The sequence below is a fragment of the Amblyomma maculatum genome, chromosome 1 (assembly GCF_055883805.1).
Source record: "Amblyomma maculatum isolate TAMU_Amacu chromosome 1, ASM5588380v1, whole genome shotgun sequence".
In the NCBI taxonomy this organism is placed as follows: Eukaryota; Metazoa; Arthropoda; class Arachnida; order Ixodida; family Ixodidae; genus Amblyomma; species Amblyomma maculatum.
Window position 1 is genome coordinate 419,549,374 of NC_139344.1, and position 144,179 is coordinate 419,693,552.

The window sequence follows — 144,179 nt, forward strand, 5'->3', positions numbered from 1 at the left end:
CCAAAGTGAGCGTTCATGTTCCCTGGCATGTTTGCTCACATAGCGGCCAGTACGTACGTCTTGGAGTGCTTCTTCCCGCAGCTTGACCTCTCGGGGCCGCCACTGCTTGCATTGGGGCGCAGCATAACCAATTTTCTTTGCACCGAGAAGACCAGCGGCACGCCGTACGTTTTGCGAACTTTTTTTATACTATGGGACAGCAATGGATTTACAGTATCATCGCTGGGTTGGCTCTGCTACGTCCTCTCCGCGCTTTCTTTGGCCTCCCTTCGATCATGTGCAGCAGTACTTCGGTCACAGCTGTCAATATGTGGTCACGAAACCTTGTTTTGCGCACTCTAGCAATCCCGCCCTGAAACCTCACCTGCATCATATGAGGGCACGTGCTCAGAAGGGCCGATTCCAGAGAAAGGGTCGCAATGGCTCTCTTGATAGTTTTTGAGTGGGCCGAATCAAAGGGCAAAAAATTTCTTTTTGCTCTAGGGCCGTAACACCAGCAAACCAAGGTTTATTGTGTTAAGAAACCATGCTTCACCAATCAGCCCAGCAACGCGTTTTATTATTTGACGCACTTGAGTTTCTAACCCGTTTTGCATACTGGCTGAGGTAAGTGTGCGCAGTAAAGTCTTCTAGATTTATCGCAGGGCGTGAGCTTTGTTAGCTTCATATCGTCCTACAACCCAGAGGGAATAAAAAGAGAAATTAATCTCTTATGAAAGTTTTTCAGCCCGTAAAATATACCCCGCGTGATAAGCGAAAAGGTGGAGACGAAAGCGGAAAAAACAAAAACAGATGGCAGCCATGAGCAGTTTTCTTAGAAAGTGTCTCTAACTCTATATAACAATTGAAGAACACCCTAAAGAACTTAAGCACGCGTGACACACATAATCAGTTGTCTGTCATAATGAGATGGCAATCATGTGCGAAATATGAGTAGTGTTTGCAACATGTAATACGTCAAGTGGCTTGTTAGAAAGAAGAAAATGAGCTGTAGAGCAGTCTTTATGGCAGCAGTTTTGATATTGCCGCGGTTGTTATAATTTGTTAAGTTATAATTTGGAGAGTAAAATGTGAGCATGTTGTCAATTAATTGACCCATAAAGCCTAGCCTTACATGATTACAATCTTGTGTTCTATTTTAGGTATCGACAGTGTGCAATAAGTATCCGCAGCTGCAAATAAATGAAGAGGACATTTAAAGGTGGGAAGCTTTCATGAAGGGTAAATACAATAATGCTGCGTATTAGACTAGCGACAAGAATAAAGTTCTGGTACGTGGAGCACTCGATCTGGCCCGGGCAGTGCTTCTGCGCTTTTCCTTGCGCCCTCAACCTCTTACAGCTCCGCGCCTCGTAACATCCATGGAAAGTGCTGAAATAGTATGTTTAAGGATTTGTTCTTTGGCGCTCCGAAATACATTGCCTGGGGTGAAGCGGGGAACGTTTCTGCTTGTTAGGTACAGGGCCGTCCACTTCTTACTATAACATGGTCAATGCTTTCAAAGCTGCTTCTCGTCCGATCCTCTCTGTTATAGAATCGCTTGGTTTCGATTACCTCCTGCGTCGGACGCAATGTTACATTGAAAGCAGTGCCTGTGTTATTGTTATAGCTAGAAGTGGATAACTCTGTACATATTAGAGAGGACCGACTATAGTTAATGGGGTTGGCTGCGCAATTTCTCAGTTCTCTTATTCGTTCGTTCTTGGGTTTGTGGATGAGCAATGGACTCGCTTCTTATTCTTTAGATTTTCATCCCAGAACGCCGTGTAGCATATCTACTTTCATGCGTGCTTTATTGCTTAATTAAGCGCTTGCTATTTTCTGTTTTGCGCTGCCTCGCGCATTTCTGTCGTGGAAATATGGATGTAATTTACATTCTGCTCAAAGCGAATGCAGTACAACCAGACCACTTTTTCCGAAATTCGGTAGACTGAATGCAATATTTATTCACCTCAATTTCAATAAAGAAAGGCTTCTAAGGAGGTTATGCGTATTAACGGCTGCCATAGCTGCTTTTCAACCTCATTTAAACGGGTTGTCACGCTCCCAGCTAACTTGGCCAATATTAGAAAAAATATGGTTAGCCCTAGCACAGTAAAACTAATTCAGAGCTGCTCGGAGTCGCCTATTCTAACCTCAAGGATGATTATGTTCCCTAAGGTTAATTAATTAGTCAAGACTATTTTTGTAGTTGTTCGCTTGAGAGAAAAAGTGTCAATGCAAAAGTTGTAGACCTCAGAAAAACAGGTAGCTATACGTTGCTGCCCTCACGCTACGCCTTACGCCGCCCTATTTATAGACCTTCAGAAATGCTGTCACGTGACCGGCTGTTACTTTAAATCATTCGCCAAGTGCGTACAACCAGCTTCACCGGGGAGAGCACTGCTCAGAAAAGCAGATTTTGTTATCTCGGGCGCGACTCGAGGCTTTGAAGTCACGCGGCAGTCCCGAGGATGCTTTGTCCTGTTATGGTTAGCACAAGGCTATTTCAGGGGAGGACGGGTAGACAAAATTGATGATCTCCATGACATGATGTATACGAGGCCATAATGTTCTTACTTTTCATCAATACTGAACTTAGACATGACGTGGGAAAACAGCGCATCTTCCTCTTGAGCAGACGCGCGCGCTAGGTTACTTTTCAAAATGAAAGCTGCTTGACCAGATTTGGAAAAATTAAACCCGAAATTGTATTGCAGACAGGCTTGTGTGTATTAATTTGCAAGTTTTGTATCAGTGGTTTAAAGAAGCATCGTAAGCAGAGTAACCATGTTAAATTTCACATCTCTGTTCTGAAATGCGAAATTTTTATTGTGCTGGGGGAGGGGGGGGGGGGGGGGGGGGTCCGGAAACTGAATTGTAATCTTTGTAGCAAAAACAAAACATTTGACCTATTGAAGTACTTTTGTTATTTCTAGACATTACCCGGGCCCGAGAACTTTAAGCGCACCGGGCTGAGGAGTTTTTTTGTTCATATTTGTGCTGAGCCGGGCTCGTATAGAAGATAATGGGCCAGGCTCGGAATTGTTACACAAATGACGAAAAGGCATGTGAGGATTGCCCTCCTTACATGCCTTCGTTTTATACACTTTGAATTGCAGTCTGGTTTTTTCGCTCTTTTAGATTTTAACCTTTCACTTTCTTTGCTTGTTCATTCTCTTTCATTTTACATACCCATGCCAGTCATTATTCATTATTATTCATAATTATTAGTTCATTATTAGTTTTTGTTTTGCAGTGTTAATTGTTAAATTTCAATTTTGTTTCAAGATTTTCCTCTCTGTGTATTTATTTTTTCCATGTTTCACTCATTTTTTGCTCATCTCATATGTTTATCTGCGGTTTTTAAGCAAGTTCTTATAAAAACTTTCTTATAAACAGTCTTGCCAATGTACTACAATATGGACATCACAAGCATCAACGGGGTGCGTAAGATGACTTTGATTGAACTATATTTTACGCGTGCATGCCATCTGACATGATTATGTTATTTAGCTCAGACGGGACTAATTCGCTTTACAAGTGGGTAGTAATGCAAAAAAAAAAAAAAAAATACGGAAAGAGAGGAAAAACTGTGATATTCATCTTCACTGAAAATCTCAGCAAGTCCGCTTGGGTCGCATTAAGTACCACTTACCTCAGATATTAACTTAGCTAAAAAGCAAAAAAAAAAACAAAAAACCTCCCCGCATCGATCTCCAGCATTGAAGACATTGATCATTTCCGTACTGCCATAGCAAACATTGTATATGTTTTTGACTAACTTGTCGGTGTTGTTTTCTATTTTTTTTGTTATTAGGTTTTGTAACCGCCCCCTTCCCTCTGTAACGCCTCAGGCCTTGAGGGTAAAATAAATGAATAAGTAAATAAATGAGCTGCGTTTGCATGACAAGAATAGAGATTTTTCTTGGTCAAAACCGAATTTTATAAATATGGGACTATTTTATCAGCTTCTTCTCTGGTTTAGAACAAAAAAAAAAAAACGAACATGTAAATATATGCCACCACCGAGCTTTGAGTTTTATGCTCAAAAGGAATGTCAAACGCACTTTGTGTTTTGTGTAGTGTATCGACAGTGGGGCACTGACAAACAAAACGCTGGCATATTATTATCCTGCCTTGCTGTTTGGACCCTGTAGATAATTCCTCGCTGGGGACCTTTGATGCATTTTTCTAGCATGATGTTTCACACATAGGGGAGGATAACGGTTTCTCTTCTTTCCCAGATCGAAAAACATGGGCAGTGCGGTACTGCCAACGCACGTGCCCATGGCGCTAAATACTCAGTATCACCGCAGGAAATAACAAAAAAAAAAATGTTACAGCCCGTTTAATTTTGTGACCATTCGAATCAGTCGGTAGCAGTCCAGAAGTGATTCAAATATAAAGGTTTGTAGATTTGGTTTACAGCTAGAAAATTTAATATCCACGTCCTCGCAAAATCATTCGAACACTTCGGGGTTTCTGACACCTGGAGAACAAAATATCCCCCCAAAATGCAATTACGTTTGGTGCGTTCTCTACCTCGCCGATCTAACCTCTTTTTAACCTTAGAATAATACAATATCGTGCTATCCGCTTTATGTATCTTTTATGTTTATGTATCTTCGGATCGTGCCATCTTTAACTGTTTTTACCTACATGCCTCCCCGTTTTTCGCTTCTTTATTTTTCATAGCCCTGCCGTTCTGCCTTGCTTTGACCAATATTGTTGGTGGTGGTGGTGAAAAACTTTATTTAGTGGAGCCGCGAAATACTCGTTACAAGGGCTGGGCCGGCTCCTGATCACGGGTGGTGGCCAGCAGGCAGTGCCTGACGGCGACCGCTTCAGCCCAGTCGACCAGTCTCCTTTGTGGAGCCGGTTCTGAGCTGAAGACCGCGATCTCCCAAGCCTCGTTGTCCGTAAGGCGCCATTCGGCCGGTGGTTGAAACTCCGGGCGTCTGAACATAATATGTTCGAATGTAGCTCTCGGGGCCTCGCAGAGGGAACATTCGGACTGATGAGGAGAGGGGGAGAAGAGTGCCAGCAGTGCTGGGGAGGGAAAGGTGCGGGCTTGAAGGTGTCTCCATGGTATTTGTTGTGGTTTAGTTAAGGAGGGGTGGGGGGGAGGGTGGTGAAGTCTTTCATACCGGTAGTGTAGTGTAATGTCGTTGTAGGTGATCAGCCGATCTCTGGCACTGCCTAGGTCCTCGGTATCTGTTGCTCGGTCGACGTATGCTCGAGCAGCAGAATTGGCCGCTTCGTTACCGGGGTTGCCCGAATGGGCTGGTACCCAGACAAGGTCTATGGGTCGGGGTGTTTGAACGTTGGTAGTTAAGATTTTGTGAGAGGCAGCATGTAGCTGGCCTCGGGCGAAATTTTGTATGGCAGTTTTAGAATCGCTGATGATAAGGGTGGCAGTGGAAGAGACTATCGCGATGGCTATAGCGGATTCTTCCGCTTCTACGGATGTTCGGGTAATGATAGAGGCTGATGTGATGTGTTCGAAGCGGCTGGATACCGCGCATATCGCATAAGCTGAGCGGTGTGGATATTCTGCGCCGTCCACGTAGACCGTGACGGGTTCGTTCGCATGTGCTCTGTGTAGGGCACGTGCTCTCGCTATTCGTCTGGCCTGGTTATGAAGGGGATGCATGTTTTTCGGAAGTGGGTGGACAGTGAGGTGATCGCGGACTGTCTTTGGAACTGCACAGGTTTCTACTGGAGGGGGACCTAACGGTCTAAGTTGGAGAAAGGAAAGAATGTGCCGACCAGTTGGGGTAGTGGAGAGCCGTCCTAGTTGGGCGATGCGGTGGGCTTCCACCAGTTCGCTGAGGGTGTTATGAACTCCCATGCCTTAGAGTCTATAGGTTGGGGTGCGCTTAGGTAAGCCGAGAGCTGCCTTATAAGCGTGTCTGATGAGAGCATCCACCTTGTCTGTCTCTGTTTTTGTTAGATATAAAAACGGGATCGAGTAAACAATGCGGCTTATAATAAATGCCTTTACTAAGCGTCTGAGGTCATGCTCGCGCATTCCACAGTGCTTGTTGGCTATACGTTTGATTAGGCGGGTGATCTGATGTGTTGTGTTAGTCAGTCTGGAGAGTGTATCCGTGTTAAGGCCGTTGTCTTGTATGAACATACCTAGTATTCGAAGTTGGTGAACTTGTGGTACTGGCTGACCATCTACGGTGATGAGCATAGGGGGTTGGTGGTGTTTCTGCGGGCTTGGGTGGAGTATCAGGAGCTCGGATTTGGTGGAGGAACATGCAAGGCCTATTGAAGCTGCGCATCTTGACACCATGTCTGCCCCCTCCTGAAGAGTTTCTTCCATGCTACCTACGTTCCCAGTGGTGGTCCACAGGGTGATGTCATCTGCATATAGAGAATGGGAGAGGTGTGGGATCTGTGACAGCTTTTTAGCCATGGGGATGAGTGTGATGTTAAACAAAAAAAGGGAAAGAACTAATCCTTGCGGGGTGCCTCTATTACCGAGGGTAAAAGTGGGAGATTTTAGGGGACCGAACCGAATTTCTGCTGTGCGATCCCGGAGAAAGGCTGAAATGTAAGCATGGGTCCGGTTTCCCACATTCAGCGTGGATAGTGCATCCAATATAGAGGAGTGATAGACATTGTCAAATGCCTTTTGCAAGTCTAGAGCCAGCAATGCTCTTGTGCGTTTGCAGTGTCGGGGATGGAGAATTTCTTCTGATATCTGTAGCATGACATCTTGGCTGCATAGGTGGCTGCGGAAACCCAGCATTGTGTGAGGAAAAAGGTCGCGGGTTTGCATGTGTGTATGTAGCCGATTCAAGACAACGTGTTCAAAAAGTTTACCAAGACATGAAGTTAGCGAAATGGGCCTAAGGTCTGAAAGAGTGAGCGGTTTGTCGGGTTTAGGTATAAAGGTAACCTGAGCGTGCGTCCACTCTGAGGGAAGCGTTCCCTCTTGCCAGTGTTTGTTAAAGAGTTCCGTTATTGCCTGGATGGAGTTTTCATCGAGGTTTCTAAGTGTTTTGTTCGTGACCTGATCGGCTCCTGGAGCAGACGTAGTGCGGAGTTGGAGCATGGCTGCTCTGACTTCATACTTTGTGATGTCTTCGTCTAGCTCATGGTTTTGGGTTCCAAGGTACTGTGGTAAGGGTGTCTTCGGTGTGGTTGTGAGGTATGTATCTTTTAAGGATTGAATAATGTTGTCGTTGTCCATGTCTATGCCATGGATAAGACGCGTCACATTTTTCTGCTGTACATTCTTGGCGTGATCGGGTTCAAGAAGGCATCGTAGCAACCGGCACGTGTCCTTAAGTCCTAGGTTTCCAGCAAGGTGGTCGCATACTTGACCCCATTGCTGGTGACTGAGCTGTGCCGCGTGCGTCTCCATTTCCCTTATGAGAGCGGCGATGCGTAGCTTCAGGGCGCGATTGTGTTTGTTTTTAAGCCATCGCTTCTGTAAGCTCGAGTGAGCTTCCCACATGTGGAGTAATCGGCTGTCAATCACCTCCGAGGCTTGTGTGCACGGCATTTCCGATGTGGCCATGTTCACGTCCTTGTTGAGGTTAGCCAGCCAATTTGTAAGGTGGTCTATCTGCTTCGGGGTCGCGGTACGAAGATCGCGAAAGCGATCCCAGTTGGTGATTTTGAGTTTCCTCTTTACACGGGGGGTTATGGAGGATAGTGAGAAAGAGGTCTCAATTATATAGTGATCGCTACCAAGAGAGGTTTGCGTGTTTGTCCAATAGCATTGTGTTATGTTTTTCGTGAGTGTGAGATCGGGGGTGGTGTTGTTCTGTACACTGTTGCCGATGCGCGTGTACTGTTGTGTATCATTGACAAGGGTTATGCCCTCATTTTGGAGAAGTGTCCAGAGTCGGGCGCCTTTACTGCAAGTCGTTTTGTATCCCCATGTGATATGGCGGGCATTAAAGTCTCCTGCAACTATCAATGGTTGGTTAGCGCCGATTTGAAGGGCTTTTTTCATGGCCGCCATTAGAGGAGCAGTTTTCCCTTTCGGGCGGCTGTAGATATTCAGAATGAATAGACTCGTTCCTTTCCGCTCTTTGGGAAGCAGCTCTATCAAATGGAAGTCGATATCTGCAATGTCCATGTTGTGATCAGTTGCGGTGTAGTTGCGGTGAACCAGCGTCGCCACTCTGTACTGAGAACAGTTTGTTGGTGTATGAGGAGTGTAATTGAGCAGTTTTACTGGGGAGTTTGTTTCCTGCAGTGCGATTACCGCTGGTGTTTCATCGGCCGCAAGGGATTGAATGTAGAGCTGCAGATTACTACGCTTGGAACGAAAGCCTCTGCAGTTCCACTGCCACACCTTAATGTCCTGTCGACGTCCTGCCATCTTGGGGCTAAGATTCGGGTGGGATCATTTGAGATACTGTGGTAGAGAGTAGCTTTTCTAGAGCAGTTTGAATCTGGATCTGTTGCTGCTGCATCTGCTGCTCGAGCATCGCTATCCGCGCGTCTACTCCAGTTGCCCATGCGTTCGTGCTGGTGGTCATAGATTCAAACTTTTCCGCAAGCTTCTCTTCGAGTAAAGCTATGGAGGCGACCAGATCAGGCTTTTGGGAGTCGACCACTATAGGAATGTCTTGGTGAGGTGCCTTCCTTTTGGCGGGTGTATGAGTTTTAGTAGTAGATGCTGTGTTGTTGCATGTGGGAGGAGGAGGCGGAAGTGTGGTGGAACGACCTGGGAGGGGAGTGGAAGAACTTTCCATTCCCTCTGCGGGGGAGAGCCTGTGAATTAGCGTTTGCATTTGCTGAGTGAGCTTTGCAATATGATCATTGAATTTTTTTATTTGATCATTCTGTTTTTGAATTTGCTTGCCCTGAGTTTCTAGCTTTTCTTTAAGTTGCTTATTTTCTCGGACAAGGGAGGAAGATCGTGGGCCCCAGCTCACCTTATTTTCCGGCAGAGGCTGGTCGGTCAGGGGCGGGAAAGATGGCGAGCGGTTCCTGGCGTTGGTCGAAGCGGCGGACGCGGCGGACCTGGAGCGGACGCGGTTAGTGGAACTCGTCCGGTGCTTGCTTCGGGATTGCCGGGTTGTTTGCTCGGCGTCTGCACCAGCTGTCGAGCGTGTCAGTCTCGTGTTGCCCGGTCTGTTGAATCGCTCCGAGCAATCGCGGGAGCCCGTAAAATGGGGGCCGCCGCATAGAATGCACTGGGGTGGACACGTTGGAGGGTCGGTCGGTACATGGGTCTCCCCACATCGTTGGCATAAGTTCTTTTTGGGTGCCGTGCACACGTCGCTGCGATGTCCCGGACGACGGCAGTTGAAGCAGGCTTCTGCTTTGGCGATGAATGGATGGCAGTGGTAGACCGCTCCATAGAAGCGCAGCTGTTTAGGTACTGATTTTGTATTTATGAAGGGGACCAGAATTGATTTGGTGTGGCCGAGTCGGCGTGCATCGGTGATGAGATGGGGCTTTGGTTGAACGTTTTTAGCTCTGTAAAAATTTCTTCAGATGTCTGGTCGTAGATAGCATTATAAATGATGCCTCGAATGGCGTTGTCCGAAGGAGCGATATACGTTTTCATTGGGTAGACTTGGTCGATTATCTTTATAGATTCTAGTTGTACATATCTGCGGGCACGGTCTTCGGCTGGCGTGCTGATAGTGAATGAATTGTGCCTGGGGTTGATTCGGATGGCGTCTTGTGTTCGCACTGCGTCTATCGGTAGCTGCAGAGCGCTGGTGACTAGAGACAGTGTATAGCCCCCGTTGTGTTTACTTAGGTCGAGGCCTCCACCGGGGCGGAACACGATTTTAAGGTCTCGTGTCGGGAGCTTGGGCAATGGTGGCGGACGCTTTAGAATGGTGGAAGACTTGCCTTGCGTAGGCTGCGTTGGTGTGGCTGTGCCGGCCGGGAGCTGATGAGTCGAGCTCGTGGGGGCTTGCTGGGCAGAGAGGACATCGGGGTGAGCCATAAGTCTAGTCTCCATGGCCCGGTCCCATCTTAATGCCGTATCAGTAGTCCCATCTTCAGTGCGCACCATGCCGCTGTTGGTGGGCCGTGAAGTCGGGGGACTGAAGGGTTAGGCCTAGGCCTAATGTGGCGGTGGCCGGCTCTCAGAGCAATCTCAAAGTTTATCCGCAAATTCGGGAAGACGGACCCGAAGAGAGGGTGGACAGGTGCTTAACACCTTTATGCGTCGTTTGCCCCAGTACTCCCCGAAATCGGGTGGCCGGCGCCCGACCTATATTGTTATCGTGCGCCCTTTAACTTTGCTTTCGGTGTTTTACACCCCGTGCAAACTCAGCAATTATCAATACTTTCACGCCCACTTTTCGTACATATATATTGTGTCACTCTCTAATAAAAACTGGTTGAAGTCAGCGCTGTGTTGTCGTTCTCTTCCTGTGTCTGTTTTCAAGAGCGCTAGTTTGATTTCCAAGATGATTTACCAACTAGCCCGTTCTTCCACCCTTGCATATCCGCTTCATTCCTTCTGATTATTTAGTGTGTTTGCTTTAAAATCTAGAGGCAGCGGACATTGCCTATATAATATTATAATTGGTTCACAGGAAGGGAAAGGCGCAGTATCTGTCACACTTGCTATGTGGACACCTTTTTTTTTAACTGATTTTGTTTATTGGAAGGGAAAGGCGCGGTAACTGTCTCACTTGTTTTCTGTGGGCACCACAACCGCGCCGTAAGGGAAGGGAGGAAGGAGTGAAAGTAGAAAGAGAGAAAGAGGAGCCGTAGTGGAGGGCTACGGAGTAATTTCGACCACCTGAGGATCTTGAACGTGCGCTGACATCGCACAGCACACGGACGCCACTTCGTTACGCCTCCACCAAAACGCAGCCGCCGAGGTCGGGTTCGAACCCTGGTACTCCGGCACAGTAGTCGGGCGTCTTACCACTGCACCACCCCGGCGGGGCTGTGGACACCTGAGCCGCGCCTTAATGGAAGGGGTGAAGGTGAGAGTGAAAGTGGAAAGAAAGAAAGAAAGGGAAGCCGTAGTGGAGGGCTAAGGAGTAATTTCGGCCACCGATGTGTGCTATGCTGACATCGCATAGCACACGGACGTCACTTCGTTTCGCCTCCATCGAAACGCAGCCGCCATGGTCGGGTTCGAATCCGGGAACTCCGCACAGTGGTCGGGCGTCTTACCACTGCACCACCCTGGCGGGGCACCGGACCCTGTCTTGAAACTCGATAAAAAAATTCTCGATTGTGCCTCTTTCATGTGTTTTATCATTCATAATTTTTATCTGTTGTAAGCCGTCATTGCACTTGCCATCGCTTAGGTGGTGGACGACGGCCGTTGGTGCGGCGCGCCTTTCTTTCCCTCTTGCTTTTTTTCTTCTCTATTTTCTCTTCTGCCTGCACGAGGCAGCGGAGCAGGAGGAAAAACTTCATTTAGCCCTATATTATTTGGCGGTTTTAGACGTCTTCAGAGATTCCTGCTTGCTGTATCCACAAGAGTCTTCTCCGTCGACTTCGTCCACTTTTTCACAATGGTCGGTTGCCCTCAGTCCAGGGCTCCGCTGGCTGCTGCCGCCCGTTGGGCTCGCTGTACCATACCTTGCTGGTCTTCGCAGCGGTCACTGGACAGCAGAGTCTCCCATTGCTCCGCACTCGGGTTTCGAATTTTGGGGACCACATGTATGTTTTGACATGCCCATGTGATGTGATATAGTGTTGGTTTTTCATCGCACCACGGACATCTGTCAGCGTATATGGTAGGGTGCATTTTGTTTAGTATGTGCAGGTTTGGGTATGAACCCGTCTGTGTCTCCATATGACAGTTTCCTCTCTGGTGAGAGAACTGTGCGGTGGGGGATATCGCATTCTTCTTCCTCTATAGTTTTCTAGTATGGCCGAGTATGACTTGGGTGCTGGCAAAAGTTCCGCGGACTCGTCGGATGCTCGGAAAGTAGTGTATGCTCGAGCTATCCTGTCAGCCTCTAGGTTCCCTGCCACCCCCATGTGCCCCGGTACCCATATAATTTTGTGTCTGGTCTTGTTTTCTTTGTGGTTTTTAATTCTGTCGCTCGCTTTGAGGAGTATACGGAGCGCGTGACGACCAATCCTACCATTCATGAAATTTCGACAGGCTGTTTGAGGTCCGTGAGTATCGTTAGCGACCGCCCAGCTCTATAGCCCTCCGCCACCGCTAGAGAAATGGCTACTTCCTCGGCCTCTGCTACTCTGCAGTGTCGGATAGAGGCGCTGGTCACTTCGCGTAGAGACGAATTGACGACCGTGGCCACTGCAATTTTGTTGTGTCCTCCTCTCGAGGACGCGTCTGCATACACAGTCGTGTCTTGCGGAGCGTATGTTTTTTGAATAAAATCGGCCCTTGCTTCTCTTCTACCTTGGTGGAGGTTAGGGTCCATGTTTATCGGGATTGGAGCTACCTTGAGGAACTTGCGAGGTTCGTCGGGGATCGTTACCGTCCTCGCTATTTCTCGCATCTGCTCACAGTATCCGAGTCTCTGTAAGAGCGCTCTTCCAGTCGTTGTCTGCAGCAGCCTGAGTTTTTGTGACTCAAGCTGCGCCTCGCGTAGTTCTTCGAATGTGTTTTGTAATCCAAGCGCCATGAGCTTTTCTGTAGACGTGTTGCGCGGTAATCGGAGCGCCGTCTTATACGCTTTGCGTAGCAGGTCATCCGCTTGTTGTATTTCACTCTTGTTGAGGCACTGGTAGTGCAGGCTGTACATAATTCGGCTCACTACCAGGTTTCTAACTAGTTTTAGTGTGTCCTCTTTGCGCATGCCATGCCGCCTGTTGGTGATGCGGGTGATCATGCGTGTCACTTGTAGCGTTGTTGTTTTGAGCTTGGTAAAAGTGTGACTACTGCGTTGGTTCGATTGAACCCACATACCTAATATTCTTATTGTTGTCTTTTCAGGGATGGGCATTCCTTCCAGGTAGATGTTGAGTTTCAGGTTCTCACTGGTTGGGACGGTCCGGTTTTGTTTGCCTCTCCACACTCGAAGCAGTTCCGATTTCTCGGTCGAGCATGCGAGTCCTCTTTCCCCGAGATATTTCTGTACACAGGAGGCCGCTTCCTGTAGTTTTTCTTCCTTCTCCCCGAGGGAACCGGTGTTCGTTCAGACTGTTATGTCGTCTGCATACATGGCGTGCCTGATGCCTTCGATCTTCTCTAGTTTTCGTGCTAGACCTATCATAGCTATATTGAAGAGGATAGGTGAGATGACTGATCCTTGTGGTGTTCCTTTGTTTGGCGCGTGAATTTTGTTCGATCGAAGGTCTCGCATGCCGATGGTGGCAGTTCTATCTGACAGGAAGGCTTTGACGTACCCGTGGATTCTGCGTCCGCAGTTCAGGTCGTCTAGGCCTCTAAGGATCGCTTCGTGACTGACGTTATCAAGTGCTCCCTTGATGTCAAGGGCCATTATGACATTTTCACCTGTTCGGGGTACGTTGCGGAGCACATCTTCTTGTATTTGAAGCAGCACGTCCTGCGTCGAGAGTTTTGCTCTGAAGCAGAACATGGTATGGGGTACATGTTCATTATCTTCCATGAAATTTTGCAGTCTGATCATCACCACCCGCTCGTAAAGCTTGCCGAGGCACGACGTGAGCGAGATGGGCCTGAGATTTTCAATTAGGAGCTGTTTGCCAGGTTTAGGTATCATAATTACTTCGGCGTGTTTCCAGTCTTCGGGAACCGTCTCCGCCTCCCAGTGTTTGTTTACAAAGCTTACGAGCTCTTGTATGAGGTCGTCACTCAGGTTTCGGATCAGGGCATTGTCGATTCTGTCGGCTCCTGCTGCCGTGTTTCTGGTCGTATTCCTTATGGCCGCATAAACTTCTTCCACAGTTATTGGGCGGTCGAGTCTCTCGTTTTCGGCTCCGCGATAGGTTCCTTGGTATCGTGAGGGGTAGCGGAGGTGGCTCAGCTACAGAGCCAGTAGCAGGCCCGTGCATTTTCGTTTCCTTCTTCCTACAGCCACAACAAGAACAACAGCTTACCGCCTCTCAAGCCGTAATAATCTCCATAAAGCCGTCTACGCCTCCACCGCAAGAACTACCGCTTATTCTCGATATTTTGTCGTCCCATTATCCCGGGGCTGGAATGATCTACCGCAGGACGCCATGCATCACATCAACACCATCCATTTTAAGAACGCTCTGAAGACCATTGTTGTTTGATACCAATCCTTCATGTAATGCCCCATACCAGGGGCCTTGGAGGTATCAAATAAATACGATGACAATAGTTTCAAATGCCCTATAGTCTATATGCAGCGCCTTGCAGTGTAGGCAGGATGTTCATTTAGAGGTGACGATGGCACGCTACCTGTTTTGAAAGCAAGCAAATGCAGTACTGTTTTTACATTAAGGATGTATCCAAAGTGTTGTAGAGGACAAGAAACCTATTGTAGTATTACCTTGCATACGTTTGCATTAGCCCACTGAAAGTGCTGCTAAAAAGCACAGAAGGCAAGCAAGACCCATTCTGACGGGAACGAAAATTCAAGCAGCTTGCATGTGTGCAAGAGCAAGTGAGCCTGCGATGAAGGTTATTAATGCGAAAGCATAACTTCGCTATGTTGATTTCTGTCCGCAGAACGTGTCCGCGAAATCGTTTCCGCAGCAGTTGTGAGTAATTGAGAAGTGGTAGAGGTTAATGAGTTGTGCGATCGATAGAGGGTGACGTAATGTTGTTGCGGAAAAAATAGGCCAGTAAGTTAATTAGGTTTTCATTTACAATAACTGGTTCACAGGAAAGGAAAGGCGCGGTATCTGCCACTGTTGTTCTGTGGACCTGAACCGTGCGTAAGGGAAGGGAGGAAGGTGGGAGTGAAAGCGGAAAGAGAGAAAGGGGTGCCGTAGTGGATGTGACGTCAAGGGTGCGACGTCACGGAACCAGAAGTAGAGCCAAAAAAGACATAGGAAGAGATTGGCGCGTAATTTGAAAGTCCAAAGACTAAAATAGGCACTTGGCGGAGGAGGCTTACTTCAAGACCTTCTCTGCGGCCACGGCACAGGAGAACCGGCAAGGAGACCCTCCCCCTGGCTGAGCCCCTGCCCCGAGGTCAATGTCGGTGTAAATAAAGTCTTCTCACTCACTCACTGACAAACAAAAAGTGAATTAAGCAACTAGAAGCAATGAGAAGCAACCAACCGCATCATCCGTGCTTTCGCATTACTCCAATGCAGATTCTGCAGTGCTCTTTAATTTTTTATTATGGCCAGGACACATCGGCCTGTGGAAACAGCATGTCCAAAATGTATTCGGGAAGAATTATTGAAACTCTTCTCTATAAATCTTTGCCAATTAAGTAAATAAAAAATGCCCACGATTATGTTACTTCCTTGAGCGCAGCTCATCAGCTGTTTCATCTTTTCGATAAATTGAGGCAAAACGAAGAGGCGTCCGTGTGCTGTGCGATGTCAGGGCACGTTAAAGATCCCCAGGGGGTCGAAATACTCCGTAGCCCTCCACTACGGCTCCCCTTTTTGTCTTTCCACTTTCACTCCCACCTTCCTCCCTTCCCTTACGACGCGGTTCAGGTGTTCACAGAGCAAATGTGACAATACTGCGCCTTTCCTTTCCCGTGAACCAATAGAGAAAAAAAGAGGCAAGGATTTCGAGCAAGGCACATAAGCACAATTACATACTTCTTTTTTTTTAATTTTTCACACGTATTCCTTCAAGAAACACTCCACTAACAGTTCTTGGCTGTCATGAAAGAAGCTTTGTGGTCCGAGAAATGAAGAGAGCAATTGAGTTATCGGGAGGTTGCGGGAGGCAGCGCGTGGGTCCATAGGAACGTTGCACAACGAACAGATAGCAGCGACTCGCTGACGCCGCTAGCGAGTGAAGCGAACCTGGAAGCGAGTGAGAACGGGATGCACGCACCGTGATCCGCCGCTGTACGGTTGCTTTCTGCGGATGAAGGATGCGGGCGCTATTGTATCCCCCTCCGGACCGGTCGTCTCGGTGCGCCCGCATACTTGCGGAGCGGGTCGGCGTTTCCGCAACCGGAGAGCACCCTCGCCTGCACTCAGGAAGAGGGGGGGAGGGTCTCCTCTTTCTGCATGGCGGCGACGGTGTTCTACGCAGCACGTTGTGTTGACTAGCTAGCGACGTCAGTCAGTCGCTGCTAGTGCTGCCTCTGGCGACCCCCCTTTTTTTTACCTCGTGTGCTCCGGTAGCTGCGCGCGCTCCTGCCCCCATCATTCGCCGCTGAGTGTACCCCCCCCCCCTCCTCCAAAGCGCCGGCTCGAACGGGGGGGGGGGCTGAAAGGGGGGCGGAACTGGTTACGAGGCCGACGCTGACGCCACCGCGAAGCCCAGGAACGGCCGCCAAAGAGCTGCGCTCTAAAAGTAATACCTACAGTGAGAAGGGAAAATAATAGTAGTCCTACTTCAGTAGCAGCAAGGTAAAAGGGCAGCACTGCTCACGCGTTTGTTACAGGGACTCGATCGCGCACCACTGCTTAGTGTAGCCTGCAGGAAACGTACTGGGCCGTGCACTCTTAGGGTAAAAACCCCAGCACGTGGCCGCTCTCTTCGGAGTGACAGTACAGTGACAGTGCGTCCGAACCGACTGCTCAACGAAGCAAGTATATACATTTCATTCAAAGCAGCAGATTCAGGACCCTGCGCACATAATAATTTACTTATGTGCGGTCATATTTGATGAAACGGTGCTTGGAAGGGAGCGATTATTTCCTCCCGTGTCCATCCCTGAGTAGGGAAAACCCCATACGTAATGATAACCTGACGTCTGCTATGGAAACGGACCGAAAAACGAACAGAGGAATACCTAAACTGTTTGGGTCTTCCTGTTCTGCTGATTTCACCCGGCACAACTTCGACGTCCTCATGAGGGTGCATTTTTAACTTGCACCGTTCGATAACTTGAAGGTCCTGCTGGAGCGACATAGCCTGGACGACGAGGTAGCTTCCTGCAAAGTAATGTAGCGTGGACTCCAGGGCTTCTGCTTCGAGCCCAGCTTTCTCTTCTGCCGACTTCGTTACTTCATCAGATAACTAACTTGAAACATCATTTATTAAGGCGAAAGCATCTAATACCTCATCGTTGTTGACAGAACGTTGCCAGAAGAAGGTGGTCAGAACAGGTGTCACGCTTTCGACAAGAAGAGCTGAAAATAAATTAATAAACCTTGTCTCCCCTGAGAATCGAAACTCCATCCTTTGGATACCCAGGCGAGCACTTTACCACTACGCCACGCACCGAATCGCGAAACGCTCCTCATAATTCCCCTTGTCTACTGTGAGGAGGATAGCGGGATTTCACGAGTGAAAGATACTGCGCCTTTCCTTTCCTGCGAGCAAATTACAGAATGCCGATGAACTTTGACGCATTCAATGAAATGCTTTTTGTTGCGGCTGTAGGAAGAAAAAAAGAAAATTTGGAGGACGCTTAAACTTCGCCTTCAAGAGTGGAACGCGATAGCGTTATTGCACCTCGTCGAGAAAACTTACTAAACGCAAGGGTATTGGGGCATCCTCGCACCGGTGCCCGCGCGGCCCGAAGGGGAGAAGCGGGTGAGCGAAGATAGTGATCTAAAGAAAGGAAAGACGCTTGATTCTACAACCTGTGAGAGTGCACGGCGAAACGTCAGAGGCGAGTGGCGCGCCACGTGTCGGGCAGCATATTAGCAAACCATATCCCGTAGGAGCACTCGAGCAGACGACGCTCTGGCACGTGATTCCTCTGAGCAGCGCCACCAGGTGCTAAATAGTAAATATATTGTCTGAAAAAATAAGAAAACATTTAAAGGCAACTGTTCCCGTCGTTTTGGTGGCGCAATGGATTAACACCGAGCATCTCTTTACCGATGCCACTTAAACATGCGTTCGACTCCTGTGTTGTATTTTTTTTCAATATTTATTTTTTTGCAATTGCCTTCACTGTAATTATATCCTGCCTACAGTGAGATTATAACCTTTACGTTGCGTTTAGAGACAGCTTTGTAACAATCGGTATGACAACAGTTACACTAAGCAATTACCTTCCCCATAATCATTTCCTGCCTCGGCGATTGTATGTTACCTTTAGGTTGCATTCAGAGACATTTTTCAGCAACCATCCCTGTTTACAGTGAGTGTATGTTACCTTTAGGTTGCGTTCAGAGAGATCTTTCAGCAACAATCGCCGTTTAAATCGCTGAAAGCGTCGTCTGCTCGAGTGCTCCTACGGGATATGGTTTGCTAATACGCGTCGGGGCAGCGCCGCTCATTGCGAGGAGGGATTCTTCTGTGTTTGCCGCAAGATGGCTCTGCATGTGCGCAGAGCGCAGAAGAAATGTAGCGGAAACGTACTTCGCTACTCGTGTAACTGCACTTCTGTAAGTAACATGCTCATAATTACCGATATAGACTGCAGTATAACGTTCTACGGCATGTTTTTAAGGCAACACCGCATTGACTAGAAGCGCTTTTGTACCGCTTTCAAGCATCGAACACGTGGCTGAGTGGTAGCGTCTCCGTCTCACACTCCGGAGACCCTGGTTCGATTCCCACCCAGCCTATCTTGGAACTTGCTTTTTATTTATGAAGTGCATGTTTATTTATGAAGTGCATGCCGGGATTTATCGCTCACTGGACGCCGACGACACCGGCTTTTCTACGACACGAGCTCCTTAACGCTACCGCGTTAAAAAATGCATGGGTAGTGGTGGTAGCAAACGTTATTAAGGTGAGCCTCAGCTGTAACATCCTATTGATGGAATGCGTGTCGTGGCCGGCAGGCGATGCTTCCCGACGACTTCCAAAACCGAGTCCACCAACTGCCGTGGGGGCAGCCGAGTCAGAACAGGACACCGCAGTCTCCCATCGCTCGTGGCCTGTGAGTTGCCTTTCGGCTGGTGGAAGATGCTCAGAGCAAAAATAAAGAATGTGAGCAAAATTCGCTTGGGGAGCACAGCAGAGGATGCACTCCAGCGTGAATTCAGTCCCAGGTGAACAAGGGCTAAGTAGGCAGGGGAGAGAAAGATGCGGGATTGTAGCTGGAGCCACGTCGCCTGCTGCAATTTAGTGAGAGGCTTGTGTGGAGGGGGATAGGTAAGACGTGGTTCACGGTAGTGCATAGTGATCTCGTGGTAAGCGACCATACGATCTCGAGCGTCTCCCCATGTGTCACGAGTAGTAGTAAAAAACATTTATTTTAACAGAGGAGTTGGGGCGCGCAGGCCCCTGGGCCCCCGCACGGCCCCACTACACTCAAACATTCATGTTTCTACGGTTCATGACGTCGGCAGCTCGGTCTGTGGCGGTCTTTTGCCGGACCGGATCCTTAGAGCGTAGCAGGGTCTCCCATTCCTCCCAGGTGGTGAAGTGCTCCAGACCCAGCGGGGGAGGATCCGCCGGATATTGGAATAGAATGTGGGCGAGGGTTGCAGTGGGGTGGTTGCAAAGGGTGCAGGTGGGGTGTCACGAGCCTGCTACTGGCTCTGCATCTGAGCTGCCTCCGCTGCCTCGTGCTGACCGCATTTTGGATTGCCAAACATTTATTTCGTCGCTCAAGCAGGTATAAAGAGAGACGTACTAGATGGCCGCTAGTGTATGGCTGACGGCGACCTCATTAGCCCGCTCGATGGCCCGTAGTTGGATCTTCGGGTCTGAGCTGACCAGCACGCCTTCCGACCACTCGGGAGAAGGGAGCTGTATTAATTCCACCGCAGTCGGAACATTTGAGCAGTTCCAAGAATGTGGTCGTATGTCGCTCTTTCGCCGCATTTATTGCAGTTTGGGTTGTACTGGCCTGGGTACATGAGGGCAAGCATCACCGGATTTAGGAGGGAGCGTGTTTGTAGTTGGCGCCAAGTAACTTCCTGCGCCTTCGTTAAGGATTTGGGGGAGGCGGATATGTGTGTCTTTCCAGCCTGAAGTGGTGGGTAATGTCATGAAAAGAAATTAGCCCTTACGAGATTTCGACGTTTCCACGTGGGACACCTAGGCCCAGTGGCTCTAAACCCTGCCGGACATCAAATAAAGTAATTCCTCCTCCTCCCTCGTGTAATTCGGGTTGGAGGATGCGCTCACTGCCAATCGACGAAACCTCGGGTTTGCGAGTGAGTCGCCTCGTTCTCCGTATTAGACTAGTGGGCCTGAACCCAGATTAGTTCAATTTCTCTAAACAGAGCAGGGTGTTTTGGAGGATGCGGAGGGAGGTAAACGTGATGCGGCGCCCCTAGCGAAATTGCGAGTGGCTGTTTTAGAATCACTGAATATAATATCAGCGGACGTGTTTGCTACAGCTACGGCTATGGCCGCTTCCTCCGCCGTATCGGAGGAGGTGGTTGCGATTGATGCGGCCGCCAACGGGGAACTGTTCCCATTCACAGCGGCTAGTGCGGAGACTTGTCTCTGGGTATGGCGATATTCCGCCGTGTCGACGTATACATTAGATTGACGTGTCGGCCGCGGGGTGCAAATTCTTGGGTCAGTGTTTATTGAATAGATCTGTCCTAATGTGTCCTAATGTAACTGTGTTTTCGCGTCCTCTGGAAGTTGCTCGCTTATGTGTAGTCTGTATAGGCTGGCCCTTCCGGCGTTCGTGCGAGTGAGTCGTCCAAACTGGGAGACAATTGTACCTCGCACAGCTGCGATAGCGTGTTGTGGACCCTAAGGGCAAGCGCCTCTTCCGTAGACGTGCTGTGCTCCGGGAGCCTTGTAGGCCTGTCGAATTAGGCACTCCACCTTCATTCTCTCCGCGAATTGCAGTTGCAGGTACGGGAGGGAGTAGACAATCCTGTTTACTACGAAATTATGAAATAGTCGACAGATAAATTTTAACGCGAAAGCGTTACTTCGCTCTGTTCGCAGATATCTGTCCGCAGACCTTGTCCACAAACCGTGTCCGCAGACAGCGTCCGCAAAATCGTATCCGCAGCAGTTGCAACTAATTGAGAAGTGGTAGAGGTTAATGAGTGGCGTCAATCGATAGAAGCTGACGTACTGTTGCTGCAGAAAATACAATTAGACCAATAAGTTAATTGGGTATATATTTAGAATAACTGGTTCACATGAAAGGAAAGGCACAGTATCTGCCACACTTGTTCTGTGGACACCTGACCCACACCGTAAGGGAAGGGAGGAAGGTGGGAGTGAAAGCGAAAAGAGAGAAACGGGTACCGTAGTGGATATGACATCAAAAATGTGACGTCACGCAACCGGAAGTAGAGCCGCAAAAAGGGTATAGGAAGGGATTGGCGCGCAATCTGAAAGTACCAAAGACTAAAAGGGGTAATCAAGGAGTGAATTAATGCAAGGTAGCGGATGTGACGTCACGTAACCGAAAGTAGAGCCGGAAAAGTGCATAGGAAGGGGTTGGCGCGCAGTATGAAGGTACCAAAGACTAAAATGAGCAAACAAGAAGTGAATTAAGCTACTAGAAGCAACCAGAAGCAGCCAACAGCCGCATCCGTGCTTTCTCATTACTCCAATGTAGATTCTGCAGTGCTCTTTAATTTTTCTTTTATTCCTTTCCGTTTGTTGACGATCCGTCTTATGAGTCGTATAGTCTGACTGTGGCCGTCAGTCTGTTGATAGTTGCGGTCTTTTTGCGATTGTTCTGTATGTACATTTCCAGTATGCGCACGGTGTGGACCTCCCTGATCGGTGGCCTCTCACACATACATTCAGTTAGATCGGGAGGGGGGGGGGGGGGGATTGCATTTCTTTGCGCGCCTTGGCCATGAAAATCAGCAGTTTCAATTTCGCGTGCGAGCATCAAGGCCCGCTCCCGACGCGTAGGTTTCGATTATGTCGACAGCCGCCGGGGCCGCGAGACACTGCACTACTTGCTGAAAAAAACAGCAAAGCGAAAATAGAAAGTAAAGAGAAGGAAGAGGGAGAGAAAGACGCGTGTCGCAACAGCCGTGGTCCGCCACTGAAGCGGTGGTGGGTGCAATGACGGCCAACAACAGTTGAAAACTTCTAGGGGCATTTTGGACTACTAAAGTGCGATGAGGCGAAATCATCTGTGGCAAAGTGGTCCGAAGCCTTCCACTATGGCACCGCTTTCTCCGTTTTCACTGCCACCTGCCTCCATTTCTTTAAAGCCCGGATAAGGTGTCCGTAGAGAATTGTGACAGATACTGCACCTTTTCAGTTGCTGTGAAGCAATTTGAAGCGCCGCTGATGCCTGCTGTATTGCATCTATTTCTATATGCTCTGTGATGCGGCGTTTGAGGAAGAGCCAAATGAAAGGCGCCGCATGGACGCCTGGACATAGGTCGGAAACCTCACGTGCGCTCACTCAGGCTCACTCAGAAACACTTTTTCCGTCTGTGGGCTCGCTCTCACTCAAACTGACAAGGCCCGGACTCACTCAAATTCATGAACTCAAACTCACGCAAGCGGGCGACTCACTCGGGCTCACTAAGACTCAAGAACTCAAACTCATGCATGATGACGATTCACTCCGGCTCACTCAGACTCATAACTAATCTGGGCTCACTCACTCATCTCGACTCACTCATTTTTGACTCGCGACTCATCTGCACTCACTCAATTCGACTCAGGACTCATCTGAACGCAGAATCATCATGGAGTCACTGATTTAAACTCACGACCCATTTGAGCTCACTCATTTCGACTCATCGGGACTCATTCGTCAGAGACTCACGAGTGACGGTCCTAAAGCTTGTATAGGTAGGCGGAAGGCAGTACAGAGATAAACGCGGGAAATTAATAGAAAAAATGTGTAACATTACATAATTAGACTGGTTTGTTCAGTAATGAATCAGTAAATAAATTAAAGTAATTAAATTAGTTGAAAGGTTACAGGAAAAGGAAAAATTATGGCAGGGATTACCTCTTTTAAGATGATTATAGTACGAAAGCTTGGTGTTTTTAGCAAAAGCACGGGCCAAATTTTTGATATGGCTATGGCCGATTTGGTGGTTGCCGTCTTGTCGGGCAGATTCATTAACGGTTGGACACGAATTATAAAGGTGAAACTTCGAAGGCGGCCTGGGTCAAATTCGGGAAATGGTCATGCCCAACTTTATAGGTAACCATAGTGTCGAGGATGGTCAATGCAATTAGGAACTGATCGCTTTTGATGTAAATTGTTCAAAATCAAATTTCGAGGGTTGGTAAACCGTGTGTGATCCAAACCAAAATTTGGAGGTCGCCATTGTGTTCGCCGTAATCGAATTATGTTGTCCGTTCATTTTGGTCCGAAATCAGCTCAGGTTAATCTACTGTGGTGAGGGGACCAAATTTCAGGGTGGCCCCGGTCAAATTTGGAGGCCACCATTTTGTTCGCCATAGTCATAATAGATTAGACAAAGTTTTGCCCAAATCAGTTCAGGTTAAATTTAGGTGGTAGGCGGGCAAAATATAAGGCGGCCCTGGAGGTCACCATCGTGGTCGTCGTAGGCGAATTATGTTGGACAGGTTTTGGATGAAATAGACTGAAGCAAAATTTCAGCTATACCAGAATGCGTTTAAATGACCCACGTACGTAACCACGTATTTATGACTTCCTCAAAGAGCCTACCTAATTAGAGCAATGGCACACAAAAAGAAATATCGGACAAGATTCTTGGTATGTGGTGGTGAGCCTGTGACATCTTTCGCAATAAGAAAGAACATTAAAATGTGGTTACATAATGATCTCTTCGACCTTAGCCTGATATTATTAGCTATGCATGGCTAGACTGGCTCGTTCGCATTGCTGTGCATCAATCAACAGCTAACCCGTGAAATCATTTACGAGATATTCCGAAGTAAATAAACAGCAAAGGAAGAATTATATAGCCACTGCAATACAACACGCCAACGAGAACAAATGTTCGATTAACCTGCATTAATCGCCACAGTCAAAATAATTGCGTTACAAAAAACAACGAAATTACTCTACATAATCAGCTCAACAAGAAGATTATTCATTATTAGAATTACACAGGCGATTGGAGTCCACTAGGATCTAATTAGCGACTTGTGCCCATTACTCACTCGATTACTTCAGATCATGATTCTTCCAGCTCTGAGCAAAAATTAATTTCATTTCATAGAAACTTTCTAGGTCGGACTCGCCAAGACTGAGATCATAATCTGAATGCGAGTCTGGACTCACTCACGACTCAGATCATGATCTAAATGTGAGTCCGGACTCAGTGAGTCCGGACTCACGACTCAGATCATGATCTGAATGTGAGTCCGGACTCACTCAAACTCAGATATAGTTTGAGCGTAGGTCCTTCCTCACGGCTCAGGTCACAATCTGAGTGAGAGTCCGGACTCACGGATCAGATCATGATCAGAGTGGGAGTCCGGACTCACTCACGGCTCAGATCATGATCTGAATGTGAGTCCGGACTCACTCACGACTCAGATCATGATCTGAGTGTGAGTCCGAGTGAGCCCGAATGAGTCGACTCATGAGTGCGTCCGCCGACCTATGCGCCTGGATCGAACGCCCAGCGGGGTGATCTTCGTATATGCGTGAATCGCCGGGTGGCGTCATCACTAGTCGCGACGTCACCATGTGATGGCATCGCATATTACAACTAGGTATCAGGCGTGCGAGCGAAGGCGACCACAATGATGAGGAAAGTGGTCTGACGTCATACCAAACGGCGGTGGCTGCTCCGCGCCGAGCGCCAGCGTCCGCCAGCTACGTTGGTTGCTAGGCAACGGATCAAGGTCATTCTGTGCCTGATCGGAGCACCGCCACGGCGAAATCGCAAGTTCGCGGCCAGTGTAGCTTTCGCTACAAAATCCGGTGGCAGGCTAGTCCCCTCAGGGTCATTAAACGAAAGGTTCTCTAGGACACACGAAGAGCCCGTCGCACAGCGCTTGTACTGTGGTTTTCTTTTATCTTGTCCTTTATCTTCGTGTTCGCGCTGTTTATAATAATAATGAATAAGTACCAACTCACCCAACAAAGTATCTTGATAAGGCTAGTCCCCTCCGCAAGCGGCAGTGGCCCGCCATTCCCAGCCCCGTGGGACCCGGAGCAGCCACCTCCCACAAAGCACTAACTCTAAAGGAGCTGGGGCAGGTAGGTCACCGCCGCTTGCGGCGGTGGCTTGCCTGCCGCCGAATTTTTGCCTGTTATAGGCCGTCCCTGCACTTGCCACCGCTTCGGTGCTGGACGATGGCTGTTGCGGCACACGTCTTTTTCTCCCTCTTCGTTTTCTTCTCTATTTTCTCTCTTCTTTCCGCACAAGGCAGCGGAGGTGGCTCAGCTACAGAGCCGGTAGCAGGCCCATGCATTTTCTTGGAGACATCACCATTTACCAAATTGGAGTTATTGGCTGCTATCGAAGAAGCACATAGTAAAACTGCATCTGGGCTTGACGATGTTTCTCATGAGATATTAGAGAATTAAGAAGGTGACGCAGTAGACAGCCTGCTGTATGTGATAAATGAGGTATGACAAAGAGGAGAAATTCTAGTCGGCTGGAAATACTCGGTTTGGTACTAATATCAAAGCCTGGAAAACCTCGTACAAGCCTACAATCTGTGTGGTCAATATCGCTAACGCACTCAATTTGCAAGATTTATGAAAACAATATTAACCACCCGCCTGGCATGGTGGTCTCAAAGTCAGCAAAAATACCATGCTCGGCAAATTGGATTCCGTACAAGCCTTGGCGCAGAAACTGGGTTGGCAGTACTAGCCAAAGAGGTCGTACATGTGTCGCCTCATAGCCCCCTTGTACACATCGTGGTGGCTACCGACGTGGCAAAGACATACGATAACGGGTTACATACCAAGGTACTTTGCAATATGGAAAGTATGGGCATTCCTCTTCAGGTCATAAAGGTGGTGCATAACTTGCTTGAAGGCAGGACGTTTTTTGTCCGGATACATGAACACCAAATCGGCAGTTACATCTCAAACAGAGGCGTGCCGCAAAGGTCAGTTTTAGAACCTTTGTAGTTTGATATCGCACTCATCCATTTGGCGTGGAAATTAGGTGCAATACCAGATGTGCAGTTCATTATACCCACAGATGAGGACACAATATAGTCTACTTATAAACGCCTTGAGACACAAAAATAATTATTTACAAGAGGCCCTAAATACGTACACGATGCAGGTCTGGAGCTGTCACCCTAAAAGTGCAGCTAAATTAATGTTGGAAATAACAAGGGAAGAAAACAATTGCCAACAAAAAAAGTTAGGCTAAAGATTGGAAATCAGGCATTACAAGAGGTGGAGGAGTGGAGAGTTCTTGGTCTTGATATTCATACACCTGGCAAATAAACACAATGGTTCCAAGGGATGCAAAAAGTAGCTGCTACATCCTTGCACTTGATAAAACGTATTTCGTCAAGCGGAGGGGGAGCCAGAACGGAGAGGGCGAAATGTCGTGCACAATCGGTGCTTCAGCCCAGGATACTATACTAGGCCCAGTTCCAATGACTCACGATGTGACAGTCAGCAGAGTTGGAAACATTAAATAGGAACGCAATGCACACAATCACTGCCTTACCTAAACCTACCCCCCTCCCTAATCTTCAGGAATATGCGCAGCTCAAGACTCAAGAAATATGAAACGAAAATATGTTATACCCATGGCATCCTTGACCAATGCTGTGACAAGGCAAACACCAACAATGGCTGACCCTCCTCCATTGGAGTTCACGGCTATTACGACGAACAAAACTACTAAGCTACGTCGTAAAGATAAGCCGCCGTCTCGCTTTCTGGTTGATGCACTCCCAGGAACCTGTATTGCATATACAGACGCGTAGATTATAGAAAATGACGGCAGAACAGCAGCTACCAGCCCGACTCACGAAGAGCTAAAGGTACATAATCTCTACGAAACAAAACATCCGGACCAACTTGTGATGGAACTTTATGCAATCCGCGATAAAATGAAGTTCATAAATAAAATAGGGTCCATAACAGAAGCCCACATCTATACAAACTGCTTAGCCGCCATAGAGCAACTGAAAAGATGATAAAGACACTACGTGTAGCACAGGAGATCCATGCACCTAAATAAGGAAACAAAGATACGCCTCCAGATGCACTGGACACAAGATAATGCTGAGTACGCTGAGCAGAGAAAAGTTGATAATCTCATGAATTGAATTCCAAACACTAATGCACCCCCCACCAAGCTGTATTTTGAGGTCCGCTCCATTGTTCCATCCTAGTATCCTCTTTGTGGAAAAGTACATATGTCCTCATCCCACTGTGCATTTACCGCCTCCCTCACAATTTGCCTAGAGTGGAGGAGGTATCCTCTAGAAGGATAAAGGCTGGGGCGGCCCTTATCCCGTCGGTCAAGTGCCGACGGGAATCTCAAGATACAGGACATATCACCTGCCCGAAATGTTCTACACCGGCTGCAGAGGTGGATGTTCGCTACCTGATGTGGCCTTTGCTGGGACGAGGGCGTGAAGGACACAGATTCTCCAGGAAGTGGGACTGTCGGCGACGATGGAGGAGGATTCCTCCAAATGGCAAACGCACAACACTAAAAGCAAAAGCCTTTTCAAGTTTCTGGCAGAAAACGAATTACACGACATTCTATATTATGCCTTACGGCTAGGTAGCGAAAAAGAAAAAGAAATAGGTCGTAGGGGGCATTCGCTTGGTTCCGTTTAATGAGCTTTCTTTCTGCACTGACAGCGCGGACTCTATTTCGTGTCACATTTCACCTGAATATAAACTGCGCGAGCCGTAGGAAATATGTGGCCGTTTACTGAAACCACTACAACGGTACCGCTCGACTAGTTAACCGACAAGGTTAACCGCATTAGCTTGACTCGCGGCTCTACTTTGTCATAGAGATAATGATATGGCAGGACTCTCACTGAAAGTTGCGAATAATTCCACTCGTCGTTCGAACGTCCTCTCACTGATGAAACAGAAAATAACTCCCTCGTCGAATCATTTACAGTGTTGACCAAACTTTTACAAATCGGTGAAGATTTCTTTCCCCGCCATCGCGATGATGTAATTATAAAAAAAATCGCCGGAAACAATTAGCCGCACAGGTTAGTTTATGTTTGGTAGTTTAGACGATGCACAGACAGAAGGGTGCACCAGCGCTGGTACGCTCTCCCTATGTGCGTCGTCCTTAAGTTTAATTTTTTTCTGAGCTTAAAAATAGCATTTAATAAGGCAAATCTGGTTTTCCATTTGCACTAGTTCGCCTGCCGCTCATTTTGTTAGCAGTTGAAGATTTTTAGTGACTTGTAGGGACGTTCTTCCGAGTCTCAGATGCAGGCCACTTGCTCTCATCAATAACCTGTAGCGGAGATGGGCTTGACACTGATCAAGTATTCTTCGGATTCTTATACGGTCTGTTGGCATTCCTTTAGTAAGGTAAGTTCAGCCAGGCATCCTTGGTGACCATCCTGCAGAACAAGGGGAAAGAAAAGATATTTTAACAGTGACCAATACAACGCTTTATATCGACTCTTCCTCGTTGCCTACCTGTAGATTTGAGTAATGAGACTTGACTCTGATTTGGTAGCAGATATTTGCTACTCTGGAATAAAAACTAGTGATATCTGTCAGCACAATGATACTCCAAAAAATTACGAAAAATAACTGAACAAGGGTAAATGGGGTACGCCTCATTATGCCATTTAAAAGACGGTTTGGTGGCGGAATCAACTTTTCAGATATCAAACTTTTGGTTTCGTTTTTGCGGTTTAAAGTCCCAAAGAAACTCAGGCTATGGGACACGCCGTAGTGGAGGACTCCGGATATTTCTACAGTCTGGGGTTCTTGAATGTGCACTGACATCGCACAGCACATGGGCACCTTGCTTTTCGCCTCTAGCGAAAAGCAGCCGTCAAAGCAGGATTCGATCCCTCATCCCTGGGCACAGTAATCGAGAGCCATAACCACTGCGTCATCCCGGTGGGGCTGATATCAAAGCTTTGAAATTACAGATCAGAGCCCCTGTTTTCTATGTATCCTGGGCCTCACGCTGTTATCCAGTAAGTACCCTCTTCCTTAACTACAGGTGCAATATGGGGCTAGCGGCAGTAAATGCATCCTGACGCTAGCTTTACTTTTGCACAAAAGAGCAGTTCTCTAAACGGAGATACTTTCGGGAAAGCTCCGTAGCTTATTCTTTATTAAATTCCCAGAAATCATCGTCAACACTTTGTTCCTTTATGCGAGAGGTAAATTGTTTGAGAGATAAATTATGTAACGGATGCAAGGATAGTCGTGCACTGAAAGCATACAGAAATGTTTAGGAGGCAAGAAAAAATGTTATTCTAGCGCAAGGCAGATGTTATTGTCTTCCGTCTTTTTAATCGTTAGGCATTTCTCTTCTTCACTGCTACAACGATTCCAAGATGATTGTACATTCCTCAAATAGTTGCGCTACTACCTTTAACGTGAATGTGTTAAGAGTGCCGTTCAGATGGAAAACCAATGTAGTAGGAGTTGGCGTTATATCGAAAAAAAAAAGGAAAAAGAAAACAGATTGGTCAAAATCGTCGGGATATCAGAAGAAATTGAAAACGACTAAAACAGCACAAACATGTGATAATTTTGCGACAAAAACCTCAATATAATATGTCAAATTCTCAATCAAATTGATTGCTCAGAAAGGAAAATTGAGGTAATTAGATGGAAGTGGAACATGTTGTTCATGGGTTGCCAGAAAGTAAAATCTCGAAAAGACAGTAAAATCAGAAGTAAGAACCAATGGTATCCATTAGTGCAAGACGATATACGAATTCGTGATCCCATTCCGAGGCTCATCAGCGCTGTCGTGTCGTGAGCGAAAAGGGAAGCTCAAGTCTCCGGTAAAGTTTTTATTTTTATTTTTACACTCCTCAGCAAGCGCATCGTCGATACGCGTTTGCTCAAGTGTAGTCGGAAAGGACAGGTGAGCAATACCTTCGTTGAACGCTCTATAAATGAGTGAAACATACCCATTCTAGCCGACTGCTGTCATTCATTTTTATATGCAACCTCTGCCTAGCTGTGCTCGTTTCTAGTACAGTACGGGAAAAATATTCCGCTCAATATAAGATGGCCATGTTTTTAGGCTAACAGTTTGGGTTTGGCACCGTCTCCTTTATACTTTTTATAAGTCTTAAAATCCCATTGTCTTGCGCGACCTTGACGTGCAGTTCAGTGCTGTGATTATATTTTATGCTAGCCATCACACATGCTGAAAGCCGTCTTCCTCATACACACCTTTGACAGTGGTTCCTGGAGTTCACTCTGTTCACCCTTGCTTTTGTGGCAGCTGGCGCTCATGTACTTGCGGACAAACGGGCAAATGTACTTGGGATCCACTCGGTCACTCCCGCTGCGCTCTGTAAACGAAGATAATTTTTGTTTGTGTGCGAGCAGTTATTTGGATTTTATTACTCTTCGTGTCCTAAATAGTATAATTGCTTTGGGGCCAATGCTGTGTCGTCAAGAAGCGTGTAACACTGCCGTAGAGCACATAATCCAAACCAGGCACAATGCGCAGCACGCCAATAGATGGCTCTCAGAGTGAAGTGACCACAGCGCCAGGACAGTGGCACGTTTTCTGTGAAGTTCGCATGTTTTCTTCGCTTTATACCGCCTCCCGAGAAGGAAGGTCACTGCCGAAAAGTTCCTTTTCCGGTTAAGTGGTTGAGCAAAGGGGAAATGAGTTTCAGCGGGGGACAGTTACGTTTGCTGAGTAGTAGGCACATTTTGTGCGTATATGTATAATGAAATTGATACGTCGATACGGCTTTATGTGGCACTTCCCCTTGGCTGCACCTCGGTTTCACTTGTTGAAAATGACCCTTTTTTTTGCAGCTCGTGTGCGTGTGTGCGTGCGTGCGTGTGTGTGTGTGTGTGTGTGTGTGTGTGTGTGTGTGTGTGTGTGTGTGTGTGTGTGTGTGTGTGTGTGTGTGTGTGTGTGTGTGTGTGTGTGTGTGTGTGTGTGTGTGTGTGTGTGTGTGTGTGTGTGTGGCGGAGGGGGGACCTTTGTGGGGATACCGGTAATCAAGCTTTTCATTGTAGCGAGGCATTGTTTTTAGGATCGTTGGCCACTACTTGCGGTGAAATCCTATCTAATTCAGTCTCAAGCTCAGTCCACTCAAGGAATCTCTGGCTTCCAAACACTTCTCCATACCCTGAATATTCAGCCGTTATGGTGTGTTGAAGTGCGTGATAAAACTGTGGCAGGAAACAAAACTAAAAGGAAAAGCACCAAGGAGGAATGGGACGAACTGAACACGTTTCAGAGATAGAAAAGCCAATCAAAAGGTGATTTGAAAGTGCTTTCTTTTTCGCATGTGAAAGTAGGGAGAGTTGCGCAGGAGCTTGGCAGCTTAGTGCAGGCTACTACATGCCAGAAGTGCCTGCACTTTTCACCCAGATTGACCTATCAATGAGATTGACTTCACGATATACCCAAGAAGGAGGCGTCGTTTTCGTTATCGATGAATGCATGGCTAGTTTTGGTTTGGTTTATAGGATTTGACACCCAGAAGCACTATGAGGGACGCCGTAGGAAGGACTTAGGAAGCTTCCGTGATCTGGGGGCTCATTAACGCACACTGATATCGCACAGGACATGGTCGCCTTTCGTTTTTCATCCACCGAAACGCAACTTCCATGGCCGGGATCGCACACGCGTAAAGTGACCAGCAGGGAAGCGCCTTGACCACTGAGCCATAGCCGCGAGGTGGACGCATGATGTAATAAAGGCAAGAATAAGAAGCGTTTCATGTTAACTTAACTTTACATTGAAGCGCGCATGTACGACGCAGTTACACGAAAGCTCCAATAAATGCACAGTGTACGGTCGGCTGTTTTTTAATTGTAATGCCCCAGTTTGTGTCGTCATCTCCGCGAAGGAAAAATGACAGTGCATCTCACATGGGTTGCACACTTGATCGAATATCTTCGTGCGTATGAAATTGTTCCAAGGCCCCTGGTGTACAAACATACCAATTAGCTACCGTATCCTAGACATGCGCATACGCAGTAAAGCAAAACATATTGTTTTCATGCTCTTTTGATGCCTCTATTACATGCCATCGCGATTTCAATATTGCTGCTTAAATTTCGCATGGCTGTGTCTTCCTGACTCGAACATGAGAAAAAAATAGGAGGTAGGTTTTCGTAATATAAATAACTAGCAATTAGGCCATATGCTCAGGCTGGAAACAGGTATGTAGGCATATACCCATCACAACGCTCCTGGGTTAAACACATCTTGTAGAGCTTAACAATAAAGCCGAGAGAAGAAACTGAAAAAAAAAAAAAACACAGAAAGGGTAAAGTTCTCAAGAACGAGAAGTCTCATTACTATTGTTTGTCTCAGATCTTAGCGTTGCATCATTTGTTTAGACTAATGAGCAATGAAGGAAAAAAAAGCAGCAAACTTGACAGACTCGGGTCGATATAATGAGAATGTGTATACGTAGAAGGAATACAAACGAGTGTAAGGAACGTCTGAAGAGATTAAGCACTTAGTGAAGGAAAAAAAAACCTCACTCCTTTTGCTACAATATGAGAGTGATATTTTACATATTTTTGTGAAGAGCTATGCACAAATGCTTTATTAACCGTTTTTTTTTTGGTCAGCATTTTCAAAGTGAAAGGGACTTTTCGTCATCATCTTACCGAAAATAAGGCTTACAGTCAATGAGACCACCATGTGCACCAGGAAGCCAACCAAGACGAACCAGATGAAGGAGATGTGGTAGAATCGGTACATTCCACTGCTCACGAGAAATGGTTAGAGGTTGCCGTTGTTAAACCCTTCACACCCATCGATGTGTATATTACGATACAGCATTGCAATTATTCTTCTACATGTTAATCTTAGCAGTTGCGAGCATAGACTTAAAAATACTCTACACGACATAAAAGCTGTTCAAGCTGCACCGACAAACAATAAAGTAAAAATGTAAAAGACTGTCGAAAACATTTTACCCTCTGGTTAGTAACACTCAGTAGAGCACGTTTTCCTTTGCACATCTTCAGTCTTTCTTAATTATGCTCGTGAAAAGGGTGCGCTAAAAGCGTCAAAACCTTTCGTATACCTCTGCAGCGTTAAAGGATGCACGGGTTGAAGAGTGTAGCGACTCCGTAGGGTGTAAGGATGCTTTAGGGTTCACGCGCCTCCGCATATGTTTAGCATTTTTTTTTTCATTTTTCATAAAGTGTATATTATTATGGTGTAAGGCATTAGAGTTTTAAAGTAAATATTACATGCAGGTACTACACCTTCAGCTATGAATATGATATTTAGCCCGATACTGAAGAGGATAACTGAATAAAGGCCACTCAACTCATAAGCACTCCTGCCTCGACATAGCGGCTCGTTCCAATCACATATAAGCGAAGATGTCTGCGGTGGGGGCTAGCTTGCTACCAAATGTTTATCTGTTGCAGGCCGTCATTGCACCCGCAACCGTTTTGGTTGTGGACGACGGTTGTTGCGACGCGCGTCTTTCTCTTCCTCTTCTTTTTTTTTTCTTTTGTATTTTCTCTTCTGTCCGCACAAGGCAGCGGAGGTGGCTCAGGTACAGATCCAGTAGCAGGCCCGTGCACTTTCTTTTCCTTCTTCCTACAGTCGCAAAAAGAACAGCATGCTCGCTATGAGCTAGTGTAAGCTGCGCGCTCGTGATGTCTTCAGTGTCTGAATCATGTGCATTTTCTGTTTTGGTCATATGTGAATGTCTAATGTCTAATAAAACTTATAAACTCACGTTTGCAGCCATACTTTCTCCCGGATGTCTTCAATCTAGTTGTACTCATATGACAATTTCGTAACATTCCCAGTAGGCTTGCTAAATCTAGCTCTGCTTTATTTTTTCCTTTATTACTAGAAAAAGTTGTGACTGCGCATATTGCATGCAACAGCATGAGAGTGACAACCATCCCTTGCACCCATTTTTGCATTTGCAAGGGGGTTAGTTATAGACACAGCAATACACCCATAACGGAGGAATGTTTTATTTAGGAATTGCAGATAAGGTGTGCTGCCTATAGCATAAAATAATTATTTGCGCTTCAGTTTGAAACTGTTTGACAAGTCAGCATTTCTGTGAAGAGCAGATAAAACTTTAAACTAAAAACATAATGTGCATCATCACTCTGTACAGCATACGGAGCTGCTCACATCATCAACGTCTTGGAAGTTGCGGTGGAAAAAAAAAAATGCTGGTGACCTACGTTGGTGTTGAAGGTGGTTCGTAGGATCCGGCGGTAATCGTTTGGTTGAAGTCAGTGCAGCCAGCGGTGGAAGTAGGCAGTACGTGAGGTCTACGCGGGAACATGACGGAGCCGATGGCCAGCCACCCAGAGATTGCTATTGCCGACAGAAGGCCAGCCATTGCGGCCTGAAATTAGGGAGGATGGGAAGGAAAGAAATTACGATAGGCGAGATTAGCCTATCAATTGAGGCTGAGGTGGAAATATGTGTCAGATTCTTTAAGGGAAGGGCGTTGCATACGCGAAGCTGTATTGCGGATGTGCAGCCGTCAATGTCCGCAAGCTAATGCAACTTGATGATGTCGTGGTGGGAGCCTGATTTTAGAGACGTTCATGTTTAACAAAAGAAGTTCTGATTGTCGGTTAAATATCCCGTTAATTAGATATGCTTATGATCCTGGCCATACAAACTGCAACTACTCATGAGGCCTCGACCGCAGATACAGCTAATTTTTGCTGGAGGCTATTTTCGTTCTCTGGACGACGGCTGCTGAGCGACAGCAAGGAAGACAAAACATAGTCATGACCTAGATGTTAGTAAGACCGCAGCGATATCACCGGGTGCTCCTGAATTTCTGTTGGATTTGTCATTTTTAGCACGATATACCTGCATTGCAGATGCTAACGAATACCGTACGATGTTTCCCACGTCTGTAGTTTGGACCTACATCAGCAATATTATTATGGGTACGTCCAAAGTAGAAGGTGCGCCGAAATTTCGGTTGCGGCTGCCTCAAGACCACAATTATGATATCTACGTTTCAGGGGAAATGAAGAGCGGGAGTAACGATATTCTTTTGCATGCGAGAACCCTTTATGGCAAGCTCTTCAAAACCGAAATTCATAGCAGCCGTGGTCACATCGTGGCATCTCTACGCTATGTATGTATGTATGTATGTATGTATGTATGTATGTATGTATGTATGTATGTATGTATGTATGTATGTATGTATGTATGTATGTATGTATGTATGTATGTATGTATGTATGTATGTATGTATGTATGTATGTATGTATGTATGTATGTATGTATGTATGTATGTATGTATGTATGTATGTATGTATGTATGTATGTATGTATGTATGTATGTATGTATGTATGTATGTATGTATGTATGTATGTATGTATGTATGTATGTATGTATGTATGTATGTATGTATGTATGTATGTATGTATGTATGTATGTATGTATGTATGTATGTATGTATGTATGTATGTATGTATGTATGTATGTATGTATGTATGTATGTATGTATGTATGTATGTATGTATGTATGTATGTATGTATGTATGTATGTCTTCGATGGCGAAGGAGTAGATCCTGTCCCCTTACCTTTTTCTTACAGCAGGGGAAAAAGATGCCGAGAATGAAGATGGCCAAGAGCGGACCGGACATTGCGCCCATGAGTGATAATGTAGCCTGCGTTGGCCACAAGGGTAAAAATCACATTGACCACCTACGCGGTTTTTGATAGTGGTTATTCACCGTTTTCGGCCCCTGAACATTGCAATGGTGATGCGTAGATAGCTTCGAGCTACATCGACCTTCCTGACTCCCTTACCACAGTGACAATGAAATAATGAATTGGAATTCACCATTTGCGGCACAGCTGCATGAATCAACGATCTTTCTTTTAATACGTTTATAACCACCCAAAAAGGTCTTTAGCTGTCACCGCCTATATCACTTAAAAGTAAAACTTCTAAGTTTGGCAGTTATATGCGCAGAGTTAAGAACATTTCATCGCCCCATATTAGAGCACTATACCCGTATAAACTTGAAAAAAAAAAATCCAAATGAAAATTTCCCCTGCATTCGGGTATTTCCCAGTGCAGAGAACTAACAACTATAGCTGCACAACTACATATTCCGTTCTCTCATGTAATTCACAGGTATGGCATGGGATTTCATTTCCGTCAACCACACACACGTTCCGAAGCACAAGACTGATATTTTTGGTTGTTATCGGTAAATGCGGCATAAATTGCTGTAACATTTGTACAAGGTGAACTCACTTACACAAGACTGCCAAAAAATAAGTCATGCTCGGTGATGATTAGCTTCATTGTACTGATTATTGATACGGTGCAGCAAAAAGAAATCAAAACCTACGTGCACGATAGATTCCATGGATGATGCGAGGAAAGCCATGAATATGGACAGCAGGCCATACGTTGCAGCTGAAATTTCACAGGTCTTAGTTTCCTTTTTCCTCACAGTAAGAAACCTGAAACTGAGGCTTGTGCCTGTGACTGACCGATGCACTTGGTGAGTCGCAGAGCAGAAGCTTCTGTCAGGCTCACGTGTGGTCGAACGAAGTCGTCCCATGTCACAGCGGCCAGAGCGTTGTAGCCCGACGACAACGTGCTGAGAAGTAGAAAACAACTTGAAAATCTTGCCATCCTTTTGAAGCGCACTCAAGGAGACAAAGGTTTATGAGAAGAAGCAATAGGAAAACATTGGAAAACCGCAATGTGGTATATGAAGTCCTTATGTGAAACTTTTTTTTCGCAAACCATTGGGTGACTTGGGAGTCTATTGCATTTATGTTGCTTTATCCGGTGCTTACCGATCGCCATTTCTTCGTTCATTGCTACTGAAAGCGATCCTCCGCAAAATAGAAATAACGTGCTCGCTTTGTCATACAGGGAACCATGTTCGATATCAACTTTCGGAAAATTAACAAAATTTGTTTATTTCAAAAGATTTAGTTTACTTCCTCGCATTTCACTTGAACGTTTGGTTTAATAAATCTCTCAATCCTATACAAGAAGTGTAGAAAGATTATTAGATAAATCTTTCCCAAGCCAGAAGTCATTGGAAGCAAAAACTAACATAAGACAAAAGAAAAAGGTGAAATGCCCGAAAGCAAAGTTATAGAGAACTTGACCCATGACACTGAGTTAAAACGTGACTGTCTGCGATTGGCGTTACATCACTGATCTCATGTTGCGTAAAAGAGGTAACGCATCACTGATCTCATGTTGCTTAAAAGAGTGGTAATGTCGCTTTTATAAGAGGCTGCCATCTTCCACTGAGTTAGAAGCTATTTCTGAAAGCACCTGGCTGAACATTGTTCTCAAAATTTACGGTAGCAGTTTGAAAGCGTTTTATTGTCCCAAACGGAGGCTCATTTGCGGTTAAACCTCTTACAAATGCGCATTGATGTCGCCTTTGTGTCGCACAATGTTTGACGACGGTTACATATTTCAGTAGCGCGACTTTTTGGGCTTGCTGGTACATAGTTTCGATACACTATAGCGCAGCAAAAGCAAAACTCCAGGAACGCCTGGGCACCGTATGAACCGGGGTAAGCTTGACCTGCTGCCTAGTGGTTGACACCGCAATATCCATGAAGTGGTTGCTTTACCTGGGATCAAACGCGGGCTGAAACTGACTGCCAGCGCAAATTAAAGCGCCTCACTTGAAAGCCTTTTTATACTTACAGCTGAAAAAAAAAAACAAACAAAACAAAATAACAAAGTCAGCGCGCATAAATACATTTGATTACGTTTTCTGCTTTTAGAAACAAAAAGATGAATACCATTTCTTGGGGCCTCTTTTAATTTTGTAAAACTTATAGACTGCACGGGCATACCTCTGCAGTGAGGCCTAATTACGTTTCGGTTGTTTGAAGACAATTGTCCAGCGGTGCCTTCGCCTTGCTATGTGCAAGAATCAGCGCAGAGCGTGAACGTCAATTATCATGTCTGAGACGACTTTTCTTGTCGCTTTATTGTTTGTGGTCAAGCGCGGTGGAAAAGAACTGCTCCAGATGCGCGGCTGCGCTGCGAAAAGTGAGCGGCCGTTTAGCGTGACCAGAAGAGGCGTCTCTTCTCCATAGACAGCACATAGAGTCCGGCGGCGCCAGAAACCGAACGCGGTGAGCGTTGAGTTCCTTAATCGACACGGTGGCAGACGCTTAGCGAAATGGAAGGAATTATACAAGGAAATGGAGCAGGAAGAGATAGCACTGTTTGGAGTAGCTAAACACACCTAAGGGACATGGAGACACCCCCGGTCAGCCCACTTTGGAACTGAACGGGCTGCAACAGAGAAGGCTCAGCCCGAAAAGGGGGAGGTGTTGGGTTTTTGTGGCGGGAAGGAGGCTCCTGGACACCGCTCTCGGGTGCCTGCAAGGAATACGCTTGTGTGTCTGGCTATATCCGTGCAGTGCCAGTAATGGCATGCGTGACGTACCTAGGCGTCTCCCCTAATCAACGTGACGAAAACTCTAACATCCTGCACTGCATAAGGCACGACATTGAGCGCTGGGGCCCCAACCGGGAAGTTATGATATTGGGTGACTTTAATGGCCACATTGAAGAACCCGATGGCTACTCCGACCATAACAGGACTCTCCTGCTTGAGCTGGCCCGGGAGTTATCCCTCGAAATAGTAAACCTACGAGCCGACTGTGAGGGAACAGTTACATGGTGTGCCCGAGGCCAGAGTTCATCCATTGACTATGTGTACGTGTCGCGAAAACTGTGCTGCGCAATTCAGACCATTCACATCGATGAGGAAGGCCAACACAGCTTGGGGAGGGATCACAATCATCTCATGCTGCGGTTCAAAGCATCCCCATGGCACCGGCAACCTAAACGACGTGAAGGCCCAACACAGTTTCTCCCTACTGCAGCCTATGAACAAGTGGCCCATGAATTTGAGCTGAGCCCCCACCGAGAAGAGGCAGCCTCGTATGAAGAGTACGTCAATGAACTTCCCCGCATTATGCAGAAGCATGTGAAGGTGACCAATGTGCGTCAAGGAGTCGATAAAAAAATTGGTGGGATGGGGAGGTTAGAGCAGCGCTGTGTGCCCGTCGTATTGCCAACCGACAACACTGTCGGGCGGTTAGAAATCCTGACGGCGTAGATGTCCAGGGTAGTTGGCAAGAATATTTGCTTCGAAAGCGGGAAATTCAGGATATTACGAAGCGGAAAATAGCCGACGCCAACCATAAGACGCTCCAGGACATCAAGAGCGCTGGGAAAGGAGCGGCCTTCAAATTCTGGATGTATGTGGCACAAGATGGCAGGCCGGAACAGGAAGAAATCCGCGATAAGTCAAGTGGGGCAAAGACGGCTGATCTCCATCATGCCTTGACCGAGCATATACGCCAGGTATACGCGGCACCACAAGCATCTGAGGAGCCGTGCATGAGTTCCCCAAACTGTGAACAGCCAGGGAGGGCTTCTAGGGAAGAAATTTGGTCATTGTCGTCGGGAGCCATCAATAGAGCAATCGTTCGGATTAGAGCGCGCACAGCTCAAGGGCATGGATGGCAGAGGCTCGTGAAAAGCCTGTGCAATGAGGCGCGGGCACAGCTTGTCGGTGTCTTCACAGATATGCTGGCAGGCAGCCCTCTGCCAGAAGACGCGCCGTGGCAGAGTGATCCTGTTGCCAAAGAAGGGCGGTGATGCCGGCCTCATAGGCGACTATCGGCCTCTTACTATGACCAGCGTGTTTTACAGGGTGTTGGCGCAAGTCTTGAAGGCTTGCATGACCGGATGGGTTGAAGAGGGCAACCATTTGACCGAGTTGCAGAATGGGTTCCGATTTGGCCGCCGCCTTGAAAGCAATCTGTATGTCTTAAGCCAATGCATAGAGAGCGCGCGAAAAGAGGCAAGAAGGCTGGTGAGCTGTTTCCTGGACGTAGCGAAGGCTTATGACAGCGTCCCCTAGGAACTACTGCTGCAACATCTGGATACAGTTAGAATGCCCAAAACCTGGACAGAGATGCTCTGACGGCTCTATGCCAACAACAGTTATAGCCACCCTCAATGGCATCTGGTCGGGCGAGGTGGTAGTGGGTAGGGGTCTGAAACAGGGCTGCCCACTCCCACCCTTGTTATATATGCACGGCGAGTGTTGAGCGGCAGCTACTGGCATCGGGTGTTGGCTTCATAGTGGAGCGGATGAACGAAAGCCTCAGGGAACGGCAAGTGTTGGCAGCTTTGGTGTTCGCTGACGACATTGTGCTGCTGGCAGGTGACGCGGAAAATCTGCAGACCATCATTACTGACTGTTCTCAAGCGCTGGCGCCTCTTGAATTGCAGTTCAATGCCAAAAAATTGGCCGTACTTGCTTTTTCTGGACATGAGCCCCACTGTCCCCTGATGTTGCCAAAAGGTGTGCCGCTTCCCCAAGCTACACATTACCGCTACCTCGGTGTGACCTTCGGGATTAAGTCTGACTATACTGCTGGTCATGGGTTACTCTTCGCCGGAGATGCTTGTGGGGATTCAATCGATTTCTCATGGTGCGGGAGCTGTGGAAGGCGGTGCACGTACCTGCCCCACCTTTGCCAATTCGTTGGTATGTTCTACAGCGCCAACCCGCGAATGGCTCGAACGCAGTCAACGCACTGTGGGAAGGCTGGCTCCAGGATGCCATGGCAACATTGCAAACGAGGCCACTCAAGGCGACGTTGGTTGGTCCTGTTTTGAGGCACGAGAAGCGCGAAGCAAGACGTCGTATGATGGCAGGCTGAGACTCATGCAGCCACACCGATTAGCACGACAAGTGTTCGATTATGTGCACCCTCATGGGGTCCGCACAAGATGGACGAAGCGACTGCAGCAACTCCGCAGGAAGTACAGCTTCTTTTCTCAGCCCGTACGAGAGGAGACGGGGCGAAGATGGGCGAAAGCTGTTGAGGCTCAGGTACGAAAGGTGGAAACCGAGCACTGGCCGGAGGCCATGGAGGGAAAGTCCACACTTAAGCTCTACAGAGAACACAAACCAGAGGTTTGTGCGGAAACCCCCTATCACAATGATATCTCTAGCAGCCTCCTCTTCGAGGCACGAGCCGGAGCCCTCCGAACTCTGACCTATCGCTAGCGCTACGATGTTGGTGTGCGAAGTACGGTGTGCAGAGTCTGCGCAGTGAGCGAGGAGACTATCAACCACCTGGTTCTCGACTGTGCTGGCCTCACACCAGTGCCAATAGAGAGCACTACACTCCCACAAGCGCTTGGCTTCAGTATACGTGACGCTCCTGACAGTGCAAAACAAATCAAAGAGGTGGCTGAGACCAAGTGCCGCTAGAGAGAGTGGTGGAAGCTAGTGCGACCAAAATAGTAGCTGAAATTGTTAACGTGTACCTATGTGCTTATAAGTGTTCGTGTGCAGTAGGTGAAAGTGAGCCAGGCCAGGATATTGTTCTAATGTAATATCCACTCGTTACAAAGGGGAAGGCCACAACATCCATCCATCCATCCATCCATCCATCCATCCATCCATCCATCCATCCATCCATCCATCCATCCATCCATCCATCCATCCGTCCGTCCGTCCGTCCGTCCGTCCGTCCGTCCGTCCGTCCGTCCGTCCGTCCGTCCGTCCGTCCGTCCGTCCATCCATCCATCCATCCATCCATCCATCCATCCATCCATCCATCCATCCATCCATTCATCCATCCATCCATCCATCCATCCATCCATCTATCCATCCATCCATCCATCCATCCATCCATCCATCCATCCGTCCGTCCGTCCGTCCGTCCGTCCGTCCGTCCGTCCGTCCGTCCGTCCGTCCATCCATCCATCCATCCATCCATCCATCCATCCATCCATCCATCCATCCATCCATCCATCCATCCATCCATCCATCCATCCATCCATCCATCCATCCATCCATCCATCCATCCATCCATCCATCCATCCATCCATCCATCCATCCATCAACGTATCAGAGAACCATCCTCCACAGATCATTTTGAGGTGAAATCCTTTGTTGAATAATAATAATCAATCAATCAATCTTTATTTAATGTGTGCAGGAACAAACATGTGGTCTTCGTGCTGCAGCATAAAAAAATGACAATGCTCACAAGTTTTACACACACACAGATAGAACACAAAAGAAGAAACAAATAACACATGAAATGAAATTAAGGCGCAAAGTGTCACAGAAAGAAAGAAATCAATGAGTAGCATGTCTTATATACACAGTAAAAGAATTTTAGAGCACATCACGAAAAACAAGCAAATAACTGACATTGATTATAGTAAATAGAAATATACATAAAATAAACAACCATTCCAGGCACAACAAGTGCGTGGTACTTAAAACACAGGCTAGAAATACAGGGAAATACAATAAATCTAGAATTGAACGCGGGACAGTAAGATTCGAAAATAAAGTTTAAAGTTAAAATATAAATACGAAACGGATAAAAGCAGTACAAGATACTTTAAACAGCACTGAATAGGAGAAAAAGCAAAACATGAAGTAAATTAAATACAATACTTAAGCTACAAAGTGGAAGTTATATGTGATAAATACAGTTTAGAGTACAAAGCTACGAACGTCCAATATAAATGAAGAGAGCGAATTTTGGAAGATGTCAAGGTGAAGACAAAGAGTTATTAAACATCTGCATTTTGTAAAGAGGGGAATGGGAATGAAGAGAGGGACTGAATTCCCTCACGCTCTTTCGCAAAACGGGCAAAAGAATGTACTCTAAGAGCTGAGGGCACATAATGGGGCCATGAAGGAGCTTGTATAGAAAATTATATCTGCACTTACACGACGGCAGTTAAGGGAAGGAAGATTCAGTGGGCTACTCTTGGTGGAGCGAGAGGAAGAATGAGCAAGGAAAGCGATATTGAAATATCTGTAAAAATATTTGCTGTACTCTGTCAACCTTGTTAAAGTTCGATTTACAAGTGCCACTCCAAACAACCGACGCGTACTCCAAAAGCGGCAAGAATATGGACAGGTACAGCTTTAGGAATGGAAGTGGAGAACGAAACTCTCTCGAAAGTCTGCAGACGAATACAAGTGTCCGCATAGCCCGCTGAGCAATGCGTTTAGTGTGAGATGAGAAGGTGAGAGTGCGGTCAAAAAGTACACCAAGGTCATTAATTTCATCAACCCTGTGCAACAGCACAGAATTCACAGAACAATGGCGGAGAAAGCTCTGCGTTTTACTAGTAATTGAGACAACTCTAGTTTTGGAAGAATTGAGGGTAAGTCGATTCTTCGTACACCAATCAGAAAAAACAGATATGTCCGATTGCAACAACAAGCAATCTTGAAAAGAATGTATGACCTTGAATATTTTTATATCATCATCATAAAGAAGAAACGACGAGTTCTTGATGACGGAGGAAACGTCGTTAATAAAAACTGAAAAGAGAAGCGGGCCTAATACAGAACCTTGAGGAACTCCACTGGTTGCAGGATAAACGAAGGAAGTCTGTCCATTGACACTGACAAAGCAGGAGCGATCAAGGAGATAGTTACGTAGGAGGGCTACGATTGAGGCTTCGACACCAGAGAGTACTAGAAGCTTTTCAAGTATAAATGAGTGAGTAACAACGTCGAAAGCTTTGCTCAAATCACAGTACACAGTGTCAACCTGACCTCTCTGAAGGACTGCTGCAGAGGCATATCTCACAAACGTGACTAGGTTGGTTGAAGTAGAGCGACCCGATACGAAGCCATGTTGATTCGGTATGATATGTTTGAGATGGAAGGAAAGTACATTATGCAGAGCTAATTCGAAAAGCTTAGAGGTTGCACATAGAAGAGAAATCGGAAGATAATTAGAAACATGAGATTTGTTACCTGACTTGAAGACAGGAAAGACGCGTGCTATTTTCCACACGCGAGGAAAGGCAGCATTTTTCAAACAGTTAATAAATATAGCAGTCAGTACTGGTACAAATATACAACTGAAGGCTTTTATTATGGCGGCAGGAATGCCATCAGGTCCAGGAGACAAAGATGGTCTCAAACGCTTAAGACTCGCAGTTATTACCTTCTCGTCAAAGAGAAAGGAACTATATGGTGCCCCAGATGGGAGGCATACGGAATCGCAGTGTGGAGGTTTGTATACGGAGGAAAAATGTTGGGCAGAACTGTCGGCAACATCCCGAATTTCCGACCCCTGAGAGTCAACTAAGCAGATACTTAAATCCGATTTAATGGAACGCTTGCGAACGTACAGCCAGAACTGACTAGGACGATTAGCGGCAGTCCTCTCTAAACACTCAAGATAAGAGTCATGGTCCCGCTTGTATAAGTGTTTGCAAAGAGAACGCAAGCGGCGATACTCATCTGCCCAATTGTGAAACCCGGGGCGGTTCGCTTTACGATGGGCCCGTTCTTCAGGTTTTAACGCCGTTCTCAGTTCTCTGGAAAACCAGAAAGGAAACTTCCTACGAGTAGGAGTATGCAGAGGTATGTACTGATGCATACCATCAAGAACTAGTTCAGTGAAGCGACCGACTTGCCCGTCGGCATCACTAATGCCATTTAAAAGGAACCAGTCGACAGAAGAAATTGAAGAGACCGACATAGTCACGACGTGCATACGCGAAACAGGGCGAATTCCCCGCCCGATCTGAATTAGTAGAGGGTGAGGCAGAAAAAGAAGTAGTCACAAGAAGTGGAGGGTGAAATTTGTCACAGCGAGTAAGCGGTATGTCGGAACTCGAGACGCGAACACTTTCTAAATTCCATAGACAGATATCGAGAATATTACCACAGCAGTTTTCAATGAAGTTGTGTTGCTGCAAAGAGTTAAAGGTTACAAAATCAAGTAGCATGCTACATTTACTTATTATATAATGATTATTGTGAGAAGAAGTAAAAGAGCTCCAGTTGATACCTGAAGTATTAAAATCGCCCTAAATGAGAAGTTTGTGTTTGGTATGACGAGTTATAACATGTTCGATTGAGAGCAGAACATCATCATAGGCTGGAGGTGGAAGACTCGGATAAATGTAGAAAGCTGCAAGTAAAAGTTTTTCATGTCGATTTGAAGGGAGCTCAAGCCACACAGAGTCATCAACAGTTTCCAGATCGTAACGTCGAACACACTGCAGAGAACTGGCAATAGCAATAAGCCCTCCCCCTCCTCTTTGTTTGTGTCCTATTTCAGGGCGGTCGCTTCTAAAAAGAGAGTTATTAGGAAAGAAATCACTGGAAGGGCTATCGCTTGATAGCCAGGTTTCGGTAACTACAACAGCGGTGTAACAACTGGCCAAAACGCTAGAAAAGAATTCAGATCCCTTAGTTCAAAGAACTCGGACGTTTTGATAACAGATGTCCAAATTAGGGGCCACTGCAATTTAGCGTCAGTTCTGAGGGATGAAGCATATCGTCGTAAAGCTTCCTACGAAAGTGCTTGTATATGCAGCCCAGTGGCCACATCGAAGGCTCGACAAGCTTACTGTAGGATTCATCATCAATTTCAATATGGAAGGACGAGTAGAACTCGTACCTTGTTTTCAGCTGCCGGCAGGAAATGGCAGTAATATTCACTGATTTTAGATGGTTGTTAAGGTCTACCGATGTTGTTTCGGGACTGAGCTCAGAGACGAAAATAGTCTTCGGACGCTTCTTTTGGTAAATGGCAACGTTCAGGACAGATGAGCTCGATGCGCCAGTGATGGCTCGACTTCGGTGCTTCTTCATCGCACTAGGTGGGTTAACCGCACGGGGAGGAGCAGAGGCAGAAGATGAACAGGTAATATCGCCGGGAGTCATCCCTCGATGAAGATCGGCGGAGTAGTCAACAGACGGCTGCTTCTCACGGGTAGGATTGCCCACGGAAACAACGAGAGGACGCTCGACGAGAGGACGCTCAAACTGCGAAGCAGCGCGCCGCACAAGCTCTTGGCGTAGGCCAGAGGCAATGACTTCGGCTTGTACGAAAGCTCGCGACTTCTCCCCACGAAGGCGCTCGTTCTCCTCCCTTAGCTGGGAAACCTCATCGTGCAGAATAGAGATTCGTTCAAGCGCGTCGAGGAGGGGAGTCCGTAGCAAGGCAAACTCACCGCCATTTTCGCCGGTCGCGGTTGAAGGGGGAAAACTGGTCGGGTGGCTGGACAGGTGCGGGGCGATGGGAGAAAGAAACGTAGCTGCCGGCGCTTCACCGTCGCTAAGCCTAGCACCGTCAGACGACGACGAGGCACACAAATTGCACACGAATGGCCGAGAACCGGACTTCAGGAGTTGCAGCTCGTCATCCGCCCAAGTGACGCACTTCGTGTGAACACGTTTCGCACAGTCGGCACAGCGTAAAAACGGCTCCTTGCCAAAAAACGGGCAAAAGCACAGCGCACATGTGTCCTTACTGGGCGCCATCTTGGAAAAAAAATAATAATATTATTATTAATATTGTAACGTAACGTTACACAGAAGGCGCTTTGGCACCAAGGAACACCAACAACCAGTCTGGTCAGCACGAAAGCACTTCAGAGCAGGCTGGTGGCCGTTGACACTTCAGAGCAGGCTGGTGGCCGTTGTGCACGGACTGCTAACCTTCCGCTCTTGTGCATCGCAGGCCTTCCTGACGAGACACAGCTACTGACAGCAGGCTAAGGCAGCGGCGGGAAAAAAAGGACTCATCGACTGCACGCACGCGCACTACCCCCGGCTTCTCAGCACGTGCCGAGATCATCGATCACGGGATACCTGCGCAACTGGGGGCGTTTCCGACGCGTATAAAAACTGCACGGACACCGACGGACCACACTTCAGAGCAGGCTGGTGGCCGTTGTGCACGGACTGCTAACCTTCCGCTCTTGTGCATCGCAGGCCTTCCTGACGAGACACAGCTACTGACAGCAGGCTAAGGCAGCGGCGGGGCAGCGGCGGGAAAAAAAGGACTCATCGACTGCACGCACGCGCACTACCCCCGGCTTCTCAGCACGTGCCGAGATCATCGATCACGGGATACCTGCGCAACTGGGGGCGTTTCCGACGCGTATAAAAACTGCACGGACACCGACGGACCACACTTCAGAGCAGGCTGGTGGCCGTTGTGCACGGACTGCTAACCTTCCGCTCTTGTGCATCGCAGGTGGGCTATTGAGACATTTTGTCATGATATACCTATTTTCGTAGCTACCAGTCTGCTCTGAACGAGGTCTAAAATTTGTAATTTATTCCTTGTTTGCATCGTCTTGTCGAACCGAATTTCCACACTATGGATGAGTTAAAGGATTTTGCAAGATCCATGTCTGAAAAGACACCAAATTCCATTAAGGAACTAGCCAAACTATTCATTGAACTGACAGCGAAGTTTATTGAAGCCGTAGGCGGGCTTAGGACTGACGTTATGGCTATGAAAGAATCAGTTGAGTACAACAGTGACAGCTTCGATGAGTTCAAGAGCGAAATTCGGAATCTACGCCAAGAGCTCACGGAGCTGAAGAAACGGAGTCAAGATAGCGAAGGAGACTGTCAGTTGCTAAGGAATGACCTGGGGAACCTTAAAAAGGAGCTTGTTGAATTGAAGCAATATGGTAGGCGCAACAACATTGAACTAAAAGGAGTACCAGAGACAGAGAATGAGAGCATAGATGACACAGTCCAGAAGGTGGCCAAGTGCCTGAAAGTAGAGCTCTCTGCTTCTGATATAGATGTCGCGCATCGAGTTCCAACTAAAAGATCAGGGCTGCCAAATATAGTCGTGAAGTTCAACTCAAGGTGTGTGAGGGACAAATTCTTTCAAGCAGCAAAGACAAACCGGTTGAACACCAGGATGCTTGGTTTTGAGGAAAACGACCCAATTTTTGTGAATGACCACCTCTGCCCTGAAAATAAGATCCTGCTAGGCAAGGCCATCCAACTGAAAAAAGAAAAAGGCTGGAAATTTGCCTGGGTCTCTAATGGTAAAATCATGGCGAGGAAAGCAGACAACTCGAAAGTCGTACATGTGACATGTGAAGATGATCTTGCGAAAATTGTCTAGTAGCTGATTCCTAGCCACGGCTACCCCAGGGCAGAGATATGGCATTCATGACGAATGACAACAGTAGCTTGCACATATTCCACAGCAATATACGTAGTATAAGAAGGAACTTAAATTCGCTTCTTGCTTATCTTTGTCAGCACAAAAAACACTACGATGTCATTGCAATATCAGAAACTTGGCTCCAAAAAGGTGAAGATGTTGTTATTCCTGATTATCTCACAATTTCTTATCCGCGTGATTCCCTTTCACGTGGTGGTGGTGTAGCCCTTTTTGTTCACAACAGTCGCGCCTATTCAGCATTGCCCAACCTTTCTTGCAGCACACCAGATATTGAAGCATTATTTATCAGACTGGACAACTCTGTTATCGTAGGTGTCGTGTACCGGCCCCCTAATTCACCTGCAGCTTTATTTCTTCAAAAACTTGAATCTATATTCTTCACTCTAGTATCAGGACACAAGGGTCCGGTTGTAATTAGTGGGGACATTAACATAGACACCTGTCACGCAAACCATAGTGACTACACGTATCTACTGGAGTCCTTTAATTTTCAAAACTTGATCACTATTCCAACTAGAATTACAAGTACATCTGCAACGGTCATTGATCATGTTTTAACGAATATAGCCTCGGAAATTATTGCAGGGGTATACAGCCAACCCATTTCAGATCATCTGCCTACATATGTAACGGTCAGAAACATCCCCAAACCAAAATTAAAACACACCAAAGTAAGTTCGAGGATTGACTACGAATTACTGAGATCGAACATCCAGTCAATCGACACTAGTACCTTATACCACGATGACGTTGACACCGAATTCTCCAATCTAATTGACACTTTGACCCGCGCAAAAATTAACAGTAGTAGTAAAAAATCTGTTCGCTCATATAGGGCACCCGTATCGCCCTGGATGACGGGGCAGATTTTAGCAGTACTGCAGCAGAAGGACTTTTGGTATCACAAATGGAAACAGCATAAGGATAATAGCTATTACCTTGGTCAGTATAAAAAATTGCGCAATCAATCAGTGGCACTCATGCGTAAACGGAAAAAAGAATACTACACGCATTTAATCGAACAGAGCTCCGGTAACTCTAAAAAACTGTGGGAAATAGTGAACGGTGTTATAGGCAAACCACACAAACAGACGTTTCCTGACGTGGTTGATCAGAATGTTGTAAACAGCTTTAATTCATATTTTACTACCGTTGGAATTTCTTCAGGTACCAGTGTAAATGACACACATATAAATTCTTTCTTACCGAACCCACTCCCAAATTCCTTTTTTATGAATGACATTGAACTTAACGAAATTCATTCAACGTTGGTATCTATGGATAGTAATAAAGCTGCAGGTATGGATGAAATTACAGTACGTATGTTAAAAGAAAACATCGATATCCTCGGTCCTATATTGTGCCATGTCCTCAACCACTCACTGCAAACCGCCAAATACCCAACGTCGCTAAAAACAGCCAGAGTTGCCCCGATATACAAGGACGGTGATCGCTCAAACCCTTCTAGTTATCGACCAATATCTGTGCTCAGTGCCATTAATATACTTTTCGAGAAAATCCTTGCAAACAGAATTAATAGATTTATAGAGAAATACAACATAATTTGCCAACAGCAACACGGTTTTCGGCCGAATCATTCAACGTCATCAGCTGTGCAGTCATTAGCCCAGATTATAAACAGTGCTTTAAATAATAACAAACTTGTGGCTGTAGTCTTTCTAGATTTAAAAAAGGCTTTTGATACGGTCGACCATTCCATCCTTCTGTACAAGCTAAAGCACTATGGTTTTAGGGAACGGATTTTCGAGTTGCTTTCAAGTTACTTTAATGAACGTCATCAGGTAGTTGTCATGAATAATGTCTCATCGTCACCACAACCTATACGTACAGGCGTGCCCCAAGGGTCTGTTCTGGGCCCAATGCTTTTTTCGGTATATGTTTCCGACCTTCCACGTGCCTTAAAATTCGGAGAAATGCTGATGTATGCAGATGACACCGCTATAATAATCACAGGCAATAGCATCGAGGAGATACAGGCTAAAACAAACGTCGATTTGGCAAACCTTTCTGAATGGTTTTTAGCTAACAAGCTTTCTGTTAATGTCAAGAAAACAAAATATACTATATTTCACTCTCGTAGCAAACAAGTAGATACCAACTCTTTTAGCATTAGCATTAACAACTCCGTACTAGAATATACACCTTATTTTAAATATCTTGGTGTAATCTTTGATAGGCATCTGCACTGGCAAAATCATGTATTAGCAGTGGGGGCGAAGGTGGCATCCGGGTGCTATAAACTACTGCAAGCACGTGACTTCTTTGACACCAATACACTGCGTATTTTATATTTCTCCTTTATCCACAGTCATCTCTCATACTGTCTGGAATCATGGGGGTGGACGTACGACAGCTATCTCGAGCCGATCAGAAAATTGCAGAAACGATCGTTACGAATCATAACACATTCTAAACTGGATCACCCCAGCAAACCATTATTCCGCGACCTACAGATACTACCCTTCGATTCACTGCGCCAGCTAAAAACAGCAACTGTAGTTAACAGCATCGTAAGATATAACCACCCCTTCCATATATCCCTTTTTCATGCATCATCACGTACTACCAGAAATGCAGTATTAGGAAACTTTAATCTACCGCCCACCCATAATGTGTATGGAGAACGACGGCTGTCTTTCATAGGTGCTAAAATATGGAACACTCTACCACAAGAAATAAAATACGCTCGAACTTTCGCGTCTACAGCTAAAACATATTTTCAGCGCATTCATTATATGTGATACTAATACTGTGCACCGTTGGCATCTGATATATTACTGTAATTTAGCACGCACGATGTTTTTCTCTTTTTTTAAATGAAGCGATTGTTCATTGTTCTGCTTGTTTTTAGAATTTGTATTGATGTATACATCCTACTCCCCGCTGTTCCTGGTTTGTATTGTGCACGAGACGAAGTGTCTGCATCATTGTATCTCATTTCTTGGACCCATAACTAGCCTATGGCTACGGGTCCAAACAGTGTTGGACATATCTTTATTGTATTTTTCAAGAAAAATAAAGAAAAAAAAAAAAAAAAAAAAAAGCACAGTTTCACTTCGTCGTCTACTCCCAACCACCCGTTGAATTCTTCGTCGTCGTCTATAAATAGCATGTGTCATTGACCCCCTTCTTAGCAGCATCACCTCGATGCTGCAAATGCTGCTCGATGCGATGAGCTGACAGATAGTATGCTAGGTTGGTATGGGATAGCACAAAACAAAACGGGGCGATCAGTCTCAAGATTAGTCAGCGGGGCGGTCGTAGTAGGGTTTCAACCGGACGACGTGTACAACATCAGTGAAATTGCGTTGTCTGCGGCTTGAGGGGTCTTGGGTCGCGGATTCAACTTCGTAAGTAACGTCGCTGAGGCGGCGGAGGACACGGTATGGGCCGAAGTACCAGCGCAGCAATTTTTCACACAGCCCACGATGACGAACGGGCGTCCAAATCCAGACATAGTCTTCAGGCTCTCAGGCAGTGAAGTGCCGCCCCTTGTTGTAACGGTCAGCATCTAGTTGCTGTTGTAGGTATATGCACTGCCTTGCCAGCTGCCGCACTTCTTCCGCACGCTGAGTAAAAATAGCGACTCCATGTCAAGCTCATGTTCATCGTCGGTGTATACGGGCAGCATTGTATCCAGGGGAGTGGTCACTCGACGGCCGAAGACAAGCTCGAAGGGCATGAGCCGCGTCGTCTCCTGAAGTGCGGTATTATAAGCGAACGTGGCATATTGGAGGATTTGATCCCAGGTCTTACGCTCTATATTCGCATACATAGACAGCATGTCGACCAGAGTTCTGTTTAGCCGTTCCATCAAGCCATTAGTTTGCGGGTGGTATGCCGTGGCCCGTCTATGGCTAGTGTGTGTAAGATTCAGCACAGCCTTAGTAAGGCGGGCTAGAAAAGCTGCCCCGCGGTCGGTAATGATAACAACCGGAGCGCCATGACGCAATGCGATGTCGGGGACAAAAACTCTGCTACTTCGGTGGCAGTTTCATTTGTGAGCGACGCGGTCTCAGCATACCGGGTCAAGTAGTTTGTCGCGACAACAATCCAACGCTTTCCATTAGTTGACTTCGGGAAAGGACCAAGAAGATCCATCCCCGCTTGTTGGAGAGGAGTTTTTGGTGGAGCGATCGGCTGAAGAAATCCAGCTGGTTTCCCGGGTTCTTGACAGTCATGGCAGGTTTTAACATAAGATCGCACTGAAGGTAATATTTTCGGCCAATAGTATTTCTCCCGAATTGTTGCAAGCGTACGACTAACTCCCAAGTGGCCGGCGGACGGTTCGTCGTGGCAAGCGCTCAAGATGTCAGGCAGTAGGTGCGTAGGGACTACGAGTAGAAATGTCTCTTTCGATCTTTCAAAATTGCGCCTGTAAATTGCAAAAAACTCCACTTCGTAAAGCGTATGGCGCAAGCCACGACGAAAAACAAGCGGTACTCTACCACCGCGTCCTTCCAGATAATCGATGAGCGGCGCCAGCTCGAGGTCCTTGCGTTAAAGGTCAGGCATATGGGATTGGGTAATGGCCCCAATAAAGGGAAAATCGTCGGCGTTTACCACTACAATGGAATCTAATGGCGCGCGTGACAAGCAATCCGCATCTTGGTGTTTATGTCCCTGCTTATAAACAACAGTAACGTCATACTCTTGAAGACCGAAGCTCCAACGAGCCAAACGTCTAGACGGGTCTTCAAGGCTTGCCAGCCTGCACAAGGAATGATGGTCGCTGACAATACGGAAGGGTCGTCCTCGTCCATAGAAATATGGTCGAAACTTGCTAATGGCCCAGATTACCGCAAGGCACTCCTTCTCCGTTGTCGAATATTTCGCCTCCGATCGTGAGATTGTTCGGCTCGCGTAGGCGATAACCCGTTCTACTCCGCCTTGCCACTGGATGATTATCGCCCCGAGGCCAACGTTGCTGGCATCAGTATGTACGTTGTTTGCGGCTTCTTCATCGAAATGGGCAAGTATTGGGGGTCTGTGCAGGCAGCTTCTAAGTTCCTGGAAGGCTTGTTCTTGATCGCCTCCCCTCAGGAAGGGTATGTCTTCTCTGGGCAATGCTGTCAGCGGTTCAGCTATCTTAGAAAAATCTTGAACGAAGCGTCGGTAGTAAGAACAAAGATCTAGATATCGCCGAAGGGCCTTTTTGTCGGTGGGGCGTGAAGCATTTGACATTGCGGTAGTCTTCTCGGGATCAGGGAGAACACCCTGTGCACTGACATGGTCGAGAAAGCGTAGTTTCTTGAAAGCGAAGTGGTATTTTTTCAGGTTTTATCGTTAGTTGCGCGCCTTTGAGTGCTTGAAGCACGATGAGCAACCGGTCCAAGTGTTGCTCGAACGTAGGCGAGAAAATAACATCACCTAAGTACACCAAGCACGACTGCCACTTCAGACCTGATAAAACTGTGTCCATCATATGTTGGAACGTGGCCGGTGCAGAGCAAAGACCGAACGGAAGCACCCTGTACTTGCATAGGCCGTCGGGCGTCACAAATGCAGTCCTCTCTCGATCTCTCTGATCCACCTCGATTTGCCAGTATCCGCTTTTGAGGTCTATTGAGTAGAAGTACCTGGCGTCGCGTAGTCGGTCGAGAGCATCATCAATCCTGGGCAGCGGATAGACGTTCTTTTTGGTCACATTATTTTTGCTTTCGGTAACCGACACAGAATCTCAAGGTACCATCTTTCTTTTTGACAAGGACCACTGGCGACGCCCATGGGCTCGTCGAAGGCTGGCTCACGTCATCCAGAAGCATTTCATCTACTAGCATTTTATTGGCGTCACGTTCCTTAAGAGAAACCCGGTACGTGCGCTGGCATACCGCTAACGTGGTCTCATCGGTTACGATGCGGTGCTTGGCGACAGGAGTACGACCGACCTTAGAGCATGTGGCGAAGCAGTCTGCGAAATCGCTCAGAAGAGCCGAGAGAAGATTCCTCTGATTGGCATACATGGCAGCAATTGAATTACAGTAATAAAATTACTGCTATTATTTTTCCAGTAATTTATAATGTAATGAATTACTTTTTGGTTTGGTAATTTAGTAATGTAATGAATTACTTTGGCAGTAGTTTCGCAGCAAAAGTAATTAATTCCTTTCACAATTATTGTTACTTAAATGCACCACTACTCCTTCAATATACAACAAAGTAGAGTGCTGCGAAAGCAGGAACGACGTGCCACAAACTGAAGCCAGCGTAACGGATCGTTAAAACGAGACAAAATTAGGCAAAACAGTGCGCATGAGACCTCCTGTGTAGCAGTTCACAGTGCAGCTATTCCATGGCAACCTTTCTCCAAGCAGCAGGAAACAAGGCGTCAAGGGAATGCCGAAGGGCAGATGGCGCAAGAAGGCCAGAGTAGAAAACTACAAAACTACAAAGTAGAAATCGTTTTACTGCAATATTCGCCTTGTCAAGCTTGAAAAGCTCTTTCATTTGATACCCGTGATGATACTGTTGAAAAATGGGCGCATTATCGCGCATGTCACACCAAATCACCTTACACTGTCACATGACTCCTCAAAATTGCTTTACAACCTTATTTTTCTTAATACGCTCAGAAAGCCCGATCATTTGATACCAATGACTATAAGGTTAAAGAAAAAGCAAATTATCGCGCATATGTCAAGAGAAATCATGTTACACTGTCGTGTAACTCAGCATGATCGTTTTACTGCTATATTTGCCTTATTAAGCTCGAAAAGCCCTTCCATTTGACACCCGTGTTGATACAGTTGAAAAATGGGCGCATTCTCGCGCATGTGACACCAAATCACATTACACTGTCACATGACTCCTCAAAATCGCTTTACAACCTTATTTTTCTTAATACGCTCAGAAAGCCCGATCATTTGATACCAATGATTATAAGGTTAAAGAAAAAGCAAATTATCGCGCATATGTCAAGAGAAATCATGTTACACTGTCGTGTAACTCAGCATGATCGTTTTACTGCTATATTTGCCTTATTAAGCTCGAAAAGCCCTTCCATTTGACACCCGTGTTGATACAGTTGAAAAATGGGCGCATTCTCGCGCATGTGACACCAAATCACATTACACTGTCACATGACTCCTCAAAATCGCTTTACAACCTTATTTTTCTTAATACGCTCAGAAAGCCCGATCATTTGATACCAATGATTATAAGGTTAAAGAAAAAGCAAATTATCGCGCATATGTCAAGAGAAATTGTGTTACACTGTCGTGTAACTCAGCATGATCGTTTTACTGCTATATTTGCCTTATTAAGCTCGAAAAGCCCTTCCATTTGACACCCGTGTTGATACAGTTGAAAAATGGGCGCATTCTCGCGCATGTCACACCAAATCACCTTACACTGTCACATGACTCCTCAAAATCGCTTTACAACCTTATTTTTCTTAATACGCTCAGAAAGCCCGATCATTTGATACCAATGATTATAAGGTTAAAGAAAAAGCAAATTATCGCGCATATGTCAAGAGAAATCGTGTTACACTGTCGTGTAACTCAGCATGATCGTTTTACTGCTATATTTGCCTTATTAAGCTCGAAAAGCCCTTCCATTTGACACCCGTGTTGATACAGTTGAAAAATGGGCGCATTCTCGCGCATGTCACACCAAATCACCTTACACTGTCACATGACTCCTCAAAATCGCTTTACAACCTTATTTTTCTTAATACGCTCAGAAAGCCCGATCATTTGATACCAATGATTATAAGGTTAAAGAAAAAGCAAATTATCGCGCATATGTCAAGAGAAATCATGTTACACTGTCGTGTAACTCAGCATGATCGTTTTACTGCTATATTTGCCTTATTAAGCTCGAAAAGCCCTTCCATTTGACACCCGTGTTGATACAGTTGAAAAATGGGCGCATTCTCGCGCATGTCACACCAAATCACCTTACACTGTCACATGACTCCTCAAAATCGCTTTACAACCTTATTTTTCTTAATACGCTCAGAAAGCCCGATCATTTGATACCAATGATTATAAGGTTAAAGAAAAAGCAAATTATCGCGCATATGTCAAGAGAAATCGTGTTACACTGTCGTGTAACTCAGCATGATCGTTTTACTGCTATATTTGCCTTATTAAGCTCGAAAAGCCCTTCCATTTGACACCCGTGTTGATACAGTTGAAAAATGGGCGCATTCTCGCGCATGTCACACCAAATCACCTTACACTGTCACATGACTCCTTAAAATCGCTTTACAACCTTATTTTTCTTAATACGCTCAGAAAGCCCGATCATTTGATACCAATGATTATAAGGTTAAAGAAAAAGCAAATTATCGCGCATATGTCAAGAGAAATCGTGTTACACTGTCGTGTAACTCAGCATGATCGTTTTACTGCTATATTTGCCTTATTAAGCTCGAAAAGCCCTTCCATTTGACACCCGTGTTGATACAGTTGAAAAATGGGCGCATTCTCGCGCATGTCACACCAAATCACCTTACACTGTCACATGACTCCTCAAAATCGCTTTACAACCTTATTTTTCTTAATACGCTCAGAAAGCCCGATCATTTGATACCAATGATTATAAGGTTAAAGAAAAAGCAAATTATCGCGCATATGTCAAGAGAAATCGTGTTACACTGTCGTGTAACTCAGCATGATCGTTTTACTGCTATATTTGCCTTATTAAGCTCGAAAAGCCCTTCCATTTGACACCCGTGTTGATACAGTTGAAAAATGGGCGCATTCTCGCGCATGTCACACCAAATCACCTTACACTGTCACATGACTCCTCAAAATCGCTTTACAACCTTATTTTTCTTAATACGCTCAGAAAGCCCGATCATTTGATACCAATGATTATAAGGTTAAAGAAAAAGCAAATTATCGCGCATATGTCAAGAGAAATCGTGTTACACTGTCGTGTAACTCAGCATGATCGTTTTACTGCTATATTTGCCTTATTAAGCTCGAAAAGCCCTTCCATTTGACACCCGTGTTGATACAGTTGAAAAATGGGCGCATTCTCGCGCATGTCACACCAAATCACCTTACACTGTCACATGACTCCTTAAAATCGCTTTACAACCTTATTTTTCTTAATACGCTCAGAAAGCCCGATCATTTGATACCAATGATTATAAGGTTAAAGAAAAAGCAAATTATCGCGCATATGTCAAGAGAAATCGTGTTACACTGTCGTGTAACTCAGCATGATCGTTTTACTGCTATATTTGCCTTATTAAGCTCGAAAAGCCCTTCCATTTGACACCCGTGTTGATACAGTTGAAAAATGGGCGCATTCTCGCGCATGTCACACCAAATCACCTTACACTGTCACATGACTCCTCAAAATCGCTTTACAACCTTATTTTTCTTAATACGCTCAGAAAGCCCGATCATTTGATACCAATGATTATAAGGTTAAAGAAAAAGCAAATTATCGCGCATATGTCAAGAGAAATCATGTTACACTGTCGTGTAACTCAGCATGATCGTTTTACTGCTATATTTGCCTTATTAAGCTCGAAAAGCCCTTCCATTTGACACCCGTGTTGATACAGTTGAAAAATGGGCGCATTCTCGCGCATGTCACACCAAATCACCTTACACTGTCACATGACTCCTCAAAATCGCTTTACAACCTTATTTTTCTTAATACGCTCAGAAAGCCCGATCATTTGATACCAATGATTATAAGGTTAAAGAAAAAGCAAATTATCGCGCATATGTCAAGAGAAATCGTGTTACACTGTCGTGTAACTCAGCATGATCGTTTTACTGCTATATTTGCCTTATTAAGCTCGAAAAGCCCTTCCATTTGACACCCGTGTTGATACAGTTGAAAAATGGGCGCATTCTCGCGCATGTCACACCAAATCACCTTACACTGTCACATGACTCCTCAAAATCGCTTTACAACCTTATTTTTCTTAATACGCTCAGAAAGCCCGATCATTTGATACCAATGATTATAAGGTTAAAGAAAAAGCAAATTATCGCGCATATGTCAAGAGAAATCGTGTTACACTGTCGTGTAACTCAGCATGATCGTTTTACTGCTATATTTGCCTTATTAAGCTCGAAAAGCCCTTCCATTTGACACCCGTGTTGATACAGTTGAAAAATGGGCGCATTCTCGCGCATGTCACACCAAATCACCTTACACTGTCACATGACTCCTCAAAATCGCTTTACAACCTTATTTTTCTTAATACGCTCAGAAAGCCCGATCATTTGATACCAATGATTATAAGGTTAAAGAAAAAGCAAATTATCGCGCATATGTCAAGAGAAATCGTGTTACACTGTCGTGTAACTCAGCATGATCGTTTTACTGCTATATTTGCCTTATTAAGCTCGAAAAGCCCTTCCATTTGACACCCGTGTTGATACAGTTGAAAAATGGGCGCATTCTCGCGCATGTCACACCAAATCACCTTACACTGTCACATGACTCCTTAAAATCGCTTTACAACCTTATTTTTCTTAATACGCTCAGAAAGCCCGATCATTTGATACCAATGATTATAAGGTTAAAGAAAAAGCAAATTATCGCGCATATGTCAAGAGAAATCATGTTACACTGTCGTGTAACTCAGCATGATCGTTTTACTGCTATATTTGCCTTATTAAGCTCGAAAAGCCCTTCCATTTGACACCCGTGTTGATACAGTTGAAAAATGGGCGCATTCTCGCGCATGTCACACCAAATCACCTTACACTGTCACATGACTCCTCAAAATCGCTTTACAACCTTATTTTTCTTAATACGCTCAGAAAGCCCGATCATTTGATACCAATGATTATAAGGTTAAAGAAAAAGCAAATTATCGCGCATATGTCAAGAGAAATCGTGTTACACTGTCGTGTAACTCAGCATGATCGTTTTACTGCTGTATTTGCCTTATTAAGCTCGAAAAGCCCTTCCATTTGACACCCGTGTTGATACAGTTGAAAAATGGGCGCATTCTCGCGCATGTCACACCAAATCACCTTACACTGTCACATGACTCCTTAAAATCGCTTTACAACCTTATTTTTCTTAATACGCTCAGAAAGCCCGATCATTTGATACCAATGATTATAAGGTTAAAGAAAAAGCAAATTATCGCGCATATGTCAAGAGAAATCATGTTACACTGTCGTGTAACTCAGCATGATCGTTTTACTGCTATATTTGCCTTATTAAGCTCGAAAAGCCCTTCCATTTGACACCCGTGTTGATACAGTTGAAAAATGGGCGCATTCTCGCGCATGTCACACCAAATCACATTACACTGTCACATGACTCACCAAAATCGCTTGACAACATTATTCATATTATTACCCTCAGAAAGCTCCATTATTTGATACGTATGATTATAGGGTTGATGAAATAGATTTAATGGTCTTGGCTGCCCAGGAACTGTTGGAGTGCGACCAGATTAAAATCAGTGGCGGCAGGAATAAATGTTTTGGAGCTTGGATTACTTTCTGTGGCGCCTAGATTAAATTCTATGGCTCTATGATTAAATAGTCTGGTGTTTGGATTAAATTGAGCGGGAAATACTAGTTGGAAGCGCGGCGTGTTGCGTCGGATAGGGCACATGGTGCCTGGTTACACTCGTCACCACGGGGCGAAGGAGGGTTGGGGCGGGGTCGGCGGGGTGGACAGGCAGAAGGGTCCATGCCGCGAGCCGCCGTCCCGTGAGAATTACTGAGCGCAAGGTGCCGAGGACGATTCTTGGGACTACGGAAGCAATAAATAGCCTAGCTTCTTCGGGACCTTCAAATGGCTTAAACAGCCCCGGGCCAGCACAACGCTTGGTTCGCCGCTCATTTCACGACCGTTCAACTATGCTTCTGCTTTTTTTTTTTTTTTTTTTGCGGTTGTCTTATCTTTTCAACGTCAAGTGCTGTAGGAAAGATGGAAGGAATGAAATTTGGGATCGAATTTGGCGGAAAGACGAAAGAATGTGCGCTTTTCTTGTCTGGAGAACAAGCTGTTTTGTTTACTTGCTTTACTTAGTTCTTGCATGGATGAAAACTAGAAAGTAATTTAAAAGTAATTGCAATGTAATTTCATTACTTTTTAGGCGCAGTAATGACTAATGTAATTTTACTTTTCGGCGATTTTCAGCAAAGTAATGAGTAATGTAATTTAATTCTTTTTCAAAAGTAATTTTGCCATATATGCTGATCGGGCCTCAAGTCGGGGCTAATTTTAACGGTTTGCAGAGCATGACAAGGTGCGGCCTCTTCTTTAGGATTCGCCCCGGCGGTGTATAAATGAGGCAAGGCAGTGACATCGTAAAGGACGGCAACAGCCGTGTCCTTGGCGAGATATGCCGCATCTCCTTAGCAAAAGTTGTCAGGAGGACAGTAGCACAACTGTTCTGGAGTTGTACGAGTCCTCGTGCAACGGCTAATTCCTTCTCGAGTAGTAGCGGAAGGTGCCCATCCGCGATGCCCTCGTAATCGTGGAACAAGTCATCCTTTACAAGAACCAGCACACTAGACCGTGCCGGAACCCTCACGTCATCGTCGACAATACGCAAAACGTTCAAACCCGGATCCTCTTTTTCAATGCGCGCCACGGCTCATTTCGTCGAAAAGGTCACACGCGCTTCTTTCAGGTCAATGGCAGCGCCGTTGGTCTGCAGGAAGTCTAGACCAAGAATCAAGTCTTTCGAACACTCAGGAAGTACAATGAATTTTCCAACATACACAAAACCACGGATGCCGACCCGCGCTGTGCACTTGCCTGTAGATCCAATCAAGTGACTTCCCGCCGTGGGAATTTTAGGGCCGGACCAATGCGTCAAAACATTCTTCAATTCTCGGGCGAGACCACGGCTCATTACTGAATAATCGGCACTAGTGTCGAGTAACGAGGTGATATCCACTCCATCAATCCTTACGCACAAATCAGAGGTAGTATGCCGGATGCTCTCGCTACCTGACACAAGAGAAATCTCGTCGGGGCGGCCTGACCATGACGGAGGATCTTCACATTTCTCAACATCAGCGACCCTGTCTCCGAAGGCCGCTGGTATTAGTTTTCCCGGCGAGGGCTGGAAGAGCGGCGTCGGGAATAGTTGGAACTTGTCGAACGGTAGCTCGTCGTGGACATAGACCGACGCTCTTGGTAACCGGACATGACGGGATACTGTCGCGCAGCAAGGTCGCTTGCGATCTCAGTAGGCCGTTCGCCATTCCCAGGGTAGGGGTACTCTGAGGCGAAACCTCGCATGTTGACGCGGCGGTACGGGCACATCTGTAAAGGTGACTGGCTTCACCGCAATGATAGCACAGGAGCCGACGGTCACGGGGCCGCCATACTTGACTTTTACGGGGTCGCTGGTAGACTGGCTGAGGGGGAGTAGTGAGGCTCCATGCGGCTCCATGCGAGGTCCTTCATACGAGGACCCTGCGGCTCCAGTGCTGGAGCTGCGGCGTCGATACTATTGTCCGGCGTGGGAGCCTTACGTAGGACGGACGTGTAGGTGGGTCTCGCGTCGAACGTTTGGTGGGGAACGTGCTGATAGGGAACGTCAGCAACTTGTTAAGCTGCTATACACACCCCGTCCTGGACGACTTCAGCCAGTGAAGGAAAATATGTGTTGCAAGACATCCGGAGCGCTTGCGGTTCCTGCCACATGATAGAACGGATGAGATTGCGTAATGCGTCAATGTCGCTGCCAGCATGCACAGGAAGTGCGTCGGACCCAGTGGTGTTCACGTCACGGTTGTACTGACGAGTTCGATGTTGCAGCGTTGTCTCCATGGTCGCAGCCTCGCTGAGAAACTCCGCCCAGTACGCAGTAGACTGCGCACCAGTCCCACGAAAAGTTCTTGCTTAACGCCCCGCATCAGGTGACGCAGCTTCTTATTTTTTGGTATTTGCGGGTCTGCAGGCTTGAAGAGGCGTGTCATGTCCTCAAAGAACATACGCACGGTCTCGTTCTGGCACTGACTGCGCGAGTGTAACGCAGCTTCTGCTCGGTCCCGGCTGTCGGCACTAGGAAAAGTGGCTTTCAAGTCACGACAGAAGGCTGCCCAGGATGAAAAGCAAGCCTGATGGTTTTTAAACTATGTCCGTGCAGGCTCTTCAAGAGCGAAGTACACGTTGGGGAGCTTACGTTCATATGTCCACCCGTTGTAACGAGAGACTCATTCGTAGGTCTCAAGCCAGTCCCCGGCGTCCTCGAACACGTCGCCATGGAAATACGGGGGTATTCGCGGCTGATAACACTGAATGTGCGTGGGAAGCCTGCTCTCAGATGTCATTGCAGTAGGTTCTACGGCCGTCTGAGGCTGCGTCGTCCTGGTAGCGGCCGGAAGGGTTCGAATTCAGGGGCTCTCCACGTAGGCGGTGGCCGAGGCGTTGATGTACGGCGGTAAGCTCCATAGTGACAGGTTGATTATGCAGGACTGGATCGAGACCCAGCACCTCTACCAGATTTGTAATGTAACGCTACACAGAAGGCACTCTGGCACCGAGGAACCCCAACAACCAGTCAGGTCAGCACGAAAGCGGAGCACAGTTTCACTTCATCGTCTTCTCCTAATCGCCCGTTCAATTCTTCGTCGTCTTCTATTAATGGCATGTGTCAATATAATATAGTAATAATAATAAACAGGTTCACAGGACAAGAAAGGCACTGTATCTGTCATACTTGTTTTGTGGGCCCTTGTACAGCGACATAAGCGAATTCGGGAAGGAGGTGAGAGTGAAAGAGGGAAGAAAGTAGTACCGTAGTTGAGGGCAACATAGAAATTTCGACCACTTGGGGATCATTAACCTGCACTGACATCGCACAGTACACGGACGCTTCTTCGTTTCCCCTCCATAGAAACGGAGCCGCCGGTAGTTGGGATCAAACCCTGGTACTCCGGCAAAGTAGTCAGGCATCTTAACGACTGCACCCCGCGACGGAAATGCCGATTGAGCGCCTTTCAGGATCCTGTAAAGGCAAGCTGTAAAAAAATTGCTTAACAGATGTGACGGCATACATATGGACGAATGTCCCTGCAGATCTAAAGGCAAGTCCTTAAATGTCGGAATACTTTTTTTATTTAGATACAATTTCTTTACATTTAGGGCCAAAGTAGCGATCCTAGAGACAGTTTGTCTTAAAGTAGCCATCACGCCAGGCTAACACTCCGACGTAGAGTACAACTAGGGGCAAGACGTCACGCCAGCTAAAGAAAGCAGAGCTTTCTCCCCGAAGACGTCAGCCAGCGACGCGATGTTCGGGTCTCTAGGCTCTAGTGTTGTTGCGCTATGCTCAAACCGTGCCCTTCCCATTATCTTTAAGATAAGATCAATCCGAATTTGCTGACGGAGCCCCCAAATAGAATAGCAATTGGCTTACCTCGCTAAGGGTACTTAAATACTCCCCTGGAATATAGTTGGCGCCCCTATGTAATAGCAGCAAAGACTGCAAATTCGGGACCTTAGTAAGCGGCTTGATATATCCCTGTGTGCATTATTGAAATAACTACTTTTTGGAAGGTGAATCTCTCGTACGGCTTTCCGCGCAATAAATGTTTTCCTAACACACATAGAGAAATACAGGGATTGTCTCTGGCGGACGCCAGAGACAGTCCTTGCTTGTCTGACTGGTAGCTCAACTCAAAGATGTGATGACGAGCGGGACGATATCACGGGCGGTCCATATTTTTACAGCTGCATATACAGGGTTTTATCCACTGTCCAAAAAGGTTTGTGTATTCAGCTGCAGCAAGTATTGAAGAAAAACTATTTATGCATTAACTGAGGATCAAGCGCTCTGTAGGCGGCTGAAATAGCGGCTACGCGTCCTGCACGGAGTAGCTATCGTTTGTCAGCGCTCCCTAAGAGTCTGGCAGAGTTGTAACCTGAGCTGGGTCTACGGGGCGTTGAGAAACGTGGATGAGCTGTTGCACTAAGCCGCAAGAAGCTCGGCCGTGTGAGCTGGATCGACACTCGGCGATGACCGTGCATGGTCAAGGAGCTGGGTGGATGCTGCGGTGTCTTTGGAATGCGCAGATACCGTCATTGAGCAGTTTTAGGAAATATCGGCGATCAGGCGATTTGATTATTTCTTCCTTCGATACGGTAGCATCAAGGTTTCGGCGAGTGACCTCTTCGCGGATATAATACACTGTAAAGCTGGCGGGGTCCTCCGGCGTAGCTTCGCTACAGTTTACGAGGGGCATGGCACTTGACGGGGTAGCACACACGGAGACACGGAACACATAGGTCGGCGTAACAGTGCAACGCAAGCAGGACAAAGAGTTCAGGCAGGGTTAGATGGCAGTTACAAGTACAGCACCATCGAAGAAGCGAGCTGGGCAAACAGCTCAGCGGGCAGCTATCGACGTTCCCGGCATGGTCGAAGATCCACTGTAGAATGCACCAAATGTAAGGTGCGCGGGATGCGAGGCGTACTAGCGGGGCTGTGGTCGGATGAAAGGGTCTTTACCTTAGGCATGTACAGCCTTTGTCAAAAGTGTAGAGCCCGGAGGGTCGGCTTTTGAGCGAAATGGTGGCGCTATTCTAGCGTTAGTGGAGATCCTTCCCATTGGACGGGGTAGGATAAAAAATCTTGTCATCGAGAGATTCGGAACACTGGACATGCATTACAAGCCGCACGAAGCGGCTCAGAAGCAGGCCCCCTGGGTTCTACACTTTTGACAAAGACTGTACTTTTGGCCCGGCTGGGGCGAGAAGAAACGCCAAAACGATTCGCTAGAGCAAAAGAATCACTCGGCCTCGATGATTTTGAGCCATCAACTAATAGATTGTGCTACTACAGGCCAAGATGGTTACGGGTAATATAGATGGCGGAACCTGACTGGCACGCTTTTAGGTCTGCTTTCCTCAATATATATAATAAAAAATGCTTCATGCTGCTTCTAGCTTTATTTTATTGTTTAGTGGACGTTTCGGTAGGATTCCGGCCTTTTGTTTCGTGAGTCATTAGAAAGGCAGGGCTCCTGCCGAAGTATATATATATATATATATGTATGTATATATATATATATATATATATATATATATATATATATATATATATATATATATATATATATATATATATATATATATATATATATATATATATATATATATATATATATATATATATATATATATAAATATATATATATATGCAGATCAATTAAGGGGAAATGAGGGTGCTCGTTATAATACATGAAGGAAAGAAGCCAACAGTCGGCGAGGCCAAGGAAAGCGTTGGGGATGGTCCTCTTACGTCTTTTTTTTTTATGTTTTGCTTAGATAATCACAGAAATTAGTAACGAATCTGTTTAGGGGAAAGATAATTAAACGCAAAGTAGAAGAAAAAACAACGTGCCGATGGTGGGAACCGAACCCACGACCTCCGAATATCGCGTCCGGTGCTCTACCAACTGAGCTACATCGGCCGCTGTCCCCCCTGCCACTTCGTATACAGGTTCGTATACAGACAACACAAATACCCAAACAAGTGGCAGGGGGGACAGCGGCCGATGTAGTTTAGTTGGTAGAGCACCGGACGCGATATTCGGAGGTCGTGGGTTCGGTTCCCACCATCGGCACGTTCTTTTTTCTTCTACTTTGCGTTTAACTATCTTTCCCCTAAACAGATTCGTTACTAATTTCTGTGATTATCTAAGCAAAACATAAAAAAAAGACGTAAGAGGACCATCCCCAACGCTTTCCTTGGCCTCGCCGACTGTTGGCTTCTTTCCTTCATGTATTATAACGAGCACCCTCATTTCCCCTTAATTGATCTGCTTGTAGCTTACGGGGGTCTCGGTTCTGGCAGTCTTGAAGCCACAGGTAGCGTAAGAGGGTTCTAGCACAGCGTTCGCCCTCGCTCTTGATCACGTTCTACGTGACGCTGGCGGTAACAAAGGACGTTCTACGTCCGCCGCTATGGCTGAGGGTGGCGCTGGTGAACACTCTCAAGGTTCGTATACAGACAACACAAATACCCAAGCAAGTGGCAGGGGGGACAGCGGCCGATATAGCTCAGTTGGTAGAGCACCGGACGCGATATTCGGAGGTCGTGGGTTCGGTTCCCACCATCGGCACGTTGTTTTTTCTTCTACTTTGCGTTTAATTATCTTTCCCCTAAACAGATTCGTTACTAATTTCTGTGATTATCTAAGCAAAACATAAAAAAAAGACGTAAGAGGACCATCCCCAACGCTTTCCTTGGCCTCGCCGACTGTTGGCTTCTTTCCTTCATATATATATATATATATATATATATATATATATATATATATATATATATATATATATATATATATATATATATATATATATTGTAAGGTAACGCGAAGGTCGGACTTGGGGAATCAGGCTTTATTACAGACCTGAAGCCTTGGTCGCACACTGCAGCCAAACACACTCCGCGATGACGATGGGTATCTACAAGAGGGAGCAGGATGAAGATGAAGCAGCACGTTCAGCAGTGTGGAAGATGAAGCGCCACACAGTGCTCACACTATTTCGCCCGCGCAGTTCAAGCGGCCAGCCTGGCCGCAATTAGTCCGCAGGAATGCGCCGAACAAAAGGTTTCATACGTGAAACGTGGACAACTTCAGTGCCACGGTAACGACAGTCCGGAGGAGGGTAAACAGGGGAGACGCGATAGTTGACCGGGGAGGTTTTTGCAAGAACTGTGTAAGGACCAATGTAACGGTGCTGTAACTTGTCACAAAGGCCAGGAGTGCGTAATGGGGTCCAAAGTAACACCTCGTCGCCGGGACGGAACGAAACTTGGCGATGGGTTGCATCATAGCGGTACTTGCGGTCTTCCTGGCTAGCTTCCGTGTTGACGCGAGCAAGCCGGCGTGATTTGGCCACTCGGGAAAGGAACTGGTCAGGAAGAGAGGATGAGGAACTGGCATGTGTAGAAAGAAAAGAGGCGTCAAGAAAGGTAGCGGGAGAACGGCCGTAAACGAGGAAAAACGGGGTGTAACCTGTGGTCCGCTGTACAGCCGTATTGTAGGCGAACGTAACAAAAGGAAGTATTACGTCCCAGTTTCGGTGGTCCTGGTCGACATACATAGACAACATGTCAGAAAGCGTGCGGTGGAACCGCTCAGTCAACCCATTGGTCTGCGGGTGATAGCTGGAGGTCAATTTGTGATGTGTGGTTGAGGCTTCAATAACTTCGGCTACAATCTTCGACAGAAATGTCCGACCACGATCGCTGAGAAGCACTTGAGGGGCCCCATGGCGCAGTACGAGCGATTCCAAAAAGAAGGTCGCGACCTCATGTGCTGAGCCATTAGGCAGGGGAGCGGTCTCAGCGTAGCGTGTTAGGTGGTCGACGGCGGTGACGATCCAGCGATTACCTCGTGCGGACAATGGAAGTGGCCCGTATAAGTCTATGCCAACAACGGCAAAAGGAGTAGCAGGGCAAGGTAGCGGCTGTAGTAGGCCAGCAGGAGGAGAAGTGGGCCGTTTGCGGCGCTGACATGGCAGACAAGAGGCGACGTATTTTGCCACACTTGAGGCGAGGCCTGGCCAGAAGAAACGGGCTTTCACGCGGTGGTAAGTTTTATGAAAGCCTAAGTGACCGGCTGTAGCATCATCGTGGAAAGCCGCCAGGATGCTGGTGCGAAGCGCTCTCGGAATAACGGGGACCCAACGGGTGCCTTCGGAGCAATAAATATAACGGGAGAGCACGCCGTTGTCAAGTTTGAACTTTTGGAGTTGCCTGCGCATCCTAGCGGTAGGAGGGTGAGAAGCACCGGTGAGAAGGTTGATTAGGGAAATACAGTAGGGATCTGCTCGCTGGTTTGAAATAATGGCGTAGCGATCTGGAGCAGCGGCAAGAGTAGCACAGGTTAAGGTTGGGGCTCTGGACGACATTGGGACGTCGAGGGTGCACGCAGGAAGGCTCGAGGAAGCACTAGGTGGCGATTCTGATAGCGGGCAGCGGGAAAGAGCATCGGCATCTCGATGTTTGCGTCCCGATTTGAATATGACATCAAAGTGGTACTCCTGCAAACGCAGAATCCAACGGCCCAGGCGTCCAGTCAAATTTTTGAGGGTTGATAACCAGCACAGAGCGTGGTGATCGGTAACGATCGTGAAATGGCGGCCGTAGAAGTAGGGGCGGAATTTCTGAACTGCCCAAACGACGGCTAGGCACTCTTGCTCAGTGATGGTGTAGTTGCGTTCCGCTAGTGTTAGAGTTCGACTGGCAAACGCAATTACCTTTTCCCGAGAAGCGGTATCACGTTGCAGAAGTATGGCGCCGATACCGAGGCTGCTGGCATCGGTGTGAAGAATGGTGGCAGCAGTGTCGTCGAAGTGAGCGAGAACAGGGTCCGAAGTGAGGGCATTCTTTAGGGTTTGGAAAGCTTTTTCGCATTCTTCGGACCAATTGAAAGTAGTACGGTCTGTAAGGAGGCGGTGGAGCGGTGCAGCAATGGTAGCGAAATTTCGAATGAAACGGCGAAAGTACGAAGACAGGCCAAGGAAACTGCGTAGTTCCTTAGTCCGCTGAGGGCGTGCAAAGTTCAAAACTGCAGCAAGCTTGTCAGGGTCGGGTCGAATGCCATCGCGGCTGACGAGGTGGCCCAGGATCTTGATTTCTTTCTTGGCGAAATTACACTTTTTTGTGTTCAGCTGGAGACCGGCGGATGCCAGGCACGTTAATACTTGATCAAGGCGGCATAAATGATCAGAAAAAGTCGCAGAGAAAATAACTATGTCGTCCAGGTAGCACAAGCATGTTTTCCACTTAAGTCCTCTAAGAACAGTGTCAATCATGCGCTCAGACGTAGCGGGGGCATTACAAAGTCCAAAAGGCATGACATTGAATTCGTAAAGCCCATCGGAAGTAGCGAATGCTGTTTTTTCTTTGTCGGCTTCGTGCATCGGTATCTGCCAGTAACCGGAACGCAAATCCAAAGTGGAGAAATATTCGGCGCCCTGAAGACAGTCGAGGGAGTCGTCAATTCGTGGCATAGGGTAAACATCTTTTCGAGTGACTTTGTTAAGTGCGCGGTAATCAACGCAAAAACGCACGGACCCATCCTTTTTTTTGACCAAGACGACCGGAGATGACCAGGGGCTAGCTGATGGCCGAATAATGTCTCGCCGGAGCATATCATTCACATTATCTTCTATGATTTTACGTTCTGATAAGGAAACACGGTAAGGGCGGCGGCTAACAATAGAAGTACCTTCTGTAATAATGCGGTGCTGTGCAGAAGACGTTCGGCCCAAGGTCGGAGAAGTGACATCAAAGGAGGCTTGGTGTTTTCGAAGTAATTCCTGCAAAGCTTGGCGGTGAGTCGCAGGAAGGTCAGGATTGATGGTGCCAAAGAGAACACAGAGAGAAGCATCGGAAGAAGCTGCTGGTGAGGAAGAGGGGGCGGTAAGGGCGGTAAGGGTGGTCGGACTTGGGGAATCAGGCTTTATTACAGACCTGAAGCCTTGGTCGCACACTGCAGCCAAACACACTCCGCGATGACGATGGGTATCTACAAGAGGGAGCAGGATGAAGATGAAGCAGCACGTTCAGCAGTGTGGAAGATGAAGCGCCACACAGTGCTCACAATATATATATATATATGTGTGTATATACATACGAGAAAGGGAGGGAGAGGTACACCAATAATGTTCTGTATTTTTATTTTACCTTTTTACTAACATATTTGCTCATTACTATTTTACTAGCGAACACTTTGATAAGGACGTGTTTCGTCTTGTTCTTGCTATATTTTCGACCGTATTACAACCATTTATTTAAGACAGTTACTACTCGGCTGTGAATTTGTTATATATTGTCAGCTACTTCAAGTGCAGTCAGATCAAACGCGGAGCAGTTGGTTACAGGACTTACCTGAGCGAGCTACTGAAGACGGCAGATACGAAGACTCCACTCAGTCCGGGGTAATCACGTAGTAGATCCTGCACTATGTATGGCATGAGCTGAAACAAAAACGAAAGCTGACAGTTCGACGTTTCACTATTCTTTGATGAGACTCCGAAATAGAGGGGAAGGCTGCTACCCTGAATGAAACATTTTTTTTTCGGTAGGTAATGTAAGTACCGATGATGATGTACGTGTTGGTATCTTTATCATGATTTATGCAGTGTGCATACGGGAAATCCGCACATTTCGCCTCAGAGCATGCTCACAGTGTAGTCGCAGTATAAATACTAGCGCGACGCGATGGCTTCTGACCCAAGTGCGATAAACGGCCCTTAGGAATAATGGAAGCTTTTGCTTCGTACTCGTTATTCCCATTCCACTTCAACGATTGCAGAAAAGCCGTACCTGTAGAAAGACATCACAGGTTTTACTCGCGAAAGCTAGAACTGTTAATGCAATGAACTTGTTTAGCTAGGGCTAATAACTTCAGCTAACCATGATCCGGCTTAGTTAAGCTTTGGAGGTACCTCTGTAATTACGGCGTACATGTGTTTAGACAGCACCGTACAGTGAGACTGTAATGTGCCCCAACAGACCTGCAGCGGGTAAACTGCTGAATCCCAGCATGTAATTTTCCACACAAATTGCATTTGGCCGCATCTATGTTTCTATACCAGACTGAATTGTTTGGGTTACTTGCCTCGTTTGATCAAAAGATTGATTGTTGCATCGTCTGTTGCGGCGTCAAAGAAAAGCAAGCTGCTGCCTCAGCGATGGCACTTGTGGCACCACCTCGTCGAGCGGCGAGCTCGAAAAGCGTTTTTGCGATGCACAAAGAAACTTGAAATTTAGTGCAGTATTCAAAACCTAATTTTTGGAACGTTTTTGACAAAGCGGTTGATAAAGCTCTTCACGCCTTCCGCAAAACAACTTTACCCGTCTATTTGCATTCGCCGAAACTCTATGGCTGTGTTAAGTAAGTCAAAAGCTCTGATCCTTTTTGCCCAGGGCAGGCGTTTGCAAGGCCAAGCCGCACGAATCCAATTCGCTAGCCACGGTTGGGCCAAGGCAGAGTCGCTGTCATAGCCAGTCACAAATCAGCAAGCCCCAGCCTTTGTGACTGCTGTAGGCATGACAGCAGGGGTTTTTGTCCGTGGGTGTTGCTGATCTTGGCCCTGCACTACAGTCGTTGTAGCCGCGCCGTTCGCACGTGGTTCAGAGCGGCTCTGGCAGGGCGGAACTAGTACCAGGCTCCCGGCTGGTTTTTCAGCGCGCCTGGAGTCGTTCCCAATGTTCATGCCAAGGCTTCGTGGCATTGGCGTGTGCTGCTCGGTACTGTTCGGTATCACCTGTCAGCGCTATTATATCGGCCAGGGCGCATGATCGTGGATTCGCAGGAACAGCCGGGCACTGCTGTACGACGCGTAGGAGGTGTCCTCCGATGCGCCGCACAGTCGACACGTCGGGTCCATGTTGAACAGCTCGTGACGGCGTTGGCTTGTGAGGAGAGCGTTCGGGCGGTGCCTGAAACAGAATGTCGCTGCCTCTGTCTACTCGGTAGTATGGGGGTAGGGATGGTTCCACTTTATGCTGGCAGTATAGTGCCGGCTTATTTTTTTGCTACTGCCGGGCCGTATAGTTGTATCAGCGTCATTAATTTCCTTGAAGGCCACCTTGCGCTACGCAGGCTCTGATTTGTTGTCATGGTGTTTTGAATGTTGGTTATATGTCGTTGTTAGGGACGGGGTTTACCGAATCCGGTCTGTCTTCACACTTTTGTATCTTAGGTATAAATACAGTCTTCGACTGTAGCTTGTGTTTGACACGAATTGGATTCGGCCGGAGTACTGTAATTTGGACCTTGCCTCCCTTGCCTTGTATAAGGACCAGCTCATTACTACAGCATTAGCGGTTGCTATGCTGCCTCTAAGCAGCCAGCGGCCGAGTTTATATTGACACTCCAAGCATTTTGTGGTTTCACTGGAGGAGGCCAGCACGTTGTCTGCGTACAGAGTCGATCCCACTTGTCTAGAGTGCTTGAGTGGTGTGCTTCGGAATAAATTAAGGGAAATATTAACCCAGCTGCTTTGTCAGAGGTGACGTGTTTGTGGCTCTGCAGTTCGCGTGGTCTTGCGGCTGCGCTAGAAGACAAGTATTATCAGTAAGAGTCAGTGCCTTCCCTATGATGTTACTTTAATTCCTCCGCAAAGCACTGCTCGAGCCCTCTAACAAGTGTGATCGACTCTGCACGTTGTCGCTGCCACTGTGATTACCTTCTATAGCGTGCATCCAACAGAGTACGGATTGTATGTATGTTTGGTTAGGTGCCAGATGTCTTTGAGGCAATTAGTTTTTTTATTACTGGCTTTTCGTGTTGATTTACGAAGTTTGGTCGATCGCTGAGAGTGACGCTGAGAGATGTGTATTCCGATTTTTGATGGGGTTAATGGAGGGTGACTTGGAGGAACGACACGGGTGGCGTTCGTGTTTATTCCCATCCACTGAGTTTTTCTACAGTTGTACCTGAACTGGTCGTTTCGTACTGTTTGGGAGCAGATAACTAGCAGTTGTTGAAGGTCCGCCGCTGACTGCGTTATTAGCACGATATCATCGGCGAAAGGCAGACAATAAATATCGGTGTACTCTACTTCCTTGTCTCCAGTTATCGTGTAGATTAGAAGGCCTGCATGGTCCCTCGTTGTCTAGCGCTTGGAGGAGCTGTTTGATATAAATATTAAATAGTGTTGGGGACAATGGGCATCCTTGTTTTAGTATTACCTTTCGTTGACCGCGTTTGACTTGAGCTCCTGGAGTGTGTACACTGTTGTGCACTCTGAGTATAGGTTCTTTATTAGATCAATGATTCTATCTCCTAGTCCGTTGTATAAAAGTGTTTACTAGAGCTTCGAATGAAGGACGCCATTATATGCTTTTTCCATGTCGAGCAAGACTGGATATACTGTAGATTTTGGTTTTGTTTCATTTAAATTAGAGAGCCTAGGTGAATGTGAATATATGATAACCGGTCCTGCAGTTTCGTGTGAATCCTTTGTGAAATTCTCGAATATGTTATTTGTTTCAGAGAAGTTATGTAGCCTGCTGTTGACGATTGAGCTCAACATTTTTTGGACACTGTTTAACACAGATACCTGCCTGCAGATACCTTTTTGCTCACTTTTGCTTTATTTCAGGAAGGTGAGATTTGGTTCGATTCGAGGATGTAGTTGAACTGGTAGACCTTCTCTTGCGTTTGTCTTTAGTGCTTTTAGGAATTCTTTGGGGATGCCCCTTCTTCCATTTGGTTTTTAGGGCTTCTGACGCGTTTTTTCAGGCCTTTAGTTGATTTTGGGCTCAAAAGACTATGTTCCCTTTGTGCCTTCTTATTCATAACAGGGATTGCGTTCGATTCATCTGGTGTTTTGTCTTGCGAACGGTCTTGGATTGCTGTGAAGTGCGACGTCACGTATGCTTCCATCTCTTCTGTTGTTCTTAAGACGAGTCCAGAGGTGATGTGTATGGCAGCTGTTTAAGCTGGAGATTCCTCTGGTTTTACAAAGTCAATGTACTTCCAGAGCCTTTGACTGAAATGTTCGCGTTCCTTCATTATATACGTTTCTTGTTGTTTGAAGGTGGTGTCGATTTTTTGGCTACCCATTTCTTTCAATATTTGCTTCTGGCTTAGGTATGATTGCCATGCTTCGGCTTTTGCTGTTCTATCCTTTCCATTTGTATGCAATGTAGTTTGGACAGCTTTCTGCGTTTGGGTATTTTTTCCTTGACTTCCTTCGCGAACCATGGTGTTGGTAATATTCGAGTCAACCCTTCCGTCTTATCACGGTCTGCCACTTGTCAGCATTGCTGTGTGGATTAATCATAGGTTTCAGTGTTTTCGTTTTTTTTTCTTCGAGTTGAGATGCAAACGCTTCCCGTTTGTCCTTGTCTCACGTTTTTCATTGTTTAGCTGTGCTTTTTATATTATTTCTTTTGTGCAAGTTTTAGCAATATTTAACAGTACTTTAATTATATTATGGTCGCTGCCAAAGCTATGAACTTTAGTTTCGTCAACATTCATTGAAATTATTTGGATGTGGTGACTGGGAATGTCTTTGCTGTAGAGAACATAGTCGACGGCAGATTTTTGAGTGTGGTGTGTCCACGTTTGTTATCTGGCAGGAAGCGTCTAGATTTGCTATTGAGAGGTGAAATTCTTCTGCTGGTCTGCGGAAGTTGTTGTTGTTGTTGTAGTGGTTATTTATTGTATGTACAAAAGGAAAGAAAAGATGTTTGCCAGCCCCGGTATCTGCTATCTTATATCTGAAGCACCTGAACTGGGGCGGCGGAAATAAAGGTATAGCGAGGAGAAGGTAGAGGAAATCAAAGAGGTGAGTGATAGGGAGAAAACGGAAGTTCATTGCATGTTCCTTTTCCTTCTAGTTCAATTATATGACAGTTAAAGTCGCCTGGACGCAACATTTGGTGCCCACTCTAATTCTGCTGAATGCCCTTAGTTATGCATTCAAATTATTTTTTATTACATGAATTAAGGAATTTTATTTGAGACAAATAACAGGACATGTATGTCACAGCATCTGGATACCAAGCTAAAAGTTAGTTGGCATCCACGCAAGAAATTTCTTGTGAATAATTTGCAGGCATGTGCTATTATTACATAAGCGTTTTGCATAAGACTCTCACAATAAACATTTCAGACATTTCTACTATCGATTAGACCCTTACGTAAGTAAAAAGTACGCATACAAACGCAAAATGTGCGCATTTTAAGTACACTAAGGTCCCTTTGTACGCAAAAAAAAATGAACAACAAAATAAAAAGAGCAAAGCACACTAAAAGAGACGCATTCTTAACAATGTTGTTGAAAATGTTTCTTCAACCATAGAGGAAAGGTATTGCTTTGTTTTACTTTATTTCATAGGATGTTCCAAAATTTATTTTCAACACAAACTACAGTCTTTTCGCCATAGACATTCTTAGTCATCGCGAGATGGAGATTTTCATTTCTGGCGCTACGAGTGCTTCTTGAAGGCATAGTGACTAGAGAAGAATGTAATGGGTAATTGTTCAGGCATGTGTGAACTGGCAGTAGAGTCCCATACTGAATAAATGAAGTGAATACGTTTGCTATATATATATATATATATATATATATATATATATATATATATATATTCTTCGTCTCCTGGTGGCGAAGTAACTGCTTCATACACCACTGCGCACCCCTGGCCTTAGTGACAAATTCCACCACCACTATCCCTACAACGTCATCAGCCAAACTTCCCCAGTTAACTACAAAGTCACGCGTGCTGATCCCCCAGCCGATCGACGCCACGGTGGAACTGAAATTGTTCATGTTTCTCGCTTGGAACCGTTTGAGCGCCGCGGTGCATCGGTTAGTTAGGAGCGGCCGGGCTGGCCGCTTCCGACCCCCCGGGCAGATTGTGTGAGCCTTCCATGGATGTTCTTTCATTTGTACATGCCATGATTTCCATCTTTCATTTTTACACACCATCGTCATCGTCCCGCGGCGCCAGCACTCGCCTTGGTTCGTGATCGAATTAAAATGCAAGACAAGGCATCGCTGGCCTTGCTGTCATGACCTCGCCGTCTCGACCTATATATATATATATATATATGTAAGTGAAGAAATGCTGCATACTGGTGCCTTAAGTGCATTTCGACATATCGACCAGAAGCTGGCCTTCATCAGGGTTGAGAACGGAAACGATTCTCATACCTGATGAAGGCCAGCTTCTGGTCGAAACGTCGAAATAAAACTAAGGAACCAGTTTGAAGCCTTTCTTCAGTGAAATATAACTGCTAACAACCAAGTACGTTTAGCTCCGTGCTATATATATATATTACAGAGCGGAATTATTTCATCACAGAACGTGAGGGTTTAGCCCTCGTGAGGGCCGTTACAAAGTTTCGCCCTTACTTGTGTGGCCGCCCGTTCTCCGTTATCACCGACCACCACGCCTTATGTTGGCTTTTTTCGCTGAAGGACCCAACTGGTCGTCTCGGGCATTGGGCGCTGCGTCTTCGAGAATACACTTTTTTTTTTTGTCGTCCACAGGTCCTGCCGGCTACACACTGATGCCGATTGATGCCCCGGAACTCGGTAGATCCGCCGTCTGAAAGCGAGTGTGTAGATGACCCCTGTGTGTTGTCCATCTCGGACCTTTCGAACATTCGTCATGAGCAGCGTTTAGATCAAAAGCTTTGCGGCATTATCAACCGCCTCAGCTCTGATCACCCTGATGCTACCCTTACTTTGTATGCACTCCACAACGGAACTTTATATCGGCGTAATATGCGACCAGATGGCGCTGAGCTTCTGCTCGTAGTCTCCGACCACCTGCGTGCCACCGTTCTTTACAGCTGCATGACGCGCCCATTTCGGGTCATCTTGGCGTATCTCGTATGTACGACAGCGTCCACCGGTGCTTCTTTTGGCCAGGCCTCTACCGTTCTGTTCGTCGTTACGTGGCTTCTTGTGACAGGTGTCAGCGACGGAAGAATCCCTCAGTTGTGCCTGCTGGATCCCTACAGCCGATCGACGTACCAATAGACCCATTTTCCCATTTTCCCGAGTTACCTTGAACTCCTCGGGCGTTTCCCTCAGTCTTTTCCGGGAAATAAATGAATTGCGGTAGCTACGGACTATATATACTACGCGCTACACCGTTACACGAGCGATACCCACCAGCTGCGCAACTGACGTCATCCTGCTCCACGGTGTTCCACGCCAGCAGCTCACTGACCGTGGTTGCTGCTTTCTTGCTCGAGTAGTCGAAACAATTCTCCAATACTGCTTCATTAAGCACAACTTCACCACCGCTTACCATCCACAAATGACTGGCCTCATAGAACGCCTCTATCGTACAATCACGGACATACTGTTAATGTATGTATCGGCTGCTCACCGTGACTGGGATATTACCTTACCGTTTGTAATGTTTGCGTATAATTCTTTGCGTCGTGATACAATGGGTTACTCGCCATTCTATCTTCTGTTCGGCCGTCACCACTCTCACACGTTTGACATCTTAGTGCCTCACACCGTTAAAGCCAGTTCCTGTATTCGTGACGCTATGTCTCGAGCTGATGCCACCCGTGTTATTGTTCCCCGCCGCCTGGCTCCCTCCCAAAACTGTCAAAAACGCCGCCATGGTTCTCGTCACCGGGATGTTCACTACTCTCCGAATTGTCTTGTTCTGACTCCCGCTCGTAGGGTTGGGCTCTGCGAGAAGCTCTTACTATGCTACACAGGCCCCTACTGCTTTTTACGGCCAATCACTTCCGTGACATACGAGATCACTCCTGTGCACCCATACCCCCAGTTCGATATGCCACGTACCGAAATCGCTCATGTCGCTCGCATGAAGCCGCACCACTGCAGCTGTAGTTCCCCGACGTAGTACGCACCGGGACTGTGCTCTTCGCGCCGGGGTATGCCATGAAGAGGACGATGATAGACTACAGAGTGAGAGACGGCGAAGCTGAAGCAACTGTTGGTGCTTGCTCGAACACTTACGTCTCTCATCATCTGTTGTGGTTTCCTGTGCTAGCCTTCTGCCCCGTATCAATATATACGGTATAGTTAGACCCACAGGTGTTCTTGACAGATTTTCGGAACTTCTCCAAAGGAGTTATTCCGGGTTATTTGGGTTAGGATTGCGACTCTTCCTTCAAGTTTGGTACCTCTTTTTCTATCGTTACCATACCGCTCTACTATTTATACACATGAGTCTTCATCATTTCTGAGGTGTGTTTCAGTAAGCTGTGGTCCATGTTTAGTAGACAGATGGATAAGCTCTTCTGTTTGCCTCCACCTCTTTTTTTTTTTTGCGTTTTCTTTTTGGGGGAAGTTGTTTGCAATTATTTGTACAATTCGAGTCTTGTGTGTTAACGTGCCTATAGCGAGGAAGAGGAGCAAATTATAATTTCCTCCTCTTCTGTATTGTTTGCAAGACTTGGTTATGCACGGCCGAGAGATGCTGTCATCGTACTGTTGCCCTTCGATTTTGTTCTGTTCTTTTTCCCCCATGTTTCTTCAGCTGTGAAGCTAAAACAGTTTTTTTTGTTTTTTGTCTTATTCGGCTTCAAAGGGGAATTTACTTGTTTGGTTTAGTTTGTTTTTATCTCTTGTTTTAGCAACAAAAATATTGGTTTGTGGGTTCGTTAGGGATCATGATTTGGCTCGGCGTTGTGTACGTTTCACCAGTGGCGCCTTGTTTAGCGTAAATGGCTGAGTGCAGTCGACATGGCTTTCAGCAGTGTCCTCACTGCTAGCTGATCTGTACAAGTTGTGTATCTTCGGTTTTGTGTCGTGGTTGTGGGCTGGTGCTTTTTCTCTCCTAAAAAAGCGGTGACGTATGTGCTTGTTGGGTGCCCACCTGCTCTCAGATGATTCTGTGTAGTGGATGCCATTGTAGTTGTCCTTCGGAAGGTCTACTGTTGTGGCTAGAATTCTACAACGGGACCAAGTGAAGCATATATGGCGTCGTTTTGGTGGTTCTATTTGCGGGAGGCTTCTTCTTCTTGATGACCATGTGAATTTAGCTCCGGGGTGGCACTGATGACATATTAGTTTTGGGGTGTATTTGTTCTCTAGAAGTAATGTTTTATTTCATGCGCTCCCCTGACCCTTCAGTCTCTGTGCCATTTATGATAACGGTGACATCTACACAGGTTGTAGTTTTAATCTTGTGCTTGTGAAGCCTGCTCTCAAGATTTCTCCTTCTGCTCGAAGGAGTTTTTCTCGCAGAGTTGCTCCTAACTTTGTGGTAATGCAGAGCCTCCAGTCGCTGACTTTTTAATACAGTTTTTTTTTTCATACGGTGAGCATTTGAGTCTCCGAGAATTACTGTCACTCCTATATTTCCTTCGCTTTGACTGGGTGGTAGGTCCTGCTCGACAAGTGATGTTTGTTTTCTGTGTCTTTAGCTGGTGGAAGCTTGTGCACTGCTGAGGAATTTTCTACTGTGCCAATGTTTTCGATCTTGTCCTGAAGCAATGCATCCTCAGCGAACAGCCTTTCCCACATTTCGCGTTCGGAGCTAAGTTCTTAAAATTTGTCTTTAAGTTTGGCTTTCTTTTTCTGATTTGTGCCATTGCGTCTTAAGTGTCTCGATTTTGAGACTGATTTCGGTGTTTAACTTCCTTTATTGGTCGGCGATGATCGCTTTTGGTTCAGATACCTTTTTGCAAAATTTGCACATGAGGCTCTTACCGTTGGTTTCGTCCAGGGAAAAGAATGGGGTGTCTTCCCTATAGTACCGGCTGTCACAGCTGCCGCACTGGACAACCGGGGTGTCTTCCCGCGCTGCGCTCTTTGAAGTACCGTTTCGTGGTCTGCCCATGTTTTTCTTCGTTTCGTCTGGGCACGCGACTGATGCTGGGCCGTTGGGATTGGGCCTGGTATTTCTTGTACAGTTTTGGAATGAAGCTAGCTTTCATCAGTTGCTTGGTTTTCAAAGCGCACTTCCTCGCGTATTTTACTGCTTACAATACCTAAGAAAATGCGGATACAGTGCTTAAAACGATCTCAAATTAAACATCTGCGATTGAAACGCCAGCGGTGTGGTTGGCTCTTCCCGCCACATACAGAGCAATACGGAGCAACAACACCTTATGGCACAACAAGTGCCACTGCTGGTATGACGGATTGTTTTGCTTCGCGCAGCAACAAACGATGCGAACACCCGACTTCGCATAAAATGAGGCAGTTACCCCAAATAAATGTGTTACAAAAGTACGCGCCAAGTCAGATTATATTTCTTTGCAAATTGGACTTGCAAGGACTAAATGGTCTAGATGGGAGAAGCATTCCCTTAGAGGCTTGATACGTCTTTAGGCTTATCTAAGCGTAACATGCTAAATTAGGCTCGGAGAGATGAAATTATGCGTTTGTGTCTGCAGACCCGTCTGAACATCATTTCCTAACCTTGTATTTAAATAGGAAATATTATTTTTAAGTATACCTATTTAGATTTTACCTTGAGTATAGTAATAGTACCCATAGTAATAGTTGTCACGCAGACCTAGAAATAGAGTCGCGTGCTGGTGACAATGCTGTGAGCATAGAAGAACGCACAGGCTTTTGTAGCATTTAAATTTTACTGATCTGACCTGCGCCCGTAAAATATTTTGTAAGTAAGAAGATGATACAGCGCCGACACAAACGACGATGAAGACTGCTGGGTTCCTGGCCGATCAGCTGGCGCGTACACTGAAAGATCGAACTGGCTTGTTCGGACGAGATTGTGCTTCGCTCCACGATCGTCTTGCGTCACCGGTCGTCGTCTTCAGTTCTCCGAATAACCCCCAATAACCCCCTCTTCGTTGGGTGGAGGTGCTGGGTAAGACTCTTACACGATAATCATGGAGCTCCGCTGCCGTACGATACCTATGGCGACAAACGAGGTAGGCCAACAGCCAGTGGCAGCCCCTTAGCAGTTCATCTCATGCTCCGGTGCCATTCGGCAGCGAGACCTCGCAGTTTTCATCAGGCAGGGCGACCAGGACGCTGAAGATTGATTGGCCTCGTACGAGCGGGTGAGTCGTCATAACAACTGTGATTACCGTATGAAGAAACAACGTCATCTTCTACCTGAGTGACGTTGCTAACCCATGGTATCGAAATCATGAGGCCGACATACCACCTTATTAACGGACGTTTTTGGTCGTCACACAGTGCAAAAACTACGCGCTGCAGAACCCTTGCACGTACGAGTCCAGCATGAAGGTGGAACCTTCACAAGCTACATTGAAGACGTCATGGATTTATGCAAGCGTATCGACACGTTTATGGATGAGGCTGCCAAGATAAAGAACATAATAAAGGGCATTGATGTCGATGCATTTCACATGCTGTGGGCAAACAGCCCCACCACGGTGGCCTCAGTATACAACTTTTGTCAAAGTTTCGACGAGTTGCTCAAGCAATGCCTCTGCACTCGTCGCCCTCCCGCACCTGCTGCGTCCATCTCTAGCCTGGCTGTGAGCAGCGACATTTTGGCTCACATCAAAGACTTCGTTCGAGATGAGGTCTCCCGACAGCTTGGGCTTTTGTCTGGTCTACACATGTCTTATACAGCCCAGCTGCTTAACCCTACAATCGAACACACCATCACGCAGGAGGTTGCCGATGCACTTCCCACTTTTGGCCAGCCAGCGCTTGTGACATCTCATGCTTACCCTGTTCCACTGCAGCCCACACCTCTTGCTGCACCATTGAGTTACAGCCCCCCTTTTGTCGTGCCGCCTCTACCTGTGCCTCCCACGTATGCAGATGTTACCGTCCGCCCTCCGCCGCCACAGTTGTTTGCGTACGTGCCGACTACGGCGCCGTCGTCTGAGGCTCCATGGTTCCGATCAACGACGCCTCCCTACAATCCTTGGCGCACGATTGACAACCGGCCTATCTGCTATGCCTGCGGTATTCCAGGCCACGTCGCCCGACTGTGCCGTCGTACTGTGCAGTCTGCGCCTGCACGCACTATGGCTGACTACAATGTTCAGTACACCTTGCGCAACATCTTCAGGGCAGCCTCACAACTCATCGGACGCCAGAACATTTCATTGCACCACACGCCGCGCCCTCGCCGTCGGTCCTTGTCGCAAATGCGGCATCGCAGCGTGACACAAGACTCGGAAAACTAGCAGCCGCAGTTCCTGGGGCACGAACTGCGCACATTGCGCCTAACACAAGTACTCGTCTGTCTCCGCTGAACGTTCTCGAAGTTTTTGTGGACGATGTTTGTGCAATTGCATTCATCGATACAGGGGCCACTCTCTCCGTCATTAGCGAAAATTTTGGCCGCTTGCTTCCTAAAGTCACCACCCCGCCTTCTGGGCTCTCTCTTTGCTCCGCCAGCGCCGATTCCATTCGTCCGTCTGCTGCCTGCAACAGTGCGTGTCATTATTGTGGGCGTCTTATACATCGTCGAGTTTTTAGTGCTTGCGTCATGCTCGCATGACCTAATTCTTGGTCGGGATTTCCTTTCCCGCCACAATGCTGTTATTGACTGCCCCCGCGCCCACGTCGCCTTCTCTGCGCTCTGTGATGCGGTTCTTGACTATGCACCGTCTTTTCTTGCGACAAACTTGTCGCCGACGACACCGACATTCCACCAAACTGTGCTGTGATTGTTCCTGTGTGTATACCTTTTTCTTTAGACGCGACTGTTCTTTTTGCGCCTTCTCCCTTGTTTACTTCTCGCCGTCACCTCCTTTTTTCCCTTTGCTATCATCGATATTAACCGTGGTGCCGCTGAAATTGCTGTTGCGAATGCCTCAAGTGCTGTGGTCCCGCTACTCCGTGGCGAATGCCATGGCCATGTTGAAGTTGCTGACCTCATCTCGCAGTTTAGTGTTGGTGGGTATTTACAACATAGTGCCCCCGTAGCCTCCCTAACGCCGATTATGGCTTCTTCCGATATACCGAGTTGGTACCTTTTTCAATCATCTGTGGCCAGTGACATCGACCCGACTCACCGCAAGCAACTGTTTCCTCTCCTCAACCAGTTCCATTCTTCGTTTGACGTTCAGAGAGATGACATATGAAGAGGGGTTTATTGAGGGTTGTTTGGAGAACTGGAGACGACGACCGATGACGCAAGACAATCGTGGAGCTAAGAACAATTTTGTCCGAACAAGACAGTCTGAGCTTTCAGTGCGGGCGCCAGCTGAGCGGCCAGCAGTCTTCATGGTCGTTTGTGTCGGCGCTGTATCATCTTCCTTACAATTTAAGAAATTTCGTGGTGAAGATAGGGGCAAACGTGCTCGCTGGCCTACATACGAATGACCGCAACACTTGACTGTGCTCAGTTAATTTAAACTCGGCTAGAAGCAACTAGATAAACCTACTAAAAGAAACGAGAAATCCCTAAACGATGCAAACAACCCCGCTTTGCTGTAATCATTCCAGGTAAATCTCCACGGAGCTAAATAGAGCATGAAAAAAGAAAGAACGTAATGCTAGGCTACAAGAGGTTTCGCACCAACTCTTTATTAACTTTGCCTCTCTTCTCATTGCACAGCCGGATTCAAACGAAATTTTGCTTACTTGTACTTATTCACTTAATATTACACAAAGACTTTTTAAGACCAGCTAACACAAGAGGTAGCAATCATCTGTTGTCGAAGGTTGATGTTGCGAGACAAATTCCCTAAGACTTTTCTGTTGCCAGAATTAGCTTCCCGCGGTTATGACCAATGGTTGCATTTGTGACCACAGCATATCCATTCTAGTTTTTAAAGTACCAGTCGCAAAATACGGCACTAGTTGCGAGCAACTATCCAGGGCCTACCGGTGCGCTCAAGCCGCTCATATTGAAATCATCACGTAACAACACATTTTGAAGTGGAACGCAACACAGCGGGAGAGGACAATGAATCTGGTTTTGTGATAATGGTTATTAATATTGAATGGGGATGATATTGCCACACTGCTGACCATCTTCTGGCGCCACCAAGTGGCCGGATGGCTTGGCACGTGGCTAAGCGTCATCCTCGTCTCTCTCGAGTTTTTCGCTTGATTAAAAAGGGCCAGCTCGGTTGTTGTGCTGCTTGCTACGTGTGTTGGTGACATTTGGTGGATTGTGCAGGATAAGATCCCATGTACGTTGCCCCCGAAGACGTCAGTGACGCTGCTCAGCAACGCGTGGACGCGACTCCTGTCCATAAAGCCAGCCGTCGCCTGCGAGGCCTACAACCTGAGTTTGAACCGCTGTCCACCCCGCTACGAACCATGACATCCACGACGAGCAGCCAGACAAGCCAGCCTTCCAGCAACGCCCCACCGTTCGTCCTTCTCGCCCCGCGATCACCGCCATCATTTCATGGTGACCGGTTAGAGGATGTGGAAGACTGGTTGGCCAGTTTTGACCGTGTGGCTGCATTTAACCAATGGGACGACGAGCGGAAGCTAATGAATGTGTACTTCGCGCTGCAAGACTCGGCCAAGACGTGGTTCGAGAACCACGAGGCATCCTTCGTCAACTGGGCAGCCTTTCGCCGTGAGTTACTTACAACATTCAGCTCGAGTGCACGCAAAGAAAATGCAGAGATTGCAATTCGTTCAAGGTCTCAACAGTCAAATGAGAGTGTGGCCATGTTTGTCGAGGACATGATGCGACTTTTCAATCGGGCCGACCCTACCATGCCTGAGGCAACGAAGGTACGGCACCTCATGCGCGGGGTGAAGGAGCAGTTGTTCGCTGGCCTCATTCGCGACCCCCCAAGAACTGTCGCAGATTTCGCGAGAGAAGCTACCAGCATGGAACGTTCCCTGCAGGAACGGAGTACCCAATACGGCCGCCAGGCAAGCGTAGCGGCCACACCCTGCTGCGCGTCCGTGCCAGCAGCCAGCGACGAGGCATTGCGGGAGCTTGTGAGGAGCATTGTCCGCGAAGAGCTAAAAAACCTCCACTTGAATGCTCCCTCTGCAAATAATTATTCTACCGCGGACGTCATCCGTGATGAAATTCGGCGAGCGGTGCAGCCACCACCACCACCAGCACCACAACCGGAGCCATGCATCATGACTTATAGTGATGTCTTACGTCGACCTGCTCCCGAGCCAAATTCATTCCGTCCCGTTGTCGGACCACCGCCTCGCTACATGCGCCCCGTCGAGCAGCAACAAGACCTGCGCCCCGTCGAGCCACAGCAATACCAGCGTCCCGCTATCAGCAAGGCGCACTTGTGGCGCACGCCCAACAGACGACCGCTCTGTTATCACTGCGGCGAACCTGGTCACATTCTTCGCAATTGCCCATACCGGAGAATAGGCTTGAGAGGATTTCCACCAAACGCGCCTCGACCCCGCTATGGCGAAAGACCACAGGAGATTGAGGAGTACCTGGCTGCTAACGAGATGCAGCCAACGTCACCACAACGGCGGTCGCGATCGACATCTCCTAAGCGTTTTGCTTCGCCCACTCGGTACTCTTCCTCTGGGCAATTCAGAGGCACGTCCCCTCACCGGGAAAACTAAACACGGCGACCTCCGGGGGTGGGGCCGCCGCTACGGTTCAGATTAAACAGCCTCCACCCGACGATTTGACGCGACGGCCCGAGCGGCGACGACCCGATCCGATGAACTTACCGACGTGCTGCGAACACATTGTTTCCGGGGAAATTTTTGTAACCGCCGACAGTTGTGATGTGACCGCACTTGTGGATACCGGCGCCGATTTCTCCGTCATGAGCAGCCAGCTAGCCACGGCACTCCGTAAGGTTCTGACGCCTTGGTCTGGGCCAATGATGCGTACCGCCGGTGGTCATGTAATGACGCCGATTGGCATGTGCACTTGCCGCATAGAGATCTGCGGTTTTACTTTCACTGGCACATTTGCCGTATTACAAGAGTGCTGCAAAGATCTGATTCTCGGCATGGATTTTCTTCAAGAGTATGGTGCGGTTATAGACCTTCGGGAGCAGCTCATGGTATCGTTTTCAACGAAGCGAGCCGTTGATAGCAACACGGACTTCCGGAAAACGATGTTGCGTGTCTGTGACGACCACATAACGATCCCTCCGCGTGCGAGCAAGTTCGTCACAGTCGAATGTGATCATAGCACCGGCACGAGTGGCATTGCTGAAGCTAACATGTCACTGCTTCTAACTCGACAAGTTTGTGTAGCTCGGGGCCTTGTCGAACTTGTCCGTGGCCAAGCCAACGTGCTAGTGACAAACTTCACATGTGAACCCCAACATTTGACGGCGAACACGGCGGTCGCTTATTTTGAAGAACTTGGAGAATGTACAGGCCAGTACGCTTTAACCAACACGTCAGACCCCGACAATGCGACGCCTACAGCCATTCAGACTGATGTGAACCCGCACCTCTCGCCCAGTGAGAAACGCTGCATAGAGAATCTTGTCAATTCGTTCCGAGATTGTTTTGCATCAACCTCCAAGGTCCGACAGACGCCACTAACGAAGCACCGAATTATAGTTGCCGATGACCAACGTCCACTATGTCAGCGTCCTTACCGGGTGTCTTCAAAAGAACGTGATGCCATCCGCCGCCAAGTAACAGAAATGCTCCAGGACGACGTTATCCAACCGTCGACGAGCCCCTGGTCTTCGCCTGTTGTCCTCGTCGCAAAGAAGGATGGAACCTTGAGGTTTTGCGTGGATTACAGACGCCTCAACAACGTCACGAAAAAGGATGTGTACCCCCTGCCACGCATAGACGATTCCCTCGATCGCCTTCGCCATGCCACTTACTTTTCGTCCCTTGACCTCCGCAGTGGATATTGGCAAATAGAGGTTGACGAGCGAGACCGTGAGAAGACCGCTTTTATTACGCCAGACGGTTTGTATGAATTTAAAGTGCTCCCGTTTGGCCTGTGTTCGGCCCCTGCCACATTTCAGCGAATGATGGACACTGTACTCTCTGGTCTGAAGTGGAAGTCATGCCTCGTATATCTCGACGACGTTGTGATTTTCTCGGACACGTTCGACGAGCACCTGAAACGTTTGCGCGCTGTCTTCGAGGCCATCCGATCTGCCGGTCTCTCTCTAAAACCCGAAAAATGCCACTTTGCTTTTAACGAGCTGAAATTTCTCGGCCACATTGTCAGCGCTCGAGGTGTTAGCCCAGACCCAGAGAAGACGGCCGCTGTCTCTTCATTCCCCAAACCAGCGGATAAACGAAGCTTGCGTCGATTTCTCGGCCTCTGCGCGTACTATCGTCGCTTTGTTAACAATTTCTCCAAGATCGCTGAGCCTCTGACCCGCCTGACAAAAGACGCCGAGCCGTTCTTTTCACGCTTTCACGGAAAACGCTTTCACGGAACTCAAGTCCCGTCTCCAATGTACGCCAATACTTGGCCACTTCGACGAAGAGGCCGACACGGAACTGCACACGGATGCCAGTAACGTTGGCCTCGGTGCGGTCCTTGTTCAGTGGCAGGACGGTGCAGAACGTGTCATTGCTTACGCCAGTCGCACTTTGTCCCGTTCCGAAGTTAATTATTCAACTACCGAAAAGGAGTGCCTCGCTGTTGTGTGGGCAGTCATGAAATTTCGTCCGTATTTGTACGGTCGTCCGTTTCGTGTCGTGAGCGACCATCACTCTCTGTGTTGGCTGGCAAACCTGAAAGATCCATCGGGTCGGCTTGCTCGATGGAGCCTTCGGTTGCAAGAATTTGACGTTACAATCGTGCACAAGTCCGGCAAGAAACACAGTGATGCTGACTGTCTGTCCCGCGCCCCTACTCCCTGCCACGCGGACGGCTCCGACGACGATTCCGTTTTCCTTGGTGTTATCGCGACGTCCACCTTATCCCGAAAGCAGCGGGCTGACTCTGAACTTTTACCCCTCATTGAATACCTCGAAGGAACCGTGTCATCTCCTCCTCAGCTCTTCAGGCGCGGACTGTCGTCATTTTGCCTGCGTGATGGTGTGCTCTACAAGAACTACGGTCCAACAGAAACTGCTTATCTGCTTGTAGTACCCACAACGCTACATGACGAAGTTCTTCGTGCGTGCCACGATGACCTTTCTTCCGGCCATCTCGGGTTTTCTCGCACATTGGCACGGATACGCCGAAAGTACTACTGGCCCAGGCTAGCTGCCATTGTGCACCGCTACGTCCGTACCTGCCGTGAGTGCCAGCGGCGGAAAACACCACCCATTAAACCAGCTGGGCTCTTACAGCCTATCGATCCCCCGAAATTCCCATTTCAACAGGTCGGCATGGACTTACTGGGCCCATTTCCGAAGTCCTCCATGGGTAACAGGTATATAGCGGTTGCCACTGACTACCTTAGCCGCTACTGTGAGACCAAGGCCATTCCACGTGGTACCGCAGATGAAGTTGCGCATTTCTTCATTCACAGCATTGTACTCCGTCATGGTGCGCCAACAGTCGTCTTAACTGATAGAGGAACCTCGTTTACGTCGGCACTCACAAGTGAGGTACTTCGACTCAGTGGCACCACCCACCGCAAGACAACAGCCTATCATCCTCAAACTAATGGACTGACTGAGCGGCTTAACAAGACAATTGCCGATATGATTTCTATGTATGTAGACGATGATCATGGGAACTGGGACCGGATTCTGCCGTACATCACGTTCGCATACAACACTGCACTCCAGGAAACAACACGCTTCACTCCATTTCATTTGGTTCATGGACGCGAACCCTCGACTATGCTGGATGCCATGCTTCTTCCAGATTCTGCCCCCTCCACTGTCGTGGGGGCTGACCAATTTATTCGTGACGCAGAAGCTGCACGCCAGCTTGCCCGACAGCGAATTCGGCACCAACAAGTACACGACGCCCAGCGCTACAACCTGCGACACCGAGAGGTGACTTACACGCCCGGCGACCAAGTCTGGGTATGGAGCCCAATACGGTTGCGAGGGCGCTCTGAAAAGCTTCTGCGGCGATACTTTGGACCTTACGAGGTGCTCCGCCGCCTCAGCGCGGTGAACTACGAGGTGCTACCACAAGGCACTGTACGCTCCTCTCGGCAGCCGAAATCTGAAATAGTTCACGTTGCCAGAATGAAGCCCTATTACAATCGGTAAACCAATTCAGGATCCAAACCAGAGCCAGAGACTTTCCCGTATTACTTGCCCCGCTTTTAGACTATTCCCCTACGTTTGCGGCATCGGGTCGATGCCCCTTGGAAGGGGGGCAATGCCACACTGCTGACCATCTTCTGGCGCCACCAAGTGGCCGAATGGCTTGGCACGTGGCTAAGCGTCATCCTCGTCTCTCTCGAGTTTTTCGCTTGATTAAAAATGACCAGCTCGGTTGTTGTGCTGCTTGCTACGTGTGTTGGTGACAATATTAAATGAGAGAACCTTCACGTTGTTGGCCTGTCGCCATAAAGGCACTGCTTCCTCAGTACCTGACTTGCTTTAATAGCAGGGGAGAAACTTGGAGGCTAAGAAGAAGGCCTGAAATTGAGCTGAAGACTGCGCAGAGGACTAAAGAAGAACAAATGACTGGCCTAGCTTTCACAGGAAAAGAGACAGCAAAAGCTGGTCAGGAATCAAGCAAGAGTGAACGCTCCGAATTAGCCAAAATAAAGAAATGGGCAAGGGTAGAGAATGAAAAGTTTAGGGAAGCAGTGGTGACCGGCGGCCCATTATAGTAACGTAGCTGATTCTGAACTAAACGTCTTCATCAGAGTGTCAGGAGGGACGGATGAGATTTGTAAGTTTGTCTTGGAAGAGATGGAAACAACTTTGTTGAAAAAAAAAGCGTTCGAGAACAATGTAGTAGCAGCTAGCGTAGTAGGAGGTATAACACATTTATCTTGAGACTGGGGAGGTGATTGTAAGTATGGGGTAATTACTTTGTGAAGGTTGCGGTACGGGGACAATTTGGCGTCTGTCAATCGCGAGCAAGGCGATAATATATAAATGATAACATAACATCCAATACCATAAGAGGTCCCAAAGTAATGAAACAATATGGGAGACCTCCCGATGCAAACTGAGTGGTTTGAATAGAAGCATTTCAGAAATTGTGTATTAAAAGAGCAGTAATAAAGCACTTAGGGGCTGGTGGGTTTGTGTCTCTCCAGCATTTACTAAAAGTATAGTGCAGAAAAATTGCTATTACCAGGAAATCGCTGAAATTTTCATCGTAAATTGCAATTATCTGAAACTGCTGTATTGATTTCAAGTATTTGTGCCTTAACGGCGTTATTGCGTTATTTTCATTGCTTTGAATAAGAACCCTATACACTCAGCTCGCTCTGGCTGGAGCCATGCTTGACATCACTGGTATGAAAGCGATCTCCTCTCGTCGAACTGTGTTGGAATTGATTCAGTCATAGCCTCCTCAATTTTTTCAGTGCCTGCTCAACGTCGTCGACGGCATTGTTGGGCTTGGCGCCCTCCGTGCTAGTACGCAAGACTGCCGACTTGAGGTGCGCGCAGCCTTTGGTAGAGCAAATGATGTGAAAGGGGCAGCACGCAGGGTAAAACACGGCAAACCATTCTCTTACTTCGCAGTATTCTCAATTTTATTTTAGTACAGTGCGCACGATAGGCGGACACAATTCTGAGACTGCTCCTGGTAAGTTCTTATCATGAAAATACGTGCACACATGCTTGAATAGAGAGCACGTCGCCAAACTAACTACTGAAGTGGCGGCCCAGAGAGAGAAAGAGAGAGAGACCCTTTAATGAAAAACAGAGAATTAAGCCGGCGCTTAGATTTCTCTGGCATGCTACTCTACGTAGGAAGGGGAATTGAGGAGGGAAAGATGGAAAAAGAATGCTGAGGAAAATAAAAGATATGAAGGGAGCATAAAATACGGCCATTAAGTGCGTTATAAGGTGTATCGTGAAGTAATGGTATAAAATGAAATGATGAAATACATAATCCGACAAATGTGTTTGTAGAGTTCATAGCGTGAAAAATGCCTGAGGGTAACATGGAAGGCGAAAAGAAGTCGAATATCTTTTAAATATTTATATAAAAAGTTTATTGCGAGTCTTCATTGCCTAGGGCAGGCTGAGGAACTTAAAATACTGTTCATTGTTAAAGGCACATGGGAGAGCTCCTCAATGCTATGTTCATAGTAGTACGCACGCTCATCAGCGTAGGCATGTCACTCAAAAAGGACATGTTCAACAGTTTCAATCGAACCACAAGTGTCATAATGCGGACTGTTCATTTGACAGAAGCGGTTTATATATTCACAGTTCATCCGAAATCGGTGATAAAGATGACCATCCACACCGCATCACTTGTGGTGTGGATGGACATGTCCGACTGTATATGGGTGGCGGTGGTTATTAGCGTGTGACTATGTGACTATGTGGTGATATTTGCTTGTCCAGCGTGGTATGAGTTTCTGGGCAAAGCAGAGGTGTGGAGTAACAAGACAGTGTAGAATTGGTGACTGCCATGCTTGGACGATGTTTATGGTCTGCGAGGAAGAAAGTGCCACTATTCCCTTGGCAAAGAAGAGGAAGATGAGAAGAAGAGGAAGATGAGATGTACCTGAGTGTAGAAGAAGAGGAGGGGTGAAAAGGAAGTGTTTTCAGATTCTTATTACAGTTGGTAGTGTGCGCGTGTGTTGTGTATCTTCTCTTGTGTTTGTGTTTGTTGCGCCACATTTCTGAATACTATGCAGCACCAACTAGCCTCTCAAGCCGTTATTTTGAGACCGCGTATTGACCGTTTTTATGCGATGTGCTCATTATCTGAGTGGCTTAATATATACATTTTTTTGTAATGAAGAACCATGCTTCACCTGATCGGCCTTAACGATGTCTCCCGTGAGCCTGGGATCACAGTCCCCGTACACAGCATAGAGAATCAGCCCTGAGGCCACAGATAGCAACACAGTTAGAGCGCCGCCAGGAATGTTCAGCAGCACAGCCCTGCATTATCATAAATCCCAGAGGTAGAATGAGAGTTCACATTCACATTATAAGGTAGCATGCTAAATAACCCTTAACAGGAATATAAATGTTTTTTTTTTCGTAGAAGATCTCCGTGCGGATTTACTACTAATACAAGAGCGGGAACCAGAAGCACGCTATAAATTTTATTTGCGCACTCTCAATTCTGGGCTGCAATACAGTGTGCACAATTTAAAGTCTGAGAACAGAAGTGATACATGAACACATTTTGTTCTTTTTCGCTACAAGACTAACCACGTAATGTTCTAAACAAAATACATGTGCTGCTTTGGTTTCCAAGGGCAATATTTTATAGGTGACGGGAATGCGTTTGCGTTAACCGTAGACATTTTTAAGCGCGCAAGTTTGAACGTTCGTGTCGTATTTTAACCCTGTCCTTGTGCACCGAAGCGGCGCACCCAGTCACAAGCACCGCATGGTGTTACTTGACCTCAACGTTTAATCTGCTTAAAACTGACTAGCCACAAATACGCGTATCCTGCTTTCCTCCCGCTATCGTCCAGTTCCCGCAATACCTAAATATGTGTAATGAACGCCCGGTAAAAGCTAGATTGCCGGTCACTGGCCTAGCACACGCCAATGGATTACATTTTACTGTAAAATACTGCGCAAGTGCCAACCTCTGCTCAAGATATATAATGGAAACAAAACCTGAGCTCAGAAGGGGGGGGGGGGGGGCTTCTTCGGTTTTTCGATTACAATTAAATTTGTAACTGAAGAAAACGGCCACCCGTCAATTATGAAATCAAGTGTGCACTGCATTAGCAAAACTGATTTCCGTGTTCGTTGAACTATTGATCTTTTTATCCCTGCCAGCGTCACTCACCCGAATACGATGTTTACGTATTTGCCCCTCGGCTCGCCACCCGTGCGACTTGCGAAGCTCTTTGTTCTGAGTCCGTCGGGCACGAGTGGCTTTGCACTTTTCGTCTCATTTATGAATTATCTCGACATTCAGCTCGAACTGAGGAGAGGTTTACAAGCGCTCTTGCTGTTGAGCACGGGAAGCTAGACGACCTATGTCTTTCAAGGGGAACGAATACAAACGGCATTTAAAACAACCTTTCCACAACTCCGTCGGCCAATAAAGTGGGGGACGGGTCGAGCGGGTGAAGACACTTATAAGTTGGCTTTAAATGACTTGGACCTGCATCCATACTCAAAGAATGAAACTTAATTTTTTTTTTATCTGCCCTGCAACGGGAAAAGGGAGGACGACGATTACTCTGTAGTGCAAGGAAATGTTCGATTTGCCGAAAACAGCACCGACGCTCACACAAAACTGCGTGGTATTTCAGTACTCATTTTACTCGAAACCTATAGCTTCTATGACGACAACGTAAAATGTAGTGAGCGCAATCGTGTTGTAGTTCATTCACGTGATTCCATCGCACAATTTTCTAAACTAAATTTGGCTTAGTCGCTCAAGAACGCAATCTTGCCAATTTTCAACAATTAGTCTTGCAGAATTTACCAGTATTAAATAACTAGTGAAGTGGCTTTTCAACAACTCCTAAAAATATGCTCCATTTTTGCTTCGAGGGCCACTATTAACGACTTTGTAAAAGAACAATCGAGTGATGCCGACATAAACATTCGGTTGTAAGATTTAAAGGACTACAAACGTCAGTGCTTGCAAACTGAACGAGCAAGTATACAAGCATGAGCGTTATCGTAAGGACAGCAATAGGGTCTTGCCTGCGAGATTCCTTCAGCGAGCCGATGCTTAAGTATCGTTGCACCTGCGTCTGGGTGGCGCAGTAGGTACTCATCCAGTGGACCGTTGCACAAATAAGTATGTTCCATGTCGTGTACGTCTCGTACAAACTCAGGCTGAAGCTGCAAGGAAGTTAGTAAGAGACCAAACTCTTGCATTTCAACTAAAGCAAGTTGCAGAGCCAGTGCATCCCTCTATGTTGTAAGGTTTTAGTGAATGTTTATCGATCAATAAACTAAATTTCATTCATTTCATTTTCAGCTGTTTGTCATGCCTATGTATAAACAGGTCGGTTGTAATTCTGGGGAGCCCTATTCTGACATTTGTTCTTCATAGAACGTACAATCACGTTATCTTAGGTATTCCCCACCAGTCAGTGTTATCTTAGATGCCTCTACTTGTTATATTTGAAACTAACGCTACTTGTTTCTTATTTTATTTTCAACGTTTTCATTAAATCACCGTAAAGCTTAAGATTTATCTGAAAAGAGCTAGTACGCATAGCCGCTCAGCAGCAGGCTGTTTACTACACATCATAAGTACGCTCTTACTTGGTGAATATTAGCCGGCCTCCGAAGCTGGCTTTCTGCCACATGGCTGCGAATCCGCCCAGGTAGTGCATACCCTACGTGGCGGAAGGCAGTTGGTATAAGTAATGGTAGGCCTGCGGCTATTTTTTTGTGTTCAAGGTATCTTTTGGAGGTTAATAGATTCATGGTAGCTTTTTAAGTCATAATAATGGCCTGCATATACTTATTTCCCACACGTCTTTGCGCGTTACGTCTCAACGTAAGAAATCTTCTTTGAAATGAAAATTATTTAGCTTCCCGGACACACACCAACCTAGACGTGTACCGGTTTACCAGAATTCTGTTATCGCCATAGCCGCGATTTCTCCACCCCTGTCAATGCGCATGCGCTGGAGGCGTCCGGTAAACCATTATGCGTCTAGGTTATTACGTCTCCGCCAAGCTAAATCTCTCCGTTGTGTGGACAACCTGAACCTGTGATGCGTCTAGAAGTGAAGCTTCACGATCATCTTAAGAGAGCAGCACTGCTTAAACACCGACCGCTGGTCTGTACATATACAGTACTAGAAAGATACTTTACATCCTTTTGTCGAGCTTTATGTTGAGTGACAACTACACGTTCAGAAAGACCACTCTTCTTTGGTGGCCGAAATCCCCACTCGTGATTTAGAGAGGTCGTTCTCAGCTATAAAATTTCAATGTTTATGGCACATCACGCAGCCGTACGCTCAGCAACGTTGCTAGCGATGTGCTTTATACAAGCGTGTTAAGCGCTCTTTGGGCTCCTATCTTGTCTGTCCATACAGTATATGGCTTAGCGGCTCTGAAGATAACAGCCTTCCGCTCACATCAACGCACTGTTGTGTTCGGAGACGGCAAGGGCGAGGCGCCACTTCCTTTCTAGCAGGCGTGACAACTCAATACAGCACTTCGATAACACAAATGCTTGCAGTGTCGTTAAGCTATGACTTCGGGGCCCAATGCTTCAAAAATTTTGTAGTCAAGAGCGAAACTAGAACTTTCGCATTATATCAGCAAATCTTTTACTTTTACCTCCTGGCCCAAGCAAGACGAAAAGTTTAAATTATTTTATACTTTCTAATTTATGACTCCGTTTGCACTACGATGTGAATTTTCCCTTACACAGATACCGCTGGTATTCTGACCGGTATTACTGTTGGCAGATTAATGGAATGAAAATTTTTTAGAACTTGTTGTAGCTGAGCAACACCTCGTTTTTGTAGTGAAAACGAAGCTGAGTTAGGCTTTCAAGCCGTCGGCGTGGCACCGTGGCACCGTGTGCCGTTGCCTAGCAACTGTCAAGTGGTATAGACCGAGAGCTGGGTCAGGAGTTGGAGGAGGAAAGAAGAGGAAGAAGGAAAGGAAGAAAAATCATAACTCTAAACCTCTAATAGCTGGTGAAGGTTTCATTGTTGACATGCGTGTGAACAGTCCATCATGAAATGCTTTGAGTGTGGTTATATTATCGAATGGTTTTGCTAGTTAAATTGATACACCAACCAAGATTACACCTGAAGGCCAGTAAACCATGCATTCATATCTTACTAATTCCTTTGCGTTGAATGGTAAATCTGGAGTTTGTGGGACCCCACAGCCCCTTTTAGTGTTTCAAACCGCGCGCGCTTTTTTCTGTTTGTGTTAGTGTCCGCCCGGGCAGCGCGAGTGCGCATGAGCGAGCTGCCCGGAGCGGGGGCTGCATGTTATCGGCGCAGAACAGAGGGTAGATAAGCGCGTCGGAATCATGGCTCGGGGCTTTTTCGCCGAGCGGCCGGCCAGCGAAGGGCGGCGAGGCAGCGTCCCAGGCCGGCGGGATGTGCACGGACGACAGAGCGGAGCCCTGCGTGACGAAGACAGAGCGGCGCCTACAAGAAAACCTTAGGAGTGTTAGCGTGAGTGCTGCCACGCGAGTAGCAATGCTTTTGTACCGTCATCAACGCTTTGGCCCTATTACTCGCCTTATCCGGGCCGCCGTGTGTTTTGTGTTATCGCGGTGAAGCCCTGACCCATATTCCGTTTTATTCTGCATAGTACATTGCCGCGCACTTCGACGACATGTTCCCAGCGCAGTTTTGACCAATGCTGTTTCTTTTCTATTTTATACTTTTCTGTTGATCCGGAATAAACCGGTGTTTTTAAGAAAGACTTGGTTTTTCACTCGTCGGGCGAGACCATCGCTCGCGGACCCGTATTCTAGAAGGCAGAGCCTTCATTTGGCGCCCAACGTGATTTCTGCTCGAGCTTTGAATTGCCCCGCGAGTGTAGCAATTTGAGGTTCATGCAGTTTCGTGTGTAGCGATGTCGGACTTACCGGGTGCAAGCGACCAGTTGACAGAGAAAGTTCGGCCTCCCACACAGGCGGGTTCCGGGCATGAGCAATCAGAAGACAGGAAAAGCGAACCGTCGGACCTTTGTAGCGGAATTCTTGGCATCCTGTTCAAGCTACTTGAATCAAAGGCACATTTCAGAGAAATGGTACGAAGCGAGGCAGTTTCGTTAACGCCCACTCCCTTGTATCGCGATAATCAACTGCGGCTGAATTTGGCCGTGCCAAGGTTTGAAGGATACGCCGACAAGAAATCTGTTTGCGATTTTCTTTATGAAATCGACGATTATCAGATGGCAATGGCAATTTCGGACAGCGCTCCGGTCACACGTGTGCTTCCCGTAGCTTTCGTAGGTTCCGCAGCAACCTGGAGGCGTAGACAGCGGCCGTTCACAACAAAGCAGGATTTTATAGACCATTTAGAGAAGAGTTTTTGCCGCCTGACTATGACATTCGTATGAAAGACGAGCTTTGCACCAGGACGCAAGGCGAAAACGAGGGTTTGCTAGAGTTTTTGCGCAGTTTTCAAGAGCTGCATGAGCGAGCAGATCCTGCAGTTCCGGAACCAGAGAAGGTGGCTCATGCTATACATCGGTGCCATCCAAGGTACCAGCCATATCTCCGGCGTCGCCAGTTCGCGGACTTCGATGACATGGCTAGAGAAGCATCCCGCATCGAGGCATCTTTCCTGGTGGAGCTCCAGTACAAACCACCTCCCCCTGCAGAGACTTGCCTTGAGCCGTCCTGTGCGTGGCCTGGACCATCGGCAGCACGCAGCCTGGAGACACCAGGCTGCCGTACGGGGGATGGCGACTTGCACGGAGTCACAAGTCCTGATGCGCCTACTCAGCTGACAAGTCGATCTCATGGGGTGACAGGTCAGACGGGGCCCCGTGTCTTCTTCCCAATGAAGGCTCCGCCTTCTAGAATACGGGTCCGCGAGCGATGGTCTCGCCCGACGAGTGAAAAACCAAGTCTTTCTTAAAAACACCGGTTTATACCGGATCAACAGAAAAGTATAAAATAGAAAAGAAAGAGCATTGGTCAAAACTGCACTGGGAACATGCCGTCGAAGTGCGCGACAATGGACTATGCAGAATAAACCGGAACATGGGTCAGGGCTTCACCGCGACAACACAAAACACACGGCGGCGCGGATAAGGCGAGTAATAGGGCCAAAGCGTTGATAACGGTACAAAAGCACTCCTACTCGCGTGGTAGCACTCACGCTAACACTCCTAAGGCTTTCTTGTAGGCGCCGCTCCGCCTTCGTCACGCAGGGCTCCGCTCCGTCGTCCGTGTACATCCCGCCGGCCTAGGACGCTGCCTCGCCGCCCTTCGCTGGTCGGCCGCCCGGCGAAAAAGCCCCAAGCCATGCTTCCGACGCGCTTATCTACCCTCTGTCCCGCGCCGATAACATGCCGCCCCCGCTCCGGGCAGCTCGCTCATGCGTGCTCGCGCTGCCCGGGCGGACACCAACACAAAAAGAAAAAAGCGCGCGCGGTTTGAAACGCTAAAAGGGGCTGTGGTGCACCACAAGTTTTATCGTGTTTTATCAGCAATCACTTGCCGGTGTTCTTGTGTTTGGAAGCAAGCAGGTGAATAAGGAAAACGTTCCCACCCTTAATGGACTAAGAAATAACAGACACAACACTGAATTCCTTTCGTGACGCCCTGTTGTCAGTAGAATGCACATTATCATTAATCTTACATATGCCAGTGAAGCGCAGAATACACTTGTGAATGTACTTACTCAGTTATACCATAAGAGTTTGCCGTCAAGAACATGCAAAAAAGTAAAGGAAACCGTAAACCATGGCTTACACCTGAATTACGAAATGAAATGAAAACGAGGGGCAAGCTATATCAGCGTTTTCTTAGTACATGATCAGCAGATGATCGTGTCATATTTACAAAGCATTGTATTAAGCTAACAAAAATTTTGAGAAATGCAGTTTAGTTCAGGCGTTCAGTCGTGTCCGACTCTTCGTGACGCACAGCATATTACTCATCTTTGCTGGATATGGGGGGCTGTCAAGACAGTCTGCTATGGTCGAGGTTGAACACTCTCCTTAATCGTGTTCACTCGCATAAGCCTTTATTGAAGTTAGAAATTGATAGAAAAGAAGTGTCTTGTGCTGAACAAGCTGATGCTTTTAACAATTTTTTCATAAGAATCGCTACTGCTCGTTCTACATCTTCCAATGCTAACAAATAGGTTTCCAGCCATATTAACAACACAATATAACCTCCGCGCGTAACACGGGATGAAATCGTGTCATTTATTCAAGCCTTAAACAGCCGCAGCAGTTGTGACATCAATGGTTTTCAATCACGCCAAAACAAACATGTAGTTGACATCATTGACCCAAACTCACCTATATTTTTACATGTGTTTGCAATCAGAAAATTTTGCAGCTAAATTACAGTGTGGAAAAGTTACTGTTCTTTACAAAAAAGGCGATCATAATGAGCTGGGAAATTACAGGCCGGTATCTATTTTACAGATATTTTGAAAGCTTTTGAAAAAGTCTTGCATTCTAGGATGGCAAATTTTATTGAAAAACATAATCTGTTAACACCCTACCAGTTCGGTTTCCGTAGAAACAAATCAGCTGAGTTAACGTTGCTAGAGTAGAAAAAAGTATATATATTAACGGCGTTTGAAAATAAAACAATAGAGGTTGGAGCTTTCGTGAATTTTTCTAAAGCATTCGATGTAGTGAACTATAACATTTTGCAGGAAAAATTTTGTTATTATGCCATACGAGAACAAGCACTAACTCTTATGAAATCCTACATCTCTAATAGAACTGAAGTCGTGAAAATAGGTACCTTTACATCGAAGGCTAAAACAGTCCACTGTGGAGTGGCGCAGGGATGCATTTTAGGGCCTCTACGTTTTAATGTCTATATGAATGATATCGTCACTATTAACTCTAAAGCAAAATTTATCACCTATGCAGATGACACTAGTATTTTCTTGCCAGCAACGATAATAATCTCCTTGTTGAATAATGTAACAGTGCAATGAAATCCTTAGGAGAATGGTCGAAAGTAAATGCACTGAAGATAAATGAAAGCAAAATAAAAGCGATTATATTCAGGCCGAAGAACAAGCACATAACTCCGCCACATCAAGATATATAATAAACTGACGATGCATTTATTTAGTTGAGACTCTCAAATCCTTTGGTGTCACCTTTTCCGCTAACCTGTCCTAGAATAATTCCGTCAAGTATGGTCTCAGCAAAATAAGCCAAAAAACTCGTGTAATAGGTCATTTAAAATATATCCTTCCCCGCGCATCAAACTTTTCCTTTATAATTCATTATTTTAATCACACTTTTACTATTTTGAGGTGATTGATTGAACGGCCTTTATTGAATAGGAAGGCTTAAGGCCATGGATGGGGGTAAAGGGGAATAGGCAGAATCTTTATTGTTTGCACAGCCGTCACTGAAATCATATTGCTGTGACCAGACCACTAAGGGAGCCATACTTGGCAAATATCATATGTGTGTTAGCATCAGTTTCTAGAAGGGAACGGTAGTTCAGGCGGTAAGGTTCGATCTTGGAGCGTCCAGTAGAAAAAGCAGGGCAATGCCAGACTAGGTGAGATATGCCGCCGTGCGTTAGAGTCGTATAGTGGGAGCGCGTAATCGTTTCATCTGTATACTGAGTCATTACGGGGAAACACAACATCCGCTAATATAGAACCCATCCACCTGTTACAGAAAAAGTATCTTCGACACACATTTATTGCTTCCTATACTGCTTCGACATCAACTTTCTTTCAGAACACTGGTGCAATTCCAGCTTACATACTATATAGATATCGCCCAAGTCATGTATATAAACAGGAAATCTAAATAAATATCAACAATCTAAGTAACATATCCCAATTACAGGACAGAACTCAGGTACATCACAAGACATGTCTAGGATTGACCAGTACCGACGTCATGTTCAAATTAGGGGAAACCGTGCCTTATGTACACAATACCAACACTGAAATTATTATAGTTTGGTCCGTTTTGATCTCTTCACGGCATACTGCAAATACCTCCGTAAGATGTATTTGGTTTCTATGGCATATTGGCTGGCCATGCTAGTGTTTTCTTTTGCATTTGTAGCAATGACTTCCGCTGTTTTTTTACTTTTTTTATCAATGAGATGTTTGTATAACAATAAATCTGTATGCGCATCTGTGTTTTTAATGAAGACTATGTTTGCATGTGTGGTGCTGCACTCTGCCGAAATAAGGGATTGTGGACCCGCCAAGTTGTCCAAGGACAGCCTTTTTCCTACAATCCCCCATCTGTATTTGATGGATAAAAAAATATTTTATTTCAAGCAGAAGGAGAGAAAGAAGAAGAAAAAGAAGAAAAATAGAAGAAAAAGAACAAAAACAAAAAAAAAGAAAATAAGAAGTAGAAAAAGAAGAAGAAGACAGATAACTCGGTAGTTGGTAGAGGCGAACGACAACAGCGAGTTGCTAGGACAGATGGTTCGTTCGAAAGATGTGTGGGCGGCACAGCAAATCCTGGTGTCCACTGAAAACTTCTCTGCAACACTCACAGCTTTCGCTCTATCACTAGGTTCAAGCTTTGCTTAACCCCCCCCCCCCCCCCCTTTTTTTTTTCGCTTAAATCTTGGTCCGACACTGATATGATATACCGAAGTGTAAAGCACACTCACCCCCCCCCCCCCCCCTACACTCCGCCACAACCAAAGCCCCATGGGTCGCAAACAGGAAGAAAATCGTCAAGTCACGCCCTGACTTCAAGTAAATGAAGCTGCAAGCAGACGCTTCTTCAATATATAAAGCCAGCTCCTTCCGTATCATTTGAACCATTATTTTAATTACCACTGTGAAAAATGTTAGCTATACTAGCATCTGAAGCCCCCAATTTACGGTGAACGTTTGGACTCGGAAGATGTGCTTCCCACCAACGAGACTACGCACGTCTCTCGCCTCTACTCTCTAAAATCTTCCCACCACCCCCTTCCAACATATAAAAAAGGCTACGCTCACACAGACATCTCCAACAGCTTTCCTATGGCTGGTACCCACGGTGAAAGTAAACTAAAAGATGCCACTCTTCGTCTAGCAGCTCTAGCTGTGCACAGAAGACGTAGGAACAGAGCACGCTGAAAAGCTAACCCTTAAACCACTGCATGAATTGCATCGATCGTGTTTATTTTTTTCAGACACGGATTTCTAAAAGCAGCCCCTCTACGAGTAGCAACGAAGCCAGATGTTTGACCCACTGGCCAAGATCATGGGTCATGCGACTCATTCATTTCCATGGGATGTGGTTATTCGCTGCGGTGGTGAAGTGGATAGGGCGCTCGACGCCTTCCCAAAGGATGGGGGATCGAATCCCGGCGGACGCCTTTCGATGGAGGCGAAAAGCCTTTGTGCTGTGTGATGATGTCAAAACCTCTGGATTCCTTCACTACGGCGTCTCTAATATCCTGAGTCGATTTGGGCCGTTAAACACTACAAACCAAACCAAACCCAACCATGGGATGTCTTAGTTGTCCATGGGTCACGTCTCTCATTAGTCTCCAGACTGCTCACTAAATTTATTTCGCACATACAGTTCTAGAAAAGCTGACTATAAAACTCGTGTGAAACCACACAAACGCGATCACGACTTCTCGGTGCTTTCAGTTCAGAAAGAAAGCTTTCGTGATATTTTCTTGCCATTGCGTGGCAAGTGTAAGGTGCGCAGAATGCACCTAGTGTAGCCCGTGCTCCATCTGAGAACCTATGCGAGGACGATATATATTTACTGCTCATAGTGCCACGCCATGTTCGTGCAAGGTGCATTCGAAACCTTCGCCCTCTTTAAAACTCCGATCAAGATAAATGCAACTATTTTTCGTTGTTAGCATACAAAGTACCTGCGAGAAATTCGCTACCTAATCGAAAGGCTTAGCATTTTTAAGTAACACGATACAAAACACTCCACTGAAGGCTACCTCATTAGGCGTTCGCGAAACTGAGATTTCCGGCAACAAAAATTCATCGCTGTAATCTTAAGAGCAGTGATGCATGTTGTTGGCTACACCGCCTAGTTAAAATCATTCTGCTATCAGTAGTGAAGACCTGCGTAGTGGCATTCCGTTCTTAGGGCTGATATATGAGCGGATAGAAACGTGAAAGGCACGGTGCATTTTTTACCTTGTTAAGTCCTACACTTACCGAGGTGATAACCATGATGTATCCCACATAGATAAGGATCATTTGAACCACGTCCGTCCAAACCACTGCTTTGATGCCGCCCTGACGAAGGAAGTGCGCGCGCAATTGTACTCGTAAAGGCGAGAGTTTTTGCAGGTTAATAAGTGGGGAAATAGAAAAAAGAGGGCGTGGGAAGGCAATCCGATATGTTGCATTGTGTAAAACCATTTAGCATGATCAAACGGGTCGCAACGCAAACACTCGCTTGTCGGTGACTTTGAAGAACATTCAACGAACGGTTAATGGCTTATTTCAGTGCTTTTCAACCGTGAAAATGTGAGGGTCTCCTTCTGGACCAGTGGAAGTGGTAGAGGACTCTTCAGGACAGGGGAGGGGGAGAGGGGTTATGATCTTGTGTGGAGTGCTGCCGCAATTTGAGGGCGCGAAAGTGAGATAGAGCCAAGGCTTAACTAACCTCTAAAAACTCGCAGTTCATGAGTCAACACGTCACAGCCTGCAGAGTACATGAGGAAGAGGCGACGTGTCAGCGTTGCTTGCAGGCCACTAGAAGTGATTAGACTCTTCCCAATAACGCGCCTGCTCCTTTTCGAAAACCTAAGGTGTTCTGCATTGCAGCTATAGAGCTCAAGTTTCACTGGCGCCAGCATCACCAAACACCGTAAACTCTTTCTTGCGCGCTATCGGTTTCCACACCCTTCGCGCTTTTTTTTCTCTTTGAGAAACTAATATCGTCTTTTAACTTCGTGTTTTTAAAGCTGTAAACCTGTCTACTCAAGCCAGAGCTATCGCGTGACCTTTCTGTTTTTTTATAGCCGTAAGTTTCGCTGACCCCGAAGATCGCCTTAGGGACCCTTATTTGAAACACTGGTGTATTCGAAAGTAAGGTTCGTATCACCTCCGACAAAACATTTTTTTTTTGCTTTTGCTGCAAATTCAAGCGCAAGGCTTATCTGAACAGTTTAGCGCATTTTAATGACTGAATGACTGGGGTTGCCTGAAGTAAGGTCACGGTAAATAGCACTCGATGGTGTTACGCGCAATTGCTAAGCCGGAGGCCACTATACACCGAGTAAAATACAAGAGTTATCTCAACGTCAAAGTCTCGAAAGGGCTGCGGCCGCAGGGAAATTATTTTCGTGGCTGCTCACCATACTCCTATGTTCATAGTTTCCCGTCTTCCAAACAAGCCTTGACTCGGTGCGAAAGGGACCGTTAGTCTTGGCACGAAAGCCATTTGAAATGAAGATCCCGTTTGTCGCTACCGCCACGTGCGAATTTAGCGCAGTTAATAAGTTTCTGGAAGCAAAAGGCGTTCAACTAATCAAAATTCATCGCCAGTTGACGGAAGTGTACGGAGAGTCGTGCGTGGATGTTAAAAACGTCCGCAAGTAGTGTAGGGAGTTCGCAGCCTGAAATTGAGGGCGAAAAAAGAAGCTGGAAAAAAAAAGCAGTCAAACGCTTGCTCAACAGCGTGGCGGTGAGCTGCTATGACGTGGGCAGCAAAAACTGCTCGACCGCAACGGCAAATGTGTGGAAAAGGAGAAAAATGGTCTGCCTTTTATTTGATTATATATATTATATATATATATATATATATATATATATATATATATATATATATATATATATATATATATATATATATATATATATATACAAAATACAGATCGCCGTAAAACTAGCAGATTTATTTGATGACAAATAGGTGTCTCATTTTAGCTAGGTGCCCAAATACAGGCGGCAAAGAGCAGTGCCCTTTTCAACACTAATTTCTAAAGATATTAAAATCTCGACAAAAAAAAAAAATTCTTCATTTTTTGTGCCTTTAAAGGCTAACAACTAATGAAGGTTGGGCACCGCCCTCCCCCCCCAAAAAAAATTGTTTAGTAATAAAATAACTTCTGGACTAAGGCGGAACTCTCATTAGGATCATGCTAGATTTAGAGCATTAAGAAAGCTATTTTTAACTGAACCTTCGCGCCCATGACGCCTTCTTGAGACATCGTTCAGGATACGTAAATGCAGCTTACTTTTGCAATCAATAACTGAATCATAAAGCTGAAGAGAGCACATCGGAAAACATTATGAAAGCCCCATGACGCATACAGATATATACCGAGCTACAAACCAGTCATCAAACATTTCGATCGAGAGCCAAATAAGTGCTCTTAAAGCTTTACCAAATACTGGGTAATTCTGCTTTACAGGTCTGGAAAATACACAACTGTTCAGAATTACATCCATAGCAGCTAACGCGCACATTCATGCAAAACTAGAATAACTGCCACGATTACAACATCATGTAATAATTCTAGCACCTCATCATTAGCGAATGGAATCGTATCAGTTGCGCATACGCACCACGGCCACTTGGCTTCCCATCCTATCGCGCCACCTCAATGCAGTCACCGCATCTATAAAGGCTTCACAGCCAGTGTCATCTACGTAACAGCAACATCAGCTCAATACTGAAAAACCTGACTTTCTTTCCTGTTCTAAGCTGGACTAGTTCGCGTCGTCAGTCTTTCCTACAATAATAAAAAAAAAGAGAATATGGATTCTAGCGTTGTTGCTATGACAAATGGCAAATGTGTGTTCTTTATGATAAAATAATGTTCATACGTACTACTCAGAAAATGAAGCTTCTCAAACGTCATCTAAATTAGCTTTGGAAAGGGTGTGTCTGTTGTATACATACGTGGTAACTTCTAAGAGCCACCCTTCTAAGCACTTTATCTATTCACTTCCGTTGTGGTGAATTTGTTGACAACCTGTCACTAGCACTAGTGTTAGAAGTGGCGGGTCGAGCAGCTCACGATAAAATCGCTGCTACCAGTGTTAACTGTGGGAGAGTTGGGGCCGCTTGGACCATCCTCTGCCAACGCGACGACCGGCCATTTCAGAGCCAGAACGCTAATGTAGCAATTCTAATCGCTGTATCAAGGCTCCAAGTCGACGAGAGAGGGGAACAAAAGGTGACTTTTTACATTATTTACTGGCATGGCAAAGGATAGAACAACATCGGCACGGGGGCCGAAAGCTTCTGACTGGATGCAACCGTCATCGTACAGCACCGGCCAGGGAGATCCCCCACGTCCCCTCCGGCCAGCAGCACAACACTCGATGGACGCTCACGACGGTCTCACTTGACAACATGCGTTGCCCCTTCTTTTACAGACCAGCAAGCCGCTGGTCTTTGAACAGTGTAATTCTAGACGGCACTTCGGTACGGTAAAACCCTTCGCGGGGCATGTTGGTGCATTGCTTCTGAAATTTCAAGCGCAACCAATCGTCAATGTCGTCACTGTATCTGTGTGGCGTCATTGTTGCGCTTGAATTATCAGAAGCGATTGAGGCAGCTGTTGGCGGCGGCCCAATAGCGGACGCACTGGTCTCCCATTGCGGATCTGCCGCGGAGCTAGGGGCCGAGCAGGGCGCGCCTTCACGTCGCCGGCGAGCATGGAGTTTTGCTGATCAAACGTGCCTAGACGCGTTTGTCGCCATGGCTTCTTCTCAATGCATTTGTGTAATACGGAGCAGCACCGGGGCTTGTAATGGGGCTTCAGGCACTCGCCGGCATCTGCTCGGCTCCAGTCGACGGCCGCTGCAGGGGCTGCGCGAACCGTGGCTAGGAGCCTGATCTTAATATTGGTAACTAGGCATCAAAATTAAATTTTCGTGCAAGATATAGCTGTTATGTCAAGAGACCCATCTGTCTATACGATACATTACAAAACAAGTTTTGCTACCTTTAAATGCCCTTCATTTTACAAATATTTCACCGCAACATAGACGCGACTTCTCATGTAGCAATTTCAGCGCGATAAACGGCATTAATCGCAATATTGAATTCGGTTACCGAGTTTAGAATTATGGACCCATCACTTTCGTACAATCGCTGGAGAGCATAGAGATTCACTGAGCTCGACCTGTCTTGAGAATTACAGAAAGAAATTACGCCCAGACGAAGAAGCTTCCACCTGTCGAAAAAGGTTAGCTCGACCTGCGAACTGAGGCTTCCATGATCTACCCTTGTTTAGACTCTTTCCTACCATTGAAGGGGATTTAGTTTTATTTGAAACAAAAGCACAATTAAAACTACCTTTGTTGCATGCATTTCGAAACCTATTTCACCTATGTGTTTTCCTTAAAAATATTGTCGCTGCACGGCTTACTGCTTACGGTAAAGTGCCATGATACGTTTCTTTCATCATGCGCATCGTGAAAAGCAAAAAAAATTTTCGGTCGTTGACACTGTTAGCCGCTCATAATCAATCCTTAGCCGAACTGAGACTAAATGAAACACCCTCCTGACTTTTTCTCATGCAAACATAATATCCACCCTGAGCTTCGAAGCTACGTTTTAAAGCTTTTTTTCATCATTTATTAATGATACTTGCAATATATATGTTATAGTTGTCTTCGCCGTGCTTGTGTTCTGTAACATTACCAAACTTTGGGACGCTTACTGACAGATTAATTTTCCTTCCGCACTGTGTGTTTCTCTTCGAAATCACTTTTGTAGCGAAAGCTACACTAGCCACGAACTTGCGATTTCGATGTGGCGATGCTCCGAGGCAGCACAGAATGACATTGAGCCGTTGCCTAGTAACCAGCGTAGCTGGCGGGTGCCAGTGCTTGCCGCAGAGCAGCCGCCGCGGTTTGGTATGACGTCACACTGCCTGCCTCATCGTTGCGCTCGCCTTCGCTCGCTTCGCCAGCTGTTCGCATGCCTGATATCTAGTTCTAGTTGGTGATGCTATCACATGGTGACGTCATCGGCCGGGACTTTATGACCGGATGTGACACCATCATGGTGTCACATCCGGCCATGACTAGTAACAGGAAGTGATAATGATGTCCTATCTGGTCATGACGTCCCGACAAGTGAAAACTTCACCAGGCGATTCACGCATATACGAAGCGGATCACGCCGAGTGTTCGATCCAGGAGTCCGTGCGGCGCCTTTTATTTGGAGCTTCCTCGAACGCCGTACCACACAGCATATAAAAATAGACGCAGCACAGCAGGCATCAGAGGCGTTTCAAAATGCTTGACAGCAAAGAAAAGGTGTAATATTCGTCACAGTTCTCCCTGGACACGTTAACCGAGCTGTAAAGAAAAGGAAAAAGGTGGCAGTGAAGCAGAGAGAAAGAGGGGCCGTAGTGGATGGCTTCGGACCACTTCGCTACAGACGCTTTCGCGTCATCGCCGCACTTTAGTAGTCCAAAGTGCCCCTAGAATTTTTATTTTTGAGTGCACCATTGTTGGATATTTATGTAATTGTACTTTTTTGTGTACCTTTTGCTTCTTTCCTCCAATAAACTCAATCCACTCCAAAAAAAAAAAAACCACAGCGTTTTTTTAGGCATTGGTGTGATCATTGCAGACGTTTATGTGACATTGGCTTATAGAAGTCTTATCACTATCGTCTCGTTTCGTAGTATTCTTCGTTCGTAAAAAAAAAAAGGTCTGTAGTGTTCCCTTGAGTATATGGATGAAGCAGAGGTCACAGGAATAATTTTGTCATAACAAAAATAACAAACCTAAAGCATGGGGAAGTTTAGAAGATCATGAAGCCATGCCATTTATCACGGAGAACGCACAAACTGTGAACAATCGCACTGAATGCGTCATTTGGAAAAGAAATGGGTAAGGAAACGTACAAAGTGCAGAAAGCGAGGTGAAGTGGTCGTCAACCCTCGGCTATTGCGTCTAGATTTTAGACTACTACTTACTATTGCGGTGTAGAAAGTGCATACAATTCCGAACAAGATTATGGACGACCACACTGGCATTCCAGTCACTGCAGCAGAAAGGCGAAATGTAGGGTACAAGTGAACTTCAACATGACAATGAAAACAGAGTAAACTGTCATTTCATTTGCTCAAAAAAGTTGTTACCAGGACAAAATGGTCAATAAATCTTCATTCATTTATGCAAACTTCAGCAATACTTTTTCGATTCGCGCTTTTTCAGTTTCGTTGCATTGTTCATCTACGACATATACTCAGGTTGCAGAAAAGCTAATAAAGCGCCATATTTTTTGCGGTTAGTCGTGTTTGTCGCGTTTCTCCAAGGTACTGATGAGCTGTCCTTTGTGTCCTGCATATCGAGTTCACTGGGTCTTTTCCTGTTACAGAGAAACCTTGGTCTACTATGTTGCGTGTCACACAGCTAACATGGGCAAGGTTCCTATCAAAACTGTAGAAAAAGGGATTTGCATTGCGCGCCGCCCCATTTGCTTTATGTTTTGCGTACGTAATTGTCTCCAAGCAGAAAGTTCGTTCTTGTGCCATCAATTTCGTTTTTGGCATCCTACAGCCTCAAGTTAAAAACTAAGATACTGCATTTAACACTGCAGAAGTGCTAAATTTCCCCAAGAGAATATGAATGTGCTGTGTAAGAAGCGCGTTGAGGCAACATGCTGCATGTGTGGTTAGGTGGCTGGTTGGACTACTTACGAGCCTTGTTGATTGACTGTTGTCTCTCAATGCTACGCTACGTAGTCATCCTAATCTGCTAGAGAGGGTAGCTGATAGTAACGGCAAATATGACCCGACTTTGAGCGTTTCCGGCTTCAAACAAAGCCACAGTGAGGCTCATAGTATTTCAATTAGTACAAAGCGGGTCATGAAGGGCGGGGGGAAAGGGTTCTAGCTGGGCGTCAGTGGACAGCTGAGGCGGGTCGTGCGCGGGCGTTGCATATGTTACCCTGAAGAGTCTCTTGTGGGCTGCCCAGATATGCCCCAATCAGTCGCAGTTTGGGTCTGTTTGGACAGCCCAATACAGCTGCTCATACGCAGTCCGAATTACTGGATGTTAAAAACGTACTAAAACACTCAATCGGTCCCAAATCGTACCAACTTGGGCAGCCCCTGATGACGAACCTTCTGACGCTCCTGCCAGTTTGCTCTTTCTTTATAACTAAACGATTCTGATGCTGATACTACGGGGACGAGCCCAATTTCGCTTTGCCCAAATATTCTCCTTAGGAGTCTAGCTTAACATTTTGTGACCGCCTCAGTCTCAGCAATTGTCAAAAGAGAAAAATGGAGGAATGAATATTTATATCATTCCAGCTGGGCAATGCAATGCGCCTAAGTGTTTTCATTTTTTTCGGTACCTGACTAATATGGGCAGCTCATGTAACCTTTCTGTAATCTCCTACATTGGCCTCTCTAAGATGGTTGGAAGATATTTTATTTTGATGCGGTGTCTCGAATAATATTGATGAAATAAAAACATGGTAGTTGCCCAGTGCATAACGGGAAGGATGGCAAAGTGATTGCTCCGTTTTGTCTATATCTGCACAAAGCGCATATTTGCGAGATCAGAAAATATGTAATCTTTAATGATTGTATGAATGCGATCACAACTGTTTGTAAATTGTCGCGAAGAGGCGCGTATGGATAGGTGTATAACGAATTACATATGTAATAGGGCACAATACAAAACATAACGGTCCATTTGGAGTCTACTGCGGCATTTCATCTCCTGCCCCGATTAGGCTCATTTTTATTTTACTGCACAGAACCTCAACAGTGTATTGCATATGACCTCAAATGTATCACAATAGGCCAATGTTGGCAGTAGGCCGTGCGATAACGGCCTAGTGCAGTGATAGCTGAAGCTGGACATATAACGGCGTTTCGCGGGTAGTCTTATACGGCTTAATGGATCTACATTTTGCCTAAAGCACACATTCTTGTTGCATTTAGAGGCTTTATCTATATAATACCTATAGTTGCACGTACCCTAAAGCGGCCGACAGGTGGTCGGTTATGCAGGCATGGCCGCTTTCCAACACAGCCGCCGCACATGCGAGGTTAGCTCATTTAGAGCAAGCCTAGGTTTTTCCTCCATAACGCTCATATCCGTGTTGTATCTGCCCAGAGTACCCCACAAAGGGCCCATGTGGTCCGCAAGGAGCACGACTGTTTTCCAGACCTGCCCCAGCCCATGCGAATCCTACTGTGTTTTGAGCAAAGTAGCCCGATTTAGGCTAACGCGTTTTTTTTTTTTCTTGATAAATGCCCAATTCCTTTCCCGTTTTTTCGAACACTCCACAGGGGCCCATGCGATAAGCATGCGGGCATGCTCATTTTCAGGAAGGCGGTAGAGCCGAGCTGGCTGGGCCATGTTCGCAGGGAACGATAAACAGCGTTTACAGTCGTGTATTTTTCAGCCGTACAACGTCCAGCGCCGCACCCTCTACACTGCTCAGCAATAAGTCCCTGTTTTGTATACATAAAGTCTGGTTTTGATTTGCTTCTGCCCTCAAGTTGCCCAATGAGCATGTGTGGGCCTGATGTGGGAACGTGCGCTCAGTTAGCACTTGCCACACTTACATTAACATGGTTGAGGATAGCCCAGTTTTATAACTCTGTCACACGGGCAATCTGAATGCCAATTGAGTAAAGGGCCATTGAAATTTTGAAAGATGCACCACTGCCATACGGCAAATTTCAATTTCAATGACCATTGTTTAGTGGGCGTGTGCTCTGACAGATGGCGCCACGGGTAGCAACATCCAGTAAAAATATGACGGTGAAACATAATAATAAGAGGCGGATATTGCACTAAGTGCTATATTTAAGCAAAATTTCGCTCAGAGTAGGGCATTGAAATACCTCACAGCACATAATAACCCACGGGAACCACAGGCAAGCAACGGCGGAACGACGACGAACGATATGCAATCGACGCACTGATTTTGCGCCAGCGATGCTTCCACAGCTCGGCGGTAGTCTTCGCTGCGTTCGTAGTTGTAATCGTTAGAAGCACATGTGGAGCCCTTCGTCGCAAAGCGTGCTAAAAGGCGAACATGAGTGAAACGTTGCCGCATGCCGCACTGCCACAGAGCAATACCTAGAACAGCGTCAGTTCGTTTACATTTGATCAGCGAAGATTCTCTTGAGCGATCATTTTGACACCCGAAAAACTAGTTGACAAGCTGTTTGATGTAATATAAATAATTTATTCCAGAAGATGGTTTGTTCCTTTTAGGTTTGTCTTGTGTTTCACCTTAGGTTGAATGTGGGGCCGCTCTCAATGTTCCTCGGCATTCCAATAGCCATTCGCGAACCTCATTGAGTCAATGTCGATTAAGTTCAATCGTCATTGAAAACTGCCGTATGGCAGAGGCCGATCCCCATTGAGTTCGATTTCCATCGACTCAATGGACATTAAAACAGCCCGTGTGACAGAGGTATAAGACTCCCCGCGTTTTCCCTTAAAACTGGCATGGGTATTAAAATGGCGAAAAACCACTGTGATGCCATAGCTTATAACAACTGGGGTCCACCTCAGGGGTTCCACGGAAGCCCCACAAAGAGTTCTATTTGGGGACCTAGATCTGGATGCACAGTTACCTTGAATCTTTTATACTTCTGGGTATTTCCGCATTTATTTTCTGTTTTCTTGCCTCCGAGAAGATATGGGGGTTCACTCACATGGATGACTCATCATCACATAACATTTAGCTGAAATCAGGTCTTCTTTTCTTTCAATCTGTTTTAGATGGATGATTGCGAATTAAAATGTGTAAATCAATCAGCCTGATTCACTATCTTAGCCTCAAAACTAATTTAGGTTCCGGTCTGTTGGAAGATGGCAGCTGGCATTCACTCTCGTTTCGAGAAACATTGCAGCTGATCTCGACAAATTCTGCACAAGCATCGTTTAAGGAAATATCTCTTGAGATACGTGTTTCACTCGACCACAAACACCACAACACTTAGGATGACATCGAAGAGACCTATAACTGCCTTAGTGCCAAAAAATGAACCACGAAGGAAATGCACAAAAATTTTAAGGAAATAATGAGAGTAGAGCACTGCAGAATCTGCACTGAAGAAATGCGTAAGCCTTAGCGTTGTTGCTGCACATGGTATACCACTCCTCCCTTATTGAGATTTCACATTGCGGAAATTATGATAGCAGCTGCATCGTTGACGACATTGTGTAGCAAGGTGTGGGCATGTTGTTTTATCTTTTTTTTAGGTTGTCTTCGATTAAACAAGTCAACAGATTGTGTGATCTAATTTGCTCATTTTATTACTGTTTTTTTCTCAAACTTCCACCTTTTTGTCACGTGACACACATGCAAACACGTCAGACTTCCGGTGAGATGATCCTTGCCACGCGTTACGTGAACCTACCACGCATCACGTGATCTGACGTGTGACGTCCCATCCGGACGTCATCATTACTCTGCCTGCTATTTTGACATCTGATTGATTTTTTTTTTCGCTATATATAATTACCTGAGAACTGCATTTTGCTCATACAATTTCCCAGACGAGGTTTTTCACTCCTGTATCTAGAACAATCATTCTCTTTTTGGTAACTCGTTCGGTTACAACGAAATCGTGTACACAACGTTTGGAGAGAGCAAGCCTAAAAAATATACAATTGATGCTTACGAGTTATTAAAATGAATGCACTACGTGAATAACACACGAAGAACTATATGATGCCAGCGCTGAATGGTTTGAAGGAAAAATGCTGTGCTGGTGGTATCGTATGTACCTATAGCACCGCCGTCCTATCATTTCTGCAGAATGGTGCGCAGGTTGAAGTTTCTTACTGACCACAGATGTGCGGCAAATATCATGCCAAACATAAGCTAATGTCTGGTTTAGTTTGTAGGGATTAACGTTTTAGAAAGAATAACACTATGTGAGATGCCTTATTTTAGTGTTTAGAAAATTTGGACCACCTGAGATTGTTAGACGTGAAATGACATCGTTGCTCTTGCAAGTGCTGAAACACACTGAAGTGGGGAATATTTGATTGGTTTGTGAGGTTTACCATCGCAAAACCACTCAGGCTATGAAATAAGCCATTGTGGAGTGCTCTGGAAATTTCGACCATCTGGGATTCTTTAACGTGAAATAACATCTCACAGCACACGGACGCCTTGCTTTTCGCCTTCATCGAAAAGCAGCCGCTGCGGCCGGAATTCAATCCTAAACCCTTGGACTCACAAGTCTAGCGCCCTAACCAATCCAGCACCGTGGCGGGGGTGAGTAATATTTGAGGCGTGTTTTAGCAAGCAAAGGAAATTGCAGATGAGCTGCCAAATTTCCCCTCACCTGAACCCAAAGCCAAGGAAGGTCCGTACAGTACAACACCCATGTAGAGAAGCTGCAAGAGCAAAGCCATTTTGAATAAAGGCCATGAAAAATTTTTGCGGAAAAATGGTAGTCTAAATTCTATTGTTAAAGCACTCCTAGACAAGCGGGGTGGATTCCTCCGATTCTCAAATACTGCGGTTTCCTTCAGCCTAACCATTTGCTGCTGCGGCAACAGCCAAGCTCAGCATTGCTCTACAGAGTTGCACTAAAACTTGCTATGAGTGGCCATGACAGCCATGACTATGATCAAGGCCAAGGTTAAGAGTAATTAGACCTATCTGAGCGGAAGTTTGACAGTGAAGTCTGAACGCGTACGAGCACACAGGGGCATTATTACCCCTTCCTAAGCCTTATTTATCGTGTTAGGCTTGCTTAATCCTTAGATGTCTAGCTTAGCTCAAGCATCTTTCATGTTTTCGCATGTAAAGCTTGAGTGCTTATCTATAATTAAGCCAATGCCATTTTATCTCTTCTAGAAACACACCTTGTTATACATAAAGGCTCTGTATTGTTGCCAGCTACGATAATATTGCTTAGTCTGTGGAAAGAAAGAATACGTCTAGGACACAACAGTGTCAGCTTAATTAACTGTTGGAAACAGGCATGGAAACACAGAATAAAACAAAATTTGCAACCTAAATGTTTTGCAAATAAACTGCTGCAAATATCGGTGGCAGGGAGCACACGTAACAATCTTTTTGAGTACTTTTATTCCGTAGTGGCTGTGCGCATTGCAAATAAAGCACATAAAGCACTATTTTTCGGCATGTACTACACTTCTGAGTGCTGAAAATGGGTCTGACAGTTACTGTACATTTGACGCTAGCGAATACAAAATCTGTAGATATTGCAAAAATTATGTATCTAATGGGCAAGAAACAAAAATTTCGGCCTCGCCATACTCTCCGTAGAGGCAACTGAAGCTCCTGATACTCTGGGTCTTCATGCGGAGCGAGCGAGCACTCCTTGAAAACGTTTCACATAAACTAATCTCAGGGTCATTCGTATCTCTTATCTCGTTTGTGCACCATTTTTCTTTTCCCATGTCCTCTATTGATTTCACAAAAATACAGTGGTCACTGATATAAACGCAGCTAGTCGTGGATATATGTATATGCAGCGTGTTCAAAATTCGAATTTACTGAGTTTTTAATTCGAAACGCTGTACTCTAAGTCCGCTCTTGCACGGTGATAATGCGGCCAGGCAGACGCAAATCGGGGTAGTAATTGTTCCTGTAAATTAAGTAATTAAGTACATTTATCGAATAACTTTTCAATGGCTGAATTTGACGCGCATAGGTTTAATGAGAGCTTGGACGAAGTTTATTTGAGGGCTATTCTATTTTGTAGTTTGAGCAACGGGCCACTGTCCTGAGATATGCATGTTTAAAATTTCGTCCCAGGGGGTCTAATTATGCATGCGAGTATGCGATTCTCGGCGTGAGAAGCCTCCCTGTTACGCAGCTATTGCCTATAACAATCCGCCCTTGCTCCGCCTTATAAAATTGTTCAACCCGAGGAGGTTTAAAACTACTGTAGCGGAGAGCACGCTCCAGAGCTGAAGACACGCGCCGCCATCCAGCCATAGGAAGCAAACGCGCCGTCCACCGTGGTGCGTAGTTGGCGCGGTAGCTTCTGAATGTTGCAGTGAAAATTGGTTATTTCGTGCGTTGCGTGCGGCTGTACAAATGGAGCGAAAAGAGCTCCGTGATTCCGTTTCACTTGTAAGTACCAATTTCGAGCATACTGAAAACGTAGCGATCTGTAGCGGCGCATGCTGAGAGCTCGTAGTCTGTGGGAGTGGGCAGTCCTGCAGGAAGGTTGGCAGCTATGAGACGGGGACAATTCATGTTCGACGCACTTCACGGTGGATTGCTTCAACCCGTCATTGTAGTCGATCATTTTAGTCGCTACTCATGGCTAAGCATTTTTACCCGTTTCTAATCAATCGCTGTTTTTCAAGTCGTCGTTTGACACAATTGTCGTTTCGTCGTCATTAGCAGTCATGATATGTCATAATTGTTATTCATTAACTACCACAAACTATAGTCATAGCGATTGAAAACCACTGTGGGGCAAGGCATCAAGCGCGGCGGGCGATATGCGGCTCCTGTTTCTTGCTCATGGCAACATGGCCGCGTAGCTTCACCTCCGTGCAATGCTAGGTAAGGCGACTTCCGCTTGCGCAGCTTCTTTTTAAACCTTGATTCCACCAAAGGCGGCGCCCAACACGTTTCGTTCTTGGAAACCGTGTTCCTTTTGAAAATTCAAGAGAATGACTCACTGTCCGGTCGGCGTGAGGGGAGCGCCACTTTGAGCGACTGCATCTACGAACGGTGGAAGGATTCGATTCCGCTCGGCTTTAAACTAGGCGGGTAGTCACACGGAGCCAAAGCACATTGCCACGCTTTGTTGCCACAATCGGAGGCCTTAAGCTAATACAATTACTTCAGTGTACAGCCCACACCGAGCGCAATATATATCAGAGAACAGCCTGAGATCATTACTTCCTAAGTTTCTGGGTCTTCGGGTATATGCGGAAAGCTTACCAGGTGGCTTTGTATACTCTTTGACCGAGAAAGCATGTGATGGACTGATATTCTTTATTACGCCGGCTTTTCAGAAGCAAAACCGCATGTGCAAGCGCTCATAAGATGGAGTGAAAGTGTTAAAATTCAGCTGACAAAAATGCATTCATTTGCCCTGCAGCTTCTGTTCCGTCATTACAGAGGTAGAGGGGGAATAAAATCATGCAAAGTGAGTAGCCACAGACCACGTTTTAGGTATAAACACTTCATAAATATAGCACAATTTTTATTGGTGATTTTTATCAAGATAGCGGTGAAGGGACCACTCACCGTTTGTACGATGAAAAGAGCGGACGCGATGTTCCTCAAAGTGGTTGAATTGAACCTCCTCTCCAAGTACTGTGAAAGAAAAATTCAAACCATGGCCGATCTGTTCATACATCTCCTTTCTTTAACGCGGTGATCCAATTAGCATGCAAGAGGCTGAGCTTACATAAGTTTCTTTGTTTTGTGCCGTATTGACGATACTTTGCAAGGCTACCTGAGTAATGGCTGGCTAACGATTAGAGAGATGGGTGAGGTGACAATTGTCGGCGCCAGCCACACAACTCGCGATGTTTCAGGCGTAAAAGATCCAGTCGCCTTAAACGCTTGCCATTCCTCGCAAAATTAATTATCGGTTTGGATCGTCGACTCTACTAACACATTAACGAGTCAAATATTGTAAAAAACAGTGTATCTAGCAAGTATTGCCGGGTTTAATGACCAAGCAATCGACTAGCGCTGAAAAAAGATTATTGTTTAGGAGGGATAATCTTTTTGGATAATAAGCAAGCAGCTAAGTGTTGTTTTTCCCATGGAATCGCTCTAAATATCTTCCCAAAATCCACGATTAACCTCCAAGAGTAATATATCAGAATAATTCGTTTATGCAAAGTGAAAAAAAAAATAGAAAAGGGTGACACCGGGCAGCTTTTGTACACTCCCGTAGTTTATCGAGGACGAGTGGGACGGTTAAATACTTTCTGTGTAACCAAATGAACAATTTTAGAGTCGCTTTATTTTTATCTCACAAACCAATATTGTTAGCTGCCAGAATGCTTCTCAGGAACCGTGATAATATTTCTTACAAGGACACTGTCGGAATTTAGAACCCTTTTGCTTAAGTTTCGAACGCCGTAATAATTGATACGAATTCATTTAGAATAATTCGAATTTTACCAGTCGCTCTAGAGGCGTATCAATGGGCTAAGATATACCGTTGGCGAAGTGTCAAAGCTTCCTCAAGTTAGTATACTCTACTCTGGGGGCAAGATGAACCGAAAAAAAAATATATATATATATATATATATATATAATTAACCTCGGAAGGCAAAACTATTTAACAAAGAAAATTCAGATATTTATACATGCCTCGTTAATGCTGGTGATGTCCATGTTGTAGTACATGGGCAGAAACACGTACGCAGCCATAAGCACAGCCAATGAGGAAGATATTGCGCCCGTCCATAAGGCCGAGCCACGCATGAACACTTCCGAGGGAAGCCCGAGGATGGAAGTGGTTGAAAGGAAGCTGACCACCATGGACATCGACACCGGTAGCCACGCCAATTCCTTGTTGGCCGTGAGGAACTGTCTGGTGGACTTTCTTCTGCGGTCACGCCAGGCGAAGAAGACGCCGATGCCAGCCGACAGTGTCAGCAGCCCAACCAGCACCACGTAGTCTAACGCAGTGAATGTGGATGCTGCCATCTTTTTCCCGCTTGTTTGCCGCCCTGTACTGTCCACCTCTCTACGTCGACCCTACCAGACGCCACTTCAAGAACGGCTCCTTTTTTATGCGGATGAATATATTCACCTTTTGGCCTGTTCTAGGGATTGCTTGACCGGTGGTTCTGCGAAGTGGTGATCCTGCATGGAGCGCAATTATCTAAATGCCTGAAAAAATGAATTAGTTCTGTCTGGCATATAATTATAGCACTCTCGCGTTTTCTTGTTGTTTTACTGTGAAACATTCTTATGCTAATTAAGCGATGGCCCATATGTGTGTCCATCACAACAGTGCTTCCTTACCTGCTGAAAGCAACTGGGAGCTGTTGAGTGCCATGCTGCCTCATCATTTTTCGGGCTTAAAATGCTTAGCTGATAAAGCCGTATTGCCTGTCTTTTAATTTATTGTAATGAAGAGCAAATTGGCTTCACTGTTTTGAAAACCAGCTGACTGAAAAGTTTGCACTGCGTACGGTTTATGCAAGAAGACTTTTTATTCGCCTTAAACGATAAATCTATAAGCACAAAAGCTTGTGCTTGAAAGCGGTGAACCTTCACTGACTCCAAAAGCTTGTCATAGATATAAAGTTTCAATTTTCTTACTTGACCGCCGTTTTCAATGAAGCTCTGTGTTCGAAATGGGCGAGTGAATAAAACGACCAGCAGGTCACGGGATAGTATTTTTGAATAATAACATGTAAACCCACTGGTCTTAGCAGCTGGAAACATCGCAATTAGGAGTACTATTTCTTCGTTCCTTACAGCTATACGCAGAAAGTTAGCTAAATAGTGTCGCTCAACATTCTGCTTTCACGAACAGAAATACGTTAAAACTCGATTTAACGAAGTTGAGGGGAGCCGTGAATTATTTCGTTAAATCGAGAACTTCGTTAAATTGAATGAGGCATTTCTTGGGCACATAATTCAGTACATTCGATTACAGTAAAACCTCGTTAAAACGTAACCGCTTAAACAGTACTTTAGTTTTAAAAGTGTTAAAGTCAAGTCCGCGACTGAGCACCCATTGAACATAATGCATTTTGCATCCGCATAAACCGTACCAGCTTATCGCGGTCGTATCGGTTAGCACGTACCATTTTCACTTTTCGTCGCACTTGCGCGTGACGAATTCACGCCGGTAGCACCGACCCAAAGGACGGTTCGGCTAGCGGCGCAACAATCTTCCCTAAATACCGCCGACGGGACGGCAAGCCACACAGCTAATGACAAATTGGCGCCAAAGTTGGTAATCATACAACTAGCGCAATCTTTGGGGGTCCGTATAGTCATCGTCATGACCCCCCGCGCTACTTTCGAGTGGGTAGCGCCAACACCACGACCGGCGCCGCCAGCGCGTACGAAAAGAAACAACAAAAATTCTTTCTCGACAAGAAAGGCCCGAGGGGACTACAAATTTATTTTCTGCCAAAGTCGGTGAACTTTATAAATTTTGGGGTGCTGTCTACAAAATAGACCAAAAATTAACACTTTTTCACCCTTATTTCTCGAAAAAAGGTTCGTTAAATCGGGACAGATCACGGAATCGGTTTCGTTATTTCGGGTTAGTCAAAGCATTGAACCCTATGGGCGTCTGAGGGGGAATTAGGATACCTTCGTTAAATCGAGATTTTCGTTAAATCGGGTTTCGTTAAATGGAGTTTTGACTTAGTGTAAAGTATATGAGCCAGGCGGCTTTCAACAGCTCTTAGTTGGCTTGAGTGGACCCCAATGTAGCATATTTAGATGCGGCCACTTATGCAAACGCCCATCGTAAGGTACCAGCAGTCACAAACAATCATACAAAATTCTCTGTTTGGTCAATGCTCACCGATTCTACAATAGAGGCGAAGGAGGCTACCATAGCACTAGCCATGAACACGCCCGCCCCGAAAATAATCTCGGATTCAAAATCGGCCATCCTTCACTTTCCCAGTGGTTTAGTGTCCCCCCAACACTACCACCTTTTGCGTTTTTGGCAACCCAGCCAATCTGTCAGCCTTATTCGGACGCCCGCACATGCGGGCCTTTCCGGTAATAAGGAGGCTCACTCCCTAGCCCGAAGTCTCACTTTTCAGGCTGGGGAGGAATGACCTTCCTCAAATGCCGGGGAATGCCTGCTGTGCTTTCGTGACATCCTTAACTAAACTGCGAAAATAGGAGAACTTGCGCACCTCCTGCCCCGACTCTCGCAATAACACAAGCTGCCCAATGGCGCAAGCTACAAATGCACCCTGCCCCATATCATCCTTCTCCACTCGCGCTTTCCTGATCAGTTTCCTTCTTGCAAGCTCTGTGGCGAACCAGGGCGCCTTCCACACACACTACTTCCCTGTCCCTCACTCCCACATCCTCCTTTACCAGAGGTGGCCTAGGATACTAGCAGCACCTACTCATCAGTACCTCCTATCATGACCAGCGTATGATTTTACTTGCGCTCTTTCTAGGATAGCCCTCGAATGGCTTTCCTTTGCGTTATAAGAGGGTCTTCTATACAGGAAGGGGGCTGCGCCTCCACCCTCTGTAATATTGGCAATAAATGTTTCTACCGCCACCACATCCAGCACAGTAGTCCATAGCATCCTCCCTCACCCCCTTCCCCACATTTCAGCTCCTCATCCCCTGGATGCCAAGAGTGCCGCCACGACTAAGGCCGGCATAACCCTCGTCCAGTATCCCCACCCCCAAGAATACCCCAAAATACTTAGTAGTAGCAGTAGTAGTAGTCTGGCGTCTTACTACTGCCCCACCGCGGTGGAGCCCGAGTACTTAACGCTAATAATTGTTTCACAGGAAGGGAAAGGCGCAGTATTTGTAATATTTGTTTCTGTGGACACCTGAACCGCACCGTAAAGGAAGAGGTTTGTGGGGTTTAACGTCCCAAAGCGACTAAGGCTATGAGAGACGCCGTAGTGGAGGACTCCGGAAATTTCGACCACCTAGGGTTCTTTAACGTGAACTGACATCGCACAGCACACGGACGCCACTCCATTTCGCATCCATTGAAACGCAGCCGTCGAGGTCGGGTTCGAACCCGGGTACTCCGGCACAGTAGTCGGGCGTCTTACCACTGCACAAACCCGGCGGGGCCCGTAAAGGAAGAGAGGAAGGTGGGAGTTAAAGCTGAAAGATGGAAAGAGGAGCCGTTGTAGAGGGCTACGGAGTAATTTTGACCACCTGGGAACCTTTAACGTGCCCCGCCGGGGTGGTGCAGTCCCAAAAATATACTGTCAAGAACAGACAATAAACATACAAAAAAAGCCGGGGTGGTGCAGAACAACGCTACCATAAAATCACAGACAAGGAAAGTTTTTTGGCGTTCTACAACTGCAGCTTTACGCGGATCGAAAAGTACGTACAGACTGTAAAAAGAGTAGACCACAGGGGATGTGCTTCTGAGGAAGAGGAGGAAAAACTTTATTTAGCCCTATATTAATTGGCGGGTTTTTGGGACGTCTTCAGAGATGTCCCAAGTTAATTCGTGGTGCTAGTAATTAGTTTTCAGTGTTCTGAATTTTTTCGTGGTAAGACAATTTTTTCCTACCCTCTCCAATATGAAGGACCTCCACTAACGCTAAATACGCGCTACTGCACGGCTGAGAAGCAGACCTCCTGGACTTTACACTTTTTAACAAACGCTGTGCATGAGCTACCTTTGATATTAGAGTGCCTGTTGTGCCCTCAGACGACAAGTGGTTTTCAAAGGAACATAAACTAGGTCCACTTACAAAAGCGATGTGCAATGATCCGGTCGGAGAGTGCAGCGTACCTCTGGCCGTGAATTAGAGATAGATGGATACAAAGGAGGAACGAATACAGGAGGGAAGTTAACCGCAAAGGTCTCAAAGTGCACTGGCCTAAGAAAAGAAAAATGAAGGCGAGCTCTCTTGATCAGAAATGACGCGCCAGGCTCGCAGGCGACGAACAGGGCACACATAGCTTATGCAGAAAAATTGGGTAGGTTTTTTTGTTTATTGGGCAGCAATATCTCTACCATCTGTCGTCATTTGTAGCTTCTAAACGTACCTGCTGCATTCCGGATGTGAGCAGCGCCGCCCGCTGTTTTGATACAGCATTTTTTTTAATTTTGCATGTACATTTAGCTTCATACGTCTGGCACTACAAGCATATGCTCTGAGCAGCAGGTTAGGGAGAGTCGACTGAACTCAAAGTTCTGCCCACAGGTGCTTGCTGTTTCTCTCTCCCGTTCTCTCCAGTGAAACTTACGCAGTGCCCGATCCCTCCTTTCCCAAGCGGTTTCAAATAAACGATAGGAGAGTGTCGCATGGTTTCACCTTTATCGCGAAAGACAGAATGATGATCTTTGATGGCGCAATTCTTTAAGCTGCGAACTGCACAAAATCGGTGCATCAGCTGACTAAAACAGCTCGCACAAATAGAAATATTTACACTAGTAAATCTTGTTGCTTATCTGGGCTCTAAAAAGCGCTGATCCCTGCGGAGGCTTTTGGAAATAAAAGTGATATACAACAGTGCTTCACCGGGAATCTGTACAACGTACAACCCCTTTCTTTAACCATAAGCAGCGTAAGACTTATAGCGCCCATGCACAATAAGTTTGTCATACAGGAAAGCTACTTCCACAATGAAGATACTGAGGCCGTCTTGCAGCCAAAGGCGGTGGCAACACGCTGGAGAGTATATTGAACAGCATTTATCAAAAGTTTACAGTCCAGGGGGTTAACTTCTGAGCGATACTATGTGGCTCGTAATGCATTTTCATGTTTCCATATTTGCTGAAGACAAGAAGATTTTTCGTCCTACCCTCTCTACTGGCTAGGACTTCCACGATTATAACAGAAATCCTAATAAACGGCTTAAAAGCAAGCCCTCTAGGCTGTAAACTTTTGATAAAGGCTGTACATGTGAATGCAGAATGTGAATCCTACAGAAAAGATGGGATGTTCAGGAGATTTTTACCTTTTCAGGTTTATGGTACTGCGATGTGTATATGAACCCTTCGCTCTTCCATATAGAACCTTTCTCGTTCTTTGCTGGGGTAACGGAAAGAACAGCGCTTATCTTAACAAGCTGTGCATCGAACTATATGCTGAATAGAGCAAGATGAAAGGCATTCATACTCCCTCGTGCCTTTTGTGGGCGCACTGACCATACCATTACACCAGTGGTGCTGCACTTTGCAGTTTACATCTCATATGGTTTGATTGGTTTTAAACTGCGCTGCTCTTATGAAACTCCGACTGGGTTGGATTGCACTGGCAAAAAAATGGACCAGATTATAAGCTCCGACTGCTGGGTAAACGTTCCTTCCGAAGAAAGAGGGTCCATGAGGAACGTCATCAAATAATACGAATAGTTGGCATGTTGCATGGTCGTGGCTTCTAGTGGTATGGAATTTGCTTGTGAAAATTGCTGCGTCCATTCCCCAGCCGTACTGTCTAATTTGCGATCGGTACAGGAATAGTTAATTTCAACCAACACCCCATATTGTCTTAAGAATTCAAGAGCATATATAGTAATTCATAACATTATATTTGGAACACAATGATTAGTTACAAGAATGATATAAAATATCCCAGGTGTACCAGCTAACGATAAACAAATATTTAAGATATTTCGAGGCGGACAAGATGAAAAAAAAAAGAAACATCAGCCTTGTTTAATACTGTCTCTAATAACTCGAGTGCTTATCCGGAGCAGTTCATTATGACACCCCTTACAGCCTTAGTCGCTTCGGGGAGTTCGAACTCCCTATAGCATAACAATTAGATCACAGATCTCAAGCTTTGTCAGTTTGAAGATTCAATTCTTTCTAAAGATGGAGATCTTAGCTATATATTTGAATTTCTGGACATGGATCTAGTTGCATGTCGTAAAGCACCTCAAACATGGTTCAAGTAAGCAGTCTGAGGCATTACTATCAGCATTCTGGGAATACCCCAGTGTGGCTGTGCAGCCTCTTTCAAGCAACAGCTAAACGAAAAAGAACTCTACCGATCTGTTTCGAACCCAGGATTAGAAAAAGAGATAAATTTTGTATGGCCACTGCGTTACAAAACATAAATCTTTCTTATTTGCTTTATTGCTCTCTTATACAACACCACATAAATACAGATTCCTATGTACAATGCACCATGCCCCGTGAGTACATGATTATATTGAAAATTCTTCAGGTGTGCCAGGTCATCAAGAATGCTCACCCACTGAAAGGGTTAGCTTTGGTCTCTACTATCATCATCACCATTATCATCATCATCATCATCATCATCATCATCATCATCATCCTGATTTTACCCACTGCAGGGCGAAGGCCTCTCCCATATTTCTCCACTTAACCCGGTTCTGTGCTAGCTGCATCCACTTGACCCCTGTTAACTTCTTAACCTCATCCGCCCACCTAACTTTCTGTCTGCTATGCTTTCCTTCCCTTGGAATCCAATTTGTTACCCTAAGCGACCATCGATTATCCTCTCTTCGCACTACGTGTCCTGCCCGTACCCATTTCTTCTTCTTGATTTCCACTAGAATGTCAGTAACTTTAGTTATTTCTGTGACCCAATCTGCACGCTTCCTTTTTCGTTCCATAGCCTTCTGCGTTGTCCTCAACTTAAGTCGAACCCTCTTGGTTAGCGTCCACGTTTCAGCCCCATAGGTGAGTACAAGTAAGATGCAACTGTTGCATTATTTCCTCTTGAGCGATACCGGTAAGCTGCTAGTCATAATCTGCGAGTGCTTTCCAAATGCGCTCCATCCTAATCTTATTCTTCTTGTGTTGGGTCTCTATGCACGTTCTCAAAGAAGTTATCACGTGCATAATGCACATTGATATCTGCAAGAAGGAAGAGCATTTTTCATTTTCCACGAATTGTGAACATCCAGGACCATAAACTCACCAAACGGTACACCTTATATACTTTCAATCGATATGTATCAAATTCCATGATGTGTAATTGGAAGTTCTCTTTTGAGAGTACTCTATGGAATATCCCAATAAAAGGATGCCTCCCAACAATAAATGAAGGTGTGGTCAAGTGGTTCGGAGGTTTTTTACACAACAAGCACTTAGTTGTCTAGGGTACGAAGATTCATTTCTGCTGAAGCCATGTCATAAAAAAAAGGTGTTGGAATGCAGCTGAAAAGGAATGTTTTAACTACTCGGTTCAAGCCTTGTCTTCATGTTTTTCTTTTTCATCTTTGGGTTGATTACAGTGTGCCAAAATCCTTAACAAACGAACATTTGGGCAGACTGTTAGGACACCAATCTGAAATCAGCATGATGGAGCGTACACCTGAACTAGGAAACAACCTAGTATAAGGGATGGATGCAATAGGGCTTTTAACAACACCTTTTCATTCCGACAGCTTCTTTGAGTATTTTGTTCAGCTTATCTCTATATTAAAATTAATATTACTGTAACGTCAGTACATATTTCAAACACATGCTGCAGTTAGGCATAAGCATTACCAAGCGTTTATTAGAGCCACTATAACATGCCTGGTGACAACGACTCTTCGTGTACCAAGCGTCGCGCGCCCATATGCCATGCAGATGGATCGAGTTTGAAGCTCAAGGATGGCAAGTGTATTTTAATTACTTACGTTTGTTCATTTAAACATCCCCTGCGAAAAGTCTGGTCGCCATAGTTGGCTTCATTTGGACACTCCCCAGATTCAGAGATAATTTGAAAGGGGGATATTAGTGCTAAAGCACTCACACGCCCATCTACATCGATCAGAAATATTGTCCCACCTTTCTTATTTGTGTCATTGCTGTAATGCCGCGATGCCGCAAATGGTTAATTCAAAGTTCGGTATAGCGGTGCGAGCGCCCGTGTCCCCCCAACGGGTTTTCAAGTTCGCTAGCCAACGTAGAAAATGATGAATCCCATTACTGAACATTGAAGGACAGTGACCTCCATGTTGGGCTTTCGCACTAAAAAGAAAGGGAAAACGTAAGCGGATTAGGTTCAATATGCTCGGCCGAGAATCTTAACGACAAAGCCACCACGGCGCGTGCTCACACCAGAGTTATAATCACTTTTAAGGGGAGTAATCGTCGCCCATTTTAAGGGGCGTCTTCCGATGGCACCACAAGCAAGGTCAAAAATTTGGCCTTCGACATCATGCCCCCCTTGCACCAAAGCTCATTTCTGAGGTCATGGTTAAGCCCGTGCCATTTGTCGTAGTGGCTCGCAGATAGCGCCACATGCACAAGTGAAACGTGTGGGGATACACACAAATCCCTTGCCCTATTAAAACGGCCACGTGTAATGATCACGAGATTCCGCGCGGTATTAGTGTGGTTGGTGGAGGAGAGTGCAGACGGGCCAACCCCCAATGCTTCCCAGCCTCTCACAGCAACACCGCCGCGGGTTTCCCTCTCTACTCCCAGCCTACCCGGGACACCTCCTTTCCTCAGTCGGAGACGAGCGTGCCTCTCCCGCCTCTCTGGCGTATTTCGGCGGTTGATCGCGCAACACAGGCGATGTCACTTTCGTCGCCCGGTCATAGTACGCATTTACCGCTGCGGGCAGTCAGCGCAAAGCCACGCCAGATGAGCAGAACACTCCTCTCCTCTCTTTGTGTGTGTTTCCCTATTCGAGGGTTTTATTGCACCCCCGTACGCGAGCGGGACGTTCTCTGGCTATGGCGGTTGCATTCGAATGTTATTTGTGTCTTGCCGTGTTTTCGGGCATTATAAAGCCTGTTGGAGTGCGCAACTCGATGTTTGTCCCCTTCGGCCCGCCATACTAAGCCAAGGTCGCCAGCGCTTTCAGACTGGAAAACGTTATAACACCCGTAGCTGCTAAAGGCTAATCCCGTGCAAGTATAGCTAGAACATAGTGAATATAGTGTATATAAAACATTATACAAAAAATATTTGGAGTAAAAACTAAACAGCAGCGGCAAGAAACTGGTTGCAGACGGTGGCTTTGGCTAAAACGGAGAGAAGGCAGAGTTCAAAAACCTGGCCGTAGCGTTGAAGAGTTGCCATGGGGTCTTTCCAGTAATGTGCACTATGTGTATAGACAATAGGCACTCAAATTGATTACAATGTACTTTGGTGGCCTACATGTCCGTGTCACATCACCATACTCACCAAACCAGAGACCAGAAATATTACAACAATTGATCCGAGCGCATTAAACTAAACCGAAGTCCTCCCTACCTTTACCTGTGAGTAAAATAGCTTACCGTAAGTGCGACCTGCGACAAGGAATTTGAATGCAGGAGCTTGAAAATGCCGCAGTGCTTGAATTTATATTTCTCGTTTGGACATTTCTTCTTTAGCTTAAAATAAATCCTGAATTTCCGCAATCTGGCAAATGATAAATTGTAGTCTTTATTTACTTATCTAAAAATGCTTATGCCTCCTTAGCTCGAAAAGCGAATCGCTCATGACGGTTATATCTCATCACGCTATGGAAGCGTCGCCAAAAGCTGCTCCGAACAGCCAGACTACAGACCCGAAACCTCCAACTGCAGACCTCCCTTTCGAAGTTGAGAGACGATATGGTGGCACATTGTGCTACGCTTGAAGATTGTCAATAGAATATACTATGCGACAATCTTGACACTGAGCTTGATAAAAATCAACCTGGAGTCTTTTTCGAAACTTCCTTCGTATCACCGCATCACCTGCGCGTGCTCCGACGCTTGCTAAAGCTCTTTCTACAAAGTCTCCGGATGAGGTTTTCGCCATCCTTGCAGATCTTTATCTCCCACACTCTTTGTCCCCCTTTTACCCTGAATACACAGGCTGTGTAAGCACGGACCTCAATGCCCCTTTTAGACTGCGCGAGCTTGAAGCTGCATTTATTGCTAACGCCACTCGGTCGGCTCCCGGTGAAAGTGGAAGCCCTTACTCCGCTCTTCGCAATCTTCCCGATAAAGCAGAAGAGCACCTCCTCAACATATATAACACCGCTTGGGAAGAAGGCTCTCTGCCATGATCCTGAACTTCCTCACTTATTTCTCTAATTCCTAAATCTGGGTAACCTCAAGCCCTTTCCAATCTCCGGCCCATTTCTCTGACCTTCTGTATCGGCAAGACGATGGAAAGAATGGCGCCCACTAGCCTTAGTCAGCATTTGAAGGCTTCGAACTCGCTTCCTCATACCCTTATTGGTCGTTTTCTCCCTTTATCCGCACAGGACCTTTCCTCATACTTCAGAATACTGTCTTCACTTGTCGCAGCTCTCAGCTTCAAGCCCTGCTCACAGTCGATGTCTGCAAGGCATTCGATTGCGTCTCCCATGACCATATTCTTACCTGCCTTTCCAGCACCGTCTGTGGCTCCCACGTGTTTAACCACATTCAAGCTTTTCTTTCCAATTGCGAGGCCCGTTTCCGAACATTGAACTCTCCTTCTACACCCCAACGTCTCACCCGCTGTACCCCGCAGGGAGCCGTTCTTTCGCCCACCCTTTTTAATATCGCCATGGCTCCTTTCGCGGGTCAGTTACCGTCTATGCCTGATCTTCAGAACATTGTTTTACGCAGATGACATCACACTGTGGTGCTCGCGCGTATCTCCTGGTCACGTTCAAGACACCATTCCGTAGGGATTGGATATCATTTCTTCCTTTCTTGACCATGCAGGCCTGTCTATGCGCCTGAGAAGTCAGAAAATCTACTTTTGACTCACTCTGTCTATCAACGAGCTCACAACTCACTGGTCTCCCTTACCTTGGGCGGCTCCCCAATCCATAAAGCTCCTCAATGTCGCGTTTTTGGCATGTCTTTGCATGCCTCCAAAATTGTCTGCACACTTCATGTGGCTGTTGCTACCTGTCAGTCTGTCACCCATTTACTTCGCCGAGTTGTGAGATGGTCCTCTGGCCAGAAGAAAGCTCAGCCTGTCGACAGGCTCGCACGCTGGCTCTTCATAAATTCATTTACTTCATACCGTATCTTTCATTTACCCATAGCAAGCTACACACACTTCCAACAGCTTTCACTGCCTTTATAAAGCTGTTGTTTGTCGTCCCATAACCACTTCCATCGATAAGCTTTATGCCACCGTGTTTTTTTCATCGTCTTCGCAGTCTCTTTTTCTTTCACTGCGACCGACAGATAACTCGCCTCTCGGCACAGTTCATGGTTGTTGGCTTCTCAACTAGGCTAACATTTCCCTCATCCAGTCAGTTTTTCTGCCAACTCCTTCCCCTCCGGAGGCCACTAACCTCCGTATACTTCCTCTTCAGCCAATATGTCGACGGTCCTGCATACTGGCCATCGACATGCTGCTGCCTTTCATTATAGTCTGCCCTTCAATTTCCATGGAGTCGCTTACGTGGATGCCTCTTAAGTTGCTCCTCGCGGGTCCAGAAGCCAGATCCTCTTTCATCCTCATCTATCTACCCCTGTCACTCACACTAGCTGCCCCTTTCTCCACCCTCCGGATAATATCTCGCTTGAGGTCCTCTCCATGCCATTCAAAGTTTCAATTATATCCCACCGGTGCCTCAGAATACTATATACACTGACTCCCAGGTGGCTATCCGTACCATTCAATACTCACACCTCATCTGTCCACGGAGTTCGAGGCCGCATTTGCTGCGCTGCAGCCTTGCCCCGTCTTCCTCCGATGGATGCCTGGGCACTCGGGGATTGACGTCAATGAGCTGGCGAACTAGCTTGCCCGTGAAACTCGTAACCGGGCACCATTCACTCCCCGTCGAACGTCCTTGAAGGGCGGGTGGAGACTGTCTCTACACGCCACCATAAGCGAATATTACAATGCTGCTCACTTAGACCGCAAACTCTACCCCGACCCTCATCCCAATCTCTCTGTTCGGGAGATCATGTCCTTCTATAGTCAATACGCTCATAACCCCTGAATGGCTATATCTGACAAACTCCCTCATGTTTCAACATGCCCCAAATGTTCTTCCCCTTATGCCAACCTTTCCCACTGCTTATTTTCTTGCCCGGTTGCACTGCAATCGGTTTTCTTGCCCACCCACTCTCACACTAAATGGACCTGGGTGGACTGTCGTGGTGCTGAGGGTGAGCAAGAACAGCGCCTGCTCATCCAGCAGGCCATCTATGTATTAGGCGCCTAAGTGTTGCACTTTAATAAAGTCTTCTACTACTGCTGCTACTACTACTGCTACAATGAATGCTATATGTTACTTCTTAGTGCGAGCTAAATATTTTTAGACGAAACTTCATCGGCCGCCGTAGCAGGCCGAGCGGCGATCTTAAAAAGTTGGCGTCACAAAAACAGTTGTGTCACCATCGAAGCGGCGAGTGTTATGACTGCGCGCAGAATGATAATGGATATACGCTTCCTTTCCCCTCCTTTGCACCCGGAGCACCATTTACACTGGTAGTAACAATGATGCCTTTCATAAGGCGTCAGTTCATATTCGTATTCCGAATGATGTCATATGACTTTTTGTTATTCATAACATATTTTTGTGGAAACAGCACCAACAGCAAAGTGCAATAAAGACTGCATATCGAACCAACGCACTCGACTCTCCATGTTATTCATAACGTGTATCTTCTAATCAATATTGAGGCTGGCTTGCAAGAGGGTCTCAAACGATGAATATAGATTCCCAATGTTCTTCCAATTTGCATCCAAAATTTGACTAAACGTTTCGTCATACAGCATTCCGCTTTGTGTACGACGGTTTCTCGCTGCGCATAACGTACGCATTTATTCAAACTGCAGAGTAGCTCTCGAATGAGATTGCGACATAAACTCACAATGTGATACTCGCCATTTCGCCTTCACAACAAGTAAACAGTCGTACGTGCAGTCGGTAACGTTTCATTTCTTCTTTCTCATTCAAAGAAGAATTATTCAAAAAACCTGCACAAATTATGGTACTGTGAAGCACAAAGGAAAAATGAATGTTATTTCTTTGAAATACTTCGCGTTAGTGTCGTCGCTGTGGTATTACTTCAAATAATAGATGAATGAAGACGCATTAATATAGCTAATAAATATCATATTAACTGCATCAATCCTTGCCCCTGCTGGTTTCTCTACTCAATGAGTAAATTCTCTTTCCTCTCTCCGCTTCAGCTGGACCGCCAAGAAAATTGCCGAGTGCAGAATGTACTAATGTGAAAGAATTTTTTGTCACACAATTAGCATGACCTCGAGTTGACAATCTTCAAGCCAAAAAAAAAAATAAGGTCCATGCCTGGAGGCGAATACATATCCTTTTGGTGGTGGTGGTCACAAACATTTATTTGTGCAAGGAGGTGTTTGGACCGAGGCCCTATTGGCCCAGGCCCTCACAGATCTAGGTGGAGCTCCTATTCTGGAGCGCCAATGGCGTCTAACGCCACTCCCGCTCTGGCGACCAAGGTCCGCTGGGACTGTAGGTCATGACAGCTGAGCAGCGCCGCCTCCCAGGCCTCCCTAGAAGGGTGGGTAATGAAGGATCGGGATCGGTGGGGATTGGATGGACAGGCCCAGACCATGCGGAACACGTCCGAGAAGGTCGCTCCACACAGACTGCAGCCCCCATCAAAGTCTGTATTGAAGTGCTTCAAGACTGCCGGGCACAGCATTGTGTTTGTAAAACTTTTGAGAAGCAGCCTTTCGTCCGCTCTCCGGAGACCTTTACAAGGTTCCGGAAAGCGGCGATGGCTGTCTTTATAATATGTGGTAATTTCTTTGAATGTAATAAAACATTGAGTGGGCTCGGAGTAGACTTCCCGAGCAAGTTTGAGTGCCCGGGGAGAGAGCGCACGGGCCGCCTGATTGGCTAACTCATTGCCCAGGAATCCCTGATGGCCGGGAGCGCAGATGAGATTACAATTTGGCGTGCCAGCCGAGCGCACTAACTACTACTCTACACCGATTTCCTGCAAACGTGTTCATAATTATTCCTTTCTAGCACAAGCACGCTGGAAAGCGTTGAAGAAGGAAAAACGATAATACTGACAGCAAAAGTAAACTGCTGAAGTAAAAATAAAAGAAAAAACAAAAGACAAAAATAGAAAAGCTAAAGCTAATAAAGATCAAAAATTAAAAATCTATAAAATCATGCAATACAACCAACAAACAATACCCATCTAATTATTGTAAGTGAAGTTGCACAAGAACCCCAGAAAGAGCTCATAGGAAATGTGTCCGAAGCTCGCAATACTACCGCATTTCGGCAGATAAGGAGGCTTAAGTGCGTCCCTTTACACTTAATGTTCAGTCGCAGTACAGCAACCTGTTTTTGATGTCGGCGGGACCTGCTCAGGCAGCAAAAGTGTGCTTCCCTTTCCGTAGTCCCGCTGCTTTCAATGTAACTTCAAGAATACTTCTATTCTCCTCTGGCACCTCATCGGCCAACGGGTCATTCATTCATTGTGAGCATTCCTGCTTGTTCTTGCTTTTTATACACCGGCTTACCAGCTATCCTCGCTGGGGACGGCTGCGGGAGATTCAAATGTGCCTGTCGCAGGCGGCTGTCTTTTAATGCTAAAGCATTTCTTGACTCGTGAGGGGTGCAGACAGAGACTGTATACAGAGCGTGTTCGTACTAACTCCCACTTAAGAAAGAAAAATCTTCAACACGTATCAAACCGCCACATCCAAACAGATCAGCTTCCTTGACAGATCCTCGAAAGCAATATGCTATCACTGGAGCTGATCACATTTCTTATAAACTGCAGCTTGCTCTCGCACTGCGCAATCAACATCGTCGTCCTCATGAAGTCCCATCTAGGCCGCCCTTCATTTTCCCCAAGTAAACACACCTTGCACATGCGCCATGTGGCAGAGTGCGGCCGAGGTCTGTTAGCTTAGTGTCAGGCGAAAACCAGGCGGCGTCACAGAACTCGCAATAAATTCGCATTACTGCACCTCATCATCGTCATCATCAGCCGGACTATAATCGCTGCAGCGCGAGGGCCTCTCCTACACTCCCACACTCCTCCACTTAACCCGGTCCTAAGCAAGTTTCATCCACTTGTGATGTCCCGGTTATAGGGCTCATGTCGGTGTGGAGAGCAAGAATCGCACATGAAATAGGGCCAGTGACAGATTTAATCGGACATGAATGCCCCCGCTCACCCGATGTTCTTAAGGCTGCGTCTGGACGCAACTGTGGTGATCCGATCCTTGAGGTGGTAGATGATCACCACAGCTGCAGGCAGCACTGCGCTGATGATGACGATTTACACGGCAAGCTCAATATACGCGCCGGCAGGACAAGCTAGCCGTCTTCGTATTTTCAGGCAGCCGTCCCTCGGGAGACGAGGCTAAGTAGACATGCTCTCGCGCGTCCCTTGTTCCTCTCTGCACCCCCCCCCCCCCCCGTCCTTCCGCTAGCGTTCATGCAGCCGTCATCAGCACGTCGTCCCCGCATTCCAGCATGTCGTTCAGCGACCCTTCTTCGCATCCGGTTTTCGAACAAAGGCGACACGAGCAGGCAAAATTGTGGAGAGGTCGGTGGCTCCCCTATCATCGTACAACCCGAATGCCAAGGTACGGCACAAACAATTAGCCATCACGTTTGCTCACCACAGTTTTTTTTTTCGAAAAAAAAAACTTTTTTTTTCGAAGTCTGTGCACCACTACAGTAATTCTTGTGTACATATGTCGTTGACGTTGAGGTCTATTTGCACTGCGACGAAATCAAATCACAGATGAGTCCAGCCGCATCACTATCCAAAAAAGAAGTCCGCATTTTACACACAACAGAGAGGTCATCCAGCTCCCTAACATCTCTTGACAATCAACTGGCTCGACTGGCGACACTTTTAAATGAACAAAAATGCGTAAACATTTGTTTCCATTTAGCAAAGCATTGCAACGGATACACAATCTAAAAGCGGTCCGAAAATAGCATCATACAGGTTGATATGCGCATGAATAAACTGAGTTCATACCATTCATACAAGTAAAACAAAACACAAGAGCACAAGAATAAAGCTTATAGACAACTTAACAGTGTTCAGAAAAAGATATCACAATATGTTTTTTACATAGATGAAGCTTGTCTAGCTGCCACGTAGTTAACAATTAAGACCCAGGATTGTACATATCCCACGCATTGGGATGCACAATCAGCTCACGGTCTGGCTTTGTCGGCAGTTACGAATTTTCGTCCCTGCTCTCTTCCAGTGCCTCCCAGCCTGCGGCAGGTGAATTATCCACGTCACCCTCGGAAGTGCTGCTGGGTTGAATATCAGCGTCTTCAGCATTTTGCGGTAGTAAATGTGGAGCATGTGTCAAAATGCCGTGAGCGATTTCGGGATCCATAGAGCTGCTGCCGCAGGTAAGAATAAGTCATTGCATTCATCGCAACTTTTTTGAGCCGATTCTGTCCTGTTCAGAATCAATTTGAGGAACCCTTTCATGGTAGAGCTTCAGTCTGTTCGCATGCACGATGAAAATTGGGTTTCTTTTACAGCTCCAAACACTAAATGTAACAGGACCTTATTTTTCCGCGATGCGGTAGGGGCCCTTCTATTTTGACGCCAATTTATATGACAGCCCCCTTTAACTTCGCTCAACTTTGAGCGAGACCTGATGTCGTGCCATGAACTCTGCTTCGGCGACTTTAATGTCATGTCTCGCTTTCGGGACCGGGAAGAGATTTCTTCGTCATCTAGTGAGATAGCTGCAGTTGCAACGCCACCTCTGCCCTATAATCATCCATGACGGAGTGCTCGGGACCCCGACACCCTCAAATGCCTCTTGTGGCATGTCTGGTTTTTGGTTATACAAGAGGAAAAACGGCGTCTCATGAGTACTTTTGCTGACGGCTGCTCTATGCGAAAATTACACACAAAATTCACAAATCCCAGTCTCTTTGGTCGCGTGCCACAACATGCCAGTGCAGCTGCTTAAGAGTCTGTTTCAGCAGCTCTAAAGCCCCATTACATTCTGGGTGGTATGCTGTTGTTTTCAGCTTTTTGACCTTTAGAAGCTGACACACCGTTGTCATAACCTTAGAAGTGGAATCTCCCCCTTGGTCAGTTAGCAGATGTTTGTGCACATCGTGGCGCAAAACGACTCTCTCAACAAAACTCCTCCCCGCTGCTGACGCCTTCTGGGCACTCATTGGAAAGGCTTCCGCAAATTTGGACCGGTGATCGGAGAACACTAGCACGTACTTGTTACCATTACTCATCGTCGGTAAGGGTCTGATAACATCCATGCCCGTTCTATCACAAAGTCCGCCTAACTATCCAAAGTCCTGTAGCGGAGTGCGTTTCCTGCTTTTCGGTGTTTATCGTAACTGGCAGGACTCGCACTGAGTGCAGTACACGGCAATCAATTTTCTCATTACCGGCCAGAAAAACTACAATTGAGTTTTCCGTCTCATTTTCTTGGCGCCGAAATGACCGGAGTACAGTGCGTCATGGTATGCGCCTAACACATCTGTAGCAGGCTGCGCGATACAATGTATCTTTCTCTAGTAGCTGCGCCTGGCCTTTGCGTCGGTTACGGGCACGTCTTTAGTAGCAAGCCAGAGGTGGTCAATGCATATCCGCTTGAAGACTCCAGTTAGTCATCTAGTTTTCCCTCATTTCTTGTAGTTTCGCGTCCTTCTGCTGCTCTTGTTTCAGCTTTTCGTCAGCAATAACCGGAATATATTCTTTGGTCCTTACTTCAGAGACTGGTTCACAGCGCACTCGACTCAATGCATCCGTGCTTGCGTGCACTTTTCCCGCTCTATGCTCTATTTCCAAGTCATAACCTTGAAGCTGAAGGCTCCCGCGTGCCAGAAACGAGCTAGGATCCTTGATGTTCATAAGCCACTTAAGCGGTTGGCAGTCTGTGACTATTTTAAACTTGCGTCTATACATGTAACACCAAAAGTGGCGGATTGCCCATACAGTAGCCAAGCATTATTTTTCGGTACCGCTGTAATTTTGTTACACCTTATTTAGCTGACCACATGCGAAAGCCACTGGATGTTCATTTTGTTCTAATCTCCGCTACAGGGCTGCTCAAAACGTGCAATGTTGACGCATCGGTTTGTAGAATAAATTATTTCCTAAATTCAGGCTACTTGAGTATTGGCTATTCAACGGGCTTTCTTTTATGATTCTCGAACGCAGGGGTTGGCAACCAGGGGCTGAGGAGTGCGGACGCGTTTTGCGTCGGCTCCACACTTTTTGTCTCGATGTGCCAGAAATTTTCATCGGAATTTGGTTTCAGTGGTGCCATTGTGCGTCGGAAGGCGTCGTGATCTTGTGGACACCGAATTTGTGACTGTGAGTGCAGCAGTTTGGTTTTTATTGTCGGGCTTGTGCGGACCACCTGCGAAACGCTAGCGCCCGTTTGGCCTAGCGCGGCTTCGGCCGAGGAGACCGGCCCGGAGGCCCCTTCACCGCCGGTCTACAGCCGCGTTTGTGGACCAAAAATGACGATGCACGTGACCGTAGAAGGTACTGACCTCGATCCAGAAGACTACGACAGCGCCTGGGTACAAACGTTCAGGAAAAAGGTTGAATCGAAAAGCAAGCGGACGCTTCTGAATGATTCCATAGCAACACCGCGTTCCAAACGGGGAAGCCGCTCATGGCGCTGCTAAAGCAGCTAGAAGAAAATTGGCTGAACGGTCAATAGCTATGAATCTTCCGAGGTTCCCGGAAGAAGGTATCAAGGTGATTATTAGGCCTCGTGAAGGTCTAGCCGTCATTAAACGCACGTCGGGCCCGCTGCTTAGTTAGGCCCTCTCCATGGCTGCCGGAATCCGCTGGTCGGAGCTGGGCTCATGGTGTGTCAACGGAAAGCAAGGCACGGTGCTCTTTCATTCCTTGGACTTTAGTCGAGGCGTGAAGGTAGCCGCAATCCGTTGCTTTAAACTCGATGACAAGGAGCATGAAGTGGTGGCCAATCTGATCGCACCGGAGGATTGCGGCCGAGGAGTCGTCCATGGGATCTGTGATACATTCACGGAAGAACAGTTGTTCAGAGCATTGAGGAAGGATCCACAGAACCCAACGGTCGCTGGGGTGCGGCGGATGGGGAAGACTTCCACTATTATTATCACCTTTTTGGAACCTGAAGTCCCAAGATTTGTCAGGATTGAAGGCATGCTTATGCCATGTCGATTGTTCAAAAAAAAGATATGAAGTTTGCTTCAGATGTGGGGAACTTGGTCATCGCTCAGATGTGTGCGATAGTGAAAAACCTAAGTGCCGTGGCTGTGAGGTGGTATCGCCGCCCGAAGATCACCAGTGCACTCCCCAATGTCGCCTATGTGGAAAGGGTCACCTAACGGGAGACAGACGCTGCAAAGAACTCTTCCGTACACCCTACGTTATCAAGAAGAGAAAGTGGGAAGCAAAATTAGCTGCCGAGGAGGGCGCCAAAAAGAAGCTAGCCGCCGAGGAGGAGGCCAAGAAGCTGCAACAGGTCCGCTTTAGTCGTCGAGATGGGCGTAGTGAGTCCCACAACCGGTCCCATAGCCGTACAAGAACCCGTTCCTCTTCGTTCCCGCGACTGCAGCCGCCGTCGTCAGAGACGATAATGGAGGACTCTCGACCAAAGCAACAGCCGCAGCAGCAGCAGCAGCAGCAGAAACCGCCGCAGACACCATAAAAAGGAGTGAGTAGTGATTCTCAGGACTCAGCTGAGGTTCAGGCTCTAAAAAAACAGAATCAGTTGTTACAGGCGCAAGTTAAGGCACTGCAGGAACAAATCATTGCGATAGGCGAAATTTCACAGCCAATGGAGACCGAAATGCCGGTAGCGGAGGCACCGCAGAAGGAACAGGAAAATACCCCTAGGGACAGTCCTCCTGCAGCAAAAAAGAAAAGAGGTCCCGAGCCTGATCTCGAAACCCGCGTCCAAGGATTGGAAAAACGATTCACAAAAAAAAAGAAGACGACGACAAAATTGTCTAACAACAAGTTATGACCGCGTTAGAACGCCTGAACAGTGCTATGGCAGAGATGCGGGTCGAAATGGCTAGGAGAGACAAGAGAATTCAGTTGGTTTACCAAGAGATTCATAACATTAAAAATGGCTCCGCATCACCGTAGAAATACCATTTGGCAGTGGAACTGTAGGGGCTTCAGTCGCAAACGCGCGGTACTGGAAACTTTTTTGACCAACATTGACAAATCCGAAGTAATCGCATTGCAGGAGTGCAGTAAGCACGCTAAGCTAGCGAGTTACAAATCATACGCGGGACGAGATGACACGCGAGTGGTCACCCTTGTCAAAAGGAATATAACTGTGCTGCAGCATAATACTGGGACAACAAATGTTGACCATATACTAATCGAGATAATCCAACAGAAAAGAAAATTCAAAAGTCTATTCATCCTCAATGTATGTAGCCCGCCTCGACAAAAACGTCAAAGCAACTTCAATGAGCTATTCGCCAAAGCGCGAGTGATCGCGAAAGGAGGAGCCCTGTTGATAGTAGGGGACTTTAAGGCGCATCACACTGCATGGGGGTATAGATACACGCAGGTAAAAGGACGCGAACTATGGAACAGCATTCAGCAGAATGGCTTATTGCTTCTGACGGATCCCCTGAAACCAACCCGCCAGGGTAACAGCGTTTCGATAGACACATCTCCGGACTTAACTCTAACCGGAGGCTGCATTTACGCCACGTGGTGCAACACAGGTGAAAATTTAGGCAGCGACCATAAAATTATAGAAATCGTAGTAGATAATGGCCCACCGGTCGTCCGCCCCAAAAAGGCAATGTTGGTGAACTGCGGGGCTTTCCGAAATGGCCGCACAGGTGACGAGGAAGGCATAAGTAACATTGACGATTGGAATAAAAAGGTAATTCAGTCGGTCAACGAAGCAACGGACGAGGTGGAGGTTGACGAAGACATTGAAGGAGTAGACCGTCACATGGTCAGGCTCTGGCGTAAGAAGAAGGATCTAGAAACGAGACTCACACAGAAAAGAAGGAATAGGAACTTGCGCAGAGAATTGGCAGTGCTTAACAAAGAAATTGAAGAATATGCGCTCGTTTTAATGAGGCAAAACTGGGGCAGCATTTGTGAAAAACTGGACAGGAATATCGGGAAAGCAAGTACGTGTCACTTACTTCGGCATCTTCTACATCCCGACAAATCTAAACTGGAGGCCAAGCAGCCAATTCACAGGCTAATACATACCTTTGATGGGATCGCGGCTACTCTCATAGCCCACGTCCGAGACCGGTATTTGAACTGTGCAGAGGGTATAGGCCGACAAATGCCTGATTACAAGGGCCAGGAAAACCCGGAGCTAGATAGCCCGATAACGATTGCCGAAGTCCGGGCAGAAATAAATAGACTGAGAACAAAGACTGCTGCAGGTCCGGACAGAGTCAACAATCGAATGCTAAAAAACTTGGACGACGCGTCCATCCGACACCTCGCAGCATTCATGCAGGAGTGTTGGGAGGCCGGTCGGCTGCCGGCGACATGGAAGGCCGCAAACCTCGTATTCCTCCCGAAGCCGGGGAAGCGGCCGGGTTTCGAACACTTGCGTTCGATCTCGCTCACGTCATGCGTGGGGAAACTAATGGAGCATGTTGTTCAGGCCCGGCTGAACCAGTTTTTGGAGGACAACGATATCTATCCGAACACCATGATAGGATTTAGACCGCATTTGGCCGCATGCGATGTCATGCTGCAGCTAAAAGAACAGATCATACACAATTCAATGGTAGACACCGGGGTGATCGTTGGGCTCGTGTCAAAAGCCTTTGACAACGTGAAGCACTCAGCTGTTCTGCAGAATCTTAGTGCATTAGATGTTGGAGTTCACACGTACAACTACATACGCGACTTCCTCAGCGATAGAACGGCAACTATCAGTATGGGGGGACACACAGTAGAAGGTATTCGACTGGGAAACAAAGCCACACCACAGGGATCGGTGTTGTCCCCGACGCTGTTTAATATCGCCATGATTGGTCTCCCCGCAAAACTAGAGGAAATCCAAGGGCTACACCATACATTATATGCAGATGACCTTACTCTGCGGATGTGCAGGGGCAGTGACGGTGAAATTGAACAGACACTCCAGCGGGCAATCGAAGTTATAGAAAGATACTTAGAACCGATCGGGCTCAGATGTTCGGCCGAGAAATCGGAAGCGCTCGTTCTCACGTCAATGCGATCGCCCCATCGTCAGCGTATAAAGCAGGATAACCCGGAAATAACACTCAGGGTCAACGGTAACATTATACCAACGGTGGCAACCATTAGAGTTCTGGGATTACGAATTCAGGCCAACGGCAGGAACTCGGAAACGATACAGAGGCTAGACGCTAGCACCAGTCAAACCTGTAGACTCCTGAAGCGGATCGCAAACAAACATGCGGGCATGAAAGAAGCTAACCTCCTTAGGCTAGTCCAGTCTTTTATAATCAGTAGGATAGTCTACGTGGCGCCGTATTTACGGCTTCACAAGGCAGAAAAGGAGAAACGACGTTCTCATTCGTAAAGGGATAAAAACGGCACTAGGTTTACCACCCAATACATCGACAACCAAGATTATGAGACTAGGGGTCTCCTATACCCTCGAAGAGCTCATTGAAGCTGCAAGGACTTCACAATACCAGAGACTGTTGCGCAGTCGTATTGGTCGGAGCATTTTGTAAAAACTGGGGTATGAGCCGCAAGCATGCTCCAGACGTACAGAAAAAGTACCTAGACAGGTTAGGGACAAATTAAAAATACCTCCGCTCCCCAAAAACATGCACCCCGTTTACCATGAGAGCCGGAGGAGTGATAGAGCAACAACGCTGCAAGCCCGTTTTCAGGGAAGACAGGACGTCTTATATACAGATGCCGCACAATGCACGAACGGTAGGGGACGTGTTTCAGTAGCAACTAGAGAAGACGGGGCTCGGTAGTTTGCTGCAGCACCCGAAATTCGACCACAACGGAGGCGGAAGAAGTGGCCATCGCGCTAGCTCTAACACAACAACAGGTCAAAATTATAGCTACAGACTCGAAATCAGCGATTAGAAACTTTGACGCGGCCGCATTTCGGCCATAGCAGCAAGTGCGTTGGCCAGTGGTTCACCACCGGCAGAGCAGGTCGCGCTCATTTGGACACCGGCGCACCAGGGGTTGAGGGGGAACGAGAAAGCGCACGTACTGGCCCGAGGATTAGCTACATTCCGGAATCCTAGTGACGACTTATGCGCAACCCCGTACCCCTTGCGCGATGAGGAGCCCCTGCAGTTCGACGATGACCTTAACACCTACCAAGATATCCTAAATCATTACAAATTAGGCAGATCAGTACTACCAAAAGCATGTAAGCAACTCACCAAAAGCGAGGAGGTTATGTGGCGTAAGCTACAGACTGGAGTATTGCCGAACCCCCAGCTTTACAGCAAGTGGCACCCGGAAATTTTTAGCCCCAGGTGCAAACGTTGCAATGACATAGCGGACATGATCCATATGATATGGACGTGTCCTAGATTTTTAGAACCTGACCGAACAGATTAGTCCTGGGAGGCACTACTTCTCAAGCAGGACAAAAAAGGGCAACGAGAAGTCATCCGTCTTGCCCTGGCCGCTGCTAAGATCCAAGGGATCCAGGTCGACGGCTGAGGGGGAGGACATGGTTGGAACAGAGCTTCGCCTCGGATCCTCACCATCCTTTTGACGGGTGCAATAAATGTTATTTCTCTCTCTCTCTCTCTCTCGAAAGCAGCGTGTGTCTCGCCTGTCCATAAGAAATGTGTATGCTTTGCTGTTAGCAATGCCAGTGACTTAGCCACTTACGAAAAGTTTGCGATGTGACGCCGATAATAGCCTACTGAGCCCAGAAACTCTCCGACTCGTCTGAGACCAGTTGGGTTGGGAAAGCAAAGAACCGCCTCAACTTTCTCCTCACCTGGCTGCACGTCGTTGCCAGACACCACTGGCCCTAGGTATTTTAACTTTTGCCTTCAAAAATTGCCACTTTCTCGGCTTCAGCTTCGGCCCGGCGCCTTTCAGTTTCTTCAGTATTGCCTCAATATCTATAATGTGCTGCTCGATCGTAGAGCTATAGATGATTATATTATCCATGTACACGTGACATATGTGGCCGGCCCGCAATTCGAGCACGTCAGCGGTTCGCTGCCAGACAGAAAGACTGTTTATATATTCTAAAGGCAATGGATGGACGGATGGAATATAGGAGCGTCCCCTTTGAAACGGGGTGATAGCAGTAGCTATCATGCTCATTTTTCTTCATATATCTTAATTATTGATTTAGAATTGTTAACTAAACCATCATTCTATTTATTAAATTTTGCTCCTACATTACTCGTGTTAATCATTAATCAATCTCTTACTACATTAATCAATCTCGTACATTGATAGTGCCCTCTGGTAGTGGTAAATGGCGTTTTTGACTCATTTGAATGATCCATTTCGATTTGCCAGAAGCTTGAGTGCAAGTCCACAACTGAGAAGTACTTGGCCGATAGCAACTGGGACAAGGTCTCTTGAATATCTGGTAGTACGTGGATACAGGTCCACTCTGGTGACACTTTAGCGTCCTCTAGTCAACTACAAAACGGAATGGCACACCTGGCTTTTCAACCAATAGTGCAGGCAAACCCCACCGGAACTTGAAATGTTCTATGATTCCGGCTTTCAGCATATCTTGCACCTGCTTGACCATCTCGCGCTGCGCATACGGAATGCAGTGGGCCCTCTGGTGGACAGGAGAGGCGCCCCGTGTGTCTGTATGGTGTCTGATTGCCCCACATTGCCCGAAGTCAAAGCTGCATCGAGAAAAACGTTCAGTGTTCTGTACTTGTTCTGTACTCTCTCTATTCTCCTGTCTACAACTAATCAGCTCACTGCAACCCCCCTCCCCCCCCCCCCGTTGCTCTTCTTTAGCCCCTTCCAATTCACAGTCAGCCTTAGCCCCTTCCAATTCGCAGTTAGAGTTGCGACCTACTAGTGTTTTGGAACGACCTGTTTCTTGCAATGTGCACGCTCAGCGCAGTTACGAGCAAACTGGAATACTATGCGTGAACAACGCTACCCATATGGAGCACTTGATAACTGTTGTGCAGTGAGCAGCATCTCAATGTTCTCTGATCGTAGTCTCATTTCCTCTATCTCTTCCGAGACGAGCTTTATTTTCTGTCTACGACTGGTATCCCAGATATAGCGACGCCGAGGAGTTCGTTCGCTTCCTCGTTGGCAGTGCAGGCGACCGCATCGTTAAATGTCTAAGGAACACGTGACATGAAAAACGCTTCACACTGTCCCTCAGCGCACCCACAAATGTCGACCTCATTGGATCCTGCAGCAATTCTTTGCTGATTTTGCTTTTCTTGCCCTTTTCGTCAAGTACAGGGGCCAATTTTGCTAACGCTAGCTTCTGTACTCGAGTTGCGAAGGATCGGACGTCTTCGCTAAGCATTTGTCCGGCACCCATAAAATTCTGGATGCGCAACGTCAACGGCTCCGTGTCAAAACTCGCGATCATAACGTCTTTGAACTTGGAAAATATTGTCTCCTCCCTGGCCGCTGCATCATGTCACACAAACTCTTTGGCAGCGCCTGCCATCTTAGAATTGCAGAGACACAGTACATCACTATCACCGCAAAAAGGGATGCTGACATTCGCGAACAGGTAAGGTACCATTAAACATAGGGATAAAATGGCTAAACGCTCGATCCATCCTCCATGACCTGCTCTTCAGCTTCTGCGTTCGTTTCGATGCCAGTCTAGCCAGTCGGCCGAATTCAGTGTATCCTTCTTACTGTCCGTGGCAAAAGAAATCCGAATAAGAGCAATGCCAGACCCAAAAATACCGCTTCCAGCACTATAATGTCCTGCTTATAGGGCTCACTTCGATGTGGAGAGCAGGAATCACACACGAAATAGGGCCATTGACAGGTTTATTCAGAGCTGGATGTCTCCGCTTACAGAATGTCTTGAGGCTGCGCCTGGACGCCACTGCGGTGACCCGGTGCTTCAGGGTGCTGCAGGCAGAGCTGATGATGACGGTTTACACGGCGAGCTCAATATACGCTTCGGCAACACTAGCAAGCCGTCTTCGTGGTTTCAGGCAGTCCTTCCTCGGGATACGAGGCTGGGTAGACCTTTTCTAGCGCATCCCTTGTTCCTCCCTGCCCCCCCCCCCCCCCCCCGTCTTTCTGCCATTTTCCTTGTCACCTCGGGTCCTTGTAGCCTTAATTCGCAAGTTGTCCCCGCATTCCAGCGTGTCATTCAGCGACCCTTCGCATCCAGTTTTCGGACAAAAGATGACATGAACAGGCAAAATTGTGGAGGGGTGCGTGCCTCTCGGCTCATCGCGCAACCCGGATCCCATGTTTCGGCACAGGCAGTTGGCCATCACAAACTTAACGACTAGGAACCTCTTAACCTCATCCACCGCACCTAACCTTCCAGTGCTCCCGATACGCTTTCCTCCTCATGTCCCTAAGCGCAGCGGTTGCCCTCTCTACGCACTACATGCTCTGCAGATGCCCATTCCTTCTTCTTGTCGATGAGCGAAGCTGGACGAGTAAACATGACAACTGTTGAACGGGACAAAGCCTCTCGCACCCCGCTCTCCGCCACTGTGACAATACTTTTTAGGCACGAAACAACTATAGGCTGCCTATCCCCGCAACGATTCCGTATGAAATAAGCCCGATACCTTAGCTTCACGAAAAATTACCTTCGTTTCGAAAATCGCATTTCCTTGTAGAGTGCAGCAAACCGAGACATACCATAACGATTGATAAAAAAAAAAGTTGTCTGTACTTTCATGAAAACAAACAGTTCTCCTCGCTTCTAATAACTGCACATATTCTTCGGAAGAGATCTTGCCACGGGAATTCATAATGCCGAGCCCGTTCAGC

The 144,179-nt window shown here is 46.5% G+C and overlaps 1 protein-coding gene, 1 non-coding gene and 1 pseudogene across 2 annotated transcripts; 1 reads left to right on the forward strand and 2 right to left on the reverse strand.

Annotated features, from left to right (window-relative positions):
• Positions 1 to 30,050: 30,050 nt before the first annotated feature.
• Positions 30,051 to 117,410, reverse strand: LOC146209218 (sodium-coupled monocarboxylate transporter 1-like). Its single transcript, XM_084579810.1, has 15 exons — positions 117,072 to 117,410; positions 115,989 to 116,057; positions 113,089 to 113,140; positions 107,728 to 107,795; positions 101,990 to 102,070; positions 93,453 to 93,526; positions 92,883 to 93,023; positions 91,013 to 91,142; positions 69,718 to 69,806; positions 36,366 to 36,475; positions 36,221 to 36,288; positions 35,441 to 35,527; positions 34,068 to 34,234; positions 32,511 to 32,608; positions 30,051 to 30,214 (listed from the first exon to the last, which is right to left on the reverse strand). The coding sequence occupies exons 1-15, from the start codon at positions 117,408 to 117,410 to the stop codon at positions 30,051 to 30,053; spliced, it is 1,737 nt and encodes a 578-aa protein (XP_084435936.1).
• Positions 37,815 to 41,161, forward strand: LOC146209219 (uncharacterized; annotated as a pseudogene).
• TRNAS-CGA (transfer RNA serine (anticodon CGA)) lies at positions 65,215 to 65,287 on the reverse strand. Its single transcript has one exon. It is a non-coding gene; the product is annotated as a tRNA-Ser (tRNA).
• Positions 117,411 to 144,179: the final 26,769 nt, after the last annotated feature.

Coding starts and splice junctions, on each gene's coding strand:
- LOC146209218 (XM_084579810.1), bottom strand. CDS start 117,410: ATGGCAGCATCCACATTCACTGCGTTAGACTACGTGGTGCTGGTTGGG. Junction 113,141..115,988: donor CTCTTTTCATCGTACAAACG/GTGAGTGGTCCC, acceptor TTGCTCTTGCAG/CTTCTCTACATGGGTGTTGT. Junction 93,527..101,989: donor ACATCATGGTTATCACCTCG/GTAAGTGTAGGA, acceptor TCCGCCACGTAG/GGTATGCACTACCTGGGCGG.